This window comes from Gobio gobio (genome assembly GCF_949357685.1).
Source record: "Gobio gobio genome assembly, chromosome: 5".
Taxonomy (NCBI): domain Eukaryota; kingdom Metazoa; phylum Chordata; class Actinopteri; order Cypriniformes; family Gobionidae; genus Gobio; species Gobio gobio.
Genome location: NC_137101.1, coordinates 14417291 through 14561469, shown reverse-complemented (window position 1 = coordinate 14561469; position 144179 = coordinate 14417291). Strand labels below are relative to the sequence as shown.

Genomic DNA, 144179 nt, shown 5'->3' with positions numbered 1-144179 from the left:
CATTTCAGAAACCGAGTCTGGAGTGAAACAGCTCGACTTGGACTACACAAATACCAAACCTGAAACCTTTCGGGATGAATTGGAACCGCTAACGCACGTCAGACCCCATATCAAAGGTGTGAAAACTCTCGTCGGCTGCTAAATACCTTGTTTTTTGTAAAGAGGCTCTGCGTTTGTTTGCAAACATGAGCAAGTGGTGTCAGTGGGGGCTTCAAAGCATCCCTTAAGACCCCGCTAATCTTTCTCATGTAACCGAGCACACACTTGTGGGCTGGACCCGCCAAATCAGGTGGACTAGCTACAGCACTCACTCAAGGCAAGTTCAGCATAGATGCTTGTTAAGAATGTGCAATGGTTACCGTGGGAATTATCCCATCCCTCGAGGCTAGGGAGTTCTCGGCGCTAATGAACGGCAAGGATGAGGCTCGTTATCCTCCTCTGTCTGTCTGATATTCAGCCACAGTGTCTCATCTCGCACACGCGCCTCTCTCTAGTAAAGATGGAGGATAGATGGTGGATTTGGCTCTCACGTGGACCAGCGCTTCGAGATATATCCCCTGCGGTATAGAGTTAGACTGAGAGATGATATTTCTCAAAGAAGCTGAAGGTCATTATCGCCCATATTCATGTTGCATGTAAATATGGCTGTCACTTCTGTGTGCCTAATTACTTTGTCTACACAGTGTTTGGTTATTGTAATTTGCATTCTATAACTGAAGTCTTGCAGAGATGATGGTTAATTTTGGACACAAAATTATTGTCTATTGACTTGGAATATATTGCACCAGTCGTATGGAATCTATCCATTTATCTATCTATCTATCTATCTATCTATCTATCTATCTATCTATCTATCTATCTATCTATCTATCTATCTATCTATCTATCTATCTATCTATCTATCTATCTATCTATCTATCTATCTATCTATCTATCTATCTATCTATCTATCTATCTATCTATCTATCTATCTATCTATCTATCTATCTACCAATATATCTATCTATCTATCTATCTATCTATCTATCTATCTATCTATCTATCTATCTATCTATCTATCTATCTATCTATCTATCTATCTATCTATCTATCTATCTATCTATCTATCTATCTATCTATCTATCTATCTATCTATCTATCTATCTATCTATCTGTCTGTCTGTCTGTCTGTCTGTCTGTCTGTCTGTCTGTCTGTCTGTCTGTCTGTCTGTCTGTCTGTCTGTCTGTCTGTCTGTCTGTCTGTCTGTCTGTCTGTCTGTCTGTCTGTCTGTCTGTCTAAAATATTTAATTCAAAGTATCCATCCATCCATCCATCCATCCATCCAATCTTTTATGATTTCTGTATTTCATATTTAAAATGAAATTGCCAAAGCGAATATATATATATATATATATATATATATATATATATATATATATATATATATATATATATATATATATATATATATATATATATATATATATATATATATATATATATATATATATATATAAAATATATATATATATATATATATATATATATATATATATATATATATATATATATATATATATATATATATATATATATATATATATATATATATATATAAAATATATATATATATATATATATATATATATATATATATATATATATATATATATATATATATATATATATATATATATATATATATATATATATATAAAATATATAAAAAACAGAAATTATAACATATTTCAAAGCCTGTTATTTAATTCTGAAGACATATTTCCTTGATAATATCACCCTCAATATTTTTTATACAATATTAATGTGTCTTTAAACACCAAAATTTGGCCCGCCTACATATTTTAGGAAGGGAAAGTTTAAAAAAACCCTGATGTGGAAAAGATCGACTGATACAGAATCCAAATGTCTCTGTTTGTGTTTTATGAAAGAAATATGAAAATAATGGTTTATAATAATTAGAGGTTGAGTAAATGATATTTGATAGTTGATAATAAGGAAACATGACATCAAGTTATTCTTGAATGAATAAATGCCAATCCTAGATTTGACAAGCAAGTTTAAAACGAATAAAATAAAGTAGAAACACAGGAAACCCATTCCTTCCCTTAGGGAGTGATATTGTAAACTTCATGCTGAGTAAAAAAAACTAAAAAAAAAACTGGTTGTCCACATTGACCTTTGTTGCATTTAGTTTGTTTACTTTTTCTTATTTCTGTCTAATTCTTCTTCCTCCCTTTCTTGTTCTTCTCATCAGACACAACGAGATACAGGCAAGGTGTGGTTTTACTGCTTGGCAAGTTCAAAAGCAAAGAAATGTTTTCCTTTTCCTTTCCAAAGTCCACAAACCCAACTTTTTCAAATCTGTGTTTCTGATTTGTGCAAGCTCTTGGGAATGACAGAGGTGGAAAAGAAAAGGGGCCTGTGGAAGCGAGTAGTGGGAGAGGTAGAGAGGGACAGAGAGAGACAGAGTATTGGGAAGGAGAAAAAGAAAGGGAAGGAGAGAAAGCACTAGAACATGGAACTCTCTCTTTTTCATACAGACACACACACACAAAAACACAAAAAAGACTGACAGGCTGGAGCTTCAAAGCGTTAGCTTCTCTCTATCCTTCCTCTGGTGTGGAATTTCAATGCAGTATTTCATTTTTCATTGGGGGGTTGGGGAGGGCGAGGAGGTTGGGGCAGGAGGAGTGTGTATTCTTTCAATGATCCACTTCTGTCCCTCTTATAGTGCTGATGTGTTTTAGTAAACTAATATCAACACAAATACAGCCACACTGCCATCTGAAGCTACAGTCCGCCACTCTGTAGAACTGTACCTATTCAAAAATGTGATAAAGAAACCCTGATTTTGTTTATATCCGCTGGGCACAGAAAACTTTAGGTGTCCTATAAGACTTTTCCATTGAGATTAGAAGTTTTTAGAAGATGCATGAGTGGAGACAGATGTTATACAGTATGTAATATGTACCGTGTTTCAGTTCTTTGAGTTAATGGGCACCAAAGACTTTTCTTTCTTTTTTTAATAATTTAGCACTTGGTGAGAATTTATGCTATAGGCATTTATTTACTAATTTTAACAACTTGAACCCTATACAATGAAAATTAATTTGGTGTAGAAACAATGGTAACACTTCACTTAAAGCCTTTATGAATAATGCATTAATGGTATTAAAAATGTACATTATAATAATGCATTTTATCGTTTCATAAATAATTGTAACCAAAGTTATATCTGAAATTCGTTGTTTGTCATGTGTTTTAATGCATTGTACTTGCTAAACATGTGTTCAATGAATAGATGATTATTATAATGTATAATAACTGTGTTTAGAATTATTAATGAGATCTTACAGTGCATTATAAGGTGCATTGCAAGGCATAATTAAAGGGGACATAACACACAGTTTCTGTGTGTCAATCTTGAGTACCTATAGAGTAGTATTACATCCTTCATATCTCCAAAGAGTCTTTAGTTTTATCAGATTTATAAAACACAGATACGGTTCTACAACTTCCAAAAATAGTCGATCCCCTGGAGGCATGCTCTGACCCATGGCATAACCCGATTTAAGCACGTTGATGGGCGTGGTCTCGCACTGTTTGATGTGTGTGCATGCTCTTCCAGGAGAAGTGCCCATACAAGGAATTCCAACCTTTATGATGTCATGCAAGGCCATACTCTGAAAATACACCCCTAAACTTATACGAACCACACTCTAAAAAAATGGTGCTAAATGGCACGAAAAGTGGTTCTTGGCCCGTAATCATAGGGGAACCTCTTTAAGTGCAGGATAGCACCAATCTTGGTGCTTCAGTGGTTCTTCACCGGTTCTTTGGCTGAGGTGCTATATAGCACCGCTGACTGAGGTTCTATATAGCACCGCTACCATATACAGAACATGTTAAGATATGGTGACTCATAGCACCAAAAAAGGTTCCCCTATGATTACGGCCGAGAACCACTTTTAGTGCCATATAGCACCATTTCTTTTTTAGAGTGCATGAAGTAATGTATTTGGCACAGAAATGCTCTGGGGTTTTTTTTCATAATTTTTTTTTACTTTGGCCATGTTTAGCATGAGAATCCAACTCTTTAACAGTGTAAATACACCGATCAGGCATAACATTATGACAGGTGAAGTAAATAACACTGATGATCTCTTCATCACGGCACCTGTTAGTGGGTGGGATATATTAGGCAGCAAGTGAACATTTTTTCCTCAAAGTTGATGTATTAGAAGTAGGAAAATATGGCCAAGTGTAAGGATTTCAGAGAGTCTGACAAGGGCCAAATTGTGATGGCTAGATGACTGGGTCAGAGCATCTCCAAAACTGCAGCTCTTGTGGGGTGTTCCCAGTCTGCAGTGGTCAGTATCTATCAAAAGTGGTCCAAGGAAGGAACAGTGGTGAACCGGCGACAGGGTCATGGCCAAGGCATGTGAGGAGTGAAGGCTGGCCCGTGTGGTCCGAACGACTGTAGCTCAAATTGCTCAAGAAGTTAATGCTGGTTCTGATAGAAAGGTGTCAGAATACATAGTGCATCACAGTTTGTTGAGTATTGGGCTGCACAGCCGCAGACCATTCAGGGTGCCCATGCTGACCTCTGTCCACTGTGAGCATCAGAACTGGACCACGGAGCAATGGAAGAAGGTGGCCTGGTCTGATGAATCATGTTTTCTTTTACATCACGTGGATTGCTGGGTGCATGTGCGTTGTTTACCTGGGGAACACCAGGATGCACTATGGGAAGAATGCAAGCCGGCGGAGGCAATGTTCTGCTGGGAAACCTTGAGTCCTCCCATCCATGTGGATGTTACTTTGACACGTAACACCTACCTAAGCATTGTTGCAGACCATGAACACCCTTTCATGGAAACGGTATTCCCTGGTGGCTGTGTCCTCTTTCAGCAGGATAATGAGCCCTACCACAAAGCAAAAATGGTTCAGGAATGGTTTGGGGGGGGCACTACAACGAGTTTGAGGTGTTGACTTGGCCTCCAAATTCCTCAGATCTCAATCCAATCGAGCATATGTGGGATGTGCTGAACAAACAAGTCCAATCCATGGAGGCCCCACACTCTAAAAAAAAGGCTCGTAATCATAGGGGAACCTTTTTTAGTGCTATATAGCACCAATTTTGGTGCTTCAGTGGTTCTTCAGCGGTTCTTCAGAGGTGCTATATAGCACCTTAGTCAAAGAACCGGTGAAGAACCTCTGAAGAACCGCTGAAGAACCTCTGAAGAACCGCTGAAGAACCACTGAAGAACCTCTGAAGAACCGCTGAAGAACCACTGAAGCACCAAAATTGGTGCTATATAGCACTAAAAAAGGTTCCCCTATGATTACGAGCCAAGAACCATTTTTGGTGCAATATAGAACCTTTTTTTTTTTAGAGTGCACCTCACAACTTACAGGACTTAAAGGATAAGCTGCTAACACCTTGGTACCAGATACCTTCAGGGGTCTAGTGGAGTCCATGCCTCGACGGGTCAGGGCTGTTTTTGCAGCGAAAGGGGGACCAACACAATATTAGGTCATAATGTTATGCCTGATCGGTGTAAGTCAGAATGCATGAAATAGCATTAGACGTCCCCTTCAATGCATTCAAATGCTTTATAGTGTATTATATATTAAAAGCTTTAAGTGAAGTGATACTGAAACTATTTTCACCCAGTGCTTGCTAGTAAATTTCATAATTAATTACAAAGAAATGGCAAATAACATGAATTAAACATTACATTTTGAAGACAGAATAATATTTTCTTGTAAAACATACTCCAATAATCTTAGTTTAACAACTTTGAAAAATATTTTTCATAGTGTAGCTAAAAAATCCTCCAAACACATGTTTTAATCTCCCAGCTTGTGCCAGGCTGAACATTTTTTACAAAATGTATCCATCTCCATCACCCAGTTGGTGGCTGGCCATAGACACCTTTGAGCCACCATTATTTTATCTTAGCGCACTTAAAGGTCTGTAGCATCCACTAGCCTTTGAGGGTAAGTGGTGCCTCTAGTGGCACATCAAGGAGGTGAGAGGAGGCGGAGAGGTCAATGCTCAGGGGTACCTCGGCTATCTCGACCTCGTCCTGGGGTGCTGCCCTTGAGGGACGTGTCAGCATGTTGCGCCTCTGATAAGGAAAGGTCAATCTGCTACCATCATCCCATTGCCCAAGGCCCACTGAAAATACCAGAAGAGCCGCAATAAATCTTACACTATCAAGTTTTCCTTTCTTTAGGCCCCAACAACGAAACCTCAAACCGTTTTCTCGTATATTCCTTCAGCAGCACGCATCATTTTAAGATCCCCCTCTTTGAAGAGCACGATCACGCACAGGCTTCTTCTTTTCCAGCCCCCACCCCTCCGAACCATCTCACTCTGTTATTTCTGATTAGCTGTAAACGAGCAAATATTTTCCCAGTGTTCGCCAGGTTAGATCCCCATTTAATTAAACTGGCTCATTATGTCGCTCTCTGATTAGTGGAGGGGAATCAATTATTCAATTCACAAACATGGGCCGCAGGAGCTGGAGGTGCACAAAGAGCTGCTCATTTAATTCCAAGGACACTAATTAGCTACAAAGCAAAGCTGCAACTTTCTGTCTCTCTTTCCCCCGCCCTCCTTCCTCAATTACCGCAAACGTAGGACACTGGGTGTGAGGAGCGGGGAGGAGGGCTGAGGCAGACGAGGAGAGGAGAGCATGATGGGAAACGTAGGTGGGGCGGGTCAAAGCGTTCCTTATTTGGCAGGATTCCTGTCTTGTTAGCGGGGTCGAGATGTTGCGGACGGCACTGTTATTTGCTGATATGTAGATCGGCGGGAGAGCTAAGCATCCAGGAAACGACCCGAGGGATTTCCAGCAGCTTCAAACTCAAAGGCCTGCCACTTTTGTTCTCCGCAATCAAACGGCGGGCAATTATCCGAATTATTGACAGCAGATTTCTCATTTCAACTGCAAATTAAGGCTATCAATAAAGCTTTCTGATGCAAAAGTGACTAATTAACCAACGGAGTGGAGCTCAGAAGCTGCGTTGGAAAAAAAAAGAGAAAGAAAAAAACTCCAGTCGGTAGCACGTAGTGGAAACACAGGGGAACTAATTAGTTTAATTATCAAAACAGCTAATTAAAATTACACAGTTGCCTAATTAGTTCTGTGCTTCTTGCTGTCTCTCTCTCCCTGTCTCTCTTACTTCCTCTTTGCCCTCTCACTCTTTAATTGACAGGTTGAAGTTAAATATAAAACAGGAGGAGAGAGAGAGAGAGAAGAGAAAACGTGTATGGTGGAGTACCGAGAGTTTAACGCATTATCTCGGCTGATGCCGTCTGCGCAAGTGGCAGCAGGAAAACAAATGACTTTCATCCGAGCAATTCCACATTTTCTCCTCCTAAATTCTCTTTGATGTGAATAAACGTATCCTCTTCTTGTTATCCTGACTAAAAACAACATGAGATAAAACTTGCCATTCTGTAAAAGGCAAATTTTAAATCAACAAAATGAGAGTTTTGTCATAACTTTCATCTATATGCTAATCTACTCCTAAACGTTGACTAAATTCACTTTTACTGGAAATACATGTGTATTTATTTATTTATTTATTTTTCTCTTCCAGGAAAATGCAGCAGTGATGACTCCTCCTGCACAATCCTCTACACTACACAGCATTGTGTCCAATCAGATGCTCTCTTGAAGGAGAATGCCCCGCCCACTTTATGTCAGTGACTAGTAAGTAGTAAATCATGGCATTGATGTGGCTATTTAAAAAACAGGGATGATCCGGTTCCGACAGGAAATATGCCAAAACAGTAATCATGAAATGGCTTGACGTGCGCAGTTTTAAGTCAATCTGACTTAAAACTGTCAAGTTTCAGATTAATTTGCTTTATTGTTGATGATTTAAAGATATTGGTTCTTCAAAACGTAATAGCTTGCTCTGTCTCTGAAACAACTTTCCTAATGGATTAAATCAAAGTTCTGCTCGAAAATATTACATTACCAGAGGTGGACAGTAACGAAGTACATTTACTTGAGTACTGTACTTAAGTACACTTGTTGAGTATCTGTACTTTACTGAAGTATAATTTTTTAGGGAAACTTTTACTTTAACTTCACTACATTTGAAAGACAAATATCGTACTTTTTACTCCACTACATTTCTATCAAGGTCCTCGAAGTCAAAAGTCGTTTCTGTAGCAGCTTTAAAAGTCAGTGGAAGATTTTTTTTCTTCTTTAAAAGTTTTTTTTTTGCAAAATGTAAATGTCTGGGAGAAAGAGAAGCATAGACATATGGATGAATCTGAAAAAGCATGATGAAAGAGCTCAGTTCAGTCTGTTTTTTTGTGCCTCTCAGATGCCAGAGCTCGAGTACTGAATAGAGCTTTCTTTTGTGTGTTTTTTTCGCACTTAAACAGACCAATACACACAAAATGTAAATTTTCATTTTGGAAACTATTCATGTAAACAAAGTTGATGATGTCTTAAGTGAACGTAAACAGTTGGGGGAATATCGGATGTGTATCAGTGTGTAGGATTTGTGTATTCTCCCTTAAAGTGACAGCAGCTTTGTAAAGAGCTTTGTAACTTTTAAGTATTTAAATTAGTTCAAGGTGGTCGTATGCTAGCATCTCGGATGGAGCATCACTGAAGGGCTTAAACCACCGTGCATTTATGCAACAATAATAAAATAATGCATTGACAAAAAAAAAGGAAATTTACTTTTGATACTTAAGTACTTTTAAAAGCAAGTACTTCTGTACTTTTACTTAAGTAAAAATAGTTTTTAACAACTTTCACTTGTAACGGAGTAATATTTGACCAGTAGTAATTTTACTTTCACTCAAGTAATGGAGTTGTGTACTTTGTCCACCTCTGTACATTACAAAAGCAAAATGGATTGTATTTGTAACTACCTTTTAATGTTGACTTATAGAAGTCTATTTTGGGATGGAAAGAGGAGCCAAAATACTGTAAAAAAAAGTGGCAATTTTCTTTCTGCTTGCATTTCTATGGATGTGTGAACAACAATATGATGGGTGATACATGATGGATATCACAATTTACAATCCAGCGTACTGTAGGTGAAAAGTTAAGCTGTTGAAAATTCTTGATGCAACCGCATTCTTGTTTGTCTTTTCCCAAACAGTAGCAAAAATGATGGCTGATGAAAGGCATCTGAGGTAAAACTGTATTTCAATTGTCCACTTTTGACATTATACTAACTATAAGTAACTTTGCAACTACATGCCAATTTATTCTACTTACCCGAACCCTAACTGTGCGTTCACACCGCCGCCGGCGAGAGCGTCAAAGTGGCCGGAAGTCATTCATTCTCAATGGGAGCCCGGCGGCGAGCTCCGGCGAGAGCGGCGCGGCGCGTCTTGGACGATTTGGGCGTCGAGGAGAGTTGGAATCAGGTCAACTTTATGGTAATGAGCTACGACGCGCTTCGGCGGCAGCCGGCGGCAACCAATGGGAATGTAGAAGTGCTCCGTTTGAGATGATTCTAGAGAACGCAGCGCTGTAAACTTTGGTTCCGACCACATTAGTTCATAGAGGAGAGGTTGATCACTGCTGGTGCGGCGGGTTTGATAAGAAGATGCGCAACATTATTTATACACCACACAAATGGCCTTTAATTGGTTTATTTCGTTAGCAAACATGTAACTATAATTGTTAAGTTCTTTCCATCGATCTGCTTTTTTTTTAAACTTTCACATTTAAATGATTTCATGAGGTTATATTATACGGTTATACCCTACTTGTGGTCAGTCAGCACAAACGCCGATCAACATGATTGTTTGCTTTCCAGCCCCTTTAAATGCTGTTTCAAAAAAGACCAAGCATTTGATCTACGTCAGAGCGGCAGCGCGTCCACGAATCTTCTACAGCGTCGATGGCAGGGCGGCCAGAGCGAAGTTTGACGTTCTCGCCGGCGGCGGTGTGAACGCACAGTAAGACCTAACCTAATAGTCTACTACAGTCTACTAATACTCTAATGAGAGTTAGTTGACATGTAATTTGACAATTAAGTTAGAATGTCTAAAGTGGACAATCTAAATAAAGTGTAACCCATTTGGATATAAAATCGTGTTGAGGGGCTTGAATCACATTAAAAAGCACCAGTAGAAGGCCCCTTTCATTATTTGGGGTGTCTCTGTGTATCAGATTGGCCTCTGAACATGCAAATGGGTCGGAGGCCCGTCTTACCACCTGGCTCCTTTTGGCCATGCTGGTATTTTTAGCAACGCTAATCAGGCAGCTTATTATTTCTCCAGTTCACAGAAACTTTGAACTCCAGACTCCCTCTGCCTAAAAGATTCATGAAGGCCGCGGCATCGGGGGACCTGCTTAAGTTTGCAGTGGGGTCAGAGATCGGCGTTATCCCTTTCGGCAAGCGCAGAAAAACAAATTGCATATGTTAAGGGCATGCCTGGTACATAGTGTATTGTTCAATTCATGGTTTCTTTTCCCAGAGTCTGTATTCTACCTTAAGCTAGTTTTTAGGCTATACAGGCTTTACAGAGCTACCAAAACAGTTCTGTAAATAAGGGTAATAAACAACCCCCAAAACGCCTGCATTGGGCTATTTGGTTGACCTTCAATAAAAAATCTTGAGTCAACCGGTAGTTTTACAAACATGAAGTTACTGTATATAGAACAGACACATGTTTTACCTCAATGCACTGTAAAAATCATTGTGATTTTAACGGTAAAAGACTGTAAAAATGCTAAGGTGAAAAACAGTTAATGGGTTAACAAAGTTTCCGTTCTATATATGGTTACTAACCAAACTAACCTAATTTACAGTAAAATACCGTTAAATTTACAGTTTTTGGAAGTGAAAAAGAAAGTCATTGTGTTGAAAGTCATTGTGTAATTTACAGTGAAAAAACGTAAATTGACATTCCCAGAATTCCCTGCGTCATAATTCGCATTTGATGTATTTTCAGTGAAATAGCTGTTTCGTCTTAGTTTGTTCTAATCAATTGTGTACATTAGGGTTTTATGTTACATCTAATGTTGTTAAATTAATGTTTATTGCATTTTTTAAATTTCATGTTACCATAATGGTGTTTAGTGTTAGTGTGAATGACTGTGCACCTTCTATACAGTATTGTCCTCTTAAAAGCTGCTTGTGATGAGCTTTGATTCATCATGTGACTCTCATCACCACTGTGATTGGTGCTTGTCAGTATCAAAGGTGAATAACAGATATTAGTATTTCAATAGGTCGGTAATGTAACATTATTTCAGTTAATGAAATATTGTTTTACCGTAAATTTTTTACAGTGTACATGTAATTATTACAATATAAACCTTTAAATTATTTGGTTTTGAATTGTAAAATAAACGTTTTTTTTTACCGTAATTATTACATCATAAACCTTTAAATTATATGGTGCTGTCCCGTAAAACCTAAAACGTTACTGACGTATTTTTTACAGTGAAGTTCTGGCAACTACAGCTGCTGGTTTTTTACCGTAAATTTAATGGGGATTTTTTTTTACAGTGTGGCATTTTGCCCAGTGTTATTTTAAAATGATTTATATTAGTGCTGGGCAATCGATTTATCGCATCCAATAAAAGTTTGTGTTTACATAATATATGTATGTGTGCTGTGTATAATTATTATCTATTTAAGAAAAATATGTTATATTTATATATAAAATATTTATATTTATATATAAGACAAATTATATAAATATATATACAGTATATACATGCAAATATTTCTTAAATATATACATGTATGTGTGTGTATTTATATATACATAATAACACAGTATACACATATATATTATGTAAACACAAGCTGTTATTTTGTATGCGATTAATCGTTTGCCCAGCACTAATTTATACAGTATTTATTAATATTTTTAATGAACTATTTTTATATTTTCAGTTTTCATTGTAATTTTAGTTTGTTTAATTTTACGTGCTTTTGTAATTTTCATTCGTTTTTGTTTTTTATATTTCTATTTAGCTCTAATTTATTTTTATTTCAGTTTTAGTTTGAGTCATTTTAGTACTTTAACTTATTTCAGTTAGTTGCTTAATGTCTAATTTTCATTTAAGGTTTCGAAATGTTACGTTTTTCATCAAATTTTTATGTTCAGCTTTATTTCAGTTAATGAAAATTAATCGTTTTAGCTAACTACACAGATTTGGTCAGAAGATGCATGAAAACCAAATGACGTCCAGCCTGATGTGTACAACGGCGATGTATTTGATTTCTAAAGCTACTAATGTTACTACTTTCTAATGCTATTTCATGCATTCTGACTTATATACACGGTTAAAGAGTTGGATTCTCATGCTAAACATAATAAAAAATCTTCTTGAACCAAAATAAAAAATAAAACAATGAGCTGGATATATGACGGAGTATATCTGTGCCAAATACACTCCTTCAGGATTCAAACAAGTTTCGGAAAGTTTTTTTATTTTATTAGGGCCCTATATGACGTCATAAAGGGCAGAATTTCTTGCATGGTCACTTCTCCCGGATGAGCGCTTGTATACGTCAACCCGAGCGAGAGTAAGAGCACTCCCATCAACGAGCTTTGTTTGGTTACGGAAGCCGTCGGCTCGCTGTCATTTTGTTTTTAGACCACGAAATCAACAATGTCACTAAAGAAGTGTGTTTTTGGTTGTGAGGGAAAGATAACTTGCTCAGCTTATAACCCATCGTTAAGGAAACAGTGGATGCAGTTTGTTTTTCTGGAGCAGCAACAGAGTTCTGCAAGTGTATTTGTTTGTTCCCTGTCACGAATGGAAACCGCAGGCAGTGAGTGAAACTGCATAAAATGTCTGTATTTTGTTGGCAATCGGCGCGTAAGTGCATATAATGTAAACAACACAAACGTATTATCCAGGGGTGTGTGTGTGTGTGTGCGGGTGCGCGCACTCATGACTCTTTAGCTCCGCCCACTGCACTCCTGCACAAGCTCCGGTGTTTTTGGAAAGAATCGGTACAGCGTATCTGTCTTTTATAAAGATGATAAAACTAAAGACTCTTCGGAGATATGAAGGTATAAAGGAGATATGAGATTGGCAGAGACTGTGTGTGTTATGTACCCTTTAAGACCTGATGCACGGATCCAGTATACTGTTACACATGTGTTTACTTTCTCAACTTTTTACATTCACTTAAGAAATAACTGACTGTGTTTACGAGAATACTTGCCAAGACCGGCATTTTGTCATTATTTTGTGTATTTGACTGTTTAAGTGCAATAAGCAGCAAAAAAGAACTCAATTCAGCACTGAGAGGCGGCTCTATGTGCACGCACTTTGGGTGTGAGGACAAAATCTGCGGGAATGAGTAAAATTATCCACGCCGAAATTCAAACACCAAACATTTTTTAATCCGGAGCAAATGAAATGTCGAGTGAAGGGAGGCGGGTTTGTGTGCCAACTCACTATTGGAGAGATGAGAGGCCGAGAAAGCTCAGCTGGTATTCTGTGGAAAATTAGTATTGGAAGCATTACAGATATTTCAGTATCGATATGTATCGAAAAATCTATATTTTTGACAACACTACATTGCACTTAGTTTCTTATTAAAGGGTTAGTTCACCCAAAAATGAAAATTCTGTCATTAATTACTTACCCTCATGTCGTTCGACACCCGTAAGACCTCCGTTCATCTTCGGAACACAAATTAAGATATTTTAGTTGAAATCTGCGGCCTCATGAAGCTTCGAAGCGTTATGAATCAGTGAGCCGAATCAGCAGTTTGGATCGCCAAATTTCAACAGTTTGGCGGTTTGACACGCGATCCGAATCATGATTCGGCTCACTGATTCATAACGCTTCGAAGCTTCATGAGGCCGTGTTTTGAAATCGTCATCACTATATAAGTCGTTATTTAGGGTTTTTTTGCGCACAAAAACTATTCCTGCCGATTCATAAAGTTATTTTAGAACCACTGTAGTGAGATGGACTTTGTAACGACGTCTTTAGTACCTTTTAAGGGTCTTGAGAGTGAACCGTGCATTGTGCCAATGGAGGCCTTTCAGAGCCATCAGATTTCAACTAAAATATCTTCATTTGTGTTCCGAAGATGAACGGAGGTCTTACGGGTGTCGAACGACATGAGGGTAAGTAATTAATGACAGAATTTTCATTTTTGGGTGAACTAACCCTTTAATGTATATAGGCCTATTATATATAAAATTCAACCCGCCAAAGTGGTTAGTAGGAGTGACTGCGTTACACACGCATTTGGTGGGTGTTAATGCCAAGCCCTGTATACAGTGTATATATAGGCCTATATATGTATGTTGTTTTTGTCATTTTTGGAATCATTATGAACTGTTTGTTGGAAAAAAGCTATCTGAAAATTCATCATAATATATTTTTGTTTGTGTTCCACAGTTTAAATATCGCCATATGGGTCTGAAATACCATGCAGTTGAGTAAATGATGACAGATTTGTAATTTCTGTGTGAACTATTCCTTTAGTAATCACGCTAAGTTCTGTTGTCATTTGTAAGAAACTTTGAAGTGAATTCTCTAAACCAGTGTACTTTATTAGACCGTGAGTGAATATGAAAGGTCTTCCAAAGTGCAGGCCTTTGTGTATAAAATGCAATTTCGGTTGGGCCTGCCGGCAGGGGGATGCATGTAGATTGCAGGGTGAATTGCCTGCAAAGCTGCTGTCCGATTTGAATTGTCAATGCATCACCGTTCCATTTGACTCATACAGAGACCACTTTGGCTCAGATAGTGCAAAGACAGATTCCATCAGGTCCTTATCTGTTACAACCTGCATTGCTTGCAATTGGATTCAATAGCGGCCAATAATAGTGTTATTTTTTTAAACATTAGGATACCTGTTTTTTTTTTGCACTGGTCAGCAGGAGGGTGTATAGGGATGAGAAAAAGGATATAAGAGAACCTTATTCTACCTTGTTTTTCCCACCTCCTGCTGTCCGATGCCATGAATAGTGCATTATTCCGATCATTTTTCTGACTTTCAGGAGGAAAAAGTAATTTTATCTGGTAAAGGATATATTTTTTCTTTCAGCCGGCCCATCCCAAGAGTGGTGTGCATTGTACCGGGTTGAAGAAATCTCATCACTGTATTGATACATCACAAAAGCCAAGCGCAATCATCGTCTGAGAGATCCTCTGAGACCAATTTAGACCCCACAGACTTTGACCATAACATTTAAATCAGCAAAACGGACTAATTTAGTGTTGGCTATGATAGTTCTGAATACAATTATTGCACCCTCAACATGGCAAAATTCATTAAAATAGCCATATAACTGATATCAGTGTTAGTCCAATTTTTCCATAATTTCCTCCCGCAAAATAATTGGACCTAGATCTCGCTTTAAAGGCCATGGGAGAACTTTGATAGGACTCATTTGCAATAAGGGTGTCTTTTTCAAACAAGACATTAATTAAGTGAGAGTTTCTGCTCTGCAATCTGCCTTTTTTTTTTTGACAGCTTTAAGGAATTAAAGGAAAGTTTCACTCAAAAAATTTTTTTAAATAATTATTTATTCACCTTCATGTCTTTCTGAACCAACCTATATAACTTTCTTTGCTCCGTGGTACAAAACGTGCACATTTTGAAGACTCATGCAGCTCTTTGATTATACACCATAGCTTTGTTTTAGGAACTGAGTGATAATCTTCCTCTACGTTGAGCTGTTAACTCAAGATTAACTGTGACTGAATCATTAATCAGTTGGTTGAACTCCATGGCTTGGAATTTATTCCCTTTATATTATGACTTTAATCTTATAATTCTATGATGTCATTCTTGTAATTTGACTTTGTCTCACCATTTTTTTATTTTCTTAAATTTCATATTTCTCAAAATATTAATGTCATTATGCTTAACTTTATTTTATTTTAACATCATTTCTCAAAGTGTTATACTTTAATTTAATGTTAATATTTGACTTGTTAAAGTCTTGTAAAAGTTATGACTTTCTTCAGAAAATCAATTTATTATTAAAAATATTTGTTATAGTTTTAATATGGCTATTCTTGTCATTTTGACTTTTATTCTCAATGTACCAAAGTCCCTTTAAGACAAGTCATTTCACTCGGTGGCTATCTTTGAAATGCCTCTCGGGCATTCAAGTGCAACTCCTATCTCTTTGAATGGGGAAATATCAAATTCTCCAAAACTGTTCACCATGCTTACGATTAAATTTCATATTTGAAATCGCCAATGAAATCTGACAACAACTGTCTCATACGTTTTGTTTCTAAATGCTCAAATCATAACAAAAAACTGTATTTTTCAGGCTGGATCAAGCTAATGCGCATGTGCAGCCCTAAGCGTGCGTCTCAGAACACCGACTGTGTCTATAGGAACAGAGTTTCTAACGGCAGCTGCAATGACGCAATGACTTTACCAATTGGCGATTGCCTTGTTTTTCTGCTGCATTGCGCGTTGCACTTTTCCCATTCATAATAATAAGAGTGCACCGTCTTTCTATACTGTATATAAAGTCTTTGGTATTACTTTACACAACAACGGCGTTTTGGTGGCCTGAAAACGCAAGCTTTTGAAAACTGGTTTCAAAGTGCAAGGTTTTGAAAACGATGTCTTTACTGTCTCCATGTAAACAACAAAAACGTGAATTTGTGAAAACGGTAATGTCATGCGCATACGTATTATGTGTTCATGCCATAGACAGTAAAAGAAATGGACACAGCGAACCCATAGACTTCAACGCAGAAAAGTGAAGTCAATTAGAAGCACTCACTTCCTGATGGCTGAGCGTACTGCACAGCCTCAGACTGAGCTTGACGACGTAGACGTGACGTGAGCAACCTGTCTGACAGTTGTAAGTCTTCTAGTAGTTGTGCTAAGTGAAATCTGAATCACCGAATCTTGCAGAGACGGAGAGCGTGAGCAGAAGCAACTTTTGGTAAGTCTTCTGATTAATTATTTTGTCATTTTGCATAGTATTTATTTATTTTAAAATTTAACGCCAGTACGGCATTTTAAGTTAATGCATCCTGTCTATACGGGTATATACGGTAATTTCTCTACTGTGCGTGGGTTGTCGCGTGGTTATGACGCAATATTTTTACAAAAACGGCTTCTACAGGGTGAATAGTGTAAGATACAAGGTAATGGAGCCTTTTATACATTGTCATGTTTCTTTAGAAATAAACAATGGACAAATATGGGGCCCTATTTTAACGATCTGAAACGCAAGTGTCAAAGCGCGAAGCGCAAGTAACTTTGTGGGCGGGTCTCGGCGCTGTTGCTATTTTCCCGGCGGGATAAATGGCTCTTGCGCCCGGCGCAAATCTAAAATGGGTTGGTCTGAAGCAGCTTCATTATTCATAGGTGTGGTTTGGGCGTAACGTGAATAACCCAATCAGAGCGTCATCCAACATTCCCTGTAAAAGCAGGTGCGCAATTTCCATTATGGATTGCTATTATTATGGCGTATTTACCAGGCGCACGCCAGGAGCGGTTCACAGCCGAGGAGACTGATGTGCTTGTAAGAGCAGTGAAAGACAGAGAAGTTGTGTTGTATGGGGATGGGAGAAACCCACCCAAAATAGCGTCGGTTAAACAGGCGTGGGAGGAAATAGCCACAATTGTTTCATCAGCTGGCATCCCCAGGACGTCGCACCAGTGCCGCAAGCGCTACAATGACATCAGAAGACGGGGAAAGTCCAAGTTTGCCAGCATCAATCGGGCACGCCGTGTAACGGGAGGTGGATCTGCCTCTACTCAGGACCTGACGCCAGCAGAGGACGTCGCTGCGTCCACCCTCACCGATTTTTTTTCCTGGTTCTTGACGGACAAACCAATTTGTTAGATGTCCTTATATACATATATGTCTTGCTAGAAGTTGCCACTATTGGGCAAACAGGTCTCCTTAATTATTAGACTACAATTAGCCTGAATAATTTGTAAGCTAAATTTATGCCTATTTTTTCACATCTTCGTGGCACACCACAATGATTTCCGTCATCTCATGTGTTAATATTTTTTAGTGTAACAATTTATGATTTGCAAAAATAACTGTTGCATCTGTGTAGATTACATGAGCAAAGTGTATGCGCGTTGTGCACGCTATACATTATGGTCAAGCATGCGCCCTTAAAATAGCATAATGAACAACGCGCAACGCGCCACTGACTTTAGACTAGGTTTTTTCTGGTCAGTGGCGCAATTGTTTAATGGAACAGCAAAATGGCACCAGGGATTGTTTGCGCCGGAACACGCCTCCTTTTTTGCGCTGAACCGCCCAGGTAGCGCAAGTTCATTCACTAGTTTAGCGACGTGCTTCTGTGGAGGGAAAAGCGCGCTTTGCGCGGGTGCAAAATAGGAATGACACATGCGTCGGTGTACAAAGTCAATTGCGCTGGGTGCAAGATAGGGCCCAGAGTCTTTAAACGCCTCAGATGTAAAGTTATTCGCTGTCAAAGGGACGCCAAAATGAATGGGAGTCAATGGGATGCTAACAGCAGGTGATGGCTTGGTTAGCAATGGCTGCCCCATGGAAGGTACGCTTTCCGGGTGTAGGATTACCCCCTTGGTTCATGCATGCATATTACGTGTTCGCAGGGTGTTTCTTGACAAAGTGACATCGCTATTAAAAAAAAAAATAGACTGAAAAATTCCATGGGTTTGTAAAAATAACAGAACTATCATCTTTCAGTGAATTATACCTTCAAAATTGGACATTAAAAATACATTTTTTGAGGTTTCCCCATGCGTATTCCCACGAGTAAATGTAATACGAAGTTCTCCAAACATATCATTATGAGTCGTAGTGGTACTATTCCCAGTTTCTTAGCGTGCTACGGAACGATAAAAGCAAGTCTCAATTTGCCTTCATGTTAAAAGTTCAAGTCAAATATTCATCCTTTGCCTGAATCACATTCCGATTTTTTTGTCCTCTAGAGTGGAGCGTGTTGGTATCAAGTCAAACAATGTGTGCATCTGTTCAAAGAGTCAGAATAAGATGGGTGAAACTCTTTAAGAAAAGCCTTTTTTGATTGCTTCAGATGCAGACGTTCGTCTCTTGGAACAGAACAGAGCTGTCGCAAACTCCATCTTATTTACATTTTCTTTTTTTCCCACCCCACACACATACGCCGCACCGTTCCAGAAACGCAAAAGGGAAGGGAAGGAGCCCAAAAAAAGAGTGTCTTTCAATGCCAAGGTGCCAGGGCCTTCTTTTAAGCCGTAAATGTTCTGACGCAGGAGAAGAGAAGGCGATAATGAGAGCTGAGCTCCTTTCCAAGGCGTCCGTATTGTTTTAATTGTTCGAGCCGCATAACGGAAGAGAAGCGAAGTCTCTGAGCTGCAGCGCCAACATTTAAAAAAAGAACAAACCTGGCTTTTTCCAATGTGTTGGAGCAATTATGTACAAACCCTGTAATTATGCATATCTTTTTGAAACATGTAAAGCTGTATGGAAATGAGTCTGGGCCGATTTAACTCCACACCATGCACCCCCCACCGGCAGCACATTGTTTGATATTTCAGACAGTTTTGGAGAAGTAATGGGGACTTTAAGTCAAGGTTTTGCGTGAGCATGTGTGAACGTGGGTGTGAGCGCGCTGAGCTAAAAGGGGAAGCTTTAGGCCGTTTATTGCGGGGAAACGGTGAGAAATTGCTACAAAAACACACCCCGTGTGAAACTCCTTCCCTTCCTCCTGCCTCGTTGTCGCTTCCCCTCCCCCTTTGCGTGTGAGGTCCCACCCTTAATTAAGCCTGCTGGGGTTTAAAAGTGTTGAATCTTGTTTAAAGACCATCTCAGCACATTTAGAGGACTGCGCGGGTGCATGCGCACGCATGGTAATCAGGCCATCCGCTGGCATTTGAGTGGAAATCTTATTTTCAGACAAACCCCCCCCACACACACACACTTGCGCGCACATTTGTTTTCCAAGCGATTTCTGAAAAGATGCGGCGTGTCTGGAGATGAGAAAGCCGGGCACGATTGTTCCCGGCTGTAAGTGAGAATATCTCTGCTCAGCACCTCTGTTTCGTGCAATTACCACTCGTTAATCCTTTCAGAAAGAAATTCAATTACTTTTATCAAGGTTATTTCATACATGATAGACAGCGCTGATGCAAGGGTGCAATGAAAGCGGGCGTTTTGTGTTTCTGGCCAAATAATTGAGCTACGCTTGCTCTTCCAGGAGAATGGTCTTCCCAGAACCACGACAAAGCGACGTGTAACAGCTCTATGGGCAACCAATAATGGGGACATTATTCCGGTTCACCAGGAGCTAAGCACCTGTTACTGCTCTTCAACCCAGAACCAACACTGACATTTAAAATGTTCATTTTCAACATTGATAACAGTTTATTGGCAGGAGTCTGTGCCGGAAAACCGACGAAGGCTCTTTAAATGCGCGCAAAGTGGCGAGATTAAAATCAAATAGGTGTTTAGGTTTTCTTCCTCCCCCGTTTCTTCATTCCCTTCTTTTTTCTGCTTGACTTATCTGCATTCGTTCCCCTAGACCCTCTCTCAGGAAGAGCAGTGGAATCTGGGTAGCTTCCCCCCTCCCTTCCGCACCAATTACCCCTGGATGGATTTTTTTTGGAGTGAAGCTGGATAATTGTGTAATTATCTGGGTGAAATAGGAAGTCTAATGTGTTAAAGTGGGATTTTTTTAAGCCATGGTGTGGAAGGAGTATGGCAGGACCGACCTGCCAGAGAGGTGGACGCTCAACCAAATTGATAAGTGAAGAGATAAGTCCCACTCGGCTGAAGTATAGTAGGACCACCAATTCCACTTTGGAGAAGGCAGGCCGACCCAGAAATTGAATTTTTTTTCCCCCTGAGTGGAATAAATCAACATAGACGAATCTGAAAGTGACATTCAAGTGCTAAGGGGTCCAATCATTGTTTTATTAGTATTATTGTTATGCACACGTTATATATAAGATAATGCAATAATACCAGTGCCAGATAGATGTTCCATTGACGTTCACAGGCCCTAAACACATCATTTTGGGTCCTGCCTGGACAATATGCTTCACTGGGAGTCAATTATGAGAGCATCATGACTTGGGTGACCACCTGGTTATTGCTCTGTTGCAGGACAGTAGATGTGATTTTGTAGGAGAGTGCGGGACACGAGTGTGAGAGAAATGTAGTAGGCTACTATTATGCTATGTAAATGTTGATTTACATTAGTTGGAAAGCCTATGCCATCATTTTTGATGATAACAGTGCATCTTGAACTTGTATGGTGTATGACTTTTGATGAGGTTCACATGGTTCCTATGCTTCATCCACGCAGTCGTCATCAGCGAAAAAGATCCCTCTCTAGGGATGCATTGGTTGCTTGTTTTTCCCACTCTACAACATGACAGCAGCGCAAATGGATGTTTAAACGGCAATCACATTTTTTTATATTATATTTCTTATTGCGGTATTGGAATTTCAAGGTAGAAATAAAATAATACAGGCATAATTGAAAATGCGGGACACTGATTACGTCTTGCGAGACAAAGCTTCCAATTTCATGACTGTCCCGCATTTTGGTCATGACCACTTTTTGAATTGGAAAAAGCATCTGATTAGTTTATTGGACATTGGGATTTCGATCAGTGTATTTTTGTCCCAATATGTTGATTGGACAAAATGAGTGGACAAACAGCTAGTAATTAGAATGATGATGCACGTGATTCATAAAGTAATATCGGCCCCACTTTATATTAGGTGTCCTGAACTATTGCGCACAATTGTTGATTTTGAGGTGGGATGCGGGTAAAGTTAGGGACGTGTGGTGGTATGAGTTTAAAGGTAGGGTTTGGTGTAAAGGATGGGTCAACAGTGTAAATGTATATGTAACTACAGAAATTAGTCATTTTAAAAATGTAAGTACAATGTAAAAACATGTACAATAAGTGCATTGTATCAAATTAGTAATTTAAATGTTAGTACATAGTAGTTAAGGCCTAATATAAAGTGGGTCCTTGCAAAAGTTGTGCATAAAACTGTGGAACTCGATTTTACTTTAATGGTGATCACCTTAAATATCCAAATCTGAGTACTATAGCAACAACATTCAGATCATCCTCTTGTCTCCACTGCCTTTGATGCCATGTTTTAATCAATAAATAAAATGAACTAACTATTGGAATTCCAAGGTGGTCTGTTCCCATTTAACAAGCACAATATTACATTGACCCTAAACCGCTTTTCTTCACACGTGATTTCACACTGGCAGATCTGAGATCTTGGCTCCAAGACAAAGCTGCTGGTAAACAGCAACTTGTGAAAATGAGGGTTTGGAGGGAAGAGAAACAACACAATGAAAATTCAGGGGGAAAGCAACATGAGATATGTTGTCTCCTTCAGCGGTTGTTAGGAAATAAATTGCTTTTGAAAGTAGAAATGTTTACCTCAATTGAGAGACGTTTTATGCCCTTGACAGGAAATTATTTCACAGCTTCTCTTGCGGTTGCTCTTTCCAATGGTCATGTTTTCTTAACCTTACAAAATAACTTGGCCTCTACATTCACCTCGAGTATAAACACTTATTCTGTGTTTTGAGGCCTCCCTCAACGGGTACCTTAACTAATTTCTTTCTTCTGTGGAGAAACTGCCAAGGCAGAATGGATGGAAAAGAGGCGTGCTGCTATTCTGACTACTCCCCATATTTGCCCTTTGTGTTGAGTATGTAGCAAGTGGCAGAAAGTAAATCGAATGTAGAATTGCACTGACAGTCAAAAATGGGACTTTTTTGCTCTTTAAATTTGTATTTGTAAAGTATGCACCTTGCTCACATAATATTGCAGTTGTTGTTGGCAAAACAAATCATATGAACTGTACATTTGAGAGTCAAATTTGTTTATGGCGGTTAATGTTAGTGTAGTGAAGCCACCATTGGCCCATTGTTGGCTTCCTGACCAATTTAGAATTTATCACTTCAATTTAATAGAGTATGTGGCAGAACTTTGGGGACAGACGGAGCAAATAAGATGAAATCTGAAAGGACATCAGAATGGCACATTGCTGCTATTCTGTGTTAGTCTGCAGCTCTAATGATTAATTTTTGGAAGACATTTTCATCTGAATTCCATTTGAAGAGTTTCGGACCACAAACTTGAACAAACAGACTGTGACAATGATGACAATCATTACAGACACAAGCATTAACAGACACAAGTTTATATATGGGTATATATACTATATATAATAATGCTATATATACAGTATATTTGTATGCTGTCAATCAATTAAAAAAAAAAGACTTAATTAATCTCACATTATTCTGTATTTAATCGCATGTATTCCCACTTAACATAAAATGTATTATATTAATTATTATAGAAATTAATATAGAAACAACATAAAGACGGTGCATTTTAAATAATTTTTTAAAGGCATATAGCTATGAATGAAGTCCAGTGTCACCGATGCCATAAATATATATATTTTTTTTCCCTGAAAGATATTGTTTTCAGCTTTTATTTACCCATGTAACCTTCTGTTTTGATGAATATTGTATGACACCAACATTTCACATACCGGTGAAATTTCATTATACTTGATTCCAATTTTTATACCACAACAAAAACTACTTTTTTAAATATTTAATCAATAGTAAAATTCCATCAAATTGAATCAAATAATCCTTACGTAATTTAATTGAATGATTGATTAAGGCTTGTTCAATTTATTCAATTAAATTACTTTTTTTTTTAAGAAAATTGTGTAGTATCCTAACTAATATAAAGTTCAAACATTTTAAAAGACAAGTAAACAGTCAGTAATAAAATAAGAACAAATACAAGCAGCAGAACAAAGATACAAATGAAATGATCAATGCTTTAAGATTTTCAGGTGAGTCTAACAGTAGTACTTGAAATACTCCAGAAATCGAATACAAATAACACTGCATATAGTCTTCACTGTATAAGTTAAAAATAGATTAATCCTCATCATAGCTACAAAACATATTCAGTCAAGAGCAGTAAATGAATTATGCTTTTTCTATTGTTGCTTGATTAAAATTAATGACACAGACTGCAGAAGGTTTATTAGACTGCTGTCACTTTAAGACCTGATACACATCTGGTTTTCTCCCAACTCTTTACGCTCATTTAAATCTTTTTAACTTCATTTTGCAACCTACTGCATTTTGAAACAATTTTGTGTGTTTTTGTCTATTCAAGCATGAAAAACTCAAAAGAGAACTCAATGCATTACTTGCATGTTTCAGGTGTTGTGTTCATAGAGTACCACTTCACATACATCACACTTCTACCGAGTTCTCTTTTGCTTCTTATCACACTTGAATGGTTTAAAAGCACTTGAATGAACGATTGGCTGATCATATGATAGGATACATGCCAACAATCTTCAGTCAGCCACTCTTTCTCACTTTGCAAAGCTGGTGAAAACCGAGCGACAACCTCCCCCAGTTTCTCTTGAAGCCAATACGGAAGTGACTTAAACTGTAATTCATCGACTGGCCGCTAGGGACAGGCTCCAGAATGGAGCAGAACTCATTGAGCCCCATGTTAAAATGGCCAACTTTACAGCAGATTAAAACATGTTTACAGCCTGGTACAAATTGTGGTTTTGGTCTATACGGCTAATTTTGCCCTTCATGACAGCTGCGGGGGGGTGAATTTTTTTATAACTCATTGGTTTACATTATATGCATTAAAGTTCTGCATAATTAAGGGCGTGGCCACTTCGAGTGACAGGTGGATAGCCATTTATCTGCTGTCTGTTAGTCATCGCGTCACTTCAGCTCCGCCCACGTCCCACCTTTTTGCCTATTTTCTGTTATCTGGGAGCGACGCACTGCCAAGATGGCAACGGCCAGCTCGTCCCTACTTTGCGCTTCAAAACTGCTCATGAGAATCCTATGGGTAACGTCACGGACACTACGTCCATATTTTTGTTACATTCTATGGTGAAAACCCATATAGCATGATAATATACTGTAATGCACTTTGTACAACTGACCCTCTCTTGGTCCTCACTGTAGCATGTTCTGTTTAAAATGAGCTGTAAAAGCAGGTTAAACAGATATTAATTACATCTCATATATATATATATATATATATATATATATATATATATATATATATATATATATATATATATATATATATATATATATATATATATATATATATATATATATATATATATATATATATATATATATATATATATATATATATATATTAGTGCTGTCAGTTAAACGCGTTATTAACGACGTTAACGCAAACCTATTTTAACGGCGTCAATTTTTTTATCGCGAGATTAACGTTCTTTTTGGTCTAACAAACTTTGTAGTTTTTTCACATGCTGTTGCAGCAACTAGTAACGTTAGAAAAACTACAACACCACTCCGGATGTAGCTAGACCGGAAACAAAACATCAGGCACGCTGCGGCTGCCCACACTTGTTCGCCATTAAAAGAGTAGACGTGGATGGCAAGCGTGAGACGCCGAAATGAGAAACGTATTATGCCATGGTTTAACTCAGGGGTCTTCAACTAAAAGTGCTCGTCTTGAGCGCTGCTTTCTGCTCTGGTGGTGCATTCACACCGGACGCGAATGAAGCGTTTTGCGCGAGTGATTTAAGTCAATGCAAAGACGCAAATAGACATTCTGCGGCGCGAATTAAGCGGCGTGCATGTCGCGTCATTCGCGTCCGGTGTGAACGCACCTGCATGCTTGACCGCGCGTCTGGGTCTGAACGTAACAGTGAGCATTGCAACGTTAACTGTTTCATTAGCCTACGTCAAAAGGCTTCGCGGTCCGGCTTTGGACCGGAGTCCGCTAGTTGGCGACCCCTGGTTTAACTGCACTATAGGCGGAGTCCTAGTTTACCTTGCATGTGCACTTTGTAATTTTATTTTGTATCACCCTGTTTTGATCCCTTAGAAAGGGCTGTTGAAGGGGAAAGTATTTTTTTTCACCCTTTTATTGATGGACAGTGTTACATTGTGTGAGCGATTATTTGCTCCTAGTGTGAATGACTGCTTCAAGTGAGAATGTTGGTGTGAAATCGAACACTACAGTATGCCAATGTTGTTTTCAATAAAACAAACATTTGAACAAAGCAAGCCGATCCACTTTTCTATGTTGATAAGAGCATTAAAATAAGAAAAAATAATGGGACAAAAAGAAATCAAGGGACATTTAGAATAAAAAAAAATGTGCGATTAATTGTGATTAATTGTGAGTTAACTATGGCATTAATGCGATTAATCGCGATTAAATATTTTAATCGTTTGACAGCACTAATATATATATATATATATATATATATATATACGGTATATATATTCACTCAACTAATTCATTCAATAAACGATTCATTCAGTCTTCATGATTTGTTCAGGAACAAAACATTTATTTTAGTAACTGAACAAGTGACTGCCTTTAGCAAGTCAAGGAATCATTTGCTTCATTCAGAAATTCAGATTCATCCAGAAACGCCGTTACAGAATGTCCTGAGTTTTACAGCAGTTACTCCTTTGGCTTTGTTTTATTTTTTGCAATATTTAGGCAACTGGCAATATTGTGTAAAATGTGTAAAATGCAAGTTACTCAACACTGTAAACCAGAACCAAAAAAAGTGGTAATCAGCTACATCATTTTTTTAAGTTAAGAAATTCAAAGTTTAAGCAAGCAAGCAGAACTGGAACAGATTTTTATTTTGTACTCATACATTTTTAATTGCTCTTAACCTTGAAATATTTAAGTAAGCTAATTCATACATTTATCTTAAAATTACAATGTAATCTCAATTTAAACATTTTTAGTAGTGGAAACTTGGCTAACTTTAGCTAATTAAGTAAATGCTAACTTGCTAGTTGCTTGTATATCTGTTCTCAAACTAAGCTCATACTCCACTCGTCACCAATAACACCCCCCCCCCCCCCCCCCCACACACACACACACTAAACGTTAAAAACTACTTAATCTGCCACTTCCCACTTTTACACTCTCCCTTTTCGAGTGTCATGGCAAAGCATGCTGGGAAATAGACATCCCAGCCCAGGTTCAGTTCAATTTAAGTTGGTCTAAATTTAAAAGAAACAAGTTAATAAAACTCAAAACAATGAAAAAAATTCAGATTACTTAAAATGTTACTTAAAAATGTAAGTTTACCCTACTCAAACTAATTAATTATTTTGAGCATCAGGGTTTACAGGGTTCTTTTAATCTGCTGTAAAGTTGGCCATTTTAACATGGGGCTCAATGAGTTCTGCTCCATTCTGGAGCCTGTCCCTAGCGGCCAGTCGATGAATTACAGTTTAAGTCACTTCCGTATTGGCTTCAAGAGAAACTGGGGGAGGTTGTCGCTCGGTTTTCACCAGCTTTGCAAAGTGAGAAAGAGTGGCTGACTGAAGATTGTTGGCATGTATCCTATCATATGATCAGCCAATCGTTCATTCAAGTGCTTTTAAACCATTCAAGTGTGATAAGAAGCAAAAGAGAACTCGGTAGAAGTGTGATGTATGTGAAGTGGTACTCTATGAACACAACACCTGAAACATGCAAGTAATGCATTGAGTTCTCTTTTGAGTTTTTCATGCTTGAATAGACAAAAACACACAAAATTGTTTCAAAATGCAGTAGGTTGCAAAATGAAGTTAAAAAGATTTAAATGAGCGTAAAGAGTTGGGAGAAAACCAGATGTGTATCAGGTCTTAAAGTGACAGCAGTCTAATAAACCTTCTGCAGTCTGTGTCATTAATTTTAATCAAGCAACAATAGAAAAAGCATAATTCATTTACTGCTCTTGACTGAATATGTTTTGTAGCTATGATGAGGATTAATCTATTTTTAACTTATACAGTGAAGACTATATGCAGTGTTATTTGTATTCGATTTCTGGAGTATTTCAAGTACTACTGTTAGACTCACCTGAAAATCTTAAAGCATTGATCATTTCATTTGTATCTTTGTTCTGCTGCTTGTATTTGTTCTTATTTTATTACTGACTGTTTACTTGTCTTTTAAAATGTTTGAACTTTATATTAGTTAGGATACTACACAATTTTCTTAAAAAAAAAAGTAATTTAATTGAATAAATTGAACAAGCCTTAATCAATCATTCAATTAAATTACGTAAGGATTATTTGATTCAATTTGATGGAATTTTACTATTGATTAAATATTTAAAAAAGTAGTTTTTGTTGTGGTATAAAAATTGGAATCAAGTATAATGAAATTTTTCATAACAAGTCAGATTCTGGCACCAACTGTTCACCATATAAATGTACAATGTGAGAATTTCTTGCATGTGAGAATCGTTACAGCAGTATCCCAAGATAAGAATACAACAACATATTTTGGTCAATAGCAACGGACTCAAGTACAAGTGATGCAGTCTACATGGATGATCTGTCCTGTTACAGATCATCCATGTATACTGCATCACTTGTACTTGAGTCCGTTGCTATTGACCAAAATATGTTGTTGTATTCTTATCTTGGGATACTGCTGTAACGATTCTCACATTGTACATTTATATGGTGAACAGTTGGTGCCAGAATCTGACTTGTTATGAAAGGCACAGGCATAATGCCTTTCTGTCAAATGTTTATAAATTAATGAATGAGTCACACCTGGGAATCGAGTTTTCATCAAATTTCACTTAAAGAGGCGACATCTATTAGCACCTCACACTTTAGCAGGCAGCATTTTAAACAAACAACGTGCTCCATCAAACAAGTTAATGCTTTTACGGTTCATACATTCAATTTTACAGCGTATACCAGCGCAACCTCTTTTGAGAGCGATGGCACCACAGTTTATCGAGCACCTCTCAACCACAAACACAGGTAAACAAAAACACAATGGCACTCTAACCAAAGGGCCCTGTCTACTGCTGACCCTCTCTCGGTCCTCACAGTAGCATGTTCTGTTTAAAATGAGCCCTAAAAGCGTCAAATGATGCTAAATTAAGCACAAATGGATCTGGATTGTACATAAAAAGTTGAATGTGGACCTCTCACACACCTCTAACATGTGGTGCTGCTGTCATTACAGCAACAAATAGGGACAAAGTTAACAATCTCTGACTGTGACAAGCATGGCGGGCGAAAGCCGTGAGAGAAGGAGGCAGAAACCAGCGAACGTTCAACAAACTTTAAAGGGTTAGTTCACCCAAAAATGAAAATTAGCTCATGATTTACTCACCCTCAAGTCATCCTGGGTGTATATGACATTCTTCTTTCAGACGAATAAAATCAGAGTTATATTAAAAATGTCCTGGCTCTTCAAAGCTTTATAATGGCAGTGAATTGTTGCTTAGTTTTTTGAAGTCCAGAAAAGTGCATCTGTCCATCATATAACTGCTCCACATGGCTCCGGGGGGTTAATAAAGGCCTTCTGAAGCAAAGTGGCACGTGTGTGTAAGAAAAATATCCATATTTAAAACTAAAAGTAAAATATCTAGCTTCCGCCAGATCGAAAAAAAAACTGTAACTGGTGTGCAATGTCGTCAGATGTAGTGTAAGCATTTTGAACTGCGAGAGGCACTACACTTTTTCCGTAAGTTGAATACGGAAGGTGATCTGGTGGAAGCTAGATAATTTACTTTATAAAGTTTTAAATGTGGATATTTTTCTTACACAAACGCATCGCTTCGCTTCAGAAGGCCTTTATCAACCCCCCGGAGACGTGTGGATCAGTTATATGATGGATATCTGCACTTTTATGGTCTTCAAAAACGAAGCAACAATTCACTGCCATAATAAAGTTTGGAAGAGCCAAGGCATTTTTAATATAACTCACTAATATGATTGTCTTTGTCTGAAAGAAGAATGTCATATACACCTAGGATAACTTGAGGGTGAGTAAATCATTGGCTAATTTTCATTTTTGGCTGAACTAACCCTTTAAAGTTTGTTGAACTTTCGCCGGTTTCCACCTCCTTCTTCCCATAACAACATACCTTGTTACACTGACATTTTAATTTGATTAAACAATTTATTTAAACATTCACTCAATTTTAGACAGATAACATACTTATAAAATATTGCGCAAAATATAAGCATTTTCACTGGTGGTCTCTAACCTTTGGACCTCTTAGAATTTTACTGTGAACTTAAAGGGATAGTTCAGCCAAAAATGAAAATTAGCCCATGATTTACTCACCCTCAAGTCATCCTAGGTGTATATGACTGTAGGACCCATAAGGCTATTAATGTTGTCATTTCCTATATGTTACTATATTTCTGTACTCTCCTGTGGTAAAGACAGGTATTGTACCCATTTTGAGGATTTCCTGTAGGTAGCCATCTTAAACAGGAAGTGATGTGGCAATGGGTGAGGGAAGGGAGACAGTTTTTTGACCTATATTTGACTAAACTGTTTTACATGGAAATCACAGTTTTTTTTCTTTTAAACTTTCACTTTCTTTTACAACAAAATCTATAATTCAAGCCAATACTGGTTCGTAGCATCAAAAATACTTTCCCTCAAGGAAATTGCGGAAGAGGAGAAGAAGCCACTACAATGACTTTCTTCTTTCAGACGAATACAATCAGAGTTATATTAAAAAATGTCCTGGCTCTTCCAAGCTTTATAATGGCAGTGAATGATTGTTTCTGTTTTGAAGTCCATAAAAAGTAATCCATACAGCTCCGGGGGGTTAATAAAGGCCTTCTGAAGTGGACCGATGTGTTTATGTAAGAAAAATATCCATATTTAAAACTTTACAAACTGTAATCTCTAACTTCTGCCAAGTCTGGCGTTCCAGTGTATGATGTAGGACGCAGTCGTAGTGTAAGTTCTGGAGACGAACGTGAAAGCGCAGAGCATAGAGCAAGACAAAACTTGGTTCTCGAGAAAACGTCTCGGTTACGTATGTAACCCTCGTTCCCTGAGGAGGGAACGGAGACGTACGTTAGTGACTAACGAATGGGGGTTTCGCCTAGAAGCCAATTACCTTCGAGCTGTTTAACAGTGCCCAATGGCGTGCCAATGCCATGGGCATGCGGAATTTGCATGCGTAACTCCGCCCCACCGTGTGGGTATATAAGGAAGTACGCTGGCAACATCGCATTATGTATCTGCTGCGGAGCCAAGATCTGAACTCCGCGTTCCAGCAGCACAGCTGACGTGGCTGAGGAACGTACGTCTCCGTTCCCTCCTCAGGGAACGAGGGTTACATACGTAACCGAGACGTTCCCTTTCGTTCAGTCACTACGACGTACGTTAGTGACTAACGAATGGGGGTTCCAATATAACCGCGCCACTCAGCTGTCGTCCAGTGCCCTGCGTAAGTGTGAGATCCCGCCACTTAAGGCCGTAGGACTCCCACTTATCACAGGATTACCAAGGTACACTGGGAAGCATATCCCAGTGAGGGAATGCCAAAGATGCCTACCCGTGGGGAGGACTTAGAGAGTACACATATGACCCGCTGAGGGCTGCATATGGGAAACTCTAGGGTACCAGCCGAAGGTGGATTTTATACCCTAGGGGTGGCAGGGGCTTGCCAAGGGAAAGACACCTGCTCACTGAGGAGGCTTACGGTGGAAATACTCGTGTGGGGGTTGCCGGAGGGAACCATGCACACGGGGCACCTGGCCGGACATGAGGGTCTGGGCTCGAAAGGGCAGACTGAACTGATGTCGGCGTCGACAGTGCTGGAGGAGCTCAGGGCTCTCGGGGAGCTCACCTGAGGAGAATATCGCACGTATCCAGTCCGTGGAGTGGAGTGGCGAGCAAGCGAAGACACCTAGAGCCTGGTCCATTACCGGCCCCTCGGGGGGGCGAGTACATAGTCGGACACTGGCTCCACTCGGAGATTGTAGAATCTGGCGAATGTGTTGGGTGTCGCCCAGCCTGCAGCTCTGCAGATGTCTGTTAGCGAGGCGCCATGCGCTAGAGCCCAAGAGGAGGCCACACTCCGGGTGGAGTGTGCCCTCACACCAAGGGGACATGGTCGACCTTGCTGCTGGTAAGCCAAAACAATGGTGTCCACTATCCAGTGAGACAACCTCTGCTTTGAGAGAGCTCTTCCCTTCCGCTCTCCACCATAACAGACAAAGAGCTGGTCTGAGGTCCTGAAACACTGCGTCATGTCTACGTAAGCGCGGAGAGCGTGTACTGGACAGAGCAATGCCAAGGCTGGGTCTGCCTCCTCCAAAGGCAGCGCCTGATCTCTGAAGGGAGTGGTAGGAACCTTGGGCACATATCCAGGCCGGGGTCTCAAGGTCACGTGACAGTTAGCCGGCCCGAACTCAAGGCACGCTTCGTCAACTGAAAAAGCCTGCAGGTCCCCGACCCTCTTAAGAGAGGCCAATGCGGTCAGCAGAGCCGTCTTCATCGACAGGAACTTAATGTCAACCGACCGCAAAGACTCAAAGGGAGGCCTCTGCAGAGCACTTAGAACTACTGAGAGGTCCCAAGAGGGAACGAGAGGAGAGCGAGGAGGATTCAGTCTCCTCGCCCCCCTCAGGAACCTGATGATCAGGTCGTGCTGACTTACCTTTTTGTCTCCCAAGAGGTCGTGATGGGCAGATATTGCAGCCACATACACTTTCAGGGTGGAGGGAGACAGCCTTCGCTCCAGCCCCTCTTGGAGAAACTCAAGCACGGACCCAATCGGGCAATTCCAGGGGTCTTCTTGGCGGGAAGAGCACCAGGTGACGAAGAGGTTCCACTTCAACGCATAGAGGTGTCGTGTAGACTCTGCCCTAGCGGAAGTGATGGTGGCGGCCACCGTAGGTGGCAGGCCACTCAAACCTGCCGCGTCCCGTCCAGGAGCCACACGTGGAGCTTCCAGAGCGCTGGACGCGGGTGCCATAGGGTGCCCCGTCTCTGAGAGAGGAGGTCCGGTCTCAGAGGGATAGGCCAGGTAGGGGCTGTCGCAAGGAGTAGCAGTTCTGAGAACCAGCCCGTGGCGGAGGCATCTGTTGATACAACAACATGCCTGGAAACTCGTTCTAAGGACACGCCGGCCCGTAGAAAAATGAGGTTCGACCACGGAGTGAGTGTCTGTAAGCAGGCCCGGGTTATTTGGACCCGGAGCGTGCCAGACCGCCATGCCCATCTCGGGACTCGATCGCGAAGCCAGTGCTGAAGCGGTCTAATATGTAGCAATCCAAGCGGCGTTACCTGCTGGCAAGTCAGCAGAGACTGCGCGCGCTCGCTCGTAAGCTGCACGCACATGGCGACCGAGTCGAACTCCATACCGAGAAAAGAGATCCTCTGCACGGGGCAGAGTTTGCTCTTCTCCCAGTTGACCCGAAGGCCCAGACAGGCTAAGTGGTGGAGAACCAGATGTCTGTGTTCGCAAACCTGCTCTCGAGAGTGACTCAGTATGAGCCAGTCGTCGAGGTAGTTCAGGATGCGAACCCCGTGCTGCCGTAGGGGCGCAAGGGCTACCTCGGCAATCTTCGTAAAGACGCGAGGGGACAGAGATAGCCCGAATGGGAGGACCGCGTACTGGTATGCCCGCCCCTCGAAAGCAAACCGTAGGAACGGTCTGTGTCGAGGTAGGATGGAGACATGAAAGTAGGCGTCCTTCAGGTCGATCGCGGCAAACCAATCGCCGGGACGAATGCATTCGAAAAGGCGTTTCGCTGTCAACATCTTGAACGGAAACTTGTGAAGGTAACGGTTCAAGATGCGCAGGTCCAGGATTGGTCTCAACCCACCGGTCTTTTTGGGTACAATGAAGTAGGGGCTGTAAAACCCGGACTTCATCTCGGCTGGACGGACAGGTTCGATCGCACCCTTCGCCAGTAGGGTGGCAACCTCCGCTCGCATGACAGGGGCATTGGCCCCGACCATAGTAAAGCGGACTCCCCGGAAACAGGGAGGAACCTGCGCGAACTGAATCGCGTAGCCGCGCCTGACTGTCTTCGCGACCCAGTGGGACAGCCCTGGAATCTGAAGCCAGGCTCCCAGGAACTGCACCAGCGGGGTCATTCGGACTACTGGCGTACCCGGTGTGGGGCAGCGATGCAGCGTTACCAACCCGGACAAGGGAGGCTGTTGGGCGTCCCGGTGTGGGGGTGCGGTTAACTGCTGCGTCCTGATAGAGGAGACCAGGGAAGGATGCACGTTCCACTGGGGTCTGCTCTGCCAGAGTGGGATGCGAGTGGCGGGACCCGTGGGTGGCGCGCACTGACATCACCGATCTCTGGGGGCTCAGGGATGGGAGTGTTAATTCTTTCTTTGACCAGATTAGGGTGCTGCTGACCCGGGGGCCAGCAGCTAAACAAAGGATTCTCCCCCGGCCCTCCACCGGGGGAAGGAGTGGTCCTGGTACCAATTCCTCGAAAGAATTTCCCATCCCTGAGCCGTCCGTCTCAGGAGCGCCGCTTGGCCTGGCGTTTAGCGGGCGCGGGGCGGCCTGAGGGGACTTGGACGCCTTCCTACGGCTTCCTCCGCGACCCGGCCCGGGTGAAGGCTGCTGCTTGGACCGGGTGGGAGGGGCGGGAGCCTTAGGAGGGCGTCCTCGGCGGCGAGCAGGCTGAGGCGACTGTGCCAGCGGCTGGGTGGAAGCAGCAGCTGGCCGCCGGGGCAGTACATGTTTTAGAGCCTCAGTCTGCTTCTGGGCGGTTGAAAACTGTTGGGCGAAATTTTCAACCGCTCCGCCGACGAGGCCAGCCTGGGATATGGGGGCATCGAGGAAGCGTGTTTGCTCGGTGTCCCGCATATCGGCCAGGTTTAGCCACAAATGTCGCTCCTGGACCACATTTGTGGACATCACTTGACCCAGGGAGCGTGCGGTCACCTTCGTCGCCCGGAGAGCGAGGTCGGTGGCGGCACGCAGCTCATTTAAAAGCCCCGGATCAACTCCACCCTCGTGCATGTCCCTGAGGATCCTGGCCTGGTAGACCTGGAGGATCGCCATGGCATGCAAAGAGGCGGCAGCCTGCCCCGCAGCTCTGTGCGATTTCGCCACCAAGGTTGATGTGAATCGACAGGCTTTGGAGGGGTGCTTAGGGTCGCCTCGCCAGGTCGAAGCGCTCTGAGGACACAGTTGCATCGCAACAGAACGTTCAACCTGGGGGACCCCAGTGTACCCTTTGGCCGCGGCCCCATCAAGGATGGAGAAGGCGGAGGAGACTGCAGACCGGTCACGGGAAGACAACGGGGACTTCCAGGACTGGGCAATCTCCTCATGCAGCTCGGGAAAGAAAGGTATTGAGGGCGGGGACTGACGTGAGTCAGCGCGGGCCCCCAAAAACCAATAATCGAGCCGCGAGCGTTCGGGACAGGGCGGAGGGTTCCACTCTATCCCTAGACTCGCGGCTGCCCGAGACAGCATGGCTGTCAGCTCTGGGTCCGACTCGGGCAATGCTGGCGCGCCCGAAGGCGGCAGCACAGCCGAGTCATCATCCTCAGAGGACTCGAGCCCACCTTGTGATGCGTTGACCGACATCGCATCATCCTCTGGAGCGCCAAACGAAATGCGCGGGGGAGCCGGAGCTGGCCCCGCGATTTCAGCCTGAACGCTCACGGGTTGCGGAACGCTAGAGGGAGGTGTGGCCCGAGGCATGAGCGTCGGGGCTTTGTTCCACAGCGTAACCCTCAGGTCACCCTGACCACCAGCCCAAGTACCGGCCACGGGGGGCACGGTAGATCGGGATGTGGTTGAGGGGACTCTCACTTCATTACGAAGATCCTTGAGTCTTGACCGCAGGACCGCGATGGTCATGTTCCCGCAGTGGGAACATGACTCATCCACGAACGCTGCTTGAGCATGCTGAACGCCCAAGCATACCAAGCAGAGATCGTGCCCATCAGAAGAAGTCAACGACCGGCCACACCCAGAAGTACACAAGCGAGACATCCTGAAAAGGACGTGCCACGAGTAAGCTCTTTTATGAGAGGAAAGCTTCGCAGAGACGCCGAAGCGCCCAGGGACCACACACCAGCTGTCAGACGGACCACTGCGCAGATCAGCAGGCAGGCAGTATGCGATCACTGGAACGCGCCGTAGATCCAACGCCTCTGGAAAGCTGCTCGTCTCGAAGGCTTGACAAAGACAAAGTTGTAGGCTTGAAGGAGTGAAGAGGTTCTCTTGGCTCCAAAGCAGAAACATAATGCGATGTTGCCAGCGTACTTCCTTATATACCCACGCGGTGGGGCGGAGTTACGCATGCAAATTCCGCATGCCCATGGCATTGGCACGCCATTGGGCGCTGTTAAACACCTCGAAGGTAATTGGCTTCTAGGCGAAACCCCCATTCATTAGTCACTAACGTACGTCGTAGTGACTGAACGAAAGGGAACTAGCATATTCTCAACGTAGTGTCCTACGTCATGTGCTGGAACGCCAGTCTCTCGTGAACGCGTGTATGGCAGTTAGCGGAAGTTAGAGATTACAGTTTGTAAAGTTTTAAATATGGAATATTTTGTATATAACTATGATTGTATTCGTCTGAAATAAGAATATACACATAGGATGACTTGAGGGTGGGTAAATCATGGGCTAATTTTCGTTTTTGGGTGAACTATCCGTTTAAGTTCAAAATGTTAAATGCATTTGAAACAAAATTCCCAACTTTAAAACTTGGAATCTAGATTAATACCACTGCAAGGAAAATGCAGCATCCTCTTGACAACATCACCAATAATCCTGATTGAATAGTGATGATGACTGTCATAAAGGCTACGGTTGTCTGATCAAGTTACTGCGTTCCAACTAACGACGACAACTGCAGGGAAAAAAGAATTGACGATAGCTAATTAGCAAATCCATAATGTTTCCCTCCTTTTAAGCATCTCCCTCGAGGGTGTTTTGAATCATTATGCAAATGATGTTGTCAAATGTCAATTAGTGCAGGAAGAAACTCTCATGATTTATTATTTTCAAGAGTACTTTTGCAGAGGGAAACTTCTCCCACTAGTCATCAAAGGAAATGAAAGATGAGATATATGTGTGGGAAGAGCGCACGCGAGTGTCTCTCACCCACAGCGGGGAACGAAAACCTTCATTTGTAGGCAAAGGACAAGGGAGCGCTTAAGTGGTCCACTCGGGGACCGCACCAAACAGACCTTTGACATGCGCCATTGTTTTAACTGGCGAGGGCTTAAACACAAGGACTCTACACTTGGACACATTTTCAGCTTTTTTAATTCGCTGCAGATGTTGTAATTAATGTCACAGACAAAAGATACTTTTTTTGATGTGCCATAATTACGAACAAGGACATAAACGCATCGGGAGAGCTTCTGTTTGACAGTTGAAGGATCCTCTTAGTTTTTTGTTTTTTGTTCCTCGGCGTGTTTCATTGGCATGACAAGAGTTTCGCTTCCAAAACTATTCACGGTCCCTGGTGAAGGGCATTTCTTAGCAGCAGTGCAATTACCCAATAAATCAACCAATAAAAGACAATGTCAGTTGTCAATTAGGTTTTATAATTGAATAATTATTGGGTAAAGAGTCAAGGTAGGGTGATTAAGGCAGTGGTTCGCCAAATGTCACAAAGCAATTGAAATGAATTACACAACTCTGAAACGACTCCCACGATTAGCTAGCAATAAAGCCGTGCTCCGTTTACTTTGTTTAGCAAAGCCTTCCTCTTTGTTCTCTTTGGTTTTTCCCTCTGAACTCTTGCTCTCTCTATGCTTGGTCTCATCGCTCAAATGCTCTGGCTTCTGCAAAGAGAGTTTAGAGGTTTCATTGCAATGACTGCATGCCTTAATTAACCGAGGGTACGCGTCTGTGCCCAATAAACAGAGTTACCGGCTACATTATTATTGAGGAATACTGCAAGTTCATTTTGTAATGCACCTGCAACCATTTTTTGTGCTATGCTTTGCAATATCGTGACAACGGCTTGGCTTGATCTACTGTAAAATGCATGTTATAGATCGCGCTAATTGAGGGCTGCTTGGAGATTATCTGAAAAAAAGTACCGGGCTTCTTTTTCAAAACCCAATTAGAGATCACATCAGGGTTGTTAGGTGAATTATTTATTCATTATCCAGAGGTACATTTAATGGGCCAAACTCATTTAGATGCTCATTATCAATCTTGGCAACAGATCATATTATCTGGACGTTTTGATCTTTCTGAAGCACAACCGTGTACAGAATGAAGGTGGAGCTCTATGAAAAAACACCAACAACATGCCAGATCCTGCCTTTGATTAAACATTGAGGATTGGCCTCTTGCAGAGAACAGAGTCATGGACTGCTCAGCAGACTTTCTATGGAGCCCCTTGAGTCCACTGCACTGTCCACCTCAGCTGGGGGTGTGGCTACTTGTGGGCAGTTCCCATCCAATAGAAAATTAGAACAGTTTTCAAGTAGCAGACACCAGATATCATTTTTTACTACAGGGTGCAGGAAGCTATAGTTCATTTATGTAAGTGAGGATAGCAAAACTTAGTAAACTGTGACATATTATACCCCAAAATTCATCATACAGTGGACTACCAGTAAAACTGATAAAAAAAAAAGGTGGGACCAAACTTATTCAGACACTTTGACCTGACCATGTTTTGCGTATGTTTTTTTTCTTTAATTGCTAATGCGACCTTTTACACCACAGACTGAACAAAATGAAGCATTGCTTGGTAATTGCTTGACCTAAATCGGTATTATCTAATTGCGTACTTAAATTTAACAGCTGACAGCTGATTGGTTGATTGTAATCCATTACATGACCTTTCTATCAAAGTTATCTGACATTATCAAGAGGAATTTATTCACACAGAGTTTAACTCTGAGTTCTTGTCATATTTTATTACCATTTTCTAAACTATAGTAAATAAACTGTGATAATGTGAGAAAATGTTATCCATTTAGTGGTTCGCAAAAAATGTTGAAGTACATTTTGGTTTGGTTGTGTATATATACGTATATGTATACCAACATTCAAAAGTTTGGGTCTGTAAGATTTTTTTAATGTTTTTGAAAGTCTCTTATGCTCACCAAGGCTAAAAAACTGTATTATTATGAAATATTATTGCAATTATTACAATCTCAGTATATTTTAAACTCTAATTTATTCCTGTGATGGGAAAGCTGAGTTTTCAGCATCATTACTCCCATCTTCAGTGTCACATGATGCTTCAGAAATCATTCTAATATGCTGATTTGGTGCTCAAGAAACATTTGCTATTATTATCAATGTTGAAAATCAATGTTCGATTTTTTGTGGAAACTGTGATTTTTTTTTTCAGATTCTTGATGAATAGAAGGTTCAAAATGAAAGCATTTATTTGAAATACTAAACTTTTGTGATATTATAAATGCATTTATTGTCACTTTTATTGTCACTTGATCAGTTTAGCACACCCCTGCTGAATAAAAGTTGAATAATTTTAATCTTACAGACCCCAAACCTTTGAACGTTTGGATGTGTGGTCCTGGTAAACCCTAAGTTATGGGTGCAAAATGTCCCCACAAAGATAAATATCTGAAATCCTTGCTCTGGTCCCCATGAGGAAAACAGCTTATCAGAAATCCAATTTTTATTTATTTATTTATTTTAATGTAAAAATGCAGAACGTTTTGTGTGATGGGTACAATTAGTGTAAGACGATAGAATATACAGTTTGTATAAAAATCATGTCTATGGAAAGTCTCCATAAACATGAAAAGACAACGTGTGTGTGTGTGTGTGTGGGCATGTTTTCGTGAAATATCAGGACACAAATGTGTATAATGACATGGGTATGACATAGGTATTACAAAAAGAGGGTGAAATATGAGGACGTTCCCCATGTCCTCACTTTTCAAAATGCTTATAAATCACACAGAATGAGTTTTTTTTTCACAGAAAGTGAACTGCACAGTCTCCTGTGAGGGTTAGGTTTAGGGACAGGGGCAGTGTAAGGGGATAGAAAATACGGTTTGTACGGTATAAAACCCATTACGCCTATGGAATGTCCTCACATTTCACAAAAACAAACGTGTGTGTGTGTGTGTGTGTGTGTGTGTGTGTGTGTGTGTGTGTGTGTGTGTGTGTGTGTGTGTGTGTGTGTGTGTGTGTGTGTGTGTGTGTGTGTGTGTGTGTGTGTGTGTGTGTGTGTGTGTGTGTGTGTGTTTGTGTGTGTGTGTGTGTGTGTGTGGGGGGGGACTGGTAAACCCACAAAGATGGCAATATCCGAAATCCTTGCCCTTGTGGGGACCTTTTTTGGTCCACATGAGGAAAACAGCTTATAAATCAGATTAAGTGATGTTTTTTGAAAATGTAAAAATGCAGAAAGTTTTGTGTGATGGGTAGGTTTAGGGGTATAGTGTAGGGGGATAGAATATACAGTTTGTACAGTATAAAAACCATTACATCAATGAAGAGTCCCCACAAAGATAATGAACCAGACGCTTGTGTGTGCATGCATTCAAAGTTTAAGTTTGCATCGACCGTTTTAAAATGACATTATAGACAACTAATCATACTCCAACTTCAGATTTGTACTGAGGAAGAAAATACACCACAAAAGGAAACTTTAAAATTGGGGTTAGGAGTGGATTTTGATTGGCAGCATATGCAAAACATCAAGGTTGGAATTAATAAGAACATGCTGATTCATGTCTGTCATAGATCTGTTAAGTCTAGAGGGAAAGGGTCCATGCATAAACCGTGTCCCATTTTGATAACAAGTACAAGAACAGAATGAATATATAAATGAGAGGTTTGGTTGCGCATCTTCGTGGGTAATTTAGCTATATTTTCTTTTTATATGCATAACAAGGCTTTACAATGTCACTTACCCGCATGATGTGTTAAAAGTTGTACATGCTCAAAGTAGAATCTCAAAGTAAGATATTTCTAACTGGGGTCTCTGAGAGAGTAAGCACTACTTTTAGTGAAATCAGGACTAGGTTGGCTACTTGTACGCAGTCATCTTAGTCTATTTTTCCTCTATATCTGTAAATAAGCATAATTGAAAAAAACTGTGGTAATGTGAAAATTTAATTTTCATAGAATTAATTATGTTACAGGCGAAGAGTAAATTCTACAAAATGTGAATTTGTGATCTTTATTGTGATTGTGATTTGTGCTTGTGGTTGTTAGTTTACACCCCATTTTAGTTTCATGATTTGAGGCATTTCCAATTAACATAAGGCTTGATTTTATCCACCAGGAATCATTTGGTTCATGAAAAGTTGAACCACAGTTTTAAACGTTTTGATTTTGATGTGACCACATTCTTGAGCACTATATTCCAATTCTTCTGAAGCCATTTGATAGCTATATTGACTTATGGTGAATTGTGGTGATTAATTCACAACGCACCAACAGACGCCGACAAACACAGAAAACCTCCATGTTACTTCTCAGACATTCCACGACCCGACACGTGCTGATTCAACATTTTCAATTGGCGAAAACCAGCTTCGACAGACGCAGACAGGGGTAACACATTGATCCGACGAAACCCGAGGACGTGTCTGTTGCCGTCTGTCAGTACACTGTGAACTGCCTAATGTTGACTTGTATCTAAAAAGTTTAATTGTCAAACAGGTGGGAGCCTGTTCAGGCGATGAAGAATACCAACTCTAACCTAACCAATTAGCCCAAACTAGATCTTTATTACTGTATGTCTTTCATTTCATTGAAATACTTCAAGATAGCTTTTAATGAGAGCTCCTCTCTTCCTCCTTTCCATCCGGTATGTGCCGTTAGTGAGCTCTATCAAGTGGTATAAATCTTTAATTTTCGAGATCAGCATTAATGGCCGAAACAGCCTAAGATCTCGGCTCGGCTTCTGCCTTTCATCCTCTCCGCTGGTGGAATTCCGGAGGGGGCTGCGCTCAATCGTTTGCTCCCCTAAGTACACAAAATTAGCTGCTTATCTGTTGATCTCCGTACATGATCCCTATGAAATCCTTTCTGTGTGTCCAAGGCTACAGCCTTCACAAGAGCCTATAGGAACCTCCTTGGTCTCTGTTTCTCTTGTGCTCGTCCTCTCTCTCGCTCTCTCGCTCTGTTTCGCTTTCGTGGCCCACAGAGGGGAAACTAAGCCTAATTAAATTGCTCTCAAAGACAATGAGGACCAGGCTTCTACCTCTTATGCCTCCCCTGTCACTTCCAGGGGCTTCAGGCAGACCTTAAGCCCCGGTCTTTTACCAAGCCGCTTGGAGGGATTTCGCAAAAATTGAATTGTCATTCACATCCGTTTGCCTTGGCGTAATACGGGCCTATGCCAGTAAACGGGTGTGCGGAATATGTTAGAGAAAGTTAGAGGCTCCTGAGTAGATTAAAGCTGAGTTAAGTTGTTTGCTACATCTTTGAGGTCCGGTTCAATACCATTCCAGATCTTTCGGAGTCCCATCCCCGCATCTGCTCTTCCACAAATGGGATCCTTAATCTCGCCGTATTTGGCCCTGTTAATGAGCGCCGGCTGTGGAATTAAGCTTTCCTCTGCCCGTTAATGCCGTCTGCAAGAGCCCAAGAGCGACTGTAGCCCTCGTTAGTGCTGCTTGCTCACTATTGATTGTGCCGGGCCACTAGGGGCTCCCTACCTGCAGTTGACTTTGTACTTCTCCAGGAGTTGTAAGGGCCTGCCGAACAACAGGGACTACGCACATCTCAAACAAGGTCTATGAAAAGCCTATCAATTAGGCTTTGAAGGTCAAGCAAACTCTCTCTGTGCCTCCTTCTGCAGTTCTGTCTTTTTCTTTCTCGCTCTCTCTCTCGCTCTCCCCTGGCTGGACTTGCTCATCTTGAAGCTGGCACTATCTCCAATGCTCTCTCACTTGCATCGCTCTCTCCAAAATACATCTGAAGACTCCATTCAATTAAATATCTCTCGGCTCCAGCTGCTCCCTAAGTGAAAGGTCAAGCAAGTCCAGGAGGCTAAAAGAGAAAGGCTTGGCTTCTTCAGAAAGCTCCCCTCCCTCATTCCCTCCACCTCCCAACAAAGCTTCCCCCAAGCCTGGGCTCTCTCTTAATGATCCCCACTGGTCAATCCCTAACTAGCGATGACAGTTCCCCCCAGAAGCAGCACTGTGGATGGGAGCCGATCGATCAGTTGGAGCGAAAAAAATACACATAATGATAACCCGCAGACATAATGTCAAGCCCTTGTGCTGTCCCAATTGGTTGACATTCAGGTGGATAGAGGGGAGGGCCAAGTGCCGAGACATCAAAAGAGAGGTGCAGTGGTGCGCTTCTCCACGCCAAGTGAGGTCTGTTAACCCCTCTCTCGCGTGACCTCTAATTACCCGAGACATGGCCTGAGAGAGTGTAAATGGGATGGCCATCAACTGGGAGTGACCCGCATGCCGTCACCTTCAAAACAAACACCAGCAATTGCGGCTCATTACTAGAGCAGTAATCCAGCTATACAGGCCTAGAAACAGGAGGGACTTTGTCCTTTTGTGAAATGTTATCCATTTAGTGGTTTGCAAACTTTTCATGCCAAGTAACACCTTGGACTAAATGAGATGATAGTACCCCCAAGTCAAAACAGTCTTCCCCAGGGGTTAAATTGGTCTGCTTGCCAGTCCAATCCATCCATACATGCTCCAGACCAGTGTTTGATCCAATTCAGTAAAATATATATATAAATATATATATATATATATATATATATATATATATATATATATATATATATATATATATATATATATATATATATATATATATATATATATATATATATATATATATATATATATATATATATATATATATATATATATATATATATATATATATATATATATATATATAGTATATAATGTATGATATAATATAGTAGTGAGTAGGTATGTACAGGTGAAACTCAAAAAATTTGAAAAAGCCACAATTAATGTATTTCAGTAATTCAAATTAAAAGGTGATAACTATATACATGCATGATTATGCTTTTCATAGGGCCAACATTTATGTATTTAAAATCCTTTTTTTATCATTGATTTCATATAATAGTAAATGGTAAATGGTAATTTTCTAAGATTTTGAATTTGGGCTTTTCATAAGCTATGAGCCATAATCATCAAAATTATAACTTTTGCACGATATTCAAATTTTTTGAGTTTCACCTGTATGTTTGTGTGTGTGTGTGTGTATATATATATATATATATATATATATATATATATATATATATATATATATATATATATATATATATATATATATATATATATATATATATAATTTTTTTAATTAATTTTTTCTGATTTATATTTATATTTATTTATTTATTTGAAAGTTTCTAGAAAGTTTCACCAAGTTTTGTTTCCCCTATTTGGAAAGTGTATTTATTTCTTTTTAGAAAATCTTCCTGAAACACATGCTTACTGTAAGTATTACAATATTCCATTTCTTTCATATTATTATTATTAAAATATTGTCTTTGTCTAATGATAATGTGCATCTAATATGCTTTAAGAGCAAACAGAATATCAGTCAGTTTTTTTCTGATGTCTTTCAGCATGCAGACTGTGATCAGTGTATAATGCTCACCACCTTACCCATTCCCATCTCGCATTGTGGAAGAAAGTTATGCATTAGAGCAGGGCAATTTAGCTCTGATCCAGAAAGGCCAGTGTCATGTAGAGTTTAACTCTAATCAAATGCACCTGCCAATAATTTTCAAGACATTCTGAAGGCCTTGACTAGCTCATTCAGGTGTGTTTAATTACAGTTGGAGCTCAACTCCTTTCAGGAGTCAAATACATTTAGGGTATGTTTACATGAAAAGATGTACTAAAAACGTCTGTACTAAAAACAGACGACAACATTGTCAGAATGATCCCCGTTCACGTGGATGTGCAAAAATGACTAAAAAGGCTGTATAATGCATGCCAGGCCAATAGTTGGCGATTTCACTTTATCAAGAAACACCCTAAAATTTCCACAAATTCACGTTTTTGTTGTTTACATTGTCAAAACCTTGCATTTTGAAACCCATTTTAGGCCCCAAAAATGCTGTTGTCATGTAAATGTACGGCCAAAACTCATTACAAAGTTTTCCAATGTTGTGTCAATGGCCTCTTAGAGTCATTAGAGATGCACTATACTAAAATTGCATAAATATTTTAAGTACAAATAAGACATGGAAAACTGCATGCATTTTTTAGTATAGAAAATGTTGTCATGTCACACACCGCTGCTGTTACCACACTTTGAAAATCACTGATCTTGAGAATGTTAGGGTGACATTTCTTTGATTGCCTCTAAAAACAAGGTATTAAATTGCAGTTCTTAATCCAAAACTGAATTAATGACATTAATAGCGTGAGTGAATGTCTTCATGTTCACCTCAGAGGGAAAGACTGCCTTTTCACATTCAAACTTTGAAAACAAATGGCTCCGGTGGGACCAGGCACCCGTACGGGTTCGTCTTACCGTGCGATGCTTTGGCAATCTATTTCCCCCTTTAATTGCGAGCAGACAAGTGGAACCATACATCTGCTCTATGCCGCTCGACCCAATACATAAGCGCCATTGATCAGTCTGGCTTAAAAAGTGGTGCCACTTTCCAATCCCTCACTGAAAGCAGGGGAGGCACTATCAGAGTAGTTGATATGATACACCAACTCCTGCCTGCCACCCCCCTCTCCGTTTCAGATTAAATTCAGGGTGTCTCATTTTGGATGGGCGGCGGACAGACGGCCTGACTCCAGCACTAGATGAGAAAGTGTTGGGCTGGGCCGCCCCCCCTGCCCCGAAGTCTCATCAATAGCCACTGGAATGGCAGCCAAGCCACTGTAACATAGGACGCCTGTCACTTGTATGCTGATTAGAACAGAGCAGAGGGATAGAAAGTGGCAAGGAGACTCTTGATCAGTACCTGTCTCTGTCTCTCTTATTCTGTCTGTCTCTCTCTAGCTCTCTAAACGCTAGGACAGACTGGTGGGTGATCGTATTTCCAATCTTATCAATACTATCTTACCTCGGTCCCTGCCTCCTCCAGTGGTTTCATAACCTTGTGGTACACGGCGTCCCCTTAATTAGCGCCGTTGTCTCTGGGCAAATGAAAGTGGCTATTTTTTAATGACATTGATTTAAATTGATTTTTCACCCAAAAATTTAAATTCCGCAATCATTTACTCACCTCCATGAAATTGCAGACTCATATTGCATTATTTTATAATTACAGTATGCCCAAGCTCTAAAAAGGACATAGTCACATCAAATTTGGCAATTAACCCTCTAATTCTAGCAGATCATGTGACCAAACATCATGACATTTGAGGTTTGTTTTGCCATATTTGATTCAGCTTTGTCATTTTTTTTTTTTTGAAGTTTGGGGTCCCATTGACTTTCATACAGTAATATGGACCACAATAGAACAGAAATAATCAGTGTTGGGGAAAGTTACTTTTAAAACGAATGCATTACACACCAAAAGTGAAATGAATAAGCCTCAGGCTGAAGAAAATAAAAATGTATGCCTGTATGCCAGTAGAGGGCACAGAAGTAATGCCTTACTTTACTAGTTACTTGGGAAAAAAAGTAATCTGATTACGTTACTTGGAAAAGTAATCACCCTCAACACTGGAAATCATTCAGGTTTGCAATGACATGAGGGTGATTAAATTATGCCAGAATTTTTGAGTGAAACTCTTTAAATGCACTTTTTAAAATGTATTCGCCTCGAAGTTGTAGGACTTCAGGAATTGCTTCAAATATTACTTCTGCTCACAAGAGGACCAGTTCTGAATCTCTTCCAACGATATGACAGATTTGTTGTCAGTTGCATTTACCACCTTAGGCAAGCGTCAGCCAACATATTAAAGTTAAAAATATTGAAGTAGAGGGGCTCGTTTATTTTCCTAAATTCATTTTGTGCAGAAAAATAAATGGAGGATGACAAGTTAAGGCCGTCGGATATTAAATACATAATGATTGCGATATTCAACTTGTATCAGTTACAGTAAACTGGAAAAGTGCTGTGTAAGTTATGACAAAAATCGGATTCCTCAATCAATCTTCTTTGTCCCTCATCGATCCGAGGGTCATACTTTCCCTTGTGTCAAAAACAAAACAAATGTTGCAGTGCTCTATGATTTCTCATTAAGTCCATGTCTCCAATGGTCTCCAATGGTCTGCAGACACTCCCACAAATCAATAGCTCGGGGTCTCTATGAATTGCTATTGTGATGATGAGGAATTGATCTTTCCTCTTATGGGAATGTTTTATGTGACAGAGAGACTGGTCACATATTCAAATATCACAAGCAGCACATGATTTCAGTAAACACCGAATCTATTACTGGATTTAAATTTCCCATTTCCTATGGAGAAAAGTATATCAATTTACTAAACAGGTCCACTACTGTTACCGAAGCAATCGAAAATCATTTCTGCCTCAGTATTGCATGGTTTTCATGTTATGATGAGTAATTTCAGTCCAATCCAACTTGGGAAAGTTCAGACCAGCTATTGTATTACTGTGACAAGCTTCCACCTACCATCGAACTTAAGAAACCGGAGGGGCATATTTCCAGGTGCCGCACTCAAAGTCAGCCGTTTCCTTTGGCCTGACACTCTTCACTTGATTTCTGAAAAAGTCCCCGCTTGCTCCCTTTGATTGAACTCAATGGGATTACAACAGAGTTAATCGCTTCTGGGTTTGTCCACTTATTACCATGTGAACTCCCCCTCGGCGTCCCATTGTTTTCCGCCCTTCCATAAAGATTACCTTGAGCGCAGTTTGGAATTGCTCTATTGTCTCCGTCAGAGTGTGGGAGCTTAATGAAAGCGGAGTGGCAGACTTCACAATGGAGACGGCTGCCGTGGCGAGAGGTGGCCGTGTGCTCATTAATGAAAGCGCCGCGACTGCCTTTAAAAATAGAATTGCTAGTTGGCCTCAGATTGAGCTATTAGGGACTTGTGATTGTATGTAAAGCCCCCCATCCTCAAACGTACCCTCAAACACTTACCAGCAGGAAACGGAGGGAATGGTACCACAGGCCACCTGCAAGGAAACCCAAATGAGGAAGGTAGACTTTTTATGTGTGTCTATTTTACAGTAGATGAGTAGCTAATTGCTTCTATTATACTGTGAAGTTAAAATGGTTTAACATTATAAATAGTCTTGCAGTTGCACTTGTCCGTACAAAAGACATATTTTAAGTTAAATTAATACAGTATTTTTGTTTAATGCAAAAACAATTTGAGATATTTCTGCATGTTTATGACAAATATCATCTAGACTAGTAATGTTTATTCGTAGAACATTTGTACATGAATGCAACAGCTTCACAAAACATTCAAAGACAATGACAGACAAAAGACTGAAACACAGGTAAATACAGGAAACAAGGGGCTAACAGGGAACAGGTGGAAACTAGTGAGAGTAACTATGGGGGAAAAAAGGCAGCTACGGAATTTGGGGTGCGTCTCAATCAGCTCCCTAGTTCAATAGTCAGGGCACTGATCAGGGAGTCAGCCCATTGACTAATTCCCTGATCAGTGCCCTGACTACTGAACTAGGGAGCTGATTGAGACGCACCCAAAGGCAAACAGGAACTAAATACAGGAAGTGAACCACTGGATGAAGAGGAACAGAAAAAACCCTTCACAATAAAAGTCCATATAACAAAACCATGAATCACACAACCATGGAACATGCAACATTTTATACAAAAATCAGTGAAAACTCCTACTATAATCAGTGAAGCTGAATAAACAACGAATTGATTATCTTAATTACATAATTTCTACACTTTGTTGGTTATAATGAGAGCATTTTCATTGAACAAAGCATGTAGAAATGAGTAGATCCACATAGAATGCTGTAAAATACATCTTTTACGATTAGATATGTTATTGCATAATAGTGATTTTGTTTATTTAAAGGAAATGCAATATAATATACATAACTATGTTTTCAGTGGTGTATAAAGACCTTACATAATGAACCGTTATGTTTTTATTAGCCTCTCTATACACCGCGGGTCCCCTTACATTGAAGTCGCCATTTTGCAACGCCATGTTTCTACAGTAGCCCTAAACGGACAAACTGCTCTACAGAGCGCAAGCTACTCTCTGCTGTCTCAGACGACGATATCTTTGTCATGTGTCGGCCACCGTAGCTTCTCTATGTGCTTCGAAAGGGAGGGGTGAGCGGTTGCAATTCGCAACCTCACCACTATATGTCGCTGAAATTTACACAGTGCACCTTTAATTAAGCAGCCCTACTGTACTTGCTGTACTGTATAGACACTCTTTTGAAGATTTTGCTTAAAACGGACACATCAATTGAAAACAGTTGATATATGTGGGATCACTTCAAACTTCAGTGAACCAGACTGGTTCACTATGAGGTGTGTGTCCTCCGAAAATGAAAGGTCAGTCAGTTTAAGTGCGGCATAATGAGACATTCCAACATGCAACTTCTGAAAAGGAGTTCATTAAATAGAGCGTTTTTAATGCAGCCCCTTGAGTAAGCCCATGTAGTGGAAAGGTCTTTGTTTATTGATGATATGCTATTTTCACCATCATAATGAAAGCATATTGTGAAGAGAAGACCTTTAAAATAAGATTTTTTAAAATTCCTTTAACCCTTAATCGCCCCTCAAGTAGGGTTTACGTTTGAGTCCCTTGGGGTCAGATAGACCCCAAACTTTTACAGAGCGATTGCATAAGGAAATATAATTTTTTTTACATGGAAAACTATATATCATTTTTTTTACTTACTTCTCAACTATACATTTATGCTGTGTTTTTGTGGGTATTTGGTAGTTTTTTACCTATTTACTGCACAAATACTTCACTATGTCATAAATTGGCTCATTAAAAAATATTTTTGTATGAAAAAATCACTTGAATGATGATCTTAAATAAATATAAATAGTTTTTGGACATTGCTCTATGTGTTAGGGATAGAATACCGCCATCTGTAGGTTTGTGGAAAAACTTTAGGAATTATAGTTAAAGAGAAAGAGAGTGCAATGACCACATTATCCAATAGAGGTCTATAGGGACGTTATGCAAAAGTTAAGCTGCCTTTCATCTTTCTTTTATTTGCCCTTTTCCCTCTCTTTCTCATGATTGTTCCATGTTGCATTTGTGCTCTAGTATTTGTCCTTCATTTATGTATGGAATTTTTTCAGATTTATGCCAGTTTTGTTGATTTTATTTGCCAGTTTCTATAAAAATGCTCTCTGTTGCAGTCACACACATGTGTGTGTTTGTGTGTGTTTGTGTGCGTGTGTGTATGAGACAGAAAGTTCGTTCCACTTTGTGTTTATGCTCTCGGACCAGATCTTGATATAAATGTAGACATTTTCAGATTTATACTGAATTTAGTTGATTTTTTTTTACAAACAAAGTGAAAAAAAAAGCTTTTTTTTACATTTTCCCATTCATTGCCAAAATCCAAAAAAATGCTCCAGACACCTGTGTTTGTGTGTGTGTGCGTGTGAGTGAACATGCTTGTTCCATATTGCATTTGTGCTCTAGTATTAGTACTTCATTTATGTATGAAAATCTTTCAGATTTATGCCAGTTTTGTTGATTTTATTTGCCAATTTCAATAAAAATACTCTCTGTTGCAGTCACACACATGTGTGTGTTTGTGTGTGTGTGTATGTGTGTGTGTGTGTGTATGAGATAGAAAGTTTGTTCTACTTTGTGTTTATGCTCTAGGACCAGACCTTGATATAAATGTGCAAATTTTCAGATTTATACTGGATTTAGTAAAAAATAATTGACAAAAAAAGTGATTTTTTTTTTTTTTTTTTACACTTTCCCATTCATTTTCAATGTGGGGTCAATCTGACCCCGAGGGACTTAAACGGTAATTTTTTTTTTTACACACCTTTAGAACAACCAAATCAAGCCCAGATTTTTTGTGCATGTTTAGATAGATTATTTAGGAAAAGTCACCGAGTCTCATGGCCCTGAGATGAAGGGAACACTTTTAAAAAATGGAGGAAAAGTCCAGTGGGGTCAGCTGGACCCCAAGGGACGATTAAGGGTTAAAGCTAATTTGAATAACATTATGGTTGAGTTGGCCATTGAGATCATGGAGAAACTGAAGCTTAGTGGCAGACAACATATCTGGCCAAAATTACATGGTGGCATGGTTGTTGGTGCCAGACGAGACGGTCTAAGTATTTCACAATCTGCTCAGTTACTGGGATTTTCACGCACAACCAATTCTAGGGTTTACAAAGAATGGTGTGAAAAGGGAAAAACATCCAGTATGCGGCAGTCCTGTGGGCGAAAATGCCTTGTTGATGCTAAAGGTCAGGGGAGAATGGGCCGATGATTCAAGCTGATAGAAGAGCAACTTTGACTGAAATAACCACTCGTTACAACCGAGATATAAAGGCAAAGCATTTGTGAAGCCACAACACGCACAACCTTGAGGCGGATGGGCTACAACAGCAGAAGACCCCATCGGGTACCACTCATCTCCATTACAAATAGGAAAAAGAGGCTACAATTTGCACAAGCTCACCAAAATTGGACAGTTGAAGACTAAAAATGTTGCCTGGTCTGATGAGTCTCGATTTCTGTTGAGACATTCAGATGGTAGAGTCAGAATTTGGCGTAAACAGAATGAGAACATGGATCCATCAGGCCTTGTTACCACTGTGCAGGCTGCTGGTGGTGGTGTAATGGTGTGGGGGAGGTTTTCTTGGCACACTTTAGTCCCCTTAGTGCCAATTGGGCATCGTTTAAATGCCACGGCCTACCTGAGCATTGTTTCTGATCATGTCCATCCCTTTATGACCACCATGTACCCATCCTCTGATGGCTACTTCCAGCAGGATAATGCACCATGTCACAAAGCTCGAATCATTTCAAATTGGTTTCTTGAACATGACAATGAGTTCACTGTACTAAAATGGCCCCCACAGTCACCAGATCTCAACCCAATAGAGCATCTTTGGGATGTGGTGGAACGGGAGCTTCGTGCCCTGGATGTGCATCATTCATTCAAATGCGCTACTATTCAATTTTTTTTTATGTAAACACGCACTAGTCTGACGTGCAAAACCGTTCCGTTTGCTACTGCTAGCATTAAATCGCATACAATAGTCCATAAACCAAATTATGTCCTCATAAACCATGAGTAAACACACACAAATGTTGTAAAACTCGCGCATGACAAGCCGCTAAGCAAGTATATACTTTACAGTTACAGTATATACCATTGAGACGTCCTGCTGTAGTCGTCGTTGCTGTTTCTCCTGTTCAATTTCAGCCTCTAGATCTGATTCTGGATCATATATGTATGGCTAAATCTGACTGATCTTAATGGTTTATTTATGATAAAGTTTTTTCCACATTTTAGGATGTCAGATTTCAGACGCTCTCAACGCGATTATTCAAACAAATGAATGAATAAAGATTCATAGAATTTTCATAATTATATTGCATGTTGTCTCTATGCTTCAGAAAAATACTTTTATGAAAAAAATAAGTAAATACAATTCTTATTCAAATTTAGTCCTGAATGTATTATTGTGTTGAATTTTATTTATTTAAAAATATATATTAGTATTTATTTTAAAAATAAAATCATTTTCATTGTATCAAAGTCAAATGCAAGCAAAACTTGACTTTGCTAGTGTTCATTTTTAACCCTAGACATACAGTATGTGCAAGAAAACACAGATTAACAGAGTTCACACGGATATTAATGCACAGAAGTACCATATACATACTTACCCAGTAACCATGTTTGCTGTGAAAGATGCATGTTCAAAAGTTGATTGTCGAAACTGGAGGAAGGTAGAACCCCAACTCTGCCTATGCTTAGATCTATAAATGATAGCCATTGTGTCATAAACAGTCTGTGCAGGAACTACTGAGAAGGTCAGCCTGTTGTTTTGAGTAATTAACCATCCAACAGTCTTTCAACAGGAACTGTCATCTGGGCTTTATGTTCAGCTTGAGGTGGAGGAAACCAGCCCGCTCTCCCAGCGAACCTCTCTTATACGTTCAGTGCCAGGAAAAGGTCAGGTTTACTTCTTGCCGAAACCTTTAGTAGTCTTTTTGCTTTAGCCACCAGGAAGGGTGTTTGGTGAGGGACTGTCAAAACTGTTAGGGTCTTTGCCAAGAGAAAGGTGTGCAACCTTTAGTGTCCCTCGACTGAGGAGTGTTGCCCAACACACCCAAACATCACCTTAAAGGCCATATATTATGTTTACTCCCCTGTATCCTTTAGTTCTTTCTCCCAGGGTTTAAAGAGCAGCTCTCTGACTTGAATATCTATCACCTCATTGAATTGGGAACTGTGTCAGGCTACAAAGCCAGATGCCAAAGGATAGTTTGAGGGGATTTAAAATCAAAAACTTAATGAATGATCAAGCAAGCCAGAATTTTGGTCTGCTTTTAAGGGAACAGTCACTAATGTGACTCTTTAAAGACATGTATTTTACATGACAGCTTGATATCTTTTGGAAATGTGACTTGTGTGGCCTAACTGATAAATGTCTGAAAAGGAACCAGAGATGACATGTACCGAAACTTAATGTCCTATTGCTTCTCACCCTCACCGTGACATTTGCGGTTAGCAGCAAGAAAGGAATCATCCAATGGGGTTTAAGTGTTTTGCATGATTTTATCAGATATTTGAAATATCCACAAGTTATTAATTACCGCTCCACTATCGCCAAAACTCACTCAAGTGGGACACATTTAAAGCGATAGCCCCTTCGCCATAAAACATGAATGAATATCCAGGGTGGCCTCAGCTTCGAACAATACCCCGAGCCAATGCCTTCGGCGAAACGTTTCTACGGTTCATTTCTGTACAACAACCCTCCAGCCAAGAACCGTTCTCTTTTCAAGTGTGCAACACAAAGTGGAAATGTTGAATACAGAAAGGAAGGAGGACTGCACAACCACAGATATGTGAATCAAAGACATGTTGGCATCAGGGGAAGGGAATACACTCACCTTAATCAAGACAAGTAACCATATTTTATTTATCAGCTATTTATTATTGAGTATATATCATCCATTAAAAATTTACAGAGTATTGCCTACTTCTTTCTTCGCCCTAAGTTAGGTCTCAGTGCACAATACCTACAGGGTATTCTCGTATTCTTTTTTTTCTTTTCATAAGTATCACTGCTAACATTAACTCAAAACTTTTCTAAACTACCTCAGGAGTTTATGTTCCATAATTCTAACATAAGTCTTTCAAGATTAAAAACAGGCCGTCAAGCCCTAGTGGCAGTTCTGGGTCACTTGGTGTCCTACGCAAGATAAAACAAGAGCAAAGAGAATTATTTTTTAGAATTATTTAAGTCTTCTAGTACTGTTTTCTTCACTAAGAGGGCAAGGGGACTCGGGTTCAAATCGCCTATAAAAATCTACATAAAAATACTGTTTTGGTTATTTGTGTGTGTGTGATTGTTAATGATTAAATGTTTAATTTATTTATTTTTTTACATTTTTTATTTGGGGGAGGGGGGGTTGCATTCTAAATCCAGTTGGCCAAAAAATCTAAAGGGGCCCATGCCAATTCTTTCAAATTAAATGTGATTTTCAGTACAATTAGCTATTAAATTGGCAAATGAAAGCTTGACAGATGGTCAAGGTCTACTCAATACAGCCTCATGCCATTAATTTCAAATAAGTTATGTACACATTGAAGACAAATCACCCAAATTAACATTATGATTTAAGTTTGTGTGTTCTAGGTCAAGTCAATCTGACACTGACAGCATGCAAAGTCGACAAAGACCCCCTTGAAAACTAGAGCAAATGAACAAACAGCCCAGTTGGCCAGACGAGCTGCCTGAGAGACATTTTAATTAAAACTGTGACATTGTATCATAAAAAGCAGGAATCTAATCATGATGGAATAAGTATAATGTAATTATCACTCAGGTTATAAATAGCTTTAATTTCATGCTTTGAAAAAAAAAAAAAAAAAGCAGTTGAAATGGCACCAGTGTGTTTACAGAGCTTTGCGCCACCTTCTGTTAGTGCCAAGAGACAGAAGCCAGATCCAATTTCTCCTCTACAGTCTCATGTCTGTCCATTCATCCTTCAAACCTTTCCTACTCACTTTCTCACGCCCATGTCCAATGGAACAGCACTTTTAGGGTGTCTAAGGCCTTGGCGGATGGGACTAGGTTTCCCTGAAAATTTTAATTTGTGTACTTGTGATTTTATTTGTAATTTTAGTAAATGTCCTGCTGTTTTTCGGCTAACTCTGGGGCTCTCTGAGAAATCTAATCTTGTTCGGGTAGGAATGTATGAGACTGTGGTATATTATATTTTTCACAACCCTTCTCCTACTTTGTTTGAACTTTCGTTTGAATAACTAAAGCTAAATTTGCTCTACCTGGTTTATTATTTATTTTTATCTTTTGTCCAACTTTCTGTGAAAAATTACAGTTGGTGGTTCAAGTACTGCTGGAAGGGAATAATGTTCGCTAGGAAAGTCCCATCACAGACTACCCAGAATAACCACTTATAATAGCAGCTTCAGGTATGATTTTCATCTTAATTCCTGACCAATTCATTATTTATTATCGATGGATGGATGGATGGATTACATTTACATTTATGCTTTTGGCAGGCACTTTTATTCAACACTGGTGGTGAAGACTGCTGGGATCGAACCAGCAACCTTCAGCAATCAGTTCAGTGGTTTGACCCACTAGACCACCATCTCATGGACGGACGGACGGACGGACCTACTACACGGAAAAAATAGATAAGTGAAATTTACTTATTTTTTTCTTTGGCAAGTTTTTGCACGCAGATTTTTAAGTAAATTTCACTAAGTTAAGTAAAATGAACAAAGAAAATAAGTAACTTTAACTTAAAGGTTTGCTGAGTAATTTCTAATTTCTACTGAAGTTTACTTTGAATACTTCTTACTCAAACAATATAACACTGAATTAAACCATGCTTTTGAAGTGTATGCTTTACTTAGAAACATCTAAGTAAATAATATTATAGACACCATATCTACATAATAGAAGTAACACAGTACCCACCCGAACACAGAGACCTCAATACTTGTACACAATCATGGCAACATTCAATGGATCTTTTTTTAGAATTAATGTGTCATATTGAGTAGAAAATGAACTCCAGATGTCACAAAATGGCAAGTTACTAAGCCACAACAAAAGCAATGAAAAAATAGTGTAAATACAGCTGGAAAATTGCTATTATATATATGAATTAATTATCCATGCCCCATTGCAAGATGGAAAACACCGGTATCAGAAAAGTTGAGTAGGTTTTACTTAATTTTGTAAAGTTGATATTTGCGCCTTGATTACTACAGGCTCGCTTTGAGTACTAATATATAATTTACTTTGTTTTTGGAATTCTTGGCTAAACTAATCTTTTCAGAAATTACATTTGTTTTGTCTGTAGTATTTTCTTCACCACAGAATCGTTTTTATCAGTGTACCTGATCGTCTATGTGGTAGGTCACTCAATAATACCATAAGAAACTGACATCATGTGTTAATAATTGTAACTAAAACGTTGTTTTGAAAACGTATCCTACACAAACAGTGCTTAAGAAGACACACAGAGGTACCTTCTGCTCTAAATAGTGTAGACAAACTCTATTACTTTCCTTTAAACACACACCGATGCAGATGGTTGAAGCCTCACACCTACATATTAGTCACATCGGGTGAGAATGTTTGTCTGAGAAGCTCAAATGAATGCCTAAGCAGACCAAACAAGAATTTCTGCGATTTGGCTGATTTGTAGCAATCGCATGCCACCCAGCCAAAACAAAGGAATAGCAGACTAACAGAGGAGTGTGAGAGGAAAGAGAACACAGGGCTTTAATGACTGGCCTGCTGAAGAAGGAGAACAGGAGGAGGAAGAATTCCTGATGAGGAGTCACTAGTGGCACAGGTGCACGAGGTGAGAATAGGAACCGTACTGCGTCTAATGATCAGGAGGGATCCTTGAAGTGGTCCTTGGGGAACTGTACTACACATGGAAGAAGATTCAAATAAATGAAAGAAGCCTTGGTAAAAGAATGAGGGGGAGATACAGTAATGAAAGTATGGTTAGATCTTTGTGAGAGGTTACCTGAAAGACAAGGTTTTGAAAGACGCCTAAAAGCGACACCTTAATTGGTATGCAAATATATTTCAGGCTAGTTTCCCTTTGAAACAATAAACACTATGGTGGAAATTTGTAAAGGCAAAAAGGCCTGAGTTTGTTCAAATTCAGCTTTAAACTTTCGGTTGATCATAGAAGGAAAGCTAAAGTTTACATGAAAGCAAAATTTACCTTTGTTACTTTATTTAAAGGCATTTCTGGGCTGAATTAGTTGCACCACGCTCAGGGCCGTAACCACCATTGAGGTCCCCGAGGTTCGAACCTCAGATATTTTTCGAGGGGTATATAATGAAGGTTGTGAAAATATTGCCTAATATTAACCGTACTTTGGTGCTGCGCGGATATTGCACATTGCCACGATAACCAAACTTCTCATCTGTGCTGCTTCATATGGAACCATATGGGTAGCAATATTGCATCTTAAATAAAATAAGCTGGCAATGCATTATGTAAAATGGCAATGTATTTCTGTATTTATATTTACATTTTTCATACCAAATGTGCAACGTTTGGAGCAAAATGCTAATTCAAATGCAATAATGTATTTTAAATTTGCTATTTCCTACACTAGTTTTAACATATCATTTAAACATGTATTTTATAAGTTGCAAAATTAAAATGTATTACAGAAATAATTAGATATGTTTAACATGTTCAAGCAAAAATTGTAGCAAAATTATCATCTAATGTTTTAGTTTTTTTTTAAATTGCATTTACACTCAAGTGAGTGATGATCGGCGGCCATATTTGCAACATCTCCAGGCAGCTATTTTGCCTCGATTGGCACTGCCTCTTATGCTGCCTTCATGTGCTATCGGAAATGTCTTACTTCTCATGTCCGAAGTTTTAATAACAAATTTGTCATATTAAAGTGTTTTGGGTTTTTTTTCAGAAAGAATAGGAAACATGGAGGTTCATTCTTGCCTATTTCTTAAGGAAATCTTATTAAAGCCAAAAGATTTTTAGTCAATAGCAACGGATTTTGAAAAATGTAGCATCCAATTTGTTGCCAACCACATACACATGAGTCAATGTATACAACATTTTTGGTGATCCTGGAATTTTGGTCAAATAAATGCTACTTTAGCTGTAAAATAAATACAATATGCATCAAATGATTATTTGCATAAGTAAATACAGGGATGTAACTACAGAACAAAAGTTGTAGGAAAAAGAGTAAAACTTAACAGTCAGAGTTTATGGCCAACCTAGAGCATAACCTATGCCATATAACCATAACACATTTCCCAGCTATAAATATGACTTGAGGGGCCGTTCACGTCCAATGTCCAACTAAGAATCTTGTATTTACAATAATTCCCATTGTACATGAAGGCAACATTCTTAACTCTCCACCCACAATCCAGTTTAACGTTAAAATTAGGTGAAGTAGTGTGGCAGTCTAATTAATTGTTATTCTTATTGGCACAAACACATTTATTTTGTACTTAAATTGGTTTATTATAAATTCCACCTTATTTAGCATCTAAGTTTATCTAATTTTGCACAATTACGACCAGTGTCATTTTGTGCATGATTAAATAAAGTAATTATTTCAAGGAAAGCATGGCTTTGTAATAGAAGCGTAATAACTTGATGTCCTAGGAAATACTTGATTTTCAGTAGTTTTGGTGGATAAAATGCAATTCCTCCCTACATTTTTCCCCTGGTTGAATTAAAGTAAAATGGTTGTGAGTGCCATTTCACTTTTACCTTAATGCATGTCCACAGATTCTGTGTTGAATTACATGAGCACTACTATAAAGGAAGTATTGCCGAATGACCCATAAACCCAAATTAATGTCCAGGGAAAGTAAAAGGGTCATTATATTGAGCTCCTTCCCCCATTCATTCCTTTTAGTGGACTAAATGGAAGAAAGTCTTCATTATAAGCGTCAAACATGTGTTAACCTTAAAGCATAAATGACCTCAGCCTATAAATAGAAGAACGTGTATCACATGTTGGGTCATGCACCATGTAGTCATAAAATGGGAGGATGAAATGGCCATTAGAAAGCCGTTTTATTGATGAAGTCTTTCTACTGCTAACTACTGTGTTTCTTAGCAAAACGGACCGAAGTTTGTGTACAGCAGCGTCAACCTCTAAAGACTTATTTACTTGTGTTTTGTGTTCTGTCGGCTCCTCATTTATTTGGTATTGATGCCGTCGCGTTAATTTCCCCTGCAGTGACATTCTGATAGGAGCAGAACAGATGGAAATACGGGATTGTCCCAGCAAAATTCATCATGAAAAATGCATCCGACACCTGTGTAATTTGCCTAATCATCTTTTCCTAATAAGCTCCCTCCATTAATTATGCACGACTTCCACAATGCAATCAAGATAAAAGTAAATCTGATGACTTAATACCCTTCAAAATAATTGGTTCAGCCAACCCCCCCATCCCCCTTCCCACTCCCCCTTTCCCCATCATGCCCCATCTCTGGGACAGCTTCTCTTTTGATTCTCTTTCCGTTACCTCTCCTGGACATTAATTGGGATTAGGGATCGTAAAACACGTAGTCTGGAGTGTGCAGCGTGTCAGGGTATGCATGACAGGAGTTAGGCCGGCAAGATGGCTAAGGGCAGGAAGTTCACCCGCTGTGGACTAAGGGATTCAAAAACAGTTTTCTCCACTTCCTTTAACCCACCCCCCACCTCCCGAGTCCTCCTCATCTGCTCCGGCTCGCTGTCTCGTCGCAGTTAACAGATGCAGGTGCAGATGAACGTGCATCAGGAGGCAGCTGCGAGGGCCTGTCGGTGGGGCTTTGGAAACCTAATGAGAGTCAACCTTTGCGAACTTGCTGTCTTGCCGTGCGTCCCACCTGTCACTTTGTTACAGCCGGCGTGTGCCTTGAATTTAGCGGGCTAAATGAGCGGGAAAAGGAGAATGCCATTGCCTCATGCTGAGGCTTAAATCTAAAGATGGGGTGCCCAGGGCTGATCCTAAGCAGAAAAGCTGGTACAGTACAAATAATCAATATAGTCTGTTTAAACAGGATGCGATTCCACTAACAGTTTACACCACTTTTGCATATTATATTTCAGCGCAAAAACACTTTTTCACAAACTATTTTCCTCCTAAAACTTTCCTCCTTCCCCGCCATTGACGCGTTATCTCGTCTTTTATGAGATAACGCTTCCCCATTGACGAGTTTTTACGGCTTTCTGTGTTCTCACTATTATAAGGTAAGGGGAGCTATTATGCATTTCCTGAATGAGTACAGTATCTCCAGATCAAAACACAGGCAAAGAAGAAGCAGAAACAAGCGATCTTATATGAAAAATAATGCGATCAACAAAATCAAAACGGCTACTGTTACCGAGTTAAAATGTCGAACCAGAAAGTGGTTAGGACTGTGCAAGCTTTGGGGGTGTTGATGGACTTGATTTACGCCATCTATGTTTTGATCATCGTCCGGAATCTGATCCAGATTAAGTCTTTGACCAAAAACGCAATTTTCTCAGCTTTTTGCTTAAAATGTTGCTTTTTTTATTTTGTTGATTTGTATTTTTTAAAGCAGAGGGCCTGTTCTTTCTTTGGATATATTCCATGTTCAGATATTTACACAACAAAATATTCTGGGGGGCCGTGCGATTTTTGTGAAAATGACTAAAAACGCTGGTGTTGGCTGGCAACTTTTTTTTTTTTAAATGCTGGTGAGGAAAAAGTTTTAACTTGAGCCATGCATTTTGTAGGACACCTTGTTTTGCGAAAAGAGCAGTAAAAGATGCAAGACGCTAATGCAGTGGTCAAACACGTCCATCTACCAAGTTTGTATAGAAAAACAATGGAAGAGTAGAACAGTAGAATGCCCCTCTCCATAATGTCCCTATGCTATTTCTAAATCACAAGTCATTGCAGAAAGTAGCCCGAAATGTAACAAATTGGAAGATTTTGTTTTTAAAAAATGATCTACATTGGGTGTGTTCACACTTGGCATGTTTGGTTCGATTAAAACAAACTCTGGTGCAAGTTTTGAACATGTGTGAACGCCAGAGGTGGAAAGTAACGAATTACATTTACTCGCGTTACTGTAATTGAGTAGTTATAAACGTACCTTTATGTTCACAGAGGGATGGTGTTCCCGAACATGTTCTATGTGTTTCCTCCTGTGCATCAACACCCGGCTATTTTTTGTCTATATCCAAAGTTTTTCCATACTACAAAACATACTCAAGTAAAAGTAAAATTACAGATTTTTAAAACTACTTAAAAAAGTAGAAGTACGCAGAAAAATTTAGTTAAGGCCGAATGTTTTCTGTGATGCAGAGGGAATCCCGGAATTACAGTATAACGCAGATGTCACGTAAAACACGCAAACTGATGGATGAATGAATACATCGACAGTAGAGCTGTACAATAAATCAAATCGCGACATGGTCTGTGAATATTAAAGCTCAAAACACTGCTATATGAATATATGATCTGCTTGTTCTGTCTCTGTGTGAATGAGCAGCGCCGTTTTGTCTACTAGCCTACATACTTAAGTAGCCTACGCGATGCTCGTGGTTTTTAACGTCTCAAAAAACATATTTGAGCTGATCTGAGACCCCCTAATGAACATTTTCATCATTTTATTTGATTAAAAGCCATTATCAAATACACTCTGAAACAGATCTTCCCTGAAATAGGTCCTCACTAAAACCCGTCAAAATAAACGGTTTAACTAGATGAAATTGTGACAGAAATCTATTACTATTGTAGGCCTATAGAATACTTGTCAAAATAATAATAATAATAACTAACAACAATAATAAAATGACATAATTTAAACATTATTTAAGAATATATTTGTAAATCCATGGTTTAATTTAGTAAAACAGCAGCGCTTTGCCCAAAAAATGAAAGGAAAAGTATTTGATTACCACCGTTTTGGTAATGTATTCGTATTAAATCATAAAAATAAAAATTTCTTAGGACACTATTATTCTTAAAGTTTTTAATCTAATTTATAATAATTTATTTAGTTCATTAGACATGTTTTATTGAAATGTTAAAAAAAAATTATTTAAAAAAGTGGTTTCAAGTTTGTTATAATAAAGCATTTGCTCAACCAAAAAACAAAAAAAAAAGTTTTAATTAATTTAATGCCTTTTTAACTGGTGATAATAATAACCATAATTGAATAATAGTTTATTTATTAAATAATTTATACCGTGATGCTGTGAAAACGGTTTTTATATCGTGAAAATCTCATTCTACCACAACCCTAGATGGGAGAGTTCCCCACCCCGCTGTTAAAAAAGTAACTCAGTAACTTTTACTCTGAGTACATTTTAAATGAACTACTTTTTACTTTTACTTGAGTACATTTTTAGGCAAGTACTTTTACTTCTACTTAAGTAAAATTTTATTGAAGTAATAGTACTTTTACTTGAGTAGAATATTTTGTTACTCTTTCCACCTCTGGTGAACGCTGCCATCCAAACCCTGGTGCTCACCAAACAAGCGGACCAAGACCGCTGAAAAGATGGGTCTCGGTCAGCTTTCAAACAAACTCAGGTGCGGTTCAAATTAAATATGAACTCAACACCGACCAAAGACATGTAAACAAACCAAAACCTGAGACCCTGAAAAGGACAGAATGCTCACGCATATCGTTTTTTTCTCGTCATAGTCACGATGTTGCCATCACAGTTCGGTACAGGCATTAGAACCACGTCTCCTCGCAGCAGTGTGTGTGACGGAGGGATTCCTGTCACTGTTTTGACTCCTTCACTCATTTTATAAGCTCTTCACGAGTTAAGCTGGTCAAAATACCATCATATGTAGGCTACGCACACACAACGAGCGCATTTATCCCAGCACACAGCATTGTTTCGGTCAAGTCTCAGTCCCAGTTCTGTCTCAAAATACGTCATAAAAGCCAAGTTGTGAACTTATCCCAATGCCTATGTATCTTATGGTTCGGTGAGAAAAATGCCAATGTGAACGCTAAGCGGACCAGGACTAAATGTTTTTTGTTTTTTTTCCCTTGGTCCAGACCAAACGAACCAAGAGAACCGAACTACAAGTGTGAACACCCATTTATCTATCGGTTGTGGTTGCAGTAAGTAAAGACCAAGTGATAAAGAAGCACTTTGCTAAAATGATTGCGAAAAACAATCTATTAGTGGCTATTAGCTGCCACAAGTGAATACCCCCCGTAGCCTTTAAAAACCCCTTTCCAATTGTGTCATTATAGACAAATATGCATTTTGCGTGAATCCTTACCTCTGATCTCATGAGTTTATAGTCTGTGAGATCTCTGTCTTCAAGCGCATCTCAGACCTTTGGCTGGCAGCAAGTCTATTCTTTCCTGCGCTATTGCTAATCCATGGCATAATTAAATCCCTGCTACTTTTAAGATATCTGAACAAAACCCACATTTTCTGATTCCCCAGCGTTCCACCTTTGATCAGCTGCCTTACTCCTGGCGAGAGGCTGTAGTTAATGGGAGTTAATGTTTCTCTCGGCCGCGCTACCCACGGAGTGCCGCGTTAAGCCCACATCAATGATGATTACAAGTGCGTTTGTGGAGGTGTGCTTTAGAGCAATAGTGCTCTTTACATTGTACTGGCTATAGCTAGCAGTATGGTGCTACTTTTTATTTGCTCTGAGTTGCTTTGAAAAGCACAGAATGGCCTGTGTTGTTTTACGGTGCTGTGCAGTTGCTAAACTAAAACTTTAAAATTTAAGCTAGCAGTAAAGCAAGCTGTTTTTAGCTCTTTATTTACTATATAAAATACAGAGTAGATTACTTACAAATTGCAATCGGTTACTGATTACAAATTACATGACAAAAAATTAATCCATTACATTACATATTTAAGGTATTATATTCTGACTATTTATGGATTACTTTTAGATTACTTTTGACCTAACTTGTTTATCACATTGATTTGAGTAGAATAATTTTGTGTCATATTGATATAAAAATACAAAGAGAAAGAAAATATATTACATTCTTTGTTATCAACAACATGAACTGCATTAAATATTTCATGATGTCAGGGTTTCCCTGACTGGGGTTCATGATGGAACTGCAGGGGTTTGTGAGTAACAAAATGCTATTAAGTAATTAAATTGTAAACATCTTAATTAAAATAAATTATTTTAAAATAAAAACAATAAAAATCAAACACTACTTTATTTGTTTCCCTGCATGTCATGTGACCATTAGTCTCGCGTAACTTTTTTGCAGCTTTCATTGGCCAAGGACCGCCCAAGAGGATGTTTGACTGACATGTAATGCAACCACAGTTAATTTCAAAGAAATTTCAGCTGACAAAAAAGTTCACTCTAAAAAAAAAAGGTTCTATATGGCACCAAAAATGGTTCTTGGCTCGTAATCATAGGAGAACCTTTTTTAGTGCTAAATAGCACCAATTTTGGTGCTTCAGTGGTTCTTCAGCGGTTCTTCAGAGGTTCTTCACCGGTTCTTCAGAGGTTCTTCACCGGTTCTTTGACTAAGGTGCTATATAGCACCTCTGAAGAACCGCTGAAGAACCACTGAAGCACCAAAATTGGTGCTATTTAGCACTAAAAAAGGTTCCACTATGATTACGAGCAAAGAACCATTTTTGGTGCCATATACAACCTTTTTTTTTTTTTGAGTGTTGGGGAATCCCTGCATCCCATGAATTTGTACATTTTAATGTGTTTGAAAGACAAAGCCTTCCAAAGTCATTAATAACTCAGTGAAACTGAGTGATAATTCAAATAATAATTAATGTGTTAATCTGGAGATGATTAGATATGCAATGATGCAATGTTGAGAAATACTTGTTAAAAGCAAAAAATTTTCTGTAAATCCAGTGATCAATTGCTGTGTGGGTCTCAGTTTTCAGTGGCTGGTCTGTGTGTGCAATTCCACAAACCTGGAAGAACTTCTGAACGTTTACAAGCAATAGGTGTTTTTAGAAAGGAAAGTAGTAGTAGGGAGTCAATGAATTATGAATATTTGACTGCCATTGTTAGAATAACATGTAATCATGTAATCAATAAAAAAGTAACTAGTCTACTATTATAAAACATAATATAATCTAATCTTTGATGACTCCAAGTTTGAGCGCAGAATCTTGGGACATGTGGTCTTCACCTCACAGCCGGTGGAAAAGAATCGGGATAGGACTCGGGCAGAAATTATGTTCATGGATGCGATTATTAACGTTACTGTAGTATGAAGCACAGCAGGACCGAGTGTTGTGGGAGCTGAACGCAACACACGCCTCGCGAGCACCGGGACTTTTATTATGCCACAGTCGCCGGCGCCATTTCCGCTTATCCGGTCATGAGTATGAGGTAACGCAGCTCTGTTTATCATATTAGATACATTTGAGTGTGTTGAAAATGAAGTTATGACGTTACTCTGTGCGTTCGCTTGGCGGCTGCTATGACACTTGTTGTACACTGCAATAACGCAGATATGACGCAATTGACAGACGACTTCCTCACGCCTCCCATTTTCTTGGTTAAAATAGCAATTTTCCCACGATTTACAAATAGTTGGAAACATTTGCGATATTGTAAGTACTCAACCTAACAAAATATATAACACTGGCCTAGTGGTTTTTGGATATTTTACTGAAAAAATGTTACATAGTGCACCTTCCAGATTACATGTAATCAGTTACTACCCAGCTCTGTTTACATATAGATGTAGCTAACTAATAAAATTAGTTTGACTGTAGTTCAAATGATATGAAGCTTGCAGTTTCACATTAGCTTCCGCAACACTGGCTGCTTTCTTGCAATTATCCTCAGACCAAGCAAGGTGACACTATTTTTGTGTGGAAATCGATGTCTTTAAACAACAAAGACATGTGTGCAGAGTAACTAAATGTTAACGTTGGTGTGTGAGGCGTTGATTAAGCGAAGAAAATGGGGAAAATAGACATGATCAATACTGAAAACAGAGCTGTTGACGAGATGCAAAACAATACTGCATCACAATTCCCTTCCGCCGATTTGGTCCGTTCGACTTGAGATAAGTGGCCGTAAGAGGCTTTCAAATTAGCGTCTACATTTCGAGATATTAGCGCGGGAGATGCCACCCTCCACCTGCAACACTTCCATCCCACAATGCCTTGTTTTCCAGCCCAAACACTCACACTGTAACACCTGCACGGAGGCATTGATGCACCGATGCACTGAGTAGCTGTTTATAGGAGCTTTTACATCATTAATTTGGAGACTGCTGAAGTGTTAATCAATGCCGCTGCCATAGTAACAGAACAAACAGCGAGTCCTGAATCCCCCGCTAATTGTGCTTTATTGTTTCAGACAGAGCAAAGGGGGCTTCAGCTTGACGTCTGCTCATAAAGACAATGTTCTCATTTTAGCCTGATGTCTCTCCATCAAACTTAGTCGGGGCGTTGTTTCCATTAACCACTAGCAACACCTCACCACCGGAGAATGTTTTAATCAATTATGGTCTGACTCACTCACAGCTTATAGAGACACCGAGCGCATTTATGCCTTCCTCTTTAAACTCTCACCGTGAGTGCACGTCCCGGTTTGGATGTTCGATTTTGAGAACTGTGCATGCATTAGGATAGCATACAGTATGTATAATCAGGTTAATCATGGTCAATTATGGTTTCAGATTAAGTGCGGTGAAGTCTCGCGCATAGAATAGAATACTCTGACAGCTTTGTTTGTGTCTCCATTATGGCCATTATGTGAGCCGGTTGCTTTGAAGGAATATAAAAATGGCAAACCAGCTGTTAAAAAACGCATCTTGGTTGAACAGCAAAGATCAATAGGAAGTTTTAATGGATTTTATGTGGGTAATGATAGAGGAGGTTAAGAGGCTAGGGCATGGGTTAATGGTACTATCAGGACATAGACCAAGTTAAGTGCAAAGGAAAGGTCTACCACCAGAGGTTAATTAACCTTTTTAAACCCCAAGGTGTCGGAACACACATACATATTGAATAGAGGCTGCCACAAAAAGTCTGTAGGTCACGGCAAATACATTTTGCAAGTTACAATTAAAACATCATCAGACCACTCCACATCTCGATTTAGGAGCCATTTATGAGGCGAAAACTCAGAAGGCAATTTATTACAGTCAAAAGCTATCTGAACAGAGGGCAGCGGGGTTACCAGATATATAATTTGAGGCAATGGCACATGGTGAAAAGAGACAGGAAGGCCTATGATGCAAGCCCAAAGGCATCCGCTCTTAATTTTTACCTTTTCATTTGCACAAAGTTTAGTTAATGAAAGATTAATGAAAATGGTCCCAATGGTCAGCAATTTATTCAGTTCTTTGAAAGAAATACTGTATATTATGCGCTATTAACAGCCATTGATGGTCACACTGGTATAGTTTTCAGTATTTCAAATTAGATTATTTTTTGTAATTTTGTTGCCTTTTTGATCTTTTTAATTAGTTAAAGTTTTAGTTTAATTTTAGTTATTGTATTACTTAAGAATTCTTTTTATATATTTTAGAACTTAAACTAAACAAAAATGAGAACCAATTGCATTAGTAACAAGCTGAAATAAATTTTTTTTTAGTTTTATTAAACGATAATACCCTTGTGCCTTGTGTATTTTTTAATGCCTTTTCTCTGTGTTAATGTGATTTTATTGATGCATGTTATTCCAAATAGGATATTTTGTCATAATTTTGTATTACATTTAAATTTTACTGTCTGACTCCATTCTGGTTTGTAGCATCCTTTGGACAATCAGTTTCTATGGATAAAATGTTTTAAAATGATAAGGTTTTGATCTTCATTTTGTTATCTTTTTGAATATTTGAATATTTTTGTGTTTCTCTCGGAAATACGGCACATTACGGTAATGTATATACAACAAGCAGATGGAAAATTAACTTCTCAAGTGATCAATACTCTGAACCTTCGCACAAGCATTAAAACGTTTTTTGAGAACTCTCTGGTAAATATATTTGTTTGATCTAAAAAAGAAACTTTTTTTTTCTGAAAAGCTTTGGATTTCTTGGATTGCCTCAGTAGCTTTTTAATGATGTGAAGGCATGAGATAGTTATCGAAAGTTATTGCTAGAGAGTTTCACTTCAGCATTAGTAGCAAGAGGTAAAACATCCCCCGTGACCAAGAAGCACAAACCATGGTAGACGCAAGACGGATTCGTAGTAAATAGCATACGGAGAACCCTGCTGGTGACTTCCACTGTGAGTGATCAAAAACTTTCTACAATCCGGCGCACATATCCTGCCATTCCCTTAGTGACTGGTATCCCTGCCAGCGCCTCCATTTTGGAGTTTGGAGTCCCCCAAGGCCGGCTGTCCCAAAGGGACCACACGAAGGAGGCAAGTTTTGTGCATTTCTTCCTAGCAAGGATACTTTGCATCTAACACGGATGGTAGGTTGAAAGTCGGTGTGAAGAATCATGAAACTCATGAAGCTGATATTTCCCTATCCTCTCCCGCAGTATTCCCTTTTCCGTCCTTTCCCAAGTGCCTGTCAATCCACACCCAAAACAAAGACAACAAAGGAATCCCCACTGGAACCAGGCCATCCACAGAAGCGTGGCGCCGAGAAGATACTCTCCACGCCCATGATGTAATGAACGAGCAAGGTTTTCCCCCTCCCAAAAAAATCTTTGCTGCTTTCCTACTTTGCTCTTTTTTGGATATGCCTCCTTTTTTACTTCATGGTGAAAGTTTTTTTCCTGCATATTCAGTGCGAGCCCAGAGTTTGCGACTCGCACCCACTCTCCTGCGATGAGCGCTATTCCCAAGGTGCACTCTTTCCAAGTAATTGCCCTGTTTTTCCAAATGCACCGGATCTGGTGCAGCACTGGTGCTGCGCTTTAATTTGTGGGTAAATAGGCTTTCTGCTGAGTTTAAAAGCACGGCACCCGTTGGGGGAATTGGCGGTGTGGGGGGGATTCTGGAAGGCGAAGACGAGGGAAGCACCTTGTTTCTGGCCATGCATTGAGGAAGTTTAGCAAGTGTATAATACAGCAAACAAGAGCGCTGCCGATAATGGAGCTGACCTCACACATCACGCGCTCCTTGCGGTTCGCCTACTGAGTGCTACTGCCAATCAACAAAAACATCCTGAGCTGCTGGAATCTGGTAAACAGCTGAGCTGCTACAGGCAAAACTCCACGAATTAAGACGGCAGAGTCGAGCAGCATTAAACGTGATACAGGTTTGAAGTCTAACTGTATTATTCAAAAGCAAAACATGCTGCTTTATTCAGGTTTTGAGGGAGTTCAGGGGATGCAGGCACATGCACACAAATTACTTATGCAAAAAGTAAATATCCTTCATAAAATGTAAACAATTTATGTATGTTTGTAGTGTTTCAACTCTAGAAAATAATATATTTTTAATGTAATGTTCGTCAGAAAGCAAACAAACCCCCCAAAAAATCAAGTTCCTTATTAATTCTTATTAATAATTATGATATACTTCATTATTATTATTGTTGTTGTTGTTATTATTAAAGCTGCACTATGTAACTTTTCCGTCCACTAGAGGTCACCTATTCAAAACAAAGGCGTAGTTTGATGGCGCCACGTTTGAGCGCAGAATCTTGGGACATGTGGTCTTCACCTCACAGCCGGTGGAAAAGAATCGGGATAGGACTCGGGCAGAAATCATGTTCATGGATGCGATTATTAACGTTACTGTAGTATGAAGCAGAGCAGGACCGAGTGTTGTGGGAGCTGAGCAAGGTTGCTGGACCGATTGTTAATAAGAAGAGCGGAACACACGCCTCGCGAGCAGCAGGACTTTTATTATGCCTCAGTCGCCGGCGCCATTTCTCCTTTTCCGGTCATGAGTATGAGGTAACGCAGCTCTGTTTATCATATTAGATACATTTGAGTGTGTTGAAAATTATGTTATGACTTTACTCGCTTCGCGGCTGTGCGTTCGCTTGGCGGCTGCTATGACACTTGTTGTTGCACACTACAGTAAGAGTAAAGCGTTTCTGCAAAATAAAACCGAAAACCGAGGGTAACGCAGATATGACGCAATTGACAGGCGACTCCCTCACACGTCCCAGTGTTACATAGTGCACCTTTAATTTGCACCTTAATTATAATATTAATAATATATAAATGTAATATATCAAATATTACTATTAGTATTACTATTATAATTAGTGCTGTAAAATCGATTAATCATGATTAATCGCATCTAACATAAAAGTTTTTGTTTACATAATATATGTGTGTGTGTGTATACTGTATATGTGTGTGTGTGTGTGTGTGTGTGTACAGCATACACACATACAGACATATACGCTGATCAGGCATAACATTATGACAGGTATGACTTCATCACGGCACCTGTTAGTGGGTGGGATATATTAGGCACCAAGTGAACATTTTGTCCTCAAAGTTGATGTGTTAGAAGCAGGAAAAATGGGCAAGCGTAAGGATTTGAGTGAGTTCGACAAGGGCCAAATTGTGATAGCAAGACGACTGTGTCAGAGCATCTCCAAAACTGCAGCTCTTGTGGGGTGTTCCCGGTCTGCAGTGGTCAGTATCTATCAAAAGTGGTCCAAGGAAAGGAACAGTGGTGAACTGGCGACAGGGTCATCATGGGCGACCAAGGTTACACAGTGCATCACAGTTTGTTGAGTATGGTGCTGCATAGCCGCAGACCAGTCAGGGTACCCATGTTGACCCCTGTCCACCTCCAACAGTGGGCACGTGAGCATCAGAACTGGACCACAGAGCAATGGAAGAAGGTGGCCTGGTCTGATGAATCACGTTTTCTTTTACATCACGTGAATGGCCTGATGCATGTGCGTTGCTTACCTGGGGAACACATGGCACCAGGATGCACTATGGGAAGAAGGCAAGCCAACGGAGGCAGTGTGATGCTTTGGGCAATGTTCTGCTGGAAAACCTTGCGGGTCCTGCCATCCATGTGGATGTTACTTTGACACGTACCACCTACCTAAGCATTGTTGCAGACCATGAACACCCTTTCATGGAAACAGTATTAAGCAAAAATGGTTCAGGAATGGTTTGAGGAGCACAACAACGAGTTTGAGGTGTTGACTTGGCCTCCCATTCCCCAGATCTCAATCCAATCGAGCATCTGTGGATGTGCTGAAAAAACAAGTCTGATCCATGGAGGCCCATATATACATTAAAGAAATAAAAGTGAATTAAAAATGTTGGCCTGTTAAATCCCTTTAAATATGAGTTAAACTAACTAGTGTGAGATTTGTGACTGTTTTTCTTGAGCAGTAGCTAATAGGTTGTTTTTGACATTTCCAAGAGTGTATTTGCATTGTCAAGTCACACTTGAAGTTGGATGAATCCTAATAATTAAAGCAGACATATTAGGAACAGAAGTGTTCTGATAATATGTTCAAGTGAAACAGGCAACATGAGCTCACCAGACCCTCTTTGCAGTTAATCACTTTGAAATAAAAGACAAAACATCTCGGGAGAATAAACCAATTATAACGAGATAAAAGGCAGCTAAAAATAAGGTTGCGATGAAAAGAATGTGATGCCTCTTGTTTGTTCACTATGACTTGCACTACTGGAGCAGCTTTGACTCAAATGGGATCCCAGCGGTCTGGGCACTGGTTAAACACATGCAGTGACAACCCAAGCATAACTCTAAACATTCTCTCTGTCCCACAGGTAAAGCGCGGCGTGGACATTTAGTGTCATACGAGTTTAACTTTAGAACGTCTCCAGTGAAAGCGTGACAGCCGGCCCTCCGTGCACAGAGCAAACTTTTACGCTCTAATTTCCATTCCCAAAAGTGGACGCCTGAGAACAGATGTATCAGTGATGGACGTTCACAAATGACAAACACAACACCGAGCCGTTCCCTAGCTCGCGCTATACCTGGAGCGCACGCGTACAAAACACGCGGAAATTCAATAGGTGAGCCTCTCGACGTAATGCTTGATGGTTGAATGACAGCTTTCAAGAGAGTTAGTGTCCCCCATCGTCAATTAGGAGCAAACCTCATTGACACGCATAAAACCCTGGCATCCTGTGCTTGCGGTAATTGCAGGCATGACAGTTTATCATTATCCATGAAAACCGCTGGGTTTTGCAAGTGCCACACTTTTTTTTTCAATGGTCCTCCTCGACTGGAGAGTCACTCCACTTTTTTTTTGTGTCTATTTGTTTCCATGTGATTATTTTTTTCCCAGGGCCAAACAGTCATTTTACTTTAATGAGCTCACCATTTTCAAACATGCCGAAACTGCGACAAGTATGGAGAGTCGGGTTGCGGGGGCCGATCGAGAACTTTAATCAAGGCAACCAATAGGCAGTTACAACAAATTGCTTTTGAAAATCCTCTGCACTCTTTCAATTTGTTTGCCTCGTTCACCCCCTTCGTTTCTCTGTTGATGTGTTTTCGGCTTTGTCCGTGACTTCATTTTCTTTTCAGGACTTAATCTATCATTTACCTTCTAAGCCAGAGTATATGCACACTTTAAAGGTATTAGGGTCAAATAAAATCAGTTGATTCAGATGACGCTGAAGTGGCATGGATTATTTACATATTTTCTCTTTTGAGTGGCTTTTTCAAAGGGCTCATTCAAACAAATAGATAGCCTATTAGGGGGCGTGGCACTCTCTTTCTAGAGTGCGTTTGATTGGATGGTAATTTGTAGTGCGAGATGAGTCATCCATGTTTTTTTCCTGTTTGAAAGAGACTGTAAATTTTAAATATACTCGTATATAGTGAATTTTGTCAACTTTTAGGACTTTGTTAGCATATAGACTGTTCATTTCATCAATAAAATTACTGACAAAAAAAGTCGTTTTTATTATTATTTTGTCATCAATAATAAAGGCAAGAGGAAAGGTGCACATCAAGGTGAGTAAAATGTAAAATACTGACCTCAGTATGACTAGAAAAAAACCCATTCAAGATATAAGCCACAGCAACAGAAAAAAAGAATAAAAGTCATTTTAGTATTATAATGAATTTTGTCAACTTTTAGGACTTTGTTAGCATTTAGACAATGTTAATTTCATAAAAAAAATTACTGACAAAAAGTCATTATGTTTTTTTTTTTTTATTTTGTCATTTGCACTTCAAGGTGAGTAAATATGTAAAATATGGACCAAAATATGGAATATGGACTAGGAAAAAATAGCATGCAAGATATAAGCCATAGCAAAGTAAAAAAGAATAAAAAAGTTATTTTAGTATTATACTGTATAGTGAATTTGGTCAACTTTCAGGACTTTAAAAAACGAATTAAAGTTTTTTTGAATTCGTCATCAGTAATAAAGAGGAAAAGTGCACATCAAGGTGAGTAAAAATGTAAAATATTGAAAAATATGACTACACTGTAAAAAAAAAAAAAATTGTGATTCAATGAAGAAAGTTTTTGATTTAATAGAATTGATTTGAGTTAATTTATAGAAACTCAAAGTATCGTGTTATCTGAACTCCAATAATAATTTAAGTTGAATTAACAAAAGATAAGAAATTGTGATAAATCATGAAAACAATTTTTTAGAATGCAAAAAAACCCGAAATATAAGCCATAGCAAAGCAAAAAAAAGAAGTTAATTTAGTATTATACTAGTCATACTTTGAATGAGCTTTTATTTTTTAATAATATTTTAAGTTTTCATATTAATTTTTGGTATGTGCTTTTACCTTGTTTATTAGGTTGTTTTTTATATATTTCTGTTTATCTTTATTTATTTTCTTTTTTTGCCAAGCAACATTTAAATTTTTTTTCTAGCATTTCTAAATTTTTAATTGTTTAATTTATTGTAGTCTTATTTCAAATAACAGAAATGTTTTTTTAAGATAACAACACTGGGGTTTTTTAATTAAATGCTGATATATGTTTAAATTACTATTTAACACGTTTAAATATTCGGGTTAATTTTACACATTCTCGTTAAAAAAATATTTGAACTTACTAAAATTAGCCATTTTAGTCAAGACAAAAACACTGACTAAAAACTAAAATTGTATTTTTAAACAAAGACGTTTCTGAAACCGTTTCTGCCCTCTAATGCCATCTGTGTATCACAAATCCCTGTAATTAAGACTAACGAGAACAATCATGTACTTCAGCAGCAAACAGTGTGTTCATGAAGCCACTTAACGTCCGGACGCACAGCCGGCGTCATTTGTTAAAAACGAAAAGTCCCTTTCCTTGCGCTCATCACAACTGTTAAATAAGGATATTGACCTGTAAATTCCTCAAAAGGCTTCGGCATCACGAGGCCCCGAACACTATTTGTTGTGATGGGCCCGTGTTTGTTTTTGTCTAAGTGATTCGATATGTTTTGCAGTTGCAGCATAGTTTCTTATGACATCTCTAAGCTTAGGGTTACCTCTCTCTTTTGCTTCTGAATTATTCATGAACAGAAATCCAATACTATTGAGTTGGAGTGAGGGGGACTCAAAAAAAAAAAAAAAGTTGAATTACAAAACATCGCATTCTTTCATCTCATGAAGTTTTGCGAGGAGCAAGGGTCAATTAAGAGTCCTCTGGCTACGGTGAGTATGAATAATGCACCACAGGGCTGAAAAACCTTGGGAGACTTGCTCTACTTGTGTAGATTATTGACGCTCCTACCGCTTTTTCCCCCCCTCCTCTCTCCTCAGGTGAAAAAGGACCCTTTGTCTGCGGTGTCTCTGACTGTTCATGCCTCAATAGCCTGGAGGCAAAATGGGCCTAATTTGCACAGGTCTGTTTTGGGGCCAATTATTATAATACCAAATGTTCTGGAAACACAATAAAATTGAAAACAATAAAGAGCAGAGCCGCCAATATTGTCATACATTTTACATTTTAATGAATCTCTCATTAAAGATGTATTTTATCAGTTTGGCGATTCACAATGCTTCACCTTTTTCAGCCTTATTGTAAGATTTAACAGCTTATACATATACAGATGGTTTATAGGTGATCTGATACAAAACTACGTGAAAGTATACGCCTGAATGAATGCGTTTCAGTTAATAGTTTTTAGTTGAAACCGAAGAGTTATTGCTCCTGACATTGATGTCTCAGGTATGTTCACAAAGAGCTTTCGGTTCACAGAGAAAACATAACTCAAGGGCACGGTCTCATCTGGCACTTGAGAAGCAGCCCTTATGTTGTTGGGAACATTGCACACTGTAAGTGTTTTATTAATGTGCATATGTTCAGTTTTATAGGCTGATATACACGTGTCCTGCATAGCTTAATGGAATAGTTCACTCAAAAATGAAAATTGTGTCTCATTCATGTTGTTCCAAATCCGTATGACTTACTTCTGTGGGACACAAAAGATGATAGTTTAACCCTCTGGGGTTTGACAAATGTGCCAGCGTGTTTTGGTGGATTTATTTCATGAAGTCGACTTAAAATACGTCGTTATTTATGGTCATACAGATCATTCAAAACTGTAAAGAGTCCTTTACTTTTATTAGTTTTTTTTTGTTTTATTAAAATGGTCCTCGAAACAAAATGTGCTTTTTTTAAAAAAACAAACAAAAAAAAAACAGTGTTTGTCCATGCAATGAAAGAGGAATAAGGGTCTTAGTCAAGTCACCTTTATTTATGTAGCACTTTTTACAATCCCGATTGTTTCAAAGCAGCTTCACAGTGTTAAACAGGAAAATAATGCAACAGTATTTGGAAAACAGTGATGTTATCCAGCCCATTTCAATTATCATATAGTGACAATGCAGGCAGATCAGTAATTTAGTTGAAAATTTAGTTGAAAATGTAGTGTCCCCAACTGAGCAAGCCAAGCCAAAGGCGACGGTTGAAGCATTTTTAAAAAAATGATATACTTTTTAACCACAAATGTTTGTGTTGCGCTGCTCTGCGATGCGCCACGTATTACGTAACCACGTTGGAAAAGTCACGCTCAGGTGAAAGTACCGGTAAAAGTACGGTAGGGTGAAAAACTCCATTTAATTTTCTCCAACTTCAAAATCGTCCAACATCGTTGCTTTACCTTTTTTTGTGAAGGGCGTTTGACTTAGTCTTTGCATGTTTGCTTTATATACACTTGATCTGTACTTTCACCTACACTCTCAGAAATAAAGGTACAAAAGCTGTCACTGCGGCGGTCCCTTTTCAAAATGTACACTTTTGTACCTAATTGGTGCATATTGGTACCTTAAATGTACATATTAGTACCTAAAGTGTACATATTAGTACCTAAAAGGAACAAAAGTGTACCTTTTGAAAAGGTACCGCCCCAGTGACAGCTTTTGTACCTTTATTTCTGAGAGTGTACATCACGCGTGACCTTTCCAACGTGATTACGTAATACGTGGCACATCACAGAGCAGCGCAACACACACATTTGTGGTTAAAGGGCAACTCCGTTGACAAATGAACCTAGGGGTAATTAACACATGGTTACTGAGTAGATCGTTCTCTGGGATGCGTTTTCATGAAAATGTAAAGAGTTTTATCTCTAAAAACAGATTCGCTTATAACGCTAGTCTATGGGGCATAGAATAAGTAAAAGTAAATCGCTAGTTAATACCACTAACAAGGCTCAAAATAGCCTCACGCTAACACGGTAGCATAATGAGGGTCCCTACGTGCAAACCGAAGCATTGAGAACTTTGTAAGTGTACAAACAGTTTAATAAGAAGATACTTTATTAAGACAGTACATTACGCGTATACAGACAGTAGCCATCTTGGAAAACAGTCATCTCATTCAACATGAAAACGCATCCCAGAGAACGATCTACTTGGTAACCATGTGTTAATTACCCCTAGGTTCATTTTTCACCGGAGTTGTCCTTTAAAAAGTATATGTATATTTACATTGCTTCAACAAGACTCTTATTCCTCGGGTGGGATCGTGTCGAGCCCTTTGAAGCTGCATTGAAACTTGGACCTTCAACCCGCTGTACCCCATTGAAGTCCACTATATGGAGAAAAATCCTGGAATGTTTTCCTCAAAAACCTTCATTTCTTTTCAACCGAAGAAAGAAAGACATGAACATCTTGGATGACGTGGGGATGAGTAAATTATAAGGACATTTTAATACTGAAGTGAACTACTCCTTTAAAGCAGGATGGATTCTGATTGGCTGTCAGTGTTTTTATCGTGCATCAGCTGGAACAAATCATTCTGAAAGTTATTCCAACGATAACATTTCTCTGTGCCATTACTGTTATAGTTGTGGTGTAAACTCTGCTATTCTTTTATATTTTGAACGATATTTAGCCTTAAATCATGACAGATTATTCATTTTGTGGTGAACTATCCCTTTAACCCTCTGAAGCATGCTAAATGTATCTTTTTACTTCAAAACAATAATATTTAATCGTCTTCTTTGGAAACCAAATCATAACATGTATGGAACGTTCTTTTTAGGTATTATTTTTATAAGCAAAAAACTAATCTTCGGGGAACCAAACATTGCTCTTGACATAAATAAAATATTAACAAGACAGACATATAGAATTATGGGAAAGAGACAAAAGTAATTGCCCATGATTGAGATGGTATACAATCATAATTTGCGCATTAAAATCAGACAATTTTAAGTTGTTGTGTATTACAGAAAAATGCATTTTTAATCATTCACGATGGGATGTTACATCCAAATAATCAATTACTTTTGACCCTTTCCCATAATTATTTTTTCGACATGATTCCTAAATGATTAAAAATCCCTTTTGTGCAATACACAACAACTCTAAATCTAAATTGTAATGCCCAAATTACGCTTTATATCTCAATTCTTTATTTGTTCTTAATGCAAGAGGATATTGGTCACATATTTTACAGTAGGCTGCTGCACAATCTGTCATGTTGGTCAGAGGCTGGATACCTTCAGATAGCCACACAGGCAACACTAGATGTCAGTGTTCTCGCTGGTGTCGGGCTGCAAGCTTTTTGTTTGTGGGAAGAGAAAGGAGAAGCACATACAGTAGTTTGAGAAGTTGATGCTTGCACTTTACAACTCGCCGGTCCTAATGGATTTCCTTATATTAGAGGGGCTGTCTATGAGGAGTTAGGGGCTATTACTGTGCCAAGCCTGATCACGGGGCATCACTTTCATCTTGCCAACACTCTTGTATAATTAGCAAAAATTTGCTGAGATGTGTTTTCTCCTCCCTTCATTTCCTAAGATGAATCATCAGGAGTATAGACTAAACTCCCTTTCTTAACTCCTAGGATGCACAAGTTAAATGTAAAATTAATGCTTCGTCTTATTTAGAAGATAAACTTAGTATTTTTTCAAGCTTTGAAGCTGTTGGATTCACCTAACATGCCTCAGACACTTCTGAAGGCGTATAAGTTTGAGGTTTGACTGAGTCTGTTTGGCATCGTAATTATATAAGTACTTGTCTCATGTGTACTTCTTCTTGTTCTTAATGATCATAAACAAACAAAAAGAACTCGTCTTGAATCATCTATCCACTCACAAAAGCTTTAATCTTGAAACATGCCTGGGGTCAGTCAATAATAATACGAGTTTTCAGGGTCATTCTATAAAATTGGGTGCCTTTTTCTTTTTATAAAAGCAAGTTAAAGAACTGACAGACAAAGAATGACATTACAAAGTGTTTTTTTTAGAAAAGTTGAAGCTGGCACAGGGTTGATTGTTCCCTATAGTGACAATCCTACCAATAAAATTATATATAAAAAATATTGTTTCTGTATTAGTAAGTGAATATGTATGTATTTATGTGCGTGTGTCATAAAAAATAATAATAATAATAATTGATATATATATATATATATATATATATATATATATATACTGTGTATATATACATATATATATATATATATATATATATATATATATATATATATATATATATATATATATATATATATATATATATATATATATATATATATATATATATATATATATATATATATATATATATATACTGTATATATATATATATATATATATATATATATATATATATATATATATATATATATATATATATATATATATACTGTATATATATATATATATATATATATATATATATATATATATATATACTGTATATATATATATATATATATATATATATATATATATATATATATATATATATATATATATATATATATATATATACTGTATATATATATATATATATACTGTATATATATATATATATATATATATATATATATATATATATATATATATATATATATATATATATATATATATATATATATATATATATATATATATATATATATATATATATATATATAAAACCTGTTGTATATATAACATTGTCTCTGAGAAATAAGACGTGTTATAGTTGTAAATGTATTAGGCTATATTATTTATTAACACACACGCACACACTCACACATTTATAGACATAATAGAAAATAATCTCGGAGAAAGAAAAAAAATTATTTATTATTTGTTTGTTTGTTTTTACAGCTTTTCCACGTTTAAATAAATTGGGTTTTTTCATTCACTGATATATTCTTATGACACATCGGATACAGAAGACGTCCTTTTCGTGAAATGACCCCTAGCTTTTAAAAAATATATAATTCTGTATTCATACCTTTCCGCTGGGGCTTTTTGGTTTGTGTTTTTTATTGAAACAAATTATTCAAATCACTAATTTCAGCATACAACAGGAATGCTTCACAGGACAGATATCACATATTCTCAAACAAATTAGCAAGTCAAACAAAAATAAAAGATACAACAACAACGAGAAGAATAAACAAAAACAAATCTGTATTAGTAAAGGGGGGCAAACAAGCAAAATATTTATTTATTTTTCCTATTGACAAACGACCCCTAGTGCTGTAGCTCCTAAATGTATTGATGACGTCACGGGGGACGGCTCAGTTTCGATGTTTTGGGAGCACCAATCAGAGCGCAGAAAAACCCGGAACTTCTGAGAGCGTAAGAAAGAGCGCCTGTATTCAATTTGAAAAGCAAGAACAACATCAGGTATGCAATGTTTTTATGTTTATGTAACCTTATATCGTTGTATAAACGTTACATATTTCCTTCGAATGGTCACTTTATTGTGAAGTCATATATTTTACAGTATAACGTTACTTTCAACCTCAAAGACACTTGGAAACAGAAGTGCACTTCTACATTTCAGCCATGCTAACAAGTGTTTATTTTTTTTGAGTAGTTTATATATTTATTTCATATATTGCAATATTGTGTCTAAACCCCATGCGTTCGTAGACTGCCTTTATAATGCGTTCAAAGTGGTGACTTGGTTACAATTTGAACATCTGTTTTCGAAATGGTTATCCAAAGTCGAAAACCTTTTTTTAACAAACAGATTAAACAGCACACTAGACTCATAACATGAAGAGTTTTACTATTCATAGTGTCAACAGGAATTTCATTGTTAATCATCTAAAAACAAGTTAACCTACTTGTTTATTTAACCCTCGGGTTCTGTTTAGGAACTCTGAGACCTTTAAATCTAAAGTATGTTTGTTTGTATATACTTAATTCGGTAACACTTTAGCCTACAATAAACTTTTATTAGTTAACATTAGTTAATGCATTAAAAAAACATTAACTGACAATGAGCAATACATTTGTTACAGTATTTATTAATGTTTGTTAATGTTAGTAAAATACAACTGTTCATTGTTAGTTTATGTTAGCTCATGTCCATTGAATAATATTAACAGCTACAACCTTTGATTCTAATAATGTATTAGTAGTACATGTTTAAATTAACATTAACTAAGATTAATAATAAATGCTTTAGAAATATTTTTCATTGTTAGTTCATGTTAACAAATGTAACCTTATTGTAAAGTGTCACCTAAATTTTTCTGGTCATTTTATTAGCTAATTGTTTGCAAGCTGATTGTAAACAAAACTTCTCAATAAGGCACATCATAATTCATTCAAATATGTTTCATTAATTGTATTTGTAGTCTCAGAGACCACAGATAGCCTATCAAACGTTGCTGTGACAAAAACACAATGAAAACAAATCCAGCTTGGTGCCTTTTTGTTGAGGTCAAACTGAACCAATATTCAGGGATCCCACAGTGATACCCCCTCCCTCCACAAATATCAGTTTAAAGTAAACGTCCTGGACCTGCGAATATCATGGAAATGAGTAAAATCATAAGAAGTCATGCAAAAGTCATGAAATATCTATAGGGAATTTAAATGTTTATACATTTGCGCAGCTTTGAAATATTTAATCAGCTGGTTGTAGCTGTTTGTAGAGTAAAACTTGCTTCAAGCCTCCATGATAACATCCGTTTGCTTGCTGAGGATCTTATTGGAGACATTTGTTGGCCTACTTGAATAGCCTAATTGTAATAAATAAAAATTAATAATGAATTAATAATAAAATACATTTGATGGTATTTAAAAGAGAGAAGTCATTGTTTTAAGTAACTTTTATGTAAATAAAAATATATTTTATTTTTAGTATATTAGTATATAATCATATTAGTAGTGTTTTTTTTTGTATTTACTGTACATAGAAAAGTTACCCTATTCACCAGAACCAAATGTCTGGAGAGTGGATCAGGGTTATTTCAAATTACCGCAAGCGTCTTTCACTAGTCTAAATCTTAGGTCATTGTCATTTTCCCAAGTGTTGATCCTGGAACAACATTCCCATCCGAAAATTTAGCCCTAACCTTATCCCTTCCCTACTTATCCCTAAAATCAGAGGGCAAGGATAGGTGAATAACACTGATGTAGAAGCACCTAACCCTTGTTGTAAGCCTTAACTTGACATTAACTGTAAACTTGTCCCTTAAATCTGATTGGAGGATTAGAATGTTGTTCCAGGATCGGCAAAGACGGCGATTCAGGAACATGTTGCACTTGGTGAAATCATGCTCACCCTAGATCTTATCATATCCATCAGAGCAATACAATTGAGTGGGAATGTTTGGACGCGCTCCAGCTCCACCCCTCATCCATGTGGCTCTGCTGGGAGGCAGATCTGTAGACTTGCCTGTGCTGATGATGTAGCACTGCTTCATTTACAGGTGTTACCCAACACCTTTTATATTTAGATACAAGCGTGTTAAGAAAACAAGAGTTTGTCTGTGTAATTCTCCATATGTAAGCATAGAATCTTACCCTGAACAAAATAAAGTGGTCTTGTTGAATATAAGCGCTGAGTTATGCAAACAAACCCTGCAGGTTGCTCCATATTTAGTCTATTTAACTAGGTACTCCTGACCCCAGTCCTCCTCAGCTGCCTTTTAATTGGCTTCACTGGGCCTAAAATGCTGCAATATTTCTCGAAATTGACTGCTTATTTGAGTGTCGAGAGTGATGCAATTTACAGTAAGTTGCTGGCAAAAATGGACCACGGCTTCAGATGCAGCACTGAGCAGAGGCTGCATGGGGCACGCGTAACTTCAGGGGATGCGTTTCACGTTTACTGCGTTTTTATGGAGGTTTTGTACAAACAAGGGGACCGGCTGCACCACAAAGGCAGATGGGATGAGCTCTCCCACCTCGTATGCACCACATCGGCCCGTGTGCCCTCTCAGTCTTTTCGGGTTGATCGGGTTGATCGGGCTGCCTTGTTTACAGTGTGTTATAGAAGGGCTGACGCCAGCCTCCCTCGGGAGGGAACAAGGGTTAATTGCTGTTAAAGTGTTGGTCTCGTTCCTCTTTCTGGCCCTGACGCTCCATTAGAGCTGACACTAATGAGGCAGTGCAGAGAGGACACCCCGGAGTCGAGGGACAACACCACCGGCTGGGGGAGGGAGCCATGATGGAGAGACTTTACTTAGCTGAGAGAGAGAGAGAGAGAGCCAGCACATACTAAGTCATAGATCAAGAGTGTGTGTTGTTCAGTGTTGTTGAGGATGCATGTAGGCTTGGCTTCCCTTAATTGGTGGCTTACCCTCTGCATATGTTGTTTGTTTGTCATTAAGTATTCACAGGGGACACAATCGCTGGTCATCCCTCATACTTGGTCTATGCAGCCAATGGCATTCGCTTGGTTATTTTACCGCATTATTGACTGTAATTTACAAATGTCAAAATATGGATTTTCAATGCCCTAATCATATAATGAAATTGCCTAAATATGAAAAAAGTGCTTTATAAATAATTGATCTTTGATTAATGAGCTCAGCAAAAGATATGTGGCTGCAATCATTTGTAAAAAATATATTTAAAATATACAATTATTTTATTTTAATTGATTGATTTGTCAGTAAGTACTGTATAGAATTATGTAAATTATATAAAAATATAATAAAACTAAAATCATTTTATTTGATCAAATTATTAATTAAAAATAATAATATATATATTTGAACTTTTTGTCATTTTATTTTTATTTAAATATTAATTTTCTGTGCATTTAATTAATGATATCATTATATAACAAAAATATATATCCTCTATATTTTATATTAATTTTATATTATTTATCAAGTTATTAATTAATAAAAATACTTACATAAGCAAACTCAATTAAACATAAAAGGCTGAAATAATTTAATAAAATAATTTTTTTTTTTTTCAGTCAAATAACAGACATTTTTTTCCCATAATATTAAAATATTGTGCATGGTCTCGTGAGCTAAGTGTATCATTGTCACATCACTTATATCTACTTTATACACATTTCCAAAGCATCACACTGCCTCCGCCGGCTTGCCTTCTTCCCAAAGTGCATCCTGGTGCCATGTGTTCCCCAGGTAAGTATACACACACACCTGGCCATCCACTCGATGTAAAAGAAAACGTGATTCTTCAGACCAGGCCACCTTCTTCCATTGCTCCGTGGTCCAGTTCTGATGCTCACATGCCCACTGTTGGCGCTTTCGTCGGTAGGCAGGGGTCAGCATGGGCACCCTGACTGGTCTGCGGCTATGCAGCCCCATATGCAACAAACTGTGATGCACTGTGTATTCTGACATATTTCTATCAGAACCAGCATTTCTTGAGCAATTTGAGCCACAGTAACTCTTCTGTTTGATTGGACCAAACGGGCCAGCCTTCGTTCCCCACATGCATCAATGAGCCTTGGCTGCCCATGACCCTGTTGCCGGTTCACCGCTGTTCCTTCCTTGGACCACTTTTAATAGATACTGACCACTTCAGACCCGGAACACCCCACACAAGCTGCAGTCTTGGAGATGCTCTGAAAATCACGCCTTGCCATCACAATTTGGCCCTTGTCAAACTCACTCAAATCCTTACACTTGTCTATTTTTCCCATTCTTGCACATCAACTTTGAGGACAAAATGTTCACTTGCTGCCTAATATATCCCACCCACTAACAGGTGCCATGATGAAGAGATAATCAGTGTTATTCACTTCACCTGTCATAATGTTGTGCCTGATCGGTGTATACTGTATATATGTGTGTGTGTGTGTGTGTGTGTGTGTGTGTGTGTGTGTGTGTAATATATATATATATATATGTATGTATGTATGTATGTTTATTGATTGATGGATGGTTATGGATTTAAGCTGATGATAAATGCCAATTATTTATACCTTTCATTTAATAGGGATTTTCTGTTTTACAGGTAGTAACACTGATCATGAGTTTTGCTCCGAGTCCGTTCGCCCCCATGGGGAGCCGCAACATACAGGAGCAGCGGGACCGCTGGGAGAGAAAGAGGAGCCGCACAACCCGTGAGCTAGTCCAGAGCGAACAAAGATACTGTGAACAGCTGGATCTAGTCGTCACGGTTAGTCTCTCTACAGGCCCAACATTACACACACGCCCATGGGCTGAAATAGTCTATCTTTTATCGAGCAATACACTGATGGAGAAACACTTGTCAGGGTTGGATTTGGTCATCCTGGAGAGCAGAAACCGAGTAATGTGTTTGTTGCAATGTGTTGAACATTAGAATATCCTAATTAATACAAATCTGAAATTCTAATTATCTTGAAGAGCTTTATTCACAGTTTCTACAGCACAAGGTTTTCTATTAATCGAGTGGTCCTTGACACCATCGCAGGGCTATTCTTTTGAAATTCATGGTTTATAACCCGTTCAAGGCTTTTATTTTGCGGCTAATTGGTTTTACCTTTAAGATTGTTGAGATCTCAAAGCTTTTTCTGTGTGTATTATGTAGATTATATTGTGTGTAACCACAAATATACACTTGAGTCTCACTCAGGTTGTGTATAACATAATAATTGTCGTTTGAATTTGAAAAGCTAACATACTGAACTGGAACATCCGTCTCATTGTTTTCTAATGCTGCATTCTAATTAAACGGTCGAGCATCAAAACTTATTTTGAGAAACCGCACATTCTCCTTCACGTCGACTCCCGCCCCTAGCGAAGTTGTGTTAGATATGCGGCTCATATTAAGCCGTTGGAGGTAATTGAGATGTCATTGCTGCAAAATGCTTGGCTCTCCCCAGATTTGTTCTCGCTTTGTCTCAAGGGTATGCAACGAGAGGTGACACTCTCGGTAAGATGAAGAGTCATGTACGAGTGGCGTCTGAAAATTTAATTTTCTCTCCCTCCTGTCTCTTTCTTTTCTCCAGTACTTTGTGGAGATCTTGAAGGCCAAAGGAACCCTCAGGCAGGACATTAGAGAAAGCATCTTCAGTTCAATTAAATCCATTCATTTAATAAACCAGTAAGTATCCTTTAAATAATTAAGCGAATATTCGCGCTCAGGGGAGAGAGCCGGCTGAGGGTGGCTGGCTTTGATACCGTTTAAAAAGGACGAGAGGGTAGGGGAGTATTAATTGGGGTCTAACAGAAGAATCAAGTTTGAGAACTTGGAGATTGCCTGGTGTGCCTTATCTTATGTTATTCTCTTTAATTGGATTGCGAATCGATGCGGATGCTGGATTTAGGCTTACAGCTGCACTTTCTCCAGTGTATTTCACGTTATCCCGCCATGGTTGCCATCATCGGTGACGGCTGCCTGTTCGTAATGGCCGCCGTTTGTGTCTTCCAAGCCTTATGCGTTGATAAAAATAAGCTTTTGCAGGCGCTGATGTTTTAAACATGCATTTTTAATGAAAGCATCCATTATCATGCGTTCATTACTGACTCTCACAGTCTTTCCACCTGACTTCAACACTACTGTAGCAGATTCGCCAGTAATAGACATCAGGCTGCTCGATACAAGATTTAAAGTCAACATGAAACACCATTCGCAACCCATTTTGATTTTGCAATCTCTTCAGAACTTGAGTAGTGGATGGGTTAGAGGGTAATAGGGTTGTCACAATAGCAACATTTCAATAGTTTTAATGAACTTTTTTTTTTACTTATGCTCTTGACAAAGGCTTTTATTCAAAGTAGTTCAAGGCGGTTGTCTGTATTTTAGGATCAAACCCATAACCTTTTTCGATACCAAAAAAATGCTTTTAAATTAAGTCAAAATAATATTAAATGATATATTATTGATATAATTTAATATTAACAAATTAAATTAAAATATTTTGTAGCCTTTAGGTTTTTAAGTAATTAAACAATAATAGCCAAGAAATTATTAGGAACCGTTTTCAAAATTATTAAATTTTTTGGGATCAATATTCATTAGGGTGGCCATACGTCCAGATTTTGGCCGGACAGTCCGGATTTTAAGCCCCCTGTCCGGCGCAGCCTCAAGCTGGAGACTCATTTGTCTCATTTGTCTTGCGCTGAAAAGTTGCTAAAAAAACCCTGCTCCAGAATCTTTATTGGGAAGCAGCAGCATCGTGTCTAATGCCGTAAAATCTCTGGTCAAACAAATGATTAGCTGAAAGCGGTGTCAAATAAATATCTGATATATCATTGGTTAAAAACGTAAACAAGCCTCCACGACATGCTGGCTACGTCATATCATGTTAACATGCTGAAACGTCAGACCTCTTGTAATCCGGAATGGACAAAAGATCACGAATTTATATCAAAAAGCATTAGAGACGCTTTCAATGGATTTGGCACTTTGCCAGATTGTTTGTTTATTTATGTATTTATTTTATTTCCAGAAGTCCAGAAATGTTATGTGTTCAGGCACTGTGCACTTTGCAAGACAGGTTCATCTCAGTGGTCAGTTTTTGAAACAGACATCATCTTGTCTTGAATAAATGCAAATACTGTGAGCAAACATTTTTTTGCCTCTTACACATAGGCCTACTTCAAGATATATCGTAGATCAAATGTTCTGGCAATGAATAGAGTAGGGTATTTCAGAATCACTGTATCATGATACCATCGATATGATGGACAAAATTGTATTGTAGTTGCGAGTACACCAGAGTCCTATGCAATTATTCTTGCTTCACTAAATGCTGCAAAGTGTCCTCCTTTTTGGTGTTATGGAAATGGCCACCCTAATATTCATGGATTAATATTAACAACACAGACAACGGCAGGTCTGTTGGACTGCGTTTAGATCTAAAATTTTGATACAAATCCTTTTTTGCCCGAATCGTTTACGTTCTCTAGGACAAACCAACATGAATATCAAGAAATGCATTTGACTGTGAGTTGTTAATGTAAACTAAAACTGTAATTACTAAAGTGAAATAACATTAAACATTAAAACCGAATGGGAGTATTTAAAAAAAACGAATAAAAATTACAAAAGCATGTGAGAAAATTACTAAAATTGTAACTAAAAATTTAAATGAAATCTGAAATATTAAAAATAAAAGCAAATTCACACTATTAAATACTTAAATACTATAATAATTTAAATTAGTATTTCTCAACTGGTGGGTCACAACCCAAAAGGCTTCTGACACTCGCTTGTCACACAGAAGAAGAAGAGAGACAGTATTTACGTGCTTGCCAAAACCCATAAGACATATTATGTCTATGGCCAAAACCATTCACACACTTTTTGCCAACTGGCAAGCAGCATTAGCTGTTCATCTTCTTCTTAGTCTACTTACTACGTCTTCGTCGTATCAATGCGTGCTCGGCAAGACCGTTTTGTGCTTGAGCGCCACCAAGTCGTGTTTTACTGTCACTTCAGCAGCTCCAGGCACGTGAACAAAAGCGCCGATCTCATTGGTCGGACAGTTTTTAACGCGCCGCGTCAAAATAAAAAAAAGAACCTGAGGCGTTCCGTTTTGCGCGTTGGTGTGCACACTCGCATAAAAAAGAGCAGTCGGCATTGATCTTCCCATGCGGGCTGGGCAGACTAACAACAAATACATTTGCTAGGTTTAAATTCCTATAAATTTGGATTGTGGCTTAATTACCATGGGAAAATATGGGTCCTGTGGCCAAACCAGGTGAGAACTTGTAAGTGGCGTTAGCGCTTGCAAAGCATGAATACAAATACGTAATTTAAAAATAAGTTTTAATATAATTTCAAACTGGAGTACCAGTACATTTGACATGGGCAGGGGTCGTGAAGATTTTTGATATTTGTGACATCCACTGAAAAGTCATTTCCAAGTAGTAGATGTATAGTCTGAAATAACAGCAAGATTGTCAATTTTAAGAAAGTACATCGTCAACTTTATTTGATGATGACTATAATAGCGTCTTTATATTTCACCCGTGGTAAAGTGGTCATGGTAAGTTGTGAAGCCCAGCTGTGACCCTTCCGCATACACTCTGCTTGAGGGGCCTTTATGACAGCTTGAGCAAATGAAAAGCCTGCTTCTGCTGGAAACGCAGAAGATGAAATAATACATCAGAAAAACTGGCCCGAAGAGCAGTCGGCATTGATCTTCCCATGCGGGCTGGGCAGACTAACAACAAATTAACTCACAGGTGTCAAGAAGCCTGTTCTTGTTAATTTTATCCGAGGCTATCTATGGCACAGAGCTCTCGTGAAGCGTTTTGTGTTTTGATGTACCACATCTGAAAGCAACAAGCAAAAGCAGAAGCCCTCTCCTAATGTCCAATAGCCTGCGAGCGAACAAGCTTCCATTCTTTTATTAATGCCTGCATTGGAGAGATCATCGCTCCTTAGAGCAGGTGAACCGTGTTTGATATGTTTAACAACCTGATCAATCTCTGAGAATTTACCTGACAAGCTCGGAGAGATGTTTCCCAACAGGAGGAACATAGTGAAGGATATTTCATTAGCCTCGAATTGGCCGAAGTTCTCGCGAGTGTTACTGCCACGTGGTTTCGTTGTGTACATATTTCGAATTACCAAATGACTGGAAGGGGAACTACTGACTGCCTTTGAGGGCTTCACCCAGGCCCTGTTGATCGAGAATCATAAAATTGTCTGAATAATGAATCACCGTGGGTCCCCGAGGCTCCCATCAATGCCTGATTGACGGGCCTCTCTACAAACAGTGGCTGAATGAAGATGGAGGGCTGAATTTTAGAGCCCAATGTATTGGATAAATCGGTGCTTGGTTACCATATATCATCATTAGAATCGGTTATTGAAGTGCCGGGTGAAGCGTAATGGCAGTCTCTCAATTTAGATCTGTGAACAGACAGCAGTGGCTGACTGATTAAAACGAATAAAGTGCTCGCGTACTCCAAAACCACATCGTTATCAGGAAGCTTCTTCAGATGCATGTTGATATCTGCGCTGGCTGCTGAAGGTTATTTGAATCTTTAGCTGAAATCATCGCTTTATTTTATCTCGGACTAGTTGTAACTGAAAAACAGAGAACCAGGACAAGGTGAGCCGTAGATTGTTTGTTTTTTTTGTCATGCACAATATACACTTTATAGTATGAATTTTATAAACCATTGTAGATTTTTCTTTTAAAGAAATAGTTCAGACAAAAATTACAGTTCTGTCATTGTTTACTCACCTTCATGTCTTTCAAAACTTGTTTGACTTTCTTTATTCTGTGGAATGGAAAAGGAGATATTTAGCATGCTGTTCAAGCTACTCTTTTACAGTGAAAGTCAATGGTATAATAAATAACAACTTTTGGCCTGTTCCTCACAAACCTGTTGTACCACCATCCACTCAGGGCTTGACGCTTGCTTTTTTTCCCCAGAGGGCACCTGTGCTCCTAAGTTGAAAAATTTAGGAGGGCATTTAGAAACTTTAGGGGTGCAACTAACTATTTCTGCATATATATATATATATAAAACACGCTGTAACCTATTTACTGGTGGTATTTTAGTATCATTGAGATACTATATAGTTTTTGTTAATATTTTGAATTCAATTTAATTCAGCTTTCATTTTAATTTTAGTTAAAAGTTTTAGTAATTCTGTTGTTTTGTCATATTTTTTTTTTGTGCGTTTAAAAAAAAAATCATTTTTGTTTTCGTTTGGTACATCATAATGGAACTAAATAGCAGGTTAATTTCAAATAAATGAAAATAAGAAAACTTTTATGTCAGTTAACATTTATTTATTTCGAGTAAAGAGGTTTTTATGGTTTTAGTTTTTGTTAACTATAATAACACTGATACTTATAAAATCTTTATATTTAATAATATGCGTTAAATAATGTTCTTAGTCTTTTCTTCCTGTGACAGGGCATCCCAGACAGAAGCTACAATAGTTTACTTTAAATTAAATGGAAATTAAATTAAATTACACACAGTTTGTGTAACCAAATAATAATCGGGGTGGACATTTTTTTTATATATTTAAAAAAAAAAACATTTAATGAACAAGCACGAAATACACCGGGACTCTTATTTTGAAATGTCTTCGCTTTATTAATCCAGCTGCTCATTCAAATTCAGATGAGGGCGATAAAGTATGCGTTCTTACAATCGTATGCAACATATTACAATATAGACACCGTAAAGTAAACAATGTCATAATTGATCCGCATTAGATCATAATCAATCGCATAAATGTGCGCTATTCATTGATTGCGAACTGATCTCAAGCTGCCTGAAGCACTGTTGCGCAAACCTGTAGAACACACAACAGCGCTTCACGTTTCAAATCCTGAACGTGGCGCAGTTGTGCGATCTACAGGCCCGCGCATTTATTTAATTAAATCATAGCCTTTTGAAGTTTAATAATGACATTATTGGCAGTATCGCGATTTATGTTTTTTCATCCCCAAAATGTAAGATGCCTTAAATGATCATTTAAAGGTCCCGTTTTTCGTGTTTTTTTGAAGCTTTGATTGTGTTTACAGTGTGCAATATAACATGTGTTCATGTTTCGCGTGTAAAAAAACACAGTATTTTTCACACAATTTACTTATCTGTATACCGCTGTTTTCACTGTCCTCAAAACGGCTTGAAAGATTTCCCTGTTCTATGAAGTCCCTCCTTCAGAAATACGTAACGAGTTCTGATTGTGCCAGCGGTTCCCGTGTTGTGATTCGACAGCAGCTTAGGGCACGCAGAGCGCACGTTACCGGAAAGGTCACGCCTCTCACCATAACAGGGATGCATGCGCTCAATGATCTCTAAGTACAGCGTCCCTGGGAAAGCCAAACAAAGGTGATTTGACTCCGGGATGAAAATAACAGCGTCTCGACGACATGGCGACAAACAAACTATACGAACGCAACCGAACGCAACACTTCCTATTCTCCACGCGGGAGCAACAAGACCACGCCCCCTTTTTCTGTGTTCTTGTGGGCGGAGGTTAGTCGACATACTGCTCTACTGACGTAATTAAAGCAGGAAATACCAGGATGTAGTCCTAACCGGCCGTTCGCTGTAGGCTTTGAAAGGGAACTTCTGTTAAATAAAATATCTCGCTTGGCATTGAACTTTGAGCTTTATAATTTTACAGGTATTATAAATGCTCTAACAGCAACATTACACACTAACTAAAGTTTGAAAAATGGGATCACGAAGAACAGGACCTTTTAAGATTCTTGTTATGATATTACATTTAAGAAAACTGATCCGCAGGTTTTTTTTTTTCGAACACGTGCTCCAAAATACGTTTTACAGTTCGCACACAAATGCGAGTGAAATGGTCGCACTGTCGAGCCCTACCACTTCCATTGTATTGGAAAAGAGCAGCCTGAACATTTTTCAAAACTTCTCCTTTTGCACTAAATAGCAAAAATACTGGTTTGGAATGACATGAGTGGGATTTAAATACATTTTATAATGTTTTTTTTTTTTTTTTCATTTTTATGCATTTTTATTTTACGTTTCAAATAATTGTATTATATATATATATATATATATATATATATATATATATATATATATATATATATATATATATATATATATATATATATATATATATATATATATATATATATTTATTTATTTATTTATTTTTTTTTTTTTGAGTAATTATGTAACCTGAGGACAATGCAACCCAGTTTTCATAAAAACTTTCAAAACTGCATCAAAGGCGACGTTAATACAATGACATCTTAAGAAATATAAAAATGTCTGTCAGCTTTATTTAAGTATAAAAGAACAGGATGCGGTTGGTTTGAAGTTCATTCTTTGTACATTATATGATACTCTTGGGTCGGTAAAAACTTGAATACATTCTGGATTCATTAAACGCTGCTGAACAAGCAAGCAAACAAACAAACAAACAAACAAACACAACTTGAATATATTGTCATGCTGCTGCCATTCATCAGAATTATGCCTGTTTATCTGATGAGGGGAATAAGGCAATAGTGGGAACAACCCAATTATCCCAGAATGCACCGTAACAGTGATCACCAACTTGAAAGAGCTGTCACTTAAGTAGCACCGAATCAAAATAATTTGAGAGATAAATATTCTGAACAAGTGCATCTTGGGGGTTTCTTAATGACAGTAAATGTGGTGTGGAAATAGATCAAATGGTATCCGAAATGAAGGAAGTCACTATCGAGGGAAGGAGGGGGTCTCCCGACAAACTGAACAAGCTTTCGGGTCCTGTACGTATTTGTGTTTTTACGAGCGTTTGTGTTGCTGCTAACTATTCATTGATGATAATTAGTATTCCTCGGTTCTCGCTTCCCACAAATGAAGCCACATAGGCCCCCATTGTTTGGTTGGAGTCCGTGCCCGACCCAGATGTCGCAACCGCTAAGCATTAATGTAGATTAACGTGACGCAGGAAGAATGCTAATGTTATCTTTGTCATCTTCCTGACGGCTAGAGAATTTAATTGCCCTAAAAAAGAGCATAAAAATTGTAAGTCATAATTTCATATTTATCATAATAGCCTCTGGCTGTGAGGAGGAAAAAGGAAACACTATTTTTCCCGCCCTTTGCCCTCGTTAGAACTCTCTCGGCTGCTTTGGCATCTCCTGATTATGAACAGAGGCTACCTTGGCTTGCAACTTCATTAAAATCTATTTAAATCAACTTCAACCGCAAAATGCTCCTTCTTCCAGCATGTAAAAAACGTAAAGTCTCAGGGAACATCATTAGGGAGAGTGTGTGCGTGTATCCGCACCTGTATTTCTGTTTGGTCTAAGCGGTATGTATGTGTGATATCTACCTTGCCTAGTTTGGATAATAAGCTCCCTCACAAGTGTCAACACCCTCACCCTTGAATTATACCCATGTCACCCTAATGTGCCTGACAGCCAGAGCACCAACTCTTCCATTCCTCTTGAACACCTTGTTTTGTTCCTGGTTTCGCAATGGGTGCGTTCCTGCTACAAAGCACTGCACGCTTGCCCTTGGGCGCTAGCCCCAGCACCCTTGTCTCAAATAAGTATGTCAGCCACAGGGAGGGGCCCTTGGATGACACCACACAAATCTGACTAAAAACACTTCCTTTCGCAAATACGTCTGCCTCTGAACTAACCCCCCTCATTATTTGTGACAAGAAGTGCCTTGATTTCCAAAACAGTATCAGGGTTATCATTGCGTTTGGAGTGCGATGGCAAGACTGCAGGGTAGGGTAACGTTGTTATTTTTTTATTGAGTTAACAGGACTTAATTGTTCATGTGACAATGTTTAAAGCATGTTTTTATATGCACTTGACAGGTGAAATAATTAGATTCATCTTTTAATTATTTGTTTTAATAATATATAAATATAATATATAATATTAAACACAGACGCACATATATACCGATCAGGCCTAACATTATGACCACCGTCCTAATATTGTTTTGGTCTTCATTTTGCTGCCAAAACAGCCCTGACCCGCTCCACTAGACCCTGAAGGTGTGCTGTGGTATCTGGCACAAGATGTTAGCAGCAGATCCTTTAAGTCCTGTAAGTTGCGAGGTGGGGCCTCCATGGATCAGACTTTTTTGTTCAGCACATCCCGCAGATGCTCGATTGGATTGAGATCTGGGGGATTTGTAGGCCAAGTCAACACCTCATACTCGTTGTGCTCCTCAAACCATTCCTGAACCATTTTTGCTTTGTGGCAGGGCACATTATCCTGCTGAAAGAGGACACAGCCACCACGGAATACCGTTTCCATGAAAGAAACGTCTCGGTTACGGATGTAACCCTCGTTCCCTGAGGAGGGAACGGAGACGTAACGTTAGTGACTAACGAATGGGGGTTTCGCTTAGAAGCCTATCATCTTCGAGCTTAGAGAAAATGCCCAATGGCGTGCCAATGCCATGGGGCATGCGGAATTTGCATACGTAACTCCGCCTCACCGCGTGAGTATATAAGGAAGTACGTGGCAATATCGCATTATGTTACCTGCTTGAGGAGCCAAGACTGAACTCCTGCGTTCCAGGTAGCACAGCTGATGTGGCAACGGGACGTTACGTCTCCGTTCCCTCCTCAGGGAACGAGGGTTACATCTGTAACCGAGACGTTCCCTTTCATTCAGTCACTACGACGTAACGTTAGTGACTAACGAATGGGGGTCCCAATATAATCCCGCCACTCAGCTGTCTTCCAGTGCCCTGCGTAAGTGTGAGTACCCTGTCGTAAGACTAGTACGGACGAAGGACTCCCACTTATCACAGGATTACCAAGGTACACTGGGAAGCATATCCCGGTGAGGGAATGCCAAGGATGCCTACCCGTGGGGAGGACTTAAGAGTAGGGTTGAGTATCGTTTGGGGTTTTTTCGATTCCGGTGCCAAACCGATACTTTTAAAACGGTTCCGGTGCCTAAACGGTGCCTGAACCGATACTTTTTTTTTTTTAAAGGCCACCAAACGAGGTGGATGACATTAAATGGCTTTTTATTTATTTATTTATTTATTTATTATTTAAATTGAACCATTTATTAAAAGTTTAATGTATACTTAAATGTATGAATATAAATAAATACAAAACACAATTTACTCATTTACAAATTATAATTGACATATTTACAAATTCACAGTAAAACCAAAGCCACCTAACCCAACTACAACAAGCCTAATATAACTCTAAATAACAGCTACAGTAATAACAGCAGTAGTCTGTATTCTTGCTCTGCTACAAACCAGCTTCGAGCTTCAGCTTTATTTTGAAATATGATCATATTCTCTGGCTAAATATTTTTGAACGCATCGCCTTAATGTTTCCATGGTGACGCGTCGTGTTTCTCACATGACACAGCAGCCGCAATAGCGCTGACAGCTCAGCTGTATCGGGTTTATTTCGTTTTTTCTTTTTATTCAAAATATTCACAAACTTCTTAAAGGGTTAGTTCACCCAAAAATGAAAATTCTGTCATTAATTACTCACCCTCATGTCGTTGGACACCCGTAAGACCTCCGTTCATATTCGGAACACAAATGAAGATATTTTAGTTGAAAGCTGATGCTGAGAAAGGCTTCACACAGGCCTCCATTGGCATTCAGTTCATTGACACTTCCAAGATCCATGAAAGGCACTTAAAACGTCGTTACAAAGTCTATCTCACCACAGTGGCTCTACAATAATCATACAATGCGACGACAATAGTTTTTGTGCGCAAAAAAAAATCAAAATAACACCTTTATCCAACTTGTTCTCGACTTCCGTGTGCGCCTCCACGACGCATGCGCGAGAATATGACGCAGATCCGGCGTTCGGACATATGACCCAGAAGCGATTTGTTTACGAGCAGAGGAAGACGCGCGTATCTCAGCTGTTGGATTCTACATTGATCGTGCTTTAGGTCTCGGCGTAGTGCTCAAAATGGGGTTAGAGTGTGCATTTCATGGAATCCCGAGCCCCGGCGCTACGTCATATTCTCGCGCATGCGTCGTGGAGACACACGCGGAAGGCAATAACAAGCTGGATAAAGGTGTTCTTTTGATTTTTTTTTGCGCACAAAAACTATTGTCGTCGCATTGTATGATTATTGTAGAGCCACTGTGGTGAGATAGACTTTGTAACGACGTTTTAAGTGCCTTTCATGGATCTTGGAAGTGTCAATGTACTGAATGCCAATGGAGGCCTGTCTGAAGCCTTTCAGAGCCATCAGCTTTCAACTAAAATATCTTCATTTGTGTTCCGAATATGAACGGAGGTCTTACGGGTGTCCAACGACATGAGGGTGAGTAATTAATGACAGAATTTTCATTTTTGGGTGAACTAACCCTTTAACTGTCTCACGAACTATCTGATGTTCAAATGTGTGAGTGAATGTGTGTTAGTTGATCTATAAAGCGCAATGGGCGGCGCCATGTTAGTTTGCGCCTCAGAATCGGATCTGTCGGATTTACAACACTTGAGTTCATTCTCGTCTCACGAAATACATGAAAGTAAGTGACCAGTGAACTGGAAGAAGAATAGAGTAAACGCTATAGTTACTATATAATGTGCATGTATCTGATGTGAATAAAATACGTAACGTTAGTCAAATTATAACCGTCTGAAAGGATTGTCATTGCCGCTTTCATAGACATCAGTGTGTGTTTTTTGCTAGTAACGTTACTTATGAACATTTAAATGTCTGAAACCTGAAATAAACATGATGTCGTTGAAAACACTGAATAGTTGTCATGAGTTGTGATGTGACCAGCGCTGAGCGTCTGTCTCTGGCTCAGCCAAAGCGCGAAAGCACGTTTGAATTTTGGCACCGAAATGAGGAACCGAAATCTGCGTTCTGATTCGGTCCGGTACATACCGGTTATATAAGTACCGGTGCCATATTGGAACCGGATTTCGGTACCCAACCCTACTTAAGAGACACATATGACCCGGCTAGGGGCTGCATATGGAGATCTCTAGGGTACCAGCCGAAGGTGGATTTTTAACCCTATGGGTGGCGGGGGACACGCCAAGGGAAGAAACCCGCTCACTGCGGAGACTTACGGTGAAATACTCGTGTGGGGGTCGCCGGAGGGGAACCATGCACACGGGGAACCTGGCCGGAGACGAGGGTCTGGGCTCGCTAGAGGGCAGACACACAGGTATCGGCGTAAACAGTGCTGGAGGAGCTCAGGGCTCTCGGGGAGCTCACCTGAGGAGAATATCGCACGTATCCAGTCCGTGGAGTGGAGTGGCGAGCAAGCGAAGACACCTGAGCCTGGCCCCTACCGGCCCCTCGGGGGGGCGAGTACATAGTCAGACACTGGCTCCACTCGGAGATTGTAGAATCTGGCGAATGTGTTAGGTGTCGCCCAGCCTGCAGCTCTGCAGATGTCTGCTAGCGAGGCACCATGCGCTGGAGCCCAAGAGGAGGCCACACTCCGGGTGGAGTGTGCCCTCACACCAAGGGGACATGGTCGACCTTGCTGCTGGTAAGCCAAAACAATGGTGTCCACTATCCAGTGAGACAGCCTTTGCTTTGAGAGAGCACTTCCCTTCCGCTCTCCAACATAACAGACAAAGAGCTTGTCTGAGGTCCTGAAACACTGCGTCATGTCTACGTAGGCGCGGAGAGCGCGTACTGGACAGAGCAATGCTAAGGCTGGGTCTGCCTCCTCCAAAGGCAGCGCTTGCAGGTTCACCACCTGGTCCTTAAATGGAGTGGTGGGAACCTTGGGCACATATCCAGGCCGGGGTCTCAGGATCACGTGAGAGTTAGCCGGCCCGAACTCCAGGCACGCTTCGTCAACCGAAAATGCCTGCAGGTCCCCGACCCTCTTAACTGAGGCCAATGCGGTCAGCAGAGCCGTCTTCATAGACAGGAACTTAATATCAACCGACCGCAAAGGCTCAAAGGGAGGCCTCTGCAGAGCACTTAAAACTACTGCGAGGTCCCAAGAGGGTACGAGAGGAGAGCGAGGAGGATTCAGTCTCCTCGCCCCCCTCAGGAACCTGATGACCAGGTCGTGCTGACTTACCTTTTTGTTCTCCAAGAGATCGTGGTGGGCAGATATTGCGGACACATATACTTTGAGGGTGGAGGGAGACAGCCTTCGCTCCAACCCCTCTTGGAGAAACTCAAGCACGGACCCGAGCGGGCATTTCCAGGGCTCTTCTTGGCAGGAAGAGCACCAGGTGACGAAGAGGTTCCACTTCAACGCATAGGCATGCCTAGTGGACCTAGTGGCCCTAGCGGAAGTGATGGTGGTGACCACCGTAGGTGGCAGGCCACTCAAACCTGCCACGTCCCGTCCAGGAGCAACACGTGGAGGTTCCACAGGTCGGGACGCGGGTGCCATAGGGTGCCCCGTCTCTGAGTAAGGATGGTCCGGTCTCAGAGGAATAGGCCAGGGAGGGGCTGTCGCAAGGAGTTTGAGTTCGGGGAACCAGGTCCAGCCGTGCCAGTACGGGGCGACCAAAAGGACCTGCTCCTTGTCCTCCCTGATCTTGCACAGGAGCTGTGCGAGTAGGCTCACTGGGGGGAACGCATATTTGTGTAGGCCCCGCGGCCAGCTGTGCGCCAGTGCATCCGTGCCGAGCGTGCCCTCGGTCAGGGAATAGAACAGGCTGCAGTGGGAAGAGTCGTGGGAGGCAAACAGATCTACCTGTGCGTCGCCGAACTGTTCCCAAATCAGCTGGACCGTCTGGGGATGGAGTCTCCATTCTCCCGGGAGAGGCTGAAACCGCGAGAGCTCGTCGGCTGCGTGGTTCAGGACCCCTGGAATATGGACAGCACGAAGGGACCTCAGGCGCTTCTGACTCCATAAAACGAGATGGCGGGCGAGTTGAGACATACGGCGGGAGCGTAGACCGCCCTGGTGGTTGATGTATGCTACTACGGCCGTGTTGTCTGTCCGGACAAGCACATGTTGACCCTTCAGCAACGCTCGGAAGCGGTGCAGGGCGAACCGTACTGCCAGCAACTCGAGGCAATTGACATGCAGGAGGCGCTGGGGTCCTGTCCAGGAGCCCGTGGCTGCTTGTCCATTGCACATGGCACCCCAGCCCATGGCAGAGGCATCCGTCGATACGACAACATGCCTGGAAGCTCATTCTAAGGGCACACCGGCCCGTAGAAAACTGAGGTTCGACCACGGGGTGAGCGTCTGTAAGCAGGCCCGAGTCACTTGGATCCGGAGCATGCCAGACTGCCATGCCCATCTCGGGACTCGATCGCGAAGCCAGTGCTGAAGCGGTCTCACATGAAGCAATCCGAGCGGCGTTACCGCGGCTGCAGATGCCATATGCCCCAGGAGCCTCTGAAATAGTTTCAGTGGGACCACACTCTTGCTCTCGATTTGACGGAGGCAAGTCAGCAGAGACTGCGCGCGCTCGCTCGTAAGCTGCGCGCACATGGCGACCGAGTCGATCTCAATACAGAGAAAAGAGATCCTCTGCACGGGGCAAAGTTTGCTCTTCTCCCAGTTGACCCGGAAGCCCAGACGGGCTAAGTGGTGGAGAACCAGATCTCTGTGTCCGCAAACCTGCTCTCGAGAGTGGCCCAGTATGAGCCAGTCGTCGAGGTAGTTCAGGATGCGGACCCCGTGCTGCCGAGGGGGCGCAAGGGCTGCCTCGGTAATCTTCGCCAAGACGCGAGGGGACAGAGATAGCCCGAATGGGAGGACCGCGCACTGATATGCCCGCCCCTCGAAGCAAACCGTAGGAACGGTCTGTGTCGAGGAAGGATGGAGACATGAAAGTAGGCGTCCTTCAGGCCGATCGCTGCAAACCAATCGTGAGGACGAACGCATTCGAAAAGGCGTTTCGCAGTCAACATCTTGAACGGAAGCCGGTGAAGGGATCGGTTCAAGATGCGGTTCATGAAGGTCCAGGATTGGCCATAACCCACCGGTTTTCTTGGGTACAATGAAGTAGGGGCTGTAGAACCGCGACTTCATTTCGGCTGGAGGGACAGGCTCGATCGCACCCTTCGCCAGCAGGGTGGCAATCTCCGCATGCATGACGGGGGCATGGGCCCCGGTCACGGTATAGCGGACTCCCCTGTAGCGGGGAGGAGCCTGTGCGAACTGAATTGCGTAGCCGCGCCTGACGGTCCGCGCGACCCAGTGGGACAGCCCCGGAAGCTGAAGCCATGCTTCCAGAGACTGCACCAACGGGGTCATACGGACGGCAGACATACCCAGGGTGGGGCAGCGAGGCAGCGTTACCGGCCCGGACAGGGGAGGCTGTTGGGCGTCCCGGGGTCGGGGCACGGTTAACGGCTGCGTCCTGACAGAGGAGACCAGGGAAGGACGCACGTTCCACTGGGGTCTGCTCTGCCAGGAGGCTGGCGACAGAGAGGGATGCGAGTGGCGGGACCCGTGGGTGGCGCACACCGTCATCACCGGTCTCTGGGTCCTCAGAGACAGGAACATGAGTTCTTCCCAAGCGCTGCTAGCTCGGGGGCCAGCAGCGGAAGGATTTTCCCCCGGCCCTCCACTGGGGGAAGGAAAGGCCCTGCTACCATCCCCTGGGTAGAACTGGAACCCATCTCTGAGTTGTCTACCTCCAGCCTGGCGTTTAACCAGTCTGGGGAGCGGACTGGGCGACATCCTCAACCACCTCCACGGCGCGGCTCAGGTGAAGGCTGCTGCTGGGGCCGGGTGGGAAGAGGGAGGGCGCCCTCGGCGGCGAGCGGACTGAGGCGACTGAGCCGGCGGCTGGTGCAGCAGCTGGCCGCCGGGGCAGTACGTGTTACAGCCTCAGTCTGCTCTGGGGTGGCCGAGAACCGTTGGGCGCAGTTCTCAGCCGCACCGCCGAAGAGGCCAGCCTGGGATATGGGTGAGTTGAGGAGGCGGGCCCGCTCAATGTCCTCCACATCACCAGGTAAGGCCAGGTGTTCTCCCGGACCACAGCTGTGGACATCGCCCAACCCAGGGAGCGTGTGGCCACCTTCACCGCCCGGGGGCGGGATCAGTTGCGGCACGCAGCTCAATGAAGAGCCCTGGGTCGGCTCCACCCTTGTGCATGTGCAAAGGGGCGGCGGCCTGCCCGTAGCTCTGCAGGACCACGCCACCGAAGTAGACGAGCCCACAGGCTTTGGGAGGGTGCTTAGGACAGCCACACCACGCCACGTCAAAGCCCTCTGTGGACACCGTAGTGCGCAACAGAGAGTTCAACAGTGGGGGGGAGGGGGCCCCAGTGTACCCTAGGCCGCGGCCCCATCAAGGGCAGAGAAGGCGGAGGAGGCCACCAAACGGTCGCGGGAAGCACGGGGACTTCCGGGACCGCGTGATCTCCTCATGCACCCCGGGAGCGAAAGGCATTGGGGGCGGGGCCCAACAGCTGTCGGGTGCCGCCCCCAAAAACCAATCGCGCAACCACGAGCACCCGCTCAACTGGGCGGAGTTCCACACCAGCGCGAGACTCGCGGCTGCCCGAGATAACATGGCTGTCAACTTTAGGTCGGATCAGGCAGTGCTGACACACCCGGAGGCGGAGCACAACCTAATCGTCATCCCCAAAGGACTCCAGCCCACCTTGGGATGCGACGATCGACATCTCACTGCTATCCGGAGCGTGAACTGAACGAACGGGGCGTCAGAGACGGGATTTTTTTTTTCAGTCCAACACTCGCGGGAAGCGATGTGTAAGAGGGGGGTGTGGCCCGAGGAATAAACGTCGGGGTTCTTAATACCACAGCACCGCCCTCAGGTCACCCTGGCCACCAGCCAAAGTACCATCTCACTCGGGGACGGTAGATTGGGGTGTGGCAGAGGGGACTCTCTCTCCTCACGGAGATCATTGAGTCTCGACCGCGGCATCGCGATGGTCACGTTCCCGCAATGGAAACGTGACACATCCGCAAACACTGCCCGAACGTGCTGAAGCCCAAACACGCTCGAGCAGTGAATGCGCCCATAGACAGCAGTGGAAATCGATCGCACCCGGAAGTGCACGGGCGAGCCGTCTTGAAAAAGACGTGCCACGCGCAAGCTCTTTTTGTGAGAGGAAAGCCTCGCAGTCAATGCCAAAGCGCCCAGGGAAACACACACCAGCTGTCAAACTGACCACTGCGCAGATCAGCAGGCAGGAAGTATGCGATCACTGGAACGCGCCGTTACACCAACACCGACTGGAAAGCTGCTCGTCTCGAAGAAGCTGACAGAGTCTCAGAAGGCTGTAGGAGTGAAGAGGTAGGTTCTCTTGGCTCCGAAAGCAGAAACATAATGCGATATTGCCACGTACTTCCTTATATACTCACGCGGTGAAGCAGAGTTACGTATGCAAATTCCGCATGCCCCATGGCATTGGCACGCCATTGGGCGTTTTCTCTAAGCTCGAAGATGATAGGCTTCTAAGCGAAACCCCCATTCGTTAGTCACTAACGTTACGTCGTAGTGACTGAACGAAAGGGAACATGGTCTGCAACAATGCTTAGGTAGGTGGTACGTGTCAAAGTAACATCCACATGGATGGAGGACCCAAGGTTTCCCAGTAGAACATTGCCCAAAGCATCACACTGCCTCCGCCGGCTTTCCTTCTTCCCATAGTGCATCCTGGTGCCATGTGTTCCCCAGGTAAGCGACGCACACTCACCCGGCCATCCATGTGATGTAGAACAAAACGTGATTCATCAGACCAGGCCACCTTCTTCCATTGCTCCGTGGTCCAGTTCTGATGCTCACATGCCCACTGTTGGTGCTTTCGGTGGAAGACAGGGGTCAGCATGGGCACCCTGACTGGTCTGCAGCTATGCAGCCCCATAATCAACACACTGTGATGCACTGTGTATTCTGACACCTTTCAATCAGAACCAGCAATTTGAGCTACAGTGGCACGTCTGTTTGATTGCTCCCCACGTGCATCAATGAGCCATGACCCTGTCGCCGGTTCACCACTGTTCCTTCCTTGGACCACTTTTGATAGATACTGACCACTGCAGACCAGAACACCCCACACGAGCTGCAGTTTTGGAGATGCTCTGACCCAGTCGTCTAGCCATCACATTTTGACCCTTGTCAAACCCGGTCAAATCCTTACGCTTGCCCATTTTTCCTGCTTCTAACACATCAACTTTGAGGACAAAATGTCCACTTGTGTTATTCACTTGACCTGTCATAGTGTTATGCCTGATCAGTGTATATACACTGCTGTCTCTATACTTTTTTGGAAGAAATTAATACTTTTATTCAGCGGATGCATTCAACTGATCAAAAGAGACAGTAAAGACCTTTATAGTATATTAAATTAAGTATATAAAAAAAAAGATATTTCAACTAAATTGTTATTTCTATTAATCAAAGAATCCTGAAAAAATGTGTATCATGGTGTCCACAAAAATATTAAGCAACACAACTGTTTTCAAAATTGATAATAATAAGTGTGTCTTAAGCAGCGCATTAGCTCATTAGATCATGTGACATGGAAGACTAGAGTAATGATGTTGAAAATTCAGCTTTGCATCACAGGAATAAATTAAATTTTAAAATATATTATAATACAAAAAACAGTTCTTTGAAATTGTAATAATATTTTACAATATTACTGTTTTTACTGTATTTTTGATCAAATAAATGTGGTCTTGTGAGCATAAGATATACATTTAATTTAAAGCATCTTTTGAGGTATGCAAAATTCAATGACATCTTATTAAATTATGCCAATCATATTTTCACTTCTTTTTTGGTTTTAACAGGACCCTACTTGCTCATATAGAACTGGGGAGGTTTGGCATCGGGTTTGAGGAGTTCTGCACTCACCTGCAGTTGTACAATACTTACGTTGACAACATCGAGACTGCTAAAAAAGTCCTCATGGTAAGTTCACTGTTTAGACCTGAACCTCTTTACACTTCTGTTCACATGCTCAGCATGTGGCTTTGACAACCGTACTCACAAATGTGACTCTTTGTGTTATACGGCCTTGACTAATGCCTGTGTGAACGCGGCCATAGATACACAGAATATTACGTTTCACTGACTGTGTAATTTTCCTCCTATTTTGATTGTGCAATGCTCTTTGAAGGTAGTCTAATCATTTTTCCACCTGCTATGAAAGTTACTAAATCGAACGGTCGTAGGTATTGGCTTTTACCTGGATAGAGGTCATCTCCTTACACAAAAGCCGGTGGCTATGTCTATCAATATGAAATCATGAATATGTATTCATTATAGATCTATGGTAATGCATAGGATTGACAGTATGTCATGCTCCACTTCTAATTAGTCCAAACCTATTAAGTCTTGTACAACTGCTCATCTTTGGCACGTTTTTCCGCTGTACCATAATGTTCGGCTCAACCTTGTGGGGGGAGAAAAAAAGAAGAGAAGACACAATGTCGGGTCAGTAACTCAAAGATCACCATTCAAAATGATTGACGTTTGGAACGGTTGAAAAAAAATGGAGTCACCTACCTGATTAAGGCTTTAGGATGACACTCTGTGCAAACAGATCTCTCCCAGGCAAAGCCCAGCGGTACCATTAGGTCCAACACCACCATCTCATTACGCCTGACTTAAGTGGGCAGTCTCCATCAGTCGGCTGGAAAAAAGTGCAATGGGGAATCTCTCTCTTTGCTAATTAGCTCCTCCCTCGGCAAGGCACCTGTACCCAAGTGTGGGGATGACTGATTCCTTGTTAGACCAAATCAGTTAGCAGTTAAAGAATCATTGGTGCGCCAGGCTATTGCTAACTTCTGTATTCGGTGTGCTTACGGTGAACTGATGGGGCATTTTTTTGTTCATACTATGCCAGTAATTGTGTCTGATACCGAATATATGTTCGCAGAAAGGTCGTTTCGAGTGTTAGCCCTGCAGCAAAGCTCCTCCAAGCCTCATCTAGCCACACGCTGCTTTTATTTAGCTGGGGGAAGCTTGGAGCCTCACAGATATTAATGTCTTAATTAAGAGGAGGAATACGTCTGTGGCCAGTTGACCGATTCCCATTGATTGTAGACTGAGCTGTTTAAGTTAGCATCGATTAGTCCGCCAGGCCTACATGGATGTAATTGCTGGAACATGGGCATGGAACATGGAACATGTTCACTGCGTCACATGACTTAAACATGGCTGGTCTGTCCTTCAAGATCCACCATTCTTGAAAAATGATGATCTAAACCAGGGGTTCTCAATGTTTTTCAAGCCAAGGAGCCTTTTACATTCCCAAATAGTTTATTTTAAAATTCATTTTTCAGTCCCATTTTTAGCCTATTAATAACTATATAATAATTTGATCTTTTTAAAGGTTTTTTTTTTTTTTTTTTTTTTTTTTAAGGGATATATGATATTATGGAAGTTTGTTTCCGCCACTTAATAAAAAATAGAAAAGGTAATTGCGACACTTTCTCAAAATTCTGACTTTGCGTGAGTTTTAAACTAAAGTCAGAATTGTGATCTATAAACATCCAGAATTGGACTTTATAACTTGCAATTGCGAGTTTATATCTCACAATTGTAAGAAGTCAGAATTGCAAGTTTTAAAGTCAGAATTGCGAGATATAAACTTGGAGTTGCGAAAAAAAGTCTGAATTCTAACTTTATATCTCACAATTCTGACTTTATTATAACATGCAATTCTGAGAAAAAAAGTCAGCATTGTGAAATAAAAAGTCGCAATTATCTTTTAAATTGTTTTATTCAGTGGCGGAAACAAGCTTCCATATGATATACTATACATGTTCGTGACTGGAATTAGACAGTTAATTTACTGGTGATACTGGATTTTTGCCTTATTTACACTACCTTCCAAAAGTTTATGTCGGTATATACGCTCGTTCACACCAAGAACGATAGCTATAAAGATAACTATATTAGCATCCACTTCAGTGGACAGTATCATCGTGTTTATTATAAGTGGTGCACGCTGCAGTTTTGTCGTCTGCCGCTTTAAATCATCGAGCTCTGAAAGCGGGATGGATTCTGATTGGCTATTGATGTTTTTATCGTTTATCAGCTGGAAAAAATTGTTCCGAAAGTGATTCCAATGATATCGTTTCTTTTGTGCAGCTATAGTTGTGGTGTAGACTCAGATGATATGTAGAACTGAGGTTTTATCTTTATTGTTATCATTATAGTTATTGTCCTTGATGTGATTGAATCTTATGCTTAAAAATTCTTATTTAATAACTCTTTACTATTTTTTATCCCTATCCCTTTAAATCATTCTAATATGTTGATTTAGTGCTCAAGAAACATCTCTTATTATTATCAGTGATGAAAACCGTTGTGCTGCTTAATATTTTTGTGGAAAACATGTTACTTTTTTTAGGATTCTTTGATATGAATAGACATTTCTAAAGAACATTATTTATTTGAAATACATTCTTCTAATTGTCACTTTTAATTAACTGAATGTCTTTGCTGTATAAAAGCATACATTTTTCTTAAAAAAAAAAAAAAATCTGACTGACCCCAAGCTTTTTACTTTTGTCGTGATTTAACGCTCACTTAAAGTGAATCTTTGAAAACATACTGTATATTTTTTTTCATACTGTACTTTGTAATTTTGTCATGCCTAAATTGACTTGTTACATTTTAAACAATTGATTTTAATTTGTAGTGTTTTGTTTATTATAATGCTATCATGTAATTGATAACACTTAATAAATGAACACTTTAATATTAAAATGGTACTTTTTCATTGTTTTGATGACTTGCCTACTATTTTAAAATGTGGAAAGCTTTCTCACAATTTAATTAAATCAAAATGACAGGATTCGTCCTAAGAGTTTCTGGCTGGCCTTAATAAAGAATTCCTCTCACAGCATGTCCAACATGCGGTGATTTAATGTTAGTGTGTTTCTCAGAGGGAGACCCCAGCTGCCTCGGCCATAAATGCTAGCCGAGCAGGTGTTGTTCACGGTGTGCGCTGTTTGAAGATGATGGATTGTTTCATGTACTTGATATGTTTATTTATTTACTTAGCACACAAACATAGCACCAACCTATGCTTTTCTCAGAGGGAAGCACGATTCAAAACAAATTTTACACAAAGAAGTGATATTTTGCTATGCTAATTCAGACTCTGTCTATCATTAGCCTGACATGGTATGTGTGAATGTATATTTAATAATGAAACCAGGGTTGCTTCTATTTAGAAGACAGCTTGTGATAAGAGACAACAGAGATGTCTCGTTGTGCATGAGTGAGATTCAGTCACAAGCGAGACTGAATACACAATTCAATAGACATCACGCCACATGCATCATCGACGGGGTGAAAATGTTGGTGGGAGGTAAACAGTGTTATCGCTTGCATTATCAAATGTGCTCTACTGTTGTATTAAGTTGTTTTCATTCAAGCAGATCTTTGATTCATGGTTAATTTCCTTCTCAGGTTCAGGTGAAGAAAAGCAAAGCCTTCAGACGGTTTAAAAAGCTCCAGGAGTCGAGGCCCGAGTTCAGTCAGCAGAAACTTGAGGACTTGCTTCTGCTTCCTCTTCAGCGCATCCAGCAGTAAGTTGTCATGTTCAAATTTGACTGTATTTGAACTTTAATGGTTATCGGTAATCAGTGTTTATATTTCTGTATATTAATGTTTTGTTTTTTCCCTGTTTTGTTTATCGGCTATCGTCCGATATTGGGTATTCAATAGTGCCAGCTCATTTATACCATATTTATATTTAGATCACTTTTGCTTCATCTAATGCTCACTTAAAGTTAATATTTATGTAAAAACACTAAGGCCCGGTTTCACAGACAGGGCTTAGATTAAGCCAGGTTTAGGCCTTAGTTATATTAGGATATTTAAATATCTTTGCTTTCAGTTAAAACAGCTCAAACATGCCTTTTAGTCTGGGACTAGCCTTAACCCTCTGGGGTTCTTCATTTATGGGTCACACTCAGGACCTTCGGGTCAAAAATGACCCGGAGGGCGGGATTAAGATAAAAAAAGATTTGAGTAAAATCAATTAAATATATTTTTGTTCAATAATATTTTTCTTTTCTTTTTTGGTGTTTTGAGATCATTTTATGATTTATAATTAATATTTATGCAATAATTATGACCCATTTTTTTCCCATTGAATATAATAAAAAAATTACAGCTTTAATAAAAAAATTAAAAAAATTATATAATATATATAATTTTTTTTATTAAAGCGGTATTTCATTTTAGAGTCAAGCCTAGGCTCATGAAAGCAATTTTTTAAATGAGATCGGTGCCATCCGGTGGACACATTGAGCATTTTTATCACGAAATAGCACATTTTTACCACTATAGTGGATCTTGCGTTTTATAAAAATATGTTAAAAATCGTAGCTTCATCGGAATGGTCCGACACTTGGTGACTTTATTGGTACTTGGTATATGAACACCCCAAAAAAATGGGAACAGGATTTGAAAAGTCTAAGTGGTCGTAAAAAAAAATACTCACACTCAGGACCTTCGGGTCAAAAATGACCCCCATAGGAAATTAATGAGAAATTTGTTTTTTTGTGCAATTATTTTTTTGTCAATTATTTTATATATCATTATACAATCATATTTCTTAATGTCAAAACTGGCATTTAGAGTAATTTTATGTGTCTACAAAAGTGCCATGATAGTTTGTTTGTTGATTTTCCAAAAAGATTCTATGTGTATTCAGACTCGTCACATCCATAACAGGGTTTTGTCACATCCATAACGTTGTTTTTTTCCTCATGATACACTTCATAAAAAATTTAACAATTTAAACATTGATATTTTTATGTTCCGATAAGACCGCTTTATCATGTGGATAACAATATTTAAACATTAGACTTAAAAGTTCACAGATTTTAAAGAAAATCGAACAGTCTACTGAAAACTGTCATTTCCTGTCACATCCATAACGTATAGCTATTTTCCTTTTTTGGGGGGTCTTAAATATATTTTAGAAAAAAATATTTTTGCTGTCAATTCCCCAGAATGGGTGCTCTGAGAATATGCCATGCCAAATTATATATGGTAACAAATTGATTTTTACTGAGACATTTCAGCTGTCATTATGAGTTCAAATGTCACATCCATAACGCTGGAAGGCATCTAATCTAAAAAAAAATGAATATTTATTTTTCATACTATGCATTATAATGTTGTGTTGTGATACCTAAATTCATTCTCAGATAGAGAGTGTGTCCCTATCTCACTCTTCAGGGGACATATCATGAAAATCTAACTTTTTCCGCTATTTTGTTATCGCAAACGGAGTGGTGCACAACACCCTTGTGTGTATTTGAGAGTTTAAACGCAACAAAAAATGTGAAAGAGAAATTACTTACGAGACTTGACATCTGACAGCCAGGTGTCTATGTGCGTGTACTTCAAATAAGTGCGAAACGGGAAACGATCCATAAGAAGTTTAAACTAATATAGCTTTAGAGCGCGTGGAAATAATAAACTTTAATGATGAAAGAAGAAACTATGCTATCCGTGACAGTGATCGCGATATAGATGATAATCAAAACCAGCTCATTTGCATTTAAAGGCACATGCAAGAAAACAGCCTGTTCTTGACTCTAATCAGAAATGGGTATTTACAACATGGATTTATAAATGATCTGTGAGGTATTTTAAACTGAAACTTCAGAGACATTCTGGGGACACTTGAGACTTAAATTACATCGTGTAAAAATGGGCATAATGGGTCCCCTTTAAAATTTAAGTTGCTCTTAAAATTATGTATTTTAATTTTAGACAAAATATTTGATATTTTTATAGAATTTTAATTGGTTATCTGCTAAAAGAGTAACCCCAGACGCTACATTTTGTTTTGCTCTATACTCTGCGCTTCTGCGTTCGTCAATAATCATGCATCAAGTGTTCAAGGGTTACTCTTTTAGCGCAAGTCGACTCGCGTATCGCTGACCGCCGGAAGCAAGTTATTTTAGTCTATGAAGTTTTAAATATGGATTTTTTTTTCTTACACAAACGCGCCACTTCGCTTCAGAAGGCCTTTATTAACCCCCCTGAGCCGTGTGGAGCAGTTATATGATGGATAGATGCACTTTTATGGACTTCAAAAACGACAAAACCATTCACTGCCATTATAAAGCTTTGAAGAGCAAGGACATTTTTAATATAACTCTTAATATTTTAATATTGAGGCCGGGTGAGTAAATGAAGACATGGTCTAATTTTCATTTTTGGGTGAACTAACGCTTTAACTATGACTTTTGCCTCAATAAACTCCTAATTACTGCTTATAAATAGTTAGTAAGGTTGTTGTTAAGTTTAGGTATTAGGTAGGATTAGGAAAGTAGAATATGGTCATTCAGAATAAGGCATTAGTATGTGCTAATAAACAGCCAATATCCTAGTAATATGCATACTAATAAGCAACTAGTTCATAGTAGTGAGAATTGGACACTAAACTAAAGTGTTACCATTTATGCTTATTACGCCATACTTATTTACCCATTTGGTAGTCGTGCAGAAATGGCACACCTAAAGATGTTTTGAGTTCGATTTTTGATTTGATGGACTCCTCAACCACTTATTGCAATTGACGTGCAAAGTTTTCTTTTAATCTCTTTAAATGTCAGAGTCCCTCAGCCATTGAATTTTCAAGTAAACGAGATGGATTGGTCAGCGGATGTTTTTTTGTGTATTTAAAGTTAAACCATCTGCTTCGGTGAAGAGATTATGGGATCGACAGCATCAACACATTGAAATGCAGTCAGTTCTTGATGGGAATGTAAAGCGTTTTGGTTATGCATCAGTATCTTCTGACACAGGCCAGTCTACTTCACAGTCTTCTGCTCAGCTGTCAAATCACTCTACAACTTCACATTTTGTTGCTCGTGCTATGTGGGTTTTCTTTAAAGAAGGATTTTGGGAATCATTTGATGGCACGATAACAGAAAGCTGTCACCACCGGGTTATGGTTTCCATGCTTGGATTCTCCCTCCGTATTTCGTCGCTTTGGAGGAGTCCGTGCACGGCGCATACCGAGCCTCTCAATGACAGACGTAATTATTGTTTGATGTCGTGCTCACACCTGCCTTCAGACTGTCCAAGAACTGTCAAAATCCCTTTTGTTAAGCCGCCGATTTTGTTGGCGGTAATTTCATGCGGTCATGGTCTCAGCCGTTAATTAGTGTAACAGGGTGCGAAATGAACTAGAACATGCTTAAGAACCAGCGGAAATTACATGGCATTTCTTTATCAAGCTGCTCGAGTCCATCTTAATTAGGCTTTTATGTCACTCCTACTTATTAAATGTAGTTTCCAACATGAAAGACGACAAACATAATGTCATTTTTTGCAATGACGATAATTATGTCTTTATATTTATTCTTTATAAGAACATTCCCCTGCTTGCGCCCACCTGTCGTGGTTTTCATTCAGTGGTTTCATCATATGCAAAATGACTGTTCGGATCCATTTTAGGGCATTTGATCGCAAGACAGACTCTTAGTTTTAGCATGAATCTCTTTTGACCACTTTTTTATCAAGAATTTTTTTTCATTACTACACATCACTTACTTCAGTGTGTTGCTGCATGGTGATAAAGCACAAAAACAAGTCAACAAGAAAAGATTGAGATGTGAAGCATTTCAAATATTAAAATATTTTGTGCACCAAATCAGCATAATTGAATGGTTTCTGAAGGATCATGTGACCCTGAAGACTAGAGAAATTGCTTGTGAAAATTCATCTTTGCTATCAGGAATAAATGGGGAAAAAAATGTGTTGCATAATGTCAAATAAAAAAAATAAGAAATTCTTTTTTTTTTTTATTCTAATATTTCACAATATTACAGTTTTAGGCCCTGATCAGACACAACATATTTTTCAGGTTTGAAAACGCAAGGTGCACCACACTGCCTTTTTTGGGTTGACTTTTTTGACAACCACCGAATCAGTTGTCCTGTCAGTCTAATCAAGGATCATAGAGCAAGCGCTCTATAATCTTTGGTTTGCTGTTAAGTAAACTGTCATATTAGCAGAAACTTTTATAATAAAAAAAAAAATGGACGGGTGCTTGCTCTGACCTTGATCGAGGGTGGGAGTACAAACCAAGCGACAACCTCCCAAGTTTTTCTTGAAGCCAATACGGAAGTGACTTAAACTGCAATTCATTGACTGGCCGCTAGGGACAGGCTCCAAAAGGGAGCAGAATCTCATTGAGCCCCATGTTAAAATGCCCAACTTTACAGCAGAAAAAAACATGTTTACAGCCTGGAACAAATTGTGGTTTTGGTCTATACAGCTAATTTTGCCCTTCATGACATCAGTGAGGGGGGTGATTTATTTTTATTTTTATAACTCATCCGTTTAAATTGTATTAAAGGGTTAAGGCCAATTTATACTTCTGCGTCGAGTGCACGCAGAGGGTACGGCGTACCCTACGCATAGACGCGTTGGATACGCCGTACCCTACGCCGTAGCCTGACGCGCACCTCTCCAAAAATGTAACAACGCGTCAATTCTACGCGGACCGCAAGCGCTGTGATTGGTCTGCCAGAACCCTTCCCTCAGGTCAATAAATAAATAAAAAATCTGCGATAGGAGACTGTGTGTGTGTGTGTGTCCAGAAATTGGATGATAGTTCCTTACGTCTTCCTTACACACTATTTTGCAGTCCAGCGATTCTTTATGGTAGTAAATAAATACATAGATCCGCTGAATATAGTTTATTTATTTTCTCATTAAATCCAAAGATGTTAATCAGTAATTGTATATCAAGAACAGGGACACATTAGGGTATATTTCGTGAATGAAGTCTCCACAACAACAATCGCTTGCTGAGCCACCGCTAGTGAAAACAGCGGCCACGAGCTCCGCATGATTTCACAAATGCATTCCAGCGCCAGATCGCCTTATTTAACTTTACTAATCAACTAGAGATGCTTAATTTGTATTAGATACAACAACTCAAGCTGCAAGAAAAGCCGCTCTCTCACTGCTGCTGATATTCCGACATGAATGTACAGATTCTACACATCAAGCTGCTTCTTCTTCGGCTGTTGTCTTGATTACACCAACATGCCCGAGGACACTGCCTTCTAGCGTCTGCATGTGGAATTGCACATTGACGCAGACAACAGCGCAGAAGTATAAATGCTCACGACGGCGTCGGCTACGCGCGTAGCCTACGGCGTACACTACGGCGTACACTCGACGCAGAAGTATAAATGGGCCTTTAGTTCACCCAACAATGAAAATAATGTAATTTATTACTCACCCTCATGCTGTTCCACACCCGTAAGACCTCAATTCATCTTCGGAACACAAATTAAGATATTTTTGTTGAAATCTGAAGGCTCCGTGAGGCCTGCATAGGGAGCAAAGCAATTTACACTCTCAAGATCGATTAATGTACTAAAACATATTTAAATCAGTCCATGTGAGTACAGTGGTTCAATATTAATATTGTAAAGTAACGATAATATTTTTGGTGCACCAAAAAAAAAAAAAAAACGACTTATATAGGTATAACCTATTTCAAAACACTGCTTCATGAAGATTCGAACCATTATGAATCAGCGAGTCGAATCATGATTCGGATCGCGTGTCAAAACGCCAAACTGCTGAAATCACGTGACTTTGGTGCTCCGAGTCACTGAATCGACTCGCTGATTCGATACGCTACGAAGCTTCATGCAGCAGTGTTTTGAAATCGGTTATCACTATATACACTCACCTAAAGAATTATTAGGAACACCTGTTCAATTTCTCATTAATGCAATTATCTAATCAACCAATCACATGGCAGTTGCTTCAATGCATTTAGGGGTGTGGTCCTGGTCAAGACAATCTCCTGAACTCCAAACTGAATGTCAGAATGGGAAAGAAAGGTGATTTAAGCAATTTTGAGTGTGGCATGGTTGTTGGTGCCAGACGGGCCGGTCTGAGTATTTCACAATCTGCTCAGTTACTGGGATTTTCACGCACAACCATTTCTAGGGTTTACAAAGATTGGTGTGAAAAGGGAGAAACATCCAGTATGTGGCAGTTCTGTGGGCGAAAATGCCTTGTTGATGCTAGAGACTGATTCAAGCTGATAGAAGAGCAACTTTGACTGAAATCGTTACAACCGAGGAATGCAGCAAAGCATTTGTGAAGCCACATCACGCACAACCTTGAGGCGGATGGGCTACAACAGCAGAAGACCCCACCGGGTACCACTCATCTCCACTACAAATAGGAAAAAGAGGCTACAATTTGCACGAGCTCACCAAAATTGTACAGTTGAAGACTGGAAAAATGTTGCCTGGTCTGATGAGTCTCAATTTCTGTTGAGACATTCAGATGGTAGAGTCAGAATGTGGCGTAAACAGAATAAGAACATGGATCCATCATGCCTTGTTACCACTGTGCAGGCTGGTGGTGGTGGTGTAATGGTGTGGGGGATGTTTTCTTGGCACACTTTAGGCCCCTTAGTACCAATTGGGCATTGTTTAAATGCCACGGCCTACCTGAGCATTGTTTCTGACCATGTCCATCCCTTTATGACTACCATGTACGCATCCTCTGATGGCTACTTCCAGCAGGTTATGCACCATGTCACAAAGCTCGAATCATTTCAAATTAGTTTCTTGAACATGACAATGAGTTCACTGTACTAAAATGGCCCCCACAGTCACCAGATCTCAACCCAATAGAGCATCTTTGGGATGTGGTGGAACGGGAGCTTCGTGCCCTGGATGTGCATCCCACAAATCTCCATCAACTGCAAGATGCTATCCTATCAATATGGGCCAACATTTCTAAAGAATGCTTTCAGCACCTTGTTGAAACAATGCTATGTAGAATTAATGCAGTTCTGAAGGCGAAAGGGGGTCAAACAAAGTATTAGTATGGTGTTCCTAATAATCCTTTAGGTGAGTGTAAGCCGTTATTTTTTTGTTTTTTTGGCGCACCCAAAAATATTATCGTTGCTTTATAATATTAATATTGAACCACTGTACTGATTTAAATATATTTTTAGTACATTAATGGATCTTGAGAGTGTAAATTGCTGTAGCGCTATCCTATTGCGTGCAGAGGGAATTTGAAAGACAACCGTTTATCCCGCCCCTCGGATTGAGCCCTGCCAATGGTGTGTTCCCAGACCTCAACATCTTCAAAAAAAAAAACCTTGGGCGCTTTTCTGCTCAGAGCTGACTTCAGGCGTTCAGAGCGCTCCTACAAAAACCCGAGATGCAGCAGGCGGGTAAAACGCGAGACGACTGGGGTGCATAAACGGCGCGCAAAACTCTCACTGCCAATAGACCCCTTTCACAGACTGTGATGACGCATTTTATCATCTGTAAATCCTGCAATGTTTTTTGTATGAATTTTTTTTTTAAACATATGTACATTTATAACACTAATACTTTTATTATTTGATTACTTTTGCATCAAATTACAAAAAACAAGCTACTGCTGCTGTGAGGGTATTTCTAATATAGCGTCTATGGGAGTGATGGTAAAAATTAACATATGTCTCTCTTTTGACTGCCATTATCAGTCTCACTCACACTATTTTTTCCCTCTTTTTGAAAGTTGTGAAATCACTATTGTGGCGTTTTTCTTTTGCTATTTGAGCAAATGGGCACACACAAAAATATTCACAGCTATAATAGTTAACCCAACTATGACGACTTCCGTTCTGAGAAACCTAGAAATGTGAAAAGGGTCTATAGAAAACGATAAAAAACAAAAAACAAAAAAAAACGTGTTCTGTCTGTTTGGGGCCTAGCTGTATATTGAATCAAATAAATGCAGCCTTGGTGAGCATAAGAGAATTCTTTCAAAAATATTTAAAAAGTCTTACCAACCCCAAGCTTTTGAATGGACTTACTGAAATGTTGGGAATTTCAAACACTTGTTTTAGCCCAGTAGATGATCGACAGGCATTAATGTTTTTACTACCAATGCAAGGTTGTCACATGCATTTTCGACTTTTTAAAATGGGATTTGATTGGATCACATAACATTTTGTACTCCATTTATGCCCGTGTTGACTGTTGAGCACTTTCCACTTATCAGATTGCCCAAAACCAATGTTCACACGATGTACATGTGAACGGGGTCACAAGATGCCAATCTTTAGAAAGGATGCAAAGAATTTTCCAGCCGTTTTTGACGTGCAGCAATCCGCAGGACTTGCTAAATATCGCCTCTGAGCTTTGTGCCGCACCCTGAATTTTCTCCGCCCAGTTATCACAGAGATATCCTCTAATTTCCCTCGGAACTGCCGAGCGCTGACATCTCAATCAGCATGTTCAAAGACGCCCTTGATCTGATCTCATCCTCTCAGGCCCTGATCACTGTGTTTCCCATTGTCCCCCCATCGATTCTACCTCTCCGCTCTCGGAAAGCGAGGACACACGGGGGGCGCATAATTGTATGATGATCTTAAGTGGCACGGCAGAAGAGCTCCATTCTCGGAGAGTGCAGATAATCAGGAGCACCGCCTCTAACGGGGACTCGGGAGGAAATTGTTGTCACTTATTCGGCTGGAGGATGATGGATGGCGAAGCTGGCTGTGTGTGGATCATGGTGGCTACTTAAGACATGGAGCAGGACTGTTGGGAGGGAGGATAAAATCATTCCTATTATTAAACGCCATTCACTGCAGCTGCCGAGAAGAGATGCACGTTGTGTCCCTGTCGCTCTCTCTGTCCCTCTCCTCTCAACTCTTCTTCCCCTCTCTGTGGTCTTCCTGACTTTTTTCAAGTGTAAGACAAATGAATTAAGTTATAGTCAATGAGTCCCGATATTAAAATTCTGGCTGATATCAATAAGCAGATAATAATTTCCATATTATGGGCTTAATTAACTTTCATTTTAAAGTGAATTTATTTTAATTTACAGTATAACATTTTTTTTTTATCTGTCTAGCTATCGATCTGCCTGTCAGCGTTTTATCTATTTGTCTTTCTCTATCTGTCCATTGTTCTATCTATCGGGCTGTCTGTCTGCCTTTCTATCTATCTGTCAGTCCATCGTTCTGTCTATTTACCGTTCTGTCCATTGGTCTGTCTATTTATCGTTCTGTCTATCGGTCTGTCTATTTAGCGTTCTGTCTATTTAGCGTTCTGTCTATCGGTCTGTCAATTTGGCGTTCTGTCTATCGGTCTGTCTATTTAGCGTTCTGTCTATCGGTCTGTCTATTTGGCGTTCTGTCTATCGGTCTGTCAATTTGGCGTTCTGTCTATCGGTCTGTCTATTTAGCGTTCTGTCTATCGGTCTGTCTATTTAGCGTTCTGTCTATCGGTCTGTCTATTTAGCGTTCTGTCTATTGGTCTGTCTATTTAGCGTTCTGTCTATCGGTCTGTCTATTTAGGGTTCTGTCTATCGGCCTGTCTATTTAGCGTTCTGTCTATTGGTCTGTCTATTTAGCGTTCTGTCTATTGGTCTGTTTATTAAGCGTTCTGTCTATTGGTCTGTTTATTAAGCGTTCTGTCTATCGTTCGGTCTATTTAGTGTTCTGTCTATCGGTCTGTCTATTTAGCATTCTGTATATCGTTCTGTCTATTTAGCGTTCTGTCTATTGGTCTGTCTATTTAGCGTTCTGTCTATTGGTCTGTTTATTAAGCGTTCTGTCTATTGGTCTGTTTATTAAGCGTTCTGTCTATCGTTCGGTCTATTTAGTGTTCTGTCTATCGGTCTGTCTATTTAGTGTTCTGTCTATCGGTCTGTCTATTTAGCGTTCTGTCTATCGGTCTGTCTATTTAGCGTTCTGTCTATTGGTCTGTCTATTTAGCGTTCTGTCTATTGGTCTGTTTATTAAGCGTTCTGTCTATTGGTCTGTTTATTAAGCGTTCTGTCTATCGTTCGGTCTATTTAGTGTTCTGTCTATCGGTCTGTCTATTTAGCATTCTGTATATCGTTCTGTCTATTTAGCGCTCTGTCTGTCGGTCTATTTAGCGCTCTGTCTATCGGTCTGTCTATTAAGCATTCTGTCTATTGGTCTGACTATTTAGTGTTCTGTCTATTGGTCTGTCTATTTAGCGTTCTGTCTATCGGTCTGTCTATTTAGCGTTCTGTCTATCGGTCTGTCTATTTAGCGCTCTGTCTATCGTTCTGTCTATCGGTCTGTCTATTGAGCGTTCTGTCTATCGGTCTGTCTATTTAGCGCTCTGTCTATCGGTCTGTCTATCGGTCTGTCTATTGAGCGTTCTGTCTATCGGTCTGTCTTTTTAGCTTTCTGTCAATCAATCTTTTTGTCTGTCCATCGTTCTGTCTATCGGTCTGTCCATTGTTGTTCTATATAATTCTGTTGTTCTATCCATCATTGTTCTATCCGTTTATCGATCGTTTTATCTAGCTGTCTGTCTTCAAGTTTGATTTTACTTTATTCGTAACTTTCAAAGAAGGATTTTCAACTCAACATTTCACGTTTATCTTGAAAAAAATTTGATAGATTGACATTGACATAGATTGAAATTTCAACTCAAATTTAATGCAAATGCTGGAAATAAATTATCATTAAAAAGCTATTCATTTTACCATAATGCATCACTAAAAATTACATTGTAACCAATTACAAACTAAAAGTGAGGCTTGTGTTCAGATTGTGTGAAATGTTCCTGACCATGATATTGGTTGTTTAGCATTAGTTCTAGGTTGTTTAAACCTTATAGTAATAAAATCAGCAAGTTTTTTTTAACACACTTGTACTCAACATTGACGTAGCGAAGTGCAATATAAGAGGTTAATCCTTCATTTTGTGTTGGAATTCGTCGCTCGGAGCAGGTCAGAAGGTCATGGTCGCGTCTCTTTTACATGCAGAGAGCCTCAAAAAGCGGAGGAGGACTTGTGTTAATGGAGCTGAGCCATTATGTAGCCGATAGTGTCAGGGCTGTTATATGGGCCTGTGCTTACACAGCAGATGGGTTCAATTCAGTCGGTGCTTCAAACACAACATAATGAGGAGTTCAGGAGGTTTTCTCTGCGTTTGTATGTTGTTTGCAAAGGTGTTGATTGAACTCATTTAAAAGCAGCTTTATAGTGCTGTCCTCCTAATCGCGGTTTCTTTGCTGTTGAGATGTCGCTTTACATGGAAGTTGAAAGGTCACATCCTCCATATCTATGGTTTAGTCTTAAGACAAGACCTCTGGCAAACTCACCTCCTCTCTTCTTTTGATCTGTTCAAATGGGTAATGCTAAAGCTCACTTGCTTCGATTCAGCCTGAGACTTGAAGGTCTACGAGCACTGCAGGATTCTTCAGTCTTTTAAAAGCGCTTTTTATTTAGTATATTTACTCTCAGAACTGGCATTGATCCCCTAAATATAACATTACCCTCATCTTGTCGTCCTTGATATATTGACCTCAGGTAGTGATTGCCTTCCACAATGCTCTGCTGTCAAGCAGAGAAGACTTATTGAAATTCTTTGAGGCTATCAGACAATCTACTTTATGTCTTGCCTTTTATTAATTAGGTTCAGGCACTTGGGAACTGTCAAAGTGCGGCGAAAAACTTGTAAAATGCTTCTCAAAGTGCTTGTCATATCAGTGTTATATACATATAGGCTTGTTATTTTGTTCATTAAGATCGTTGTTTGTATGCTTGGCAAGTTTTCGAGAGAGCATATCGGTTTGGGGTAAAATGTTAAATATCCAATTAGCCAATTGGAGTCTAATTAGCAGTTTTAATATACTAAAAAAATTACATTTGTGTTGAATCAAATTAAGTTAACTTATTTGGAAATTGCTATTTCAAGCATACTATAACTGTCAATATTATGATTGATAGAGGTCTTTAAATGGATAGTTCATGCACCCTCATGTTGTTCCCAACCTGTATAAAGTTCAAATATACAATCAAACCAAAAATTATTCAGACATCAGATATAATTTTTATATTGTGTAGGACACTATAGTTCATTTATGTAAATGAGGATGGCAAAATCAAGTAAACTGTGACATAATCTTCAATTCTTCATACAGTGGACTAACAGTGAAATTTATACAAATATGGGACCAAAATTATTCATACACTTTGACCTAACCATGTTTTGCTTAAACATGGTTTAGGGGAGGGGGGGGGGGGGGGGGGGTTAATAAAGGCCTTCTGAAGTAAAGTGATGCATATGTGTAAGAAAAATATTAATATTTAAAACTTTATAAAGTAGATTATCTAGCTTCCGGCGAATCGCCTTCCGTATTCAACTTACGGAAGTGTAGCCCCTCTCACAGTTCAAAATGCTTACGCTACATCTGACGAGCATAACTGGTGTGTAATGTTGTCAGATGTAGCCTAAGCATTTTGAACTTTGAGAGGCGCTACACGTTTTCCGTGTGGAGCAGTTTTAATGACGGACAGATGCACTTTTATGGACTTCAAAAATGACCCAACAGTCACTGCCATTATAAAGCTTGGAAGAGCCAGGACATTTTTTTTATATAACTCTGATTGTATTCGTCTGAAAGAAGAATGTCATATACACCTAGGATGACTTTAGGGTGAGTAAATTTTAAAATAATAAAATTTTTTGGGTGAACTAACCCTTTAACTCAATGCAATCAAACCCAAAGTCAAGTGATTCGCGTCCCATCTAAAAAAAAAAGCATATTCTACAAGCGTTCCCAGTGTGTTGGGAAAACAATATGCATTTTGTTATCATTTGTGTTATAATTTAATTGCTGAAGTTGGCGACATCTTGGGTTCTTCAAAACTGATGTGTTCATACGTCTGCAGCTATTAAAGAGCAGTAATTATGCAACATCCACCGCAGTGTTTAATAACCCATGCAGGAGCCTGACAGTGGCTGTTGTCTCTTAATTAGGAATATGAATCCTTAATGCACGTATTTAAAGACAAATAATTAGACAGATATTTCCTCCCTCTCTTCTCCTGCACTGACATGTGCGCGTATCTACGAGCTGACCCGGCATATCTGCTGCTGCGGTGGGGGGGCTGGGGGAAGAGAATGAAAACGCGACGCTTGTTTCATCTGCATATTACAAAGGAATTAGCGAGGCAAGGCGTCCGCGCCGGTAACTAGGCCAGCGATGCTTTCTAGCGCGCCTCTTCATTAGAATATCTGAACTGTTATAAATACGGCTCAGATTACGTTATTGTCTCATTATCTTCTCTTTGCTTTGCGCGCTAATGACTGGGACAGGGCAGCTAAACGAGCAAGTTCCGTTTACATTATTTGGAATGTGCTTTAATAATGCTCATTAGGCCGTTCCCTTTTTTGTTGCTCTGCCGCTTTAATTAGATTTCTTGCCCCCCCACGCCCCTAATAAGGGCATTCGTGGCTGATAATGCCTGTAATGTATTTGTTACTACAAGATGAGACAAGAAGAAAAAGAAGTGAGATTATTTCTCTTTTTAAGTGCCTTTTAATAGAAGGAGGCTTAATTGGGGCTTGTTTGGTTTCCTCTTCCCTTTCATTTCTAATGAGTAATATGCTAGTGCTCTAGTTTTCCCCGTGTTCAAAAGCCTGTTTAGTTAGGTTTCGTTTAGGCTGTTTGTAGGCTATCTAAAAATCGAGAAAAAGTTGTTGTTTTTCCTGAAGTTTTGCGGATAACACTTCAAGAATTGATCTTTTCCTTTTAATTTATATAGAAATCACATTTTTGACTGAAGTGACTTTTAGAGGCTTTTGCATCTTAACTCTTCATATATACATATATATATATATATGAGTTCAGATGCAAAAGCCTCTAAAAGCCACTTCGTTCAAAAATGTGATAACGATACTGAGTGAATGCTCTCCACATATAGTATACGTTCATAAAATACTTTCACTTCAAACCCACTAAATCCCAGCCTCAGCCCATTCAGTAGAAACCTATACATAGAGGCCTGACAAAAATGCATATTTTAAAGAAAAACGTCAAATGGACTTAGAGGCTTTTCCATCTGAAATCTTCATATATAAATATATATAATTATTTTTACAAAAATTGACGAAGGCATCATTATTACTAGATTTTTCTAAACCCAAAACCCAAGTATTAAAATGTCTTATTTTTTATTATAAAGTTTTTAGGCACCCGTTCTTAACAAAAATCTACACCGTAGTAACACCTTAGCAACTGCATAGCAATGCCTTGGCAACCCACAATATTTTAGAATTGACACTTCGCTAAGACCTGCCCCCTTTAGTTACTGTTGCTACGTCCGACAAGCAAAGAGGACACTGATAACGCACAGACAGCAGGTTACTTTTGATATGAAACAAAGTCTCAACTCTCAATAAATGTAAACAATACTGTATTGTGGCTCTTTAATGTGTCGTGACAGATTGCTGTAGCGCCTCTTCCTACTAGTTTTACTAGTTTCAGAATTTATATAATCAAATAAACATGAATGAACATCCGAAGGAATGTTGTTTCAACTGCGGAAAGACTTCAGTACACAACATTTTTCAAGTTCAAATCCACCGGCGTTAATCTACTAAGGCAGAACGCGTTTTTGCAGTGAGAATTTTAAACTACTATTTACTATTTTAAATAGTATTCTGTTGGCAGTGAATGTTTTGCGTGCTGTTTATAGGCCCGGGCGCCTCACATTTTAACCGCCTGCTGCGCCTCGCATTTTTGAAGGAGCGTTCTGAGCGCATGAAGTAAAAAAAAAAAAATGTTTTCTATTGTCCAATCGAATGAATGGAGAGGCGGGCTTTCTGTTGTGGTGACCGTTACCTTGATTAGACTGACAGGACAGCTGATTTGGGGGTTTCCTAGCAACAACAAAAAAAAACGCAGCGCACTGCTCTTTTCTAAACTGCGGTGCGCCCCCCATTTTCAAACCTGAAAAACACGTTCTGTCTGATCAGGGCCTAATGCTGCTTTCCTGGCAGGTTTTTGAGCCCGTAAGTTACGACTTCAAACAACGGCTCACGACTTTGTAGCGTTCCAGGCAAAGTAACACCAAACAGCCTGAGCGCTAGGAATTGTGGTAGCTAGATGTAAACAAAGCATGGCAGACGGTACGGGGCTTATGCTCATTTACAATAATTTCTATCGCCAAAAGTGCTTACTCCTTGCTTGTTTGAGGGAAACGGAGGAGAAAAAATGGCGCATAAGGCAAGAGAAGCTGTTAAACCTTTTATTTTTCGTTATTTGTATATTCCCACCGCATCCATAGGGCCTGCCATTGTTGTTTTGCGGGCTATGTGACGTCAGAGCTCGTAGCTGGGAGTTCATCGATCTAGTACGAGTTCACGGGTGGGAAGTCATGGGTTTGACTGCCGTTCCAGTGCACCTTCACGGGTAGAGGGTTGGGAAAACATGGGTTATGGGTTGCCTGGAATGCTGCATAACTCTCCTGACTGCTTTGTCGGACAAAATGGCGGATTCAATATGATTGGTCAGATTGCCTGTCAATCAAACTCCCGGTGAAGGGTGAATTGTAGTGGCGAGAGTTGCACAGGTATAAAAATCATTTTATACCTTTTTTCCTTTGGCCTTTTGTCTTTTTAACATATAAAGTCGAGAGATGTGTAGGCTAAAGCCAGGATGGAGTCAAAACCCTCTGTGCCGTGGTTCAACCTGTAAGGTCCTCATAGAAGAACTATTTCCACTCGTGTGATGGCTGTGAGCATTTCACTGCCCTGGCACCCATATGTCTTTAACCATTTAACCATTGCGTTCGGGTCTTGACCTGATAGAAGGAACAGGGAGAACGGAGAGTGAGACACTTACAGACAGAAATCAATGGCAGCTGTCAATGAAGTCCAAGGTCATCGTACCCCCGAACGAATAGATTAAGGGAGCACCCATTTGGGAGAAACACTTTTTAGATGGTAATGGAGCATTTGACATCTTAGCAGTGATGGACCGTGCATCATCTTTCTTTTTTTCTAGGTTTTATGTTACTTGTAACCAGAAACCTATTGGCTAAGTATGCATTATCAGACAATAATATTCTCTTTTTTAATTTATTTTTTACAAAATAGAATAGCATTTTAATATCAGCCATGTATCAGTAATTTGCCATTATATTTAACAAATAATTATAAATTTATTATAGTAATAATAATCCTTGGCTTGTTGGTATCAGCCAGAATATTAAGATTGGTGCATCCCTACTATGCACAGCCAGTGGCCTATTAGCATAAAATATAGTTTATATAATTTATATATGTATATATATAATATTTCTTAAATATATATTAGATGCGATTAATCATTTGATAGCACTACATAAAACATAAAAAATAACGATTTCTTTATTATTTGTATTTTAACATAAACTACATACAAATTCAGAAACTTTCTTTGTTTTTCAAACATTCTTTGAGTTTATCAGTCATTTCTCGCAAAGAATTTTGTTAAATATTAGGCATTTAAATATTTAATATATTTCATAAGAACAGGGATCTAAAATGTAATCAAATTAGGACATTTAATGCCTGCATACAGGAAATTATCATATATAATAGTTTAATAAATGAGCATGCTGGGATTTTTCAGCTTCAGCTTTTAATATGAGAAGCTTTGCAGGATATCCCACAAGCCCTACTGTGAATAAATACACATCCTGTACTCAAACTGACTGTTTTGCCTGAAACTGTTTATCAAATCACCTCTAAACTCCTGAGAGGAAGGGAGGGTCGAAAAGGAGGAGTCAGAAGACCCCACATCAGACGTTTCCTTCTCTCTCTCTCTCTCTCTCTCTCTCTTTGGCCTTGTACTCTCAGCCCTCTTAAAATCTCTCGTCAGAAGTGGAGTTTAAAGGATGTGCTCCTCTACCCCCCTCTGTGGTTGTCACGGGTGATGGGTGACATGGGCGTGTTGGCGGCTGCCACCACTGTTTACATAATTTCAACATGGCCGCAGGGAAAAAGAGACTAAGGCTGCAACGATCTTCACTTCACACTCCTCCAATTAGAAAGGCCCCTGCTCCGCCACTTAGCACGGCTCTCGGGGAACGGGAATATTCGAGCTCAACTTTTCAGCCCGCGGGGATCGGCTGGCTGAGTCACCAAAGAAAGATGCCACGGTGGAGTTGAGAGGACGTTTAAGACAGACTAAAGATGCCCCAGTTTATCTGACAACATCTGAAATGGTGGACGTGAAGTGGAAATTGGTGGCAGAAATGTTGAGAATGTTTTGTGAGCAAAATTTTGTGTCAAAATTTTAATTCTTGGCGTTCCTTTTTCAGTGACATTTCCTAGCCCAAATGGGCCATTGGATAATCCAATTTTTCATGATACAATCAATTCCCTAGAGAGAAGGTATAGTTCTGCCATATTTTTTATACTAGTTGAATACGGGGTTGCATTTTTTATTGTATCATCCATAGAGTAGGTATACACTGTAAAAAGTGTATGATCAATAAGTAATGACCGCATAAGTTATGTTTTTACTTTGCTTTAACGCATCAGAATAAGTCAAGTTATTATCAACGTTATACAATATTTAACTCATTTAAGTCAGTTTAATGTAATTTATGTTGAAATAACTTAAATATCCAAGTTTATTGTACTTAACTTTTTACAGTGTATATCAGCCAATATTGGACATTTAATCATCCCCCGTTTTGACTGTTTTTACATTTAGATTACCTTTGAATTATCTAAGTGAATCTTTAAAAACAATAATAGTTTAATGACATAAATGATTAATAACCTGTTAAATATTTAGGACGTATCAAAATTAAAATCCATTTTGCATGATAACAATGTGATGCCTACATTTATTTTACTATTTTTATAATTATTATAAATATTATAATATAATGTACTATATTATAATTATTTATTGTATTTTATGTTTTTTATATATATATATATATATATATATATATATATATATATATATATATATATATATATATATATATATATATATATATATATATATATATATATATATATATATATATATATATATATATATATATATATATAAAAAACATAAAATACAATAAATAATTATAATATAGTATATATAGTATATATATATATATATATATATATATATATATATATATATATATATATATATATATAGGATAGAATTTTAATATCAGTCCATAGCATGAAAATAATCATTGGCTTATGTGTATTAGCCAGAATTTTAATGGAGTTTTCCTTTCATTTTAATATCACATTACAGAAGTAAAATAGGTCATGAACAGTTTCACATTGACTTTTATCATCTCCTATGTTTCCTTTTTTTCCTGTATTTTTATTTGAATTCAGATGATCAAGCTTCTAGCATTAAATAAGAAGTCGCTCTCATTACAGTTAATGACTGCGTATGATATTTAGTTTCATGGTATTTGCCGTAATGCATATTTGATTGCAACATTAATTGCCTGCGTACACCTGTGTAATGCTAATGCGCTCCCTCCAAAACTTTTCAAGTTCCACTGCAATCAAAGTACAGAAAACTGTAGAGAATCGTATTCCCAATTGTGTCGATACCACGGAGTCTAACTTTTTCTGAGAGCCTTCTCATTTGAAAGAGGCCTTTGATGTCTCTAGTCGCTGGAGTTCTGCTTAAGTGAACTGTAATCTCTAGCATTAAGACTCGCTCTATCTTTATCTCCATCCCTGAAACAGCGAAATGAATTACCACCAAATTTTCTCCCCTCTCAATTTGGCCCTCACCTTGTGATATAGGGGTCATTTCCTTAATGGGGCCCTTGATTTTTTTTGCCCAGCCATTTATAACCTTTTTGTGTCATCAGCGGATGATAGCACAATAATCAATATTTAATTTTTTTGGTCCGAACAGAGGTGAATGTGAAGTTTGACCCCGTGCACTTGTTTGTGTGAACCGGACGGATGGAAATGCATTCTCATTTTTCTGTTTTTCAGTCTCTATTTTTGCACCCTCCTTTTAATGCCGCTAAAATAGCACAAAATCAGTTCCGCCGCTTTGTCTGAGGAAGCAGAAATACGGCACATTAGTGTAATTTTGTTGACTGAATGGCTCTTTATTCCTTCTCAAAAAGAAAAGCCTTTTTTCCTAAACGCGTCTTAATGCGAGTAATGCCGTCTTACGATGACAGCGCTTGTCCGACCTCCTTACCCTGACATGCCGAGATGGGTTTTCTCTTGCGCTTTAAGGGTATATTTATAGAACGTTGCAATAAGCCTGTGCCGTGTTTTGTTTATTTGTTGCTTTTTTAGGTACAAGCATTTCTTGAGGGACTTGACAGAGAACACCGGTCCAGACAACCCGGAGTTTCAGCAGCTTTCAAGTAAGAGGCACCGCCGTCTCGCAATTCGACAAACACTCTCTTATCCTGTTAGTGCTCTGTGACAAAAATGTTGATGGGTTTAGCCTGTCTAGATTTTTTTCTTTTTATTATCTGTTTATTGTCAGGATCTGTATCAAGCTGCGGAATCACATTCACCCAAAGTCACACTTGTTATGCTTGTCAAATTTGCTTTCCACTCTAGTTTGTCACTTACAGAGCAACCTAAAAAGAGATCACTCAACATGTTTGTGATGATGAGGTGCTTTGCAGAGATAAGCATTGCGGAGGATACCATGGCCTGTTGAAGAAGGTGCAAATGCTGAAATCGTTTCATACGGTGCCAAAACAAACCTGCGTCTTAAAGGGAAAAAAGTTTTTAAGCTGGCAGCCGAAAAGACAGCCTCCCTTGTCTTTGTTAGGGTGATAAAGAACAACTCTGGGCCCCTGTTGTAGCGCTCACGCGTTGTTATTGTCACCGGGTGGCTTTGCTCACAGAGGATGAAAGTACAGCAAAGCTTAACGTGAGTCTAAATTCTCGATGTGGATTTTGACATAATTAATAGGGACCAGATCAGAGGATATCAACCATGCAAAATATAAATAAATAAAATCTCCGGCATCAACAGAAGCCCCGATAATGACTCATTTCTATCGTCAAATAAACAGCAAATCCGACTTAAGAGCCAGTGTACACAAGGAATTATTTATGTGTATCAATTAAAATCTCATTGGTTGCTTGCTGCTTTTGCTTACAAATTAAAACAGCCCCTGATTCTAAGATGAAGGTACATATCCAGATTTGCCCCTCCATTGCCTCTTCCTCTTCTCATTAGAGCTGCTTTTTAAGCTCACTAGCTTTTTAATTTTTCTTTTTTTGTAGAGCAATAGAAAAAAGTTTCCTCAATCAGACTCAGCCTGGGCATATTCTAAAGGGAATTATTTAAAAACAACCCCAGACAAATTATATTGTATCTGATTAAGCAAACTAGCAGTGAAACTCACAAGAGGCTTTGTTGTTGTTTTCTCTTTGCGTGTTGATTTTTTTTTATTTCATTGAATTTTTGTATCTTTTTATTTCTCTCATCACACATGCTCACATATGCTGTCTGATTTAATTATTATGATTGTGGCGTACGTCAATCGTGTGCGTTTTGGGGCGCTAACTTCTGCTTTTCCCTAAAGCCAAGTATCCTGAAATTCTGTCAAAGGTTAATTAATAAAAGTTACCACTCCAGAACTCCTCGGACCGAGTTCTGTTTAAACATACTGAATGTCTAAAATGAAAAGACAGAGAGAAAGTATTCGTAGAATGTGGAATGAGAAAGAATTAATAATGCAACAGCCGTAGCTCTGTTGAAACACAATTACAGAGAGGGTTTTCTTAAAAGGGACGGACTGAGAGACATACTGAGAGGGGCCCAGTCATCTTTAAACAGTCATTTTGTTTGGTTTTGCTTGTAATTGTTCTAAAGATAAGCGACTCAATTAGCCTGTGATTATTTTAATATGAGGCAAACGCCCCGAGCGCAGTGTTCATTGTCTGAATTGTTAGAGTCAATAAGACCAAAGCTGGGTTTAAAATTAGTATCCATCTGCTTGTTTGTTTCTTTTTTCTTCTTAATAAGTTGATGTCTACATTAGTTAATGAATTCTAGGCATGGTAGCTGGCAAAATGTTTTCAGTTGCAAACTAAAAAAGTACCTTTTTTTTTTAAACTCTGAAAACAAGTTTGCGCTACATTTAGATCACGTTTTGATGCTTTTTATGTTGCACAGCTTGCTTCCAATAAACCAATGAACCACAGAAATCTGTTTTTATAAAGAAACCCTGTTTATCAGACAGACAAGTATACAAAATTTCCAGACGAAATATGTAGTCCTTGTCATTTTTATGGCCAGCATAACATCCTATGGCAAGGTCTTCACCTAATCAGTGCTGTTTGGATGTGCTAATGCACCCTCATCTTTCTCCAGGGGTCAATGGTGAAATCAAACATTGTGTGGAGGCCAAAAACAAACTTGTTATTATCATATGCAATAATGCAATCTGCATAATGCATGAACGCCTATGGGTGTGCACTTATTAGCGTCATGCTGTTATATTACTTGTATGATATTCCTAATAAGCTCAAAATTGCACAAGTAGCTCACGCTCGTGTTCATGTTACCGTATTGTACCATGCATACTTTATAATTATTTTGTGGAAGCATTTCAAATTACACAGATGTTGTCAAATTTGTTGCATATAATAAATCATAGATTTGCATTATATTCATGTCATTAGGATAAACCTAAAATGATGCATTTGAACATGTTCATTATTAAATGTGGAGTCCGTAATGCATCTGGAAACGTAAACTAGAAGTAATACCAAATAGACTGAAGCTTGTCACCTTTTGGTGTTTTAAGTTAAGTGGTTTGCCACCGCTAGCCAGAGAGCTGCAATAAGCAACAGCCAATAAATTGACACCAAATAAGTGAAGTTGGAGAGTAATGTATTGCGAAGTTTTTATTTTTTGAATCAATGCAAAAATGGCTGCAGGCCCGTCCTCCATGTTGCTTTTTGAGAATATAAGTGTTATCTTATAATTGAGGCACCTAATCTGTGTGAAGTGTTTACCAACATGACAGAAAACGTTAAACTGTGTTTTTAAATGTATGCAGTGTGACGAGCTTCCGTCTTGTAGTGTGTGCTTGGCATAAATAAAAATGTTAGTGTTGTTTAGTTTGTTGTGCTGTTGGAGTTCGGTTATGTCCATTCAGTCCCTTCCACTGTTTCACGCTGCGTGCCCTCTCGCTGCAGAGGCTGTGAAGGTCGTCTCAGAGGTCGCCCAGCGGATCCAGGACAACGCTCGCAGCCATGAGAACCACCTGCAACTGCGCAGAGTCCAGAAACAGCTGAAGGGCCGAAAGACCAGAATCCTGACTCCAGGTTAGTGTCTGTGATCTCCCATTCTTTTTATCTCCCAGAGCACCATGGAGAGCCAGAGAGTTAAGCGGATAAAGAAGGTCAGGTGGAAGAGTGTGGAAAAGTAGCCTTGTTTAAAAGAGACCCAGCTGTTTGCCCATAATCAATAGAGGCTATAGCGGGCGGTTTTGTTTTCGCCCGGCACAATCCTAGTCTCCAACGAGAGAATTAACTGAATTTATCGACAAGTTCTTGCCGCTAATTGGTAATGGAGAGGAAGTGTGCCTTAAGTCAGTTCTTTCCATCTTTCTTCTCTTGTGCTACTTGTGGAGTGGAGGTCCTTTCTTCCTTCTTATTTATCCCAAGGGAGAATGCCCACGTGTGAAACAAAAGAGAAGGAGATGGAGAAGGAAGGAAAGGAGAGAGAGAAATAGACAGAGAGGGCCTTGTCGTGAATGCCTTGGCCTGCCAATCTCCCCCAGGACCAATTAGCGCCTCTCCTCATCTTGTGGGCCGGTAGATAAAAAGGAAGCTGGGAGAAAGGGAGTGAGAGAGAGAGAGTGTGTGTGCACAAAGGTGGTTGGGAGGCTGGCGATGAATACCCAACGAGCACTGGGCTCATTTCACACAGCGCCGGATGTAGGAAGAGTGTAAAAAAACCCTTCTCATCCTGTTTTTCCAGGACTCTAGAATTCTACCGAGGTCCTTTCTCTTGTCCAATAAGGCTTCTTTTCTTCCACTCGCACTTTTCTTCTGACTTCAGAAGGCCGAGCCGAACCAGGCCATCCCAGCTTATCTCACCCAACCCCTCCATTTCCTCAGATGTGCCCTAACGAAAGTGATGCTTGACAGATGAGAGGCTACGGAGCCCCTGAACAATATTAAGTGGCCGGCTTGGAGATAAGGGCAGTGTAATTCTCAGACGCAAAGCTTGAATCAATGGGACATTGATACGGCAGACAGTCTGTCTGTTTCCTTGGAGTCCTCAGCAGGACGTTGCCGCCACCACAGCTTTCCAAGGGCCAAGCCCGAAACTCAGGCCTACAGAGAAAGACGAAGAGCGAAAGATGAGACCATACCCTTTGGGTACCCTGCATTTTTTCCCTTCTCAGTCCGTTAAGTGTGAATCTTTTACGGTAAAAACTAATTCTACGCAAGTATGACAATGCAAATGCTTGGCCAACAGATTATAAGCAACTGTCCAGTTGTACATAAAGCTGGTAGCGATAATCCTAGATACTAAAAAAGGGCATTCAGGCAATGTTCAGATTGCCAGAAAGAAATCAGATTTTTTGCCAATACAAACCCAAGATGGGTTTTTGAAAGTCTGGACAGCAAAAAAAACCCCACATTAAATATGATTTTTTTTTTCTCTTTCCAAACCTGATTCAAACCACATTTGGAGGTGGTTTGAAATGCGATTCCAGTCTGATTTTTACTACAGCTTCTCAGTCTGGACGCTTTGGCTGCTCTCAAATCGGATTTCAAATTGTCTTCTAATTCAAATCGTCACTGTTTTCAGTGGTCAAAACCGGTGACTGAAATGCCAGAAGTATTCATACAGCTATACCAATTCTGCATCGCAGGGTGCTTATTTAGAGCGCGCGATGATGGAGACCTCCGTTTTTCATACATCCGTTTTGAAAGCCTAGTCACATACATAGGTACGCCCATTCAGAAAAGGTTGTTTATGGACACATAAATCTTATTTGATCACTTGCAATTAATAGTGTGGACAGTCTGCAGTCTGAACATAGCCTCTGATATCAGAATATGCCAGATATTTTCTTCCAGATGTGTTATTGTTCAGGTAACTTGTGTTGCTCCGCCATGATGGTTGTTGAATTAAAACAGAAAACTAATTGTGCCATTCACACCATTTTGGAATTACTGTAATTATGAGATTCCAATTTGGAAAGAGGGTCCACATGGAACATAGAACTCGCAATTACAATGTTCAGATTTTCCATCTCTTAATTACGGTAATTCCAGCATGACGTGAATGAACCATAACCATAGAAGACCGTTTACCCCTGCTTGCGCCTTGCGGATATGAAACGTGTATCTACACAGAGTTTTTCGGGCCTTAAAGTCACAATTCTTCATACAATTGAGTAACCTGAATCTGAACAAAACTTTAAAGAGTGCTCCTGGACTTTTGAATACTGTAGATGAACTCCTGAATCCCCCTTTTACCTGACATGAAAGCGCAACCTATCCAACAAAGCCTTCTCAAAATTAACAATGATCTGACTTGCCATTCCATCACTTTCAAATTCAGACAGGCTTTTATGTGTCTCTGGGTCTTTGGCTTGGTCACATCAGGAAGGCCCCTGGACGCTTTGTAGTGCAACCTTTAGCACCCTGCAAACCACTAGGTCCTTTGTAGCTGGGCAGAGGTGCTCTTTGACAGGGAAAGTTGAAAGCGTTCAACATGAAGAGGGAGATCTCCAAGTTCCTGCTCTTTGAACTGAGCCGGTGAAGCCGTCCTTGGATATGTCAGTCCAAACCAGAGATGGGAATGTGAGGATGAGGCGAACAGATTGACATTAAACAGAAGCAGAGTCCTTTACCATTTTACCCTGGGACAACTTGATGTTTTTGGCACTGGCTGTCTTGTAATTGCATTTGTCCACTTGTTAGCATTGTGTATGTGCACCTGAACACATCAGGCATGACTATCCTACATAATCCAGATAGAGCTTGATCATGTAAATGCATGTATCCAATTTAAAAAAAGCCAAAGAAACCATTAAATCCAATCTGCACATGTCGCCCGGGAGTATCACAGGATGTGTCCTGGTTGTTGCCTCATATTAAACCTGTGGCATTTTTAAAAAGAGGTTTGATCCCTACTTGACCCCTCTGCTAATCATAGAGTGCTTGTCTGTCGCTCAGAGCATCCATTTTGAGCTCCGCGCTCTTGCTATCGCCAGAGCTGCAATCACAAGGTTCACTGGGGCAATTAAGGAATCAGTAGCAGGAATGAAATTTCATCTTATCTATCCAAATGTCAGCATCTAATTTAGTTTCCATCATGCAACTGCCAATCACTGAGAAGGGAGATTGGTTGTCTCTTTTCCGTCTCAAGTCATGTAAACCTCATGCTTTTTTATTCTCTGCTTGAAATTGACTTTTTTAGGTAGACAATAGGTAAGTCCTTCATCCATTTCTCTGTTATCTCTTCTCGTTGTAGGGAGGTGGTACATTCGGGAAGGCTGGCTTAAGACAGTGCCCCCTAAAGGCACGGAGGCAAAGCCCAAGATGTTTTACCTGTTCTCCGACATCCTGCTCCAGGCCAAACCATGCAGTCCTATACATCCTACCCATGGGGATAAGTTTGACTGTCAGCAAGTCTACCCATTGAAGGAGTGCACGGTGGACAAAGTCTTCGGCCACACCAAGAGCCAGGGAGGCCTTATCAGTGTACGTTGAAACCGTTTGCAATTTATTAGAGCTGCAGAATACAATTCAGTTGGAATTAGTTAAGAATTATGATATGAATCTTGGTCATCATGATTCAAGTCACATATTTTGGTACGGTTCTTTTCTTTTTTTTTAAAGATATGCTTAAAGGTAAAGTGTGGTATTTCTACACCACTAACGTCACTAAACATTATCACAAAACAAACTCGTGTCATTGGTTGAGCCAATGCTGATGAAATGTTGTGAAAGTAATCTTATGACAATTTATGAACACTTTTCTGGGAAATCAGCCATCCATTGGCTCACTTATGGTTGTCTCTCCATATTAAGGGATAGGATAAATATTTTGGCTTAGAAAAAAAGTACACTTCACCTTTAGAACACAAATTTAATATTTAATCTCCTGCTTCATTGAACGTGTCCACGCCAGATGTAAACTGGGGATTTGGGTGAACTGAAAATGAACGAATGCACAGTATTATTGAGGAAATTATAATTGATTTTTAGATTCTTTAATCGATGCATAAAATTTTCATTGGAAGATCAATGCATTGTTCCAACCCCTTTTTTTCATTGGGGAAAATGGTAATCTGAGGACTATTATGCACTTTTATCCATTAAAATTCCTCATAGGCTCTCGTCAGATCCATCAAATTGAACCGTATGTCCCTCCCCACACTTATTGTCCTCAGAACGACTTGATCTGCAAGTTAGCAAAAATTATCAATTTATCATTCTTCTTCTTCCACTAATTAGTCGAGTTCCTCATAAGGCTTCAAGTTTTAATGTCTCCACATGGCTTGATCTCTTTCCAGGTCTCTGTGCTGCCACTGTGTGACAAATTATGTCTAAGCGATCTCCGCACTCTCATGAAACATTCAGACGAATGTATCGCACACCACAAAGGCATTTATTCAACGTGGTTTAATTTAAGTGCCTAAACCTATTAACATACAGAAGTGAATGTTCCTTAAGGATTTTGTTTATAAAATATAATAAATCTGAGAACTAATATACATACTGTATATTTATAAAACATCATCTCATAAATCTACCCATCATCTACTACATAAAGATATGGTATATCATACTTTACAGGTGTTTGGGCAATTTGGCCTCTTGACATTTTGCAATATTTTGTAACAATTAAGGGGGGCGTTGACTCAAGTGGACCCAGATCTAGAAAACTATCTTGTCACAGTTATGTTTTTTGCGTGTGGAATAGACATAAAAAAAGGATCTTCTGAGCCACCCGCCCTGAAGAACTGCGGGAAGGCGCTCGCATCACTCCATCAGATTAGATCACAGATCCATCTCTTCCGCTCGGTCGCTGAATGCATCTTCCTGAAACCCTGTCAGTACTCCACACTCCTCTCCTCCTGCGGCTGGGCCGCGACTGCATATTATCTAATGGCTAGAAATGGCATTTCATTAGCCTGTTATCCCACAGAGGCCTCAAATGCATACTCAATAGCATTAGGTGTAATTTCTCATAAGGACACATTATTGATCCCAGTTCCACCCGCCTCCCACCTGGACCGAAGGGGAAAGAGGCTGTCAGCACTCTCTGGCCCCTCCCTAGCTGGGCCGTGAAGAATTAAAGCAAAATTAAATTTGACAGCTGGAAATGCCATGGCAATCTATATGCAAAGTTTGAAAGTAGTAGTAGTAGAGGAAAATGTGCTATGAAAATTTTGGCTCTCTCTCCCCTATCCATTTGTCTAGATGAGAGAGTGTTTGTATACGGATAATTTCTTCCCTCCTTTTCTCTTTCTCTCGCATTTCCCATCTTCACGTCCCCCTCCCTTTTCGTCTCTCCATCTTCCTCTCACGGCTCGCCGTCTTTCTTCCTCCACCTCCTTGAATATTATTCTGCATCCATGACCGATTCCCTTTGATGTATAAATAATCAAGTGAAATTATGTGCGTCGAAGAGGCTCCGTGCTCCGCCGTTCGTATTATACAAAGTAATTTCTACCTAAGAGGGTCAGATTTCCTGACAAATCCCTAATTACCGCATCGCAATAGAAGTGGAATCTATTTGTGCATAAATCAGGCCACCCGTCCCCCCCATGCGGCGGACCCCTAATATCGCGCTCCGCTTTGCCTCGCTCACTGAACTCGGGTAATTAGATAATACTTTTGATGATGGTACATTTGAAATCTTAATCTATTTAATACCTAATGAGAAACAAGCGCGCCAGCCTCCCCGCCACCCCGCCTCCTTAAAATACAACCGGAACGTCATTACTTTTTACCAGGTGTCCATTAAAGACCTGGCTCCGCTCATCATTACGATTCCGTTCCCAGTCGTAATAAAGATTAGGCCTGATTATTGATATGCTGTCGGTAACTGCTGCCATTTCCTCCACTTTGGCGGCCTGAGGTAAATGTGAAAGGTCATTTAATATTTTCAAGGCCCCAATTATAATCCACTCTAATGGGTCCCCGTTGTAATTATTCCGAGGATAAAGCCTCTGCCTTTGTTTGGGGTTGGATGGTTCCCGTTGTCTTGTTTGACATGTGTAATCTAGCAGTAAAGTCTCCTCAGTGCGGATGAGTGATGGTAATTGCTGTTGACTCAAGGATGAGCCATCTGACGGGAGGCGGAGAACGTGGGCCGAGCTCGGAAAACTTGTCCTCGAAGTGCAGATCATTGCCAAATTAGCAGCTGAGAGCATCAACTGGCACATCTGTGCATCTTTGGGCTCGAGTGGAGAACGTGTCGCTTCCTCTGCATCTCGTTTTCGTACGTGATGACCTATTTTGCATTAGATTGATACCAAATTATCTACTTAAACGTCATTGACGATGCTTTTTAATGTTCTGTTAGGTGGATTAAATGTGTGTTGGGTGTTTTGACACACTCTGTGGCTTAAAATTCATCTTAAGGACAATTAAGCCCTTAAAATGCCTAATTGTTGCTGTTCCTCCTCTACTTCTGTAGGCTATATGAACGAAGAACTGAAGAAGTCAGTACTTTGAATCATAAGATCACAAATGGTTGAGATTTTGAGACGGTGGTCAATGTAAACACTCAAGGCAATGTCAACAAGCTAGTTCATGGACGCCCTCTAGTGATCCAATGTAATAATGTGCACAACATATGTTGGTTTCATATGGTTTTGGAAAAACATTTATACCCTTTTTTTCAAGAAAAAAAAATGGAATGACTAAGTAAAAAATAAATATGAGTGTGCACATTTGAATATTTTTTTTTTTTGCTAAATAAATGGGGGGGAAAAAGTTTTGATTATATTTTTATATATTTATAGCTCCCTTTCAGTCTCCGTTTCCTCCTTCAGGGAACGAGGGTTACATGCGCAAACGAGACGTTTTGGAAGAATTACACCACAGGATGTTTTCAAGCTTTTTTTCTGCATGTTGGTTGACTTGACTTTAAGGCGGACAAAGGTTTTTCAAATACTAAGAAGCAGTTTTGTTAAAATATATTGTTTCCAAGATATATCAATAAAATATTTTTCTTCTTTTATTATCTTCCAATAAGGCTTTCTTTATTATAAAAACAGGACTTTTCTATCACCTGACATTGTGCCCCAAAAGTTATCAAAATTATTTTTAATTCAGAAATTAATAATGATCATCATAAAAGAGGTATATAGAAGTCAATTAATGAATCAATTGCAGTTTTAATGAATTTTTCTGAATAAGTAACTGATATGAGCATCATACATTGACCCTATGCTTAAGAGACAAATGTTAAATTGTTAAACATCTTAAATTGATACCACCACATTTAACTTTTCAGTGTCCATCATGCATAAACTCTAAATTGGAATGTTTCCTCTGTTTCGTTTCTTCTAGTTGACCTTTGCCAGGGCCAAACTGCTCCTAATGTCCGATGATCAAGCAGACATTAATGATTGGTATCGTAGTATCTGCATGACTATTGGGTGAGTATGTCTGTCCACAGGATACTCAAAATTCACCCACTAACTTTCTAGGTTGCAATCCCATAGCATTGTCCACTGTATCACTCCACTCAGGTTGTGAAGTTAATGCATCGACACAGCTCAAAATCACCAGCCTTTTGTACTGTACTCAGTGTTAGCATAACATCAGTGCCCTTTACTCTCACAGGACCTGAGGGCAGGGCGAGAGTTGACATGGGGCGAGCTCCTCACAGGGGACAGTCCCAACTCTCAAAGCTGGGCTAATTAGTTTAGCACTGTCTGAGTGATTGGGAGGGACAAACTGTCACCTCGTGCCATCTTCATAGCGGGGAGCTCCTCACGAGTGGCCTTTCGCACAACCTACAGGCCCATGGGAGCACAATTAGAGGCTGTGCTGGACAGGTTGTGGTGGCTGAGGTCAGAGGTGATTGGTATAAAAATATAAAGACGGTGCAGTCACTGTCCTACTTGTACAACCAATGTGGATCCGGTAAAGAAAGAAAAAAACACATCAAACAGCATCAGTATTCTGATGATAAAAAAACTTTAAAACTCTTTTAATTATTATTTTAATTAAAACAAAACAAAAACATTTTAAAATTGTAATAACTTTGTTTATATGCATATCATACATTTTTGTCCTCATTTTATTATTTCTTTTATTATTTTTAAGACCATTTTCTTCATTATCAAGACCAGTGTATTTTTGTACTTTGACATTTTTTGTCTTTTTAAATTTTTATTCAGAAATTAAAATTATGATTATACTGTAGAAGAGGTGCATTTAAGTTACATTTCATCACATTTCTGAATAAATATATCATTAATATGAGTGTGATACATCGACCCCTATGCCTAAGTGACAGACTTTTCATCAGTATAAATACATTTTGTATTCAAAATTTGTATTCATAAATACGTATGTTTTAATAACCATAATCTCAATGATCTGTATAATTAAGCGGGTCATTTTTTTTATTTTTTTTGCTGCACTTATTTATGACTTCCTCACATATCCAATTTTAACTGCCCCATACACAAACCTGAAATATGCCACAAAACATTTTAATGTTGGAGCAAAAAATCAGGGATCTTCATAAATGTAAAATTGAGTTGCTGGATATGCAGAGCAGTAGGTGCTACACAAGGCCTAGAACTCGAAGTCATTATTAAAATAAGTCATTTCCATGGTTTATTTTCAATATATTTCAAATTTCGTTTTGACTTTTGAACATTTAAATAGGTTTCATTGAGTGTGTTTAATTAAGTTTGATTTGTATTTCAAAAGATCAAGTGAAATGTCTCATTTGACCCCTTTAGATTGTGGAATCCATTACTCTTACCTCCTTTTTTAATTACATTCACATTTGACACAAGCCATGTCACCGATCCGAATCACGTGACTTACAATTGCCTTTCCGATTCTGTATTCGTTCCCCGCCATGATTATCTGTAATGCAAATATAATCGTTTCCTTTCACGAAACGCTATCAGATTCCCGTTATTGATACAGCATTATGTTATTGCTATTGCTTGTGGTTGGGAAATACAATCCTTGAGCTTATTTTCAGTTTGTTGCATACCAGTAATCTTAATGCCACTGATTATTGACTCGGAGCAAGACCACAAACATATCGAGGCCCTTAAAACGATCCGAAACTTAAGAGCACATCATTCCCTCCAATTTCCTTTGCAGTACGCACAGAAATCAACATATCACTAATTCAGTGTGCAAATAAGTCAGAGTCAGAGTGATTTTAATTGTAATAGTAAAGGAATATTGTTATAAGAAATGAACATGGTTCAAGCTTCACCCACACACATGCAGATACCCACCACTACTAGTATTGGTCAAGGGACTCACTCAATCAGTTGGCCAATCGATGGTTTCGATGACATGAGGTGAAAGCAGCTGGAGCCTTATGACAAAACTGAGTGTCTCTCATCGAGTCAGATCCGCTCGACTTCATGGTCAGATAGACGTCTCCTATACTAAACCAAATACTTCCCTTTCATATCCTGTGCTATAGACGTGGCGTCTTCGGTGTTGGATCAAAAGGATTTGATCAATGTGTTTTAGACATTGTTTTAACATTTGCATTTGAACATTGAGTTATATTCTCATTAAAATACATTTTAAAGTAGTTGGTTGTTATTATTGACTCGTAAAAGATAATGTAAATTGGGTCAAGTCTGAGACCACTGTTTAGACCAATGAATTTATTTATTTAAGTATTTATTTTTAGATTTAATAGTAATGCATATGAAATGATTAAATGAGCTTTAAATTAATATATTAAATTATCTTTCTCCAACTAGTTGATATTATCCATAAAAGAAAGTTTGAGACATTTATATTATTATTATTTTCATTTGACAAATATTATAATATGAACAAGGTATTTTTTATTTTACTTCATTCACAGTCTTTTAGTTTCTCTTTTTGATGGTACTTTCTTAACCACAAAAGGCCATAAAATAACCAGTATGTGACTCTAGATTATAATTATAATTACAATTTATTTTTATTGACAAAACAAGTAGTGCTATAAAAAATATGCATATATTATTTTCTATAATGAGGGAAATTTTAGCTATATTATATTTTTATATTTAACTAAAAATATATACTTTTTTGGGGATGAACTGTACCTTTTAATGCAGGAAATTACACATGGTCATATCAGAAATAAGGAAGAATGCAAATATCATGTTCAAATACAGCTATGTTCATGTCTCCATCGGTTTTTTTTTTTTTAATGCAAGGTACAAGTTGTACAAACGTACTACACATCTCAGTGTAACGAGAGCTGGAGTCTGAAGAAGTGGTCTGAGTTTGTCATCTGTATTAAAATGTCAAGATTAGCATCAGATGTGACATGAAAGTGGAGCTAATGATGTAGTTTCAGACTCCAAGTTCCTGATTCCTGTTTAAATGACTGATCTTAATGTCTCCCTGGTTCAGTTGATGACAGATGTTCTTGTTTTCCATCTCAGGCAGCTGAAGTCAAAGAATACAGTGGTGCACAGGAGAGACGAGCTGCGTAGGAAGCCAATCAGATCCGATCCAGACTGTCAGAACACTCCAGAACTCCAAACACGTGGAATAAAAAGGACTAAGGTTGGTTGCTGCTGTTAATTATAATTAATGTTAAAATGTTACATTACGTAACATAACTAGTGGTGTGGTGTGGTGTAATGTGGTGTGGTATGTTGTGTTGTGTGGTATGGTGTGTGGCATGGCGTGTGGTGTGGTATGTTGTGTTGTGTTGTGTTGTGTTGTGTTGTGTGGTATGGTGTGTGGTATGGCGTGTGGTGTGGTATGTTGTGTTGTGTTGTGTTTTGTGGTATGGTGTGCGGTATGGCGTGTGGTGTGGAATGTTGTGTTGTGTGGTATGGTGTGTGGTATGGTGTGTGGTGTGGTATGTTGTGTTGTGTTGTGTTGTGTTGTGTTGTGTTGTGTTGTGTGGTATGTGGTGTTGTGTTGTGTGGTATGGTGTGCGGTATGGCGTTTGGTGTGGCATGTTGTGTTGTGTTGTGTTGTGTTGTGTTGTGTGGTATGGTGTGCGGTATGGCGTTTGGTGTGGCATGTTGTGTTGTGTTGTGTTGTGTGGTATGGTGTGCGGTATGGCGTTTGGTGTGGCATGTTGTGTTGTGTTGTGTTGTGTTGTGTTGTGTTGTGTTGTGTGGTATGGCGTGTGGTGTGGTATGTTGTGTTGTGTGGTATGGTGTGTGGTATGTTGTGTTGTGTTGTGTTGTGTTGTGTTGTGTGGTATGTTGTGTGGTATGGTGTGTGGTGTGGTGTGTTGTGTGTTGTGGGGTGTGGGGTGTGGTGTGGTATGGGTGTCCTAAAATCTGAGAATTATTTCTCTAATTATATTATATTATATTAATTATATTATATTATATTATATTATATACAATTTTGATTTTGATTTAAATGGTTTAAAATCCTAAAACTCTAGTTTCTGGTTTAAATTGGATTTTGAATCCCAGATTTTCAGATTGTTCATAATAAAAAATAAACAAATACAAAATTAAAAATAGGAGTTTTTTTAAGATTAGAAAAATGGTTGTTAAATAAATTATAAAGGTGTCATTATATTAAAACATTTTTTTTTAAATAAATTATATAATTAAAGATGCATAGTAAAAAATTATATTATGTCACTAATCAAATTTCTGAAATTAATCTAAAAATATGTTGTGTTATGTTATATTATAATTATATTATTATTATTAATATATTATAATTATATTATTATTATTATATACATTTATTTTTATTTTGATATAAATGGTTTAAAATCCTAAAACTATCTAATTTCTGGTTTAAATTGGATTTTGAATCACAGATTTTCAGATTGTTCATCATAAAATAAAATAAAATTTTAAATAAAAAAAATAAAAAAAACAGAAGGTTTTAAGATTAGAAAAATAAATGGTTGTTAAATAAATTCTAAATATGTAATATTTAAAAAAGATTAAATAAATAATTAAAAATGCATAATAAAAAAATGCTATTATTAGGTCACTATTTCTGGTCAAATTTCTGAAATTCATTTAAAAATGTTTTTATCAAATTACACTTGTCATTATAATTTATAATTATTTATCATTTATATTACACTGTATATGTTTTCACATTACATGTACATTATCTTTTGTGGTTTCTCTCATCCAGATGTTGGATGAAGAGGTTAGGGGGCACAGCGAGGATCACGGCAGCACTTCCATCCCTTCAACAGGGGAGAGCGGCCACAGCACCACCAAGAGGCTGAAGCCTAATGAAGCTCCTGCTGCAAAGTAAGTTTTAATGCATCATTTCATGTGCCCAGACTCTGATATAACCAACACTTTCCCATCTCTATCATCTTAACCCGTCCATTAAATACCCAACATTTGTAATACAGAAGGTCTGACTCTGAATGAAAAAGTCTTTTTATGTTGTGTGGATATAAAACATGTACCTGCGATGGAAATTTCAATAGCATAATAACACCCACATTGTTAATGCAGATCACAGGAGTCTTCTGGATCGAGCTGTGTCATACTGTGAGGAGTTCACAGTCTGAAAGAGCTGAAGATCTGCCCACAGACGGACGGACCAGAGGTGATTTAGGGTGAATGTAATGCAATGTACATCAACTACATACTGCTGCATTTTCCCCATATGCCAAAGAATGTGGTGCAATGCAGGGTTATTGCTTTTAACCATGTTTACCGTTGACTTTTTAAAGATTTTTATACTGAGATGTCTTACTAAGTGTAAGTCAATGCAGAAATACTCACTGATAATGGCCAAAATATAACAAAAATACACTAAGACACAAAAGCATCATGTATAGTAACAGAATATTTATCCAGTCACTGACTCTGATTATATATCATTAAAGTGCAAAACAAATTTTATGCTATTACCATTTATTATCAAATTTTAATATTAAATAATTTGGTGCAATTAGACTTTTATGGTTTGCTTAAGATTGTAATCTGTTATACACTGGAACAAAGGGGAAAACCTGCTTTTATGTATATTAAATATGTCTTTAATTATGATACTCTGCTATCCTTAATGCAAATATATACATATTTTTTTGTATGCTTGTGTTAATCAAACGTTTACTGTAAGATCCATTTAGGAGTTTATTTGTTACTAAACTCTGTTACACTGGTCAATATTATATTTTGCATGTGAATTAATAAAAGCTCAGTGATTTGCTCTAAATATTGACAGACGTTCTATTAAATTAACAACTTCAACAATATTAACTCCTCATGCTGTGGTCAACACTGCCCTCTTCTGGAATATTTCTGATCGCTCCTCAAGTCCCACATGCCTTTAATTCAATGCTTGACTTGGTTTGTTTTGAGATATTCAGCCTGTTGTGAGAGTTGATTGTAACGTCAGTAGAGGGTTATTATTATCAGAAGACGGGTATATTAGGTCTATATTGGTTAAGTAATTTTTTGCTATATTTTGTTAATAATTATTACCTTGTTTTCCACAGTCGTAAAAAACAGAAATATAAGGGAGTGATTTCCAGGTCATGGTAAAGGAATAGGAATTTCTATAGCAAAGCGTTTATACGTTTTTCTAATTCTCATATATTAAATATGAATGTTAATTTGTCCACATGGGGGCAGCGCACTGCTTTTTTTGTCATTTTTCTTAAGTAGGCCACAGAATGCAGATGGTGTTGAGTAGAGCTGACCCTCTTTAGACCTACTTATATTGGATAAATTCATGCATTGTTATTTTCTTCTTCATTTTGCGTTTATCATCACTGCACGCTAAACAGGTTGTGAGGTAAAGTCCATTTACGGTTTCAGAACAGGCCTTTGGATCACTCGGTAGAGGCTGATGCAACAACATCTAATTTCTGAACCTGCCAGGCAATTATCCGGTTGCATACTTGGCACAATTTTCGCAATTTGCTCCTCATCTTTTCACGTTTGCTCGATGCCATTGCCAGATTCTTTGCGGTTTGTTCGCTCTCCTGCCTTACATTCTGTTGGCAGATGGTTGAGGACTCAGAAATACCATTCATGGTCACTGTGTTTTTGATGGATTGTAACACAATACAATGGGTTACAAAAGACTGCGACCACAATGAAATTCTGTGATTCATCGTTTAAAAGTTTTAAAATGTAAAAAGTTTTAGGTTTAGAGTAAAATTTTAAAAGTAAAATAATTTTTAGGTAAATAATTTTGTATGACAAATAAATAAATAAAAATATAATAAAAAAAGCCTTTCTGGGTCACTAATCAAATAAGTATATTTTTTACATACGTACTGAAATTCATGAAAATTATGCTGATCATATAATTTATAAAGAACACATTTGTATTGGATGGATGGATGGATGGATGGATGGATGGATGGATGGATGGATGGATGGATGGATGGATGGATGGATGGATGGATGGATGGATAGATAGATAGATAGATAGATAGATAGATAGATAGATAGATAGATAGATAGATAGATAGATAGATAGATAGATAGATAGATAGATAGATAGATAGATAGGGAGCATGATATTGTCCAAAATGTCTTTGTATTTAAGAGTTCCTTTCACAGGAACTAAGGGCCCAAGCCCAACCCC

The 144179-nt window shown here is 39.4% G+C and overlaps 1 protein-coding gene across 1 annotated transcript; it reads left to right on the top strand.

Moving 5' to 3' along the window:
- Nucleotides 1-79718: 79718 nt before the first annotated feature.
- On the top strand, nucleotides 79719-142793 carry arhgef39 (Rho guanine nucleotide exchange factor (GEF) 39). The gene is made up of 12 exons (XM_079816660.1): nucleotides 79719-79787; nucleotides 84345-84509; nucleotides 85324-85418; nucleotides 103453-103573; nucleotides 107090-107208; nucleotides 126750-126820; nucleotides 129624-129752; nucleotides 132925-133154; nucleotides 136980-137068; nucleotides 140066-140189; nucleotides 141753-141874; nucleotides 142088-142793. The coding sequence occupies exons 2-12, from the start codon at nucleotides 84360-84362 to the stop codon at nucleotides 142125-142127; spliced, it is 1290 nt and encodes a 429-aa protein (XP_079672786.1). The 5' UTR covers nucleotides 79719-79787; nucleotides 84345-84359; the 3' UTR covers nucleotides 142128-142793.
- Nucleotides 142794-144179: the final 1386 nt, after the last annotated feature.

Coding starts and splice junctions, on each gene's coding strand:
- arhgef39 (XM_079816660.1), top strand. CDS start 84,360: ATGAGTTTTGCTCCGAGTCCGTTCGCCCCCATGGGGAGCCGCAACATA. Junction 107,209..126,749: donor CCTCTTCAGCGCATCCAGCA/GTAAGTTGTCAT, acceptor TTGCTTTTTTAG/GTACAAGCATTTCTTGAGGG. Junction 137,069..140,065: donor AGTATCTGCATGACTATTGG/GTGAGTATGTCT, acceptor TTTCCATCTCAG/GCAGCTGAAGTCAAAGAATA.